This window comes from Oncorhynchus gorbuscha, linkage group LG08 (assembly GCF_021184085.1).
Source record: "Oncorhynchus gorbuscha isolate QuinsamMale2020 ecotype Even-year linkage group LG08, OgorEven_v1.0, whole genome shotgun sequence".
NCBI lineage: Eukaryota > Metazoa > Chordata > Actinopteri > Salmoniformes > Salmonidae > Oncorhynchus > Oncorhynchus gorbuscha.
In genome coordinates this window covers 38,490,261-38,632,049 of record NC_060180.1, presented here as the reverse complement: position 1 = coordinate 38,632,049, position 141,789 = coordinate 38,490,261, and the positions used below count along the sequence as shown (strand labels likewise).

At 43.2% G+C, this 141,789-nt stretch overlaps 1 protein-coding gene across 1 annotated transcript; it reads right to left on the bottom strand.

The window, feature by feature from the left end:
- Nucleotides 1-39,951: 39,951 nt before the first annotated feature.
- LOC124041616 (excitatory amino acid transporter 5-like) lies at nucleotides 39,952-125,693 on the bottom strand. The gene is made up of 11 exons (XM_046359399.1): nucleotides 125,168-125,693; nucleotides 118,635-118,714; nucleotides 84,384-84,599; nucleotides 76,934-76,976; nucleotides 75,705-75,939; nucleotides 75,231-75,330; nucleotides 73,468-73,701; nucleotides 67,602-67,796; nucleotides 58,699-58,833; nucleotides 58,227-58,326; nucleotides 39,952-42,800 (listed from the first exon to the last, which is right to left on the bottom strand). The coding sequence occupies exons 1-11, from the start codon at nucleotides 125,306-125,308 to the stop codon at nucleotides 42,555-42,557; spliced, it is 1,725 nt and encodes a 574-aa protein (XP_046215355.1). The 5' UTR covers nucleotides 125,309-125,693; the 3' UTR covers nucleotides 39,952-42,554.
- Between the last annotated feature and the right edge of the window lie 16,096 nt (nucleotides 125,694-141,789).

The following is a 141,789-nucleotide window of genomic DNA, read 5'->3' as shown; positions in this document are numbered from 1 at the left end:
ATTTTACAAATGTTACATCCCAAGAATAAATCCCTTTTCTCCCGGGTAACCTGGTATTTCCCACCAAACCAGAAGTGTCATTAAAAAGCATATCATTAGGCTCATGTTTGGATTTGATTAAAGCTATGACTGAAAATTCAAGCTTGATGCTTTTCTGAGCCTGATGAGCCAAAAATGTGAAGGAAAATTATGAGCCCTACATTAAAGACATTTAATGAGCCCAAGCCCCAAAAAAGTCCAAATGATTGTGCCATTTTCCAATACATATGATATAGGCTACTGCACATTACGCACGACAGAAAAACATAAAAGCCTATCGATGTAGCTAGCTATATGCTCTCTTTGGTTAATAAATTGAACTAGCTCCAGTTGGCTAATCTTTTTGAGTGTGAATTGTATTACTGTACTGTAGTCTATGGACTGGAATTACGCACAGCGTTCAAACCATGATAAAGCAGGGAGCGACCATTCCATTCTGGTGCACCACATGCTGTCTACAAATTTACAAGTATGGGCTAGAGAATTTGATTTGAATTTGAAATATTAATAGGGCCTATTTGTATAATTATTAGACTGACGCACACATACCTTTCATTATGTTTTCCCTAATGTTATTAGCCTACCTCCTCTCTCTCTGTTGTTGGTTCATTCCTTCCCCACTTTCAACAGTTAAATTAAGTTTTGTTGTCCTCCATCTTTCTAGTGACATCCTTGAATAATATAGGACTAGAATTATATGCAGAAGGCTTCCACTTCTCTACACGAAGATTGAATGGTTATGGGTCTGAATAGATAACTGCTATAGCCTACCACCATCTGAAGATTGAATGGTTATGGGTCTGAATAGATAACTCTGAATGGTTATGGGTCTATAGCCTACCACCATCTGCATGGTTATGGGTCTGAATAGATAACTGCTATAGCCTACCACCATCTGCATGGTTATGGGTCTGAATAGATAACTGCTATAGCCTACCACCATCTGCATGGTTATGGGTCTGAATTAATAACTGCTATAGCCTACCACCATTGTGCGTTCACTCTTCTTTCAAACTTCCAGTGAATTCTATTGGCTGCTGTATTTAACATTCAGCAAACAAGAGCATGCATCCCTCTTTGAATAGTCTATTGGTATAAGAAATACTATAAAAATATATATTTAATGTCCACCAAGGTGTTCTAGTCTAGCTTTTCTTAAATGGGACTCCAAGAACTTAGGAGCATTTTGTTATGGAGAGAGGCCAACAGAGCACCGGTATCTTGTGTATTGCGCAAGAGACAGGGGCTCTAAGGGGCTCTAAACCCACCATTAATTAGCTAAATAAAAGGCATTGAATTTATTTCCTGAAAGAGGTAGGCTAGGACATCTATGTGCCTTCGGAAAATATTCAGACCCCTTGACCTTTTCCACATTTTGTTAAGTTACAGCCTTATTCTGAAATGTATAAAACATGTTTAAACATTTCTAAAAACCTGTTTTCGCTATGTCATCATTGGGGTATTTTGTGTAGATTTAATCCATTTTAGAATAAGGCTGTAACATAACAAAATGTGGAAAAGGTCAAGGGGTCTGAATACTTTCCGAAGGCACTGTATAGGGCTATACATACCGGTCAAAGTTTTAGAACACCTACTCAGTCAATGGGTTTCTTTTATATTTACTATTTTCTACATTGTAGAATAATAGTGAAGACATCAAAACTAAGAAATAACACAAATGGAATCATGTAGTAACCAAAAAAGTATCAAACAAATCAGAATATATTTTATTTTTGAGATTCTTCAAATAGCCATCCTTTGCCTTGATGACAGATTTGCACACTCTTGGCATGCTCTCAACCAGCTTCACTCGGAATGCTTTTCCAACAGTCTTGAAGGAGTTCCCACATATGCTGAGCACTTGCTGGCTGATTTTCCTTCACTCTGCGGTCCTACTCATCCCAAACTCTCTTTTTTTTAATAACATGTTTATTATTTTACAATAAAAAATCAAATAAAAAAGACAGCAATACAAACATTGACATTCATTGTACTGTTGAATGGGATGGCCAATTTTAGAGGACAAAACAAAACTTAACTCACACATACACAAAATAAAACAAAATCCTATTAGGTGGTACATGTATAAGAGGACAGCATATAGTCATTACAAGCAGTGTAGTTAAGCCCAAAATAAATATTGAGTGGAGTACAGCACAGAGTAGCAGCAGATCATCAACCCAGTTATGAAGCGGGACTAGACCATTTATCCAGTATCGGCTGCCATATTTTGTAAAACAATGGACTTCTATTGGAGGTATTGTATCAAATCTTTTCCATATGTATTACATTCCCTAATTCCCGTAACCACATTTCAAAGGTAGGTACAGTCTCCAGTTTCCAAAATTGCAATATGAGCCTTTTGGCTAATAGAGTACAAAGAGAGACAGCTTTCCCTTCGTGGTTATTCCCATCAACTGTACCAAACAGAGCGATCAAGAGAGAGCCCAGTAAACATGTAACTTAGGACATGTCCAGAATAAGTGGGTCAACGTCCCCTCGTCCTGCTTTCACCTCTCACACAGTGGTGAGGTGTCCGGGAATATTTTATGCAGTTTCACTTTGAGTAATGTAACCTGTGTATCACCTTAAACTGTACAAGGTTGTGTCTGGCATTCACTGAACTGTGATTTATATTCCTGAGAGCTTCTATCTAGTCCTCATCTGAGATTTCTGACCCAAGTTCTTGTTCCCAAGCCCTTTTAATGGTGTCTGTGGATATCTCTATGTGGGCCTGTAGCACATCATACAGTCTAGAGACTGACCATTTTGAGTGGGGTTTGACAAGGATCAAGCTATCTAATGTAGGACTATTTGGCTTCATGCCATACTGTGGGATATGTGTCCTTACTAAATTCCCGATTTGGAGGTATCTGAAAAAATGTGTTGTTGGCATGTTGAATTTTCCCTGTAATTGTTGAAATGACGCTAACTGACCATCTATGTATAGATTACCAATTGTTGTGAGCCCCTTCTCCCTCCACTGTGAAAACACCACATTATCCAATGCGGGGTGGAAAGCATGATTCAGGCAAATCGGGCTGTCAATGTATACAGTGGGTATGTTAAGAAAATACCTCATCTGTTTCTAGATCCTAAGCGTATGACAAATGACTGGGTTAGAGTCATAAGTGGATTATTTCACATATGATGATTAACAAGTGCAGGTAGTGAGGAACGTTGACAGGAAGCCTGCTCAATCAAAAGCCATGCAATTGATTCTTCTGTCTCATCGCAGGTGAACTTTCCCTCCAGAAAGACACAATGTTCAGATTAGTAGCCCAATAATACAGTTTAAAGTGAGGAAGGCCAAAGCCCCCCACTATCTTGTACTTGCATAAATGCTTCTTTGAAATTCTGGCTGCCTTGTTATCCCATAAAAATTTAGTTACTATTGAATCAAGTTTCTTAAAATAGCTTTGTGGTATGAAATTGGGTAGACATTGGAAGAGGTAAAGAAACCTGGGTAGGACAACCATTTTAATAGCGTTTATACGACCAACCAAGGAGATAGGCAGAGTTTTCCAAAAATCTATATTTTTTTGAGCTGATATATTTTCATGTCCCAATTCGCTTTCAATAGCTGATCAAGGTCTCTTGTCACGACAATGCCAAGGCTTGTGAACTTGTCCATCACTGTCCTAAACGGGGTAGATTGCAGAAATTGCATATCCACAGGCCGTGATATTGGCATCAACTCACTTTTTTGCCAGTTTATCTTGTAGCCAGAGAAGGAGCCAAATGTGTTTATCAACTTAAGTAAGGGTGGAATAGAAGTTTTAGGCTTGGACAAAAACAAAAGAACATCGTCTGCATATAGGGAAATTTTGTGCTGTGTGTCCTTTATTTTAACAGAAGCTATATCGGCACATGCCCGAATGCAAGTAGCAAGGGGTTCCATGGCTATAGCGAAGAGAGCAGGCGAAATAGGGCACCCCTTGAACAAGCGGAATGACTGCGACATTTCTTGATTGGTTAGCACAGACGCCATTGGGTGTGCATAAATCATTCTTATCCAATTAATAAATTCCTTTCCAAACCCGAAGTGCTCCAGAACCGACATCATATACTTCCACTCAATCTGATCAAACGCCTTCTCTGCATCAGCTATTACCACTGCCTCAACCTTCTCTGCATCAGCCGAATCAAATCAAATCAAATCAAATCAAATTTTATTTGTCACATACACATGGTTAGCAGATGTTAATGCGAGAGTAGCGAAATGCTTGTGCTTCTAGTTCCGACAATGCAGTGATAACCAACAAGTAATCTAACTAACAATTCCAAAACTACTGTCTTATACACAGTGTAAGGGGATAAGGAACATGTACATAAGGATATATGAATGAGTGATGGTACAGAGCAGCATACAGTAGATGGTATCGAGTACAGTATATACATATGAGATGAGTGTGTAGACAAAGTAAACAAAGTGGCATAGTTAAAGTGGCTAGTGATACATGTATTACATAAGGATGCAGTCGATGATGTAGAGTACAGTATATACATATGCATATGAGATGAATAATGTAGGGTAAGTAACATTATATAAGGTAGCATTGTTTAAAGTGGCTAGTGATATATTTACATAATTTCCCATCAATTCCCATTATTAAAGTGGCTGGAGTTGGGTCAGTGTCAATGACAGTGTGTTGGCAGCAGCCACTCAATGTTAGTGGTGGCTGTTTAACAGTCTGATGGCCTTGAGATAGAAGCTGTTTTTCAGTCTCTCGGTCCCAGCTTTGATGCACCTGTACTGACCTCGCCTTCTGGATGATAGCGGGGTGAACAGGCAGTGGTTCGGGTGGTTGATGTCCTTGATGATCTTTATGGCCTTCCTGTAACATCGGGTGGTGTATGTGTCCTGGAGGGCAGGTAGTTTGCCCCCGGTGATGCGTTGTGCAGACCTCACTACCCTCTGGAGAGCCTTACAGTTGAGGGCGGAGCAGTTGCCGTACCAGGCGGTTATACAGCCCGCCAGGATGCTCTCGATTGTGCATCTGTAGAAGTTTGTGAGTGCTTTTGGTGACAAGCCAAATTTCTTCAGCCTCCTGAGGTTGAAGAGGCGCTGCTGCGCCTTCTTCACGACGCTGTCAGTGTGAGTGGACCAATTCAGTTTGTCTGTGATGTGTATGCCGAGGAACTTAAAACTTGCTACCCTCTCCACTACTGTTCCATCGGTGTGGATAGGGGGGTGTTCCTTCTGCTGTTTCCTGAAGTCCACAATCATCTCCTTAGTTTTGTTGACGTTGAGTGTGAGGTTATTTTCCTGACACCACACTCCGAGGGCCCTCACCTCCTCCCTGTAGGCCGTCTCGTCGTTGTTGGTAATCAAGCCTACCACTATTGTGTCGACCACAAACTTGATGATTGAGTTGGAGGCGTGCGTGGCAATGCAGTCGTGGGTGAACAGGGAGTACAGGAGAGGGCTCAGAACGCACCCTTGTGGGGCCCCCGTGTTGAGGATCAGCGGGGGAGGAGATGTTGTTGCCTACCCTCACCACCTGGGGGCGGCCCGTCAGGAAGTCCAGTACCCAGTTGCACAGGGCGGGGTCGAGACCCAGGGTCTCGAGCTTGATGACGAGCTTGGAGGGTACTATGGTGTTGAATGTCGAGCTGTAGTCGATGAACAGCATTCTCACATTGCATCGTCTGTGGACCTATTTGGGCGGTAAGCAAATTGGAGTGGGTCTAGGGTGTCAGGTAGGGTGGAGGTGATATGGTCCTTGACTAGTCTCTCAAAGCACTTCATGATGACGGAAGTGAGTGCTACAGGGCGGTAGTCATTTGGCTCAGTTACCTTAGCTTTCTTGGGAACAGGAACAATGGTGGCCCTCTTGAAACATGTGGGAACAGCAGACTGGTATAGGGATTGATTGAATATGTCCGTAAACACACCGGCCAGCTGGTCTGCGCATGCTCTGAGGGCGCGGCTGGGGATGCCGTCTGGGCCTGCAGCCTTGCGAGGGTTAACACGTTTAAATGTCTTACTACTCACCTCGGCTGCAGTGAAGGAGAGACCGCATGTTTTCGTTGCAGGCCGTGTCAGTGGCACTGTATTGTCCTCAAAGCGGGCAAAAAAGTTATTTAGTCTGCCTGGGAGCAAGACATCCTGGTCCGTGACTGGGCTGGGTTTCTTCTTGTAGTCTGTGATTGACTGTAGACCCTGCCACATGCCTCTTGTGTCTGAGCCATTGAATTGAGATTCCACTTTGTCTCTGTACTGACGCTTAGCTTGTTTAATAGCCTTGCGGAGGAATAGCTGCATTGTTTATATTCGGACATGTTACCAGACACCTTGCCCTGATTAAAAGCAGTGGTTCGCGCTTTCAGTTTCACGCGAATGCTGCCATCAATCCATGGTTTCTGGTTTGGGAATGTTTTTATCGTTGCTATGGGAACGACATCTTCGACGCACGTTCTAATGAACTCGCACACCGAATCAGCGTATTCATCAATATTTTCATCTGACGCAATACGAAACATGTCCCAGTCCACGTGATGGAAGCAGTCTTGGAGTGTGGAGTCAGCTTGGTCTGACCAGCGTTGGACAGACCTCAGCGTGGGAGCCTCTTGTTTTAGCTTCTGCCTGTAGGCAGGGATCAACAAAATGGAGTCGTGGTCAGCTTTCCTGAAAGGGGGGCGGGGCAGGGCCTTATATGCGTCGCGGAAGTTAGAGTAACAATGATCCAAGGTTTTACCACCCCTGGTTGCGCAATCGATATGCTGATAAAATTTAGGGAGTCTTGTTTTCATATTAGCTTTGTTAAAATCCCCAGCTACAATGAATGCAGCCTCCGGATAAATGGTTTCCAGTTTGCAAAGAGTGAAATAAAGTTCGTTCAGAGCCATCGATGTGTCTGCTTGGAGGGGGATATATACGGCTGTGATTATAATCGAAGAGAATTCTCTTGGAAGATAATGCGGTCTACATTTGATTGTGAGGAATTCTAAATCAGGTCAACAGAAGGATTTGAGTTCCTGTATGTTTACTTCATCACACCATGTTCCGTTAGTCATGAGGCATACGCCCCCGCCACTCTTCTTACCAGAGAGATGTTTGTTTCTGTCGGCGCGATGCGTGGAGAAACTCGTTGGCTGCACCGCATCGGATAGCGTCTTCCCAGTAAGCCATGTTTCCGTGAAGCAGAGAACGTTGCAGTCTCTGATGTCCCTCTGGAATGCCACCCTTGCTCGGATTTCGTCAACCTTGTTGTCAAGAGACTGGACATTGGCAAGAAGAATGCTGGGAAGTGGTGCGTGATGTGCCGTTTTTCGGAGTCCAGAACACCACCAGAACACCGCCTCGTTTCCCTCTTTTTCGGAGTCGTTTTTTTGGGTCGCTGCATGCGATCCATTCCGTTGTCCTGTTTGTAAGGCAGAACACAGGATCCGCGTCGCGGAAAACATATTCTTGGTCGTACTGATGGTGAGTTGACGCTGATCTTATATTCAGTAGTTCTTCTCGACTGTATGTAATGAAACCTAAGATGACCTGGGGTACTAATGTAAGAAATAACACGTAACAAAAAAAGAAACTGCATAGTTTCCTAGGAACGCGAAGCGAGGCGGCCATCTCAGTCGGCGCCGGAAGTACTACTAGCTATTACCACTGCCTCAACCTTCTCTGCATCAGCTATTACCACTGCCTCAACCTTCTCTGCATCAGCTATTACCACTGCCTCAACCTTCTCTGCATCAGCTATTACCACTGCCTCAACCTTCTCTGCATCAGCTATTACCACTGCCTCAACCTTCTCTGCATCAGCTATTACCACTGCCTCAACCTTCTCTGCATCAGCTATTACCACTGCCTCAACCTTCTCTGCATCAGCTATTACCACTGCCTCAACCTTCTCTGCATCAGCTATTACCACTGCCTCAACCTTCTCTGCATCAGCTATTACCACTGCCTCAACCTTCTCGCATCAGCTATTACCACTGCCTCAACCTTCTCTGCATCAGCTATTACCACGGCCTAAACCTTCTCTGCATCAGCTATTACCACTGCCTCAACCTTCTCTGCATCAGCTATTACCACTGCCTCAACCTTCTCTGCATCAGCTATTACCACTGCCTCAACCTTCTCGCATCAGCTATTACCACTGCCTCAACCTTCTCTGCATCAGCTATTACCACGGCCTAAACCTTCTCTGGATCAGCTATTACCACGGCCTCAACCTTATGATCGTGATACATTACGTTGAAAAGGCGTCTCAAATTGTAGTATATATGTCGGCCCGGGATAAAACCTGTCTGGTCAGGGTGTATGATGTCGGAAATATATGTGTTCAATCGGTTTGCCAATATCTTTGTCAACACCTTGTTTCCTATAGGGAGTAACGACACGGGGCGATAAGACGACATCTCCATGGAATCTCTATCATATTTTTTCAAGATCAGTGCTATTGTTGCCTCATACAGTGTTTGCAGGAGTTTGGCATTTTCATTGGATTGTTTAAACATTCGCAACATAAGGGGAGGTAGACTGGCGCAGCCCTTCTTATAGAATTCTATTACATATCCATTGGGCCCAGGGGCTTTGCTGTTTGGAAATTGTGCTATTGCTGTGTTAATTTCCTCTAAAAGTATCCCTGCATCGAGTGCAGCAGCTGCCCCCCTGTCTAGTTTAGGAAGTTCACATTCAGTGAGAAAGCGTTCCATAGTTTGTGGATCAGTAGCATCACATTTTGATTGGAATAGCTCTGAGTAAAACTGCGCAAAGCATTTATTAATATCCTGCGGATCTGTTACTATTTTACCCTTCTTGTCTTTTATTTTGTGAATAGCTCTAGATCCTTGTACATGTCTTAGCTGTCTTGCTTATAATTTGTGGTTTGTCACCCAGTTCAAAATAACTTTGTTGTGTTCTAGCAAGTAAAGAGCCCACCCTTTCGAAAGGATGGTAATTGTATTCATATTTTAACTTTGTGATCTTCTCAAGGACTGTATACGAAGAATTTGTCCTAAAATCGTACTCCTGTTCCCCTAACTCTCTTTCAATTTCTCTTAGCCTAGTATTGGCGCGTTTCTTCCTCTCTGATGTATAAGAAATAATGTAACCTCTAATCACAGCCTTTAGAGATTCCCAAAGGGTGGAGTCGTCAACATCCCACGTGTCGTTAGTTCAGAGGAAAAAGGCAATCTGCTCCTTCAAATACTGACAAAAAGCCTCATCTTTCAGCAGGTATGAGTCTAAGCGCCACGGTCGCCGACCTGTCGACATATTGTCCAGTTTCAGCACCATGGACAGAGGAGAGTGGTCCATAATTAGAATAGGGTGATAGGTAACCGACTCAGCTGCTGAAATTAGTTTGTCGAGTTTCAGCACCATGGACAGAGGAGTGGTCCGTAATTAGAATAGGGTGATAGGTAACCGACTCAGCTGCTGAAATTAGTTTGGAGTCCAACAAAAAATGGTCAATTCTGGAATATGATTTATGAACTGATGAAAAGAAAGAATAATCCCTGTCTGTTGGGTGCGTCAGTCTCCAAATATCGACAATGTTAAGGTTTTTCATCAATGTATTTAGACAGACACTGGCATTTGATTGTTGAAGTGATCTTGATAGCTGTTTATCTAAAAGAGGATCTAACGTACAGTTAAAGTCCCCTCCAACAATAACACTTGTATCCCAGATATTTGGTATGTCCTTAAATACCCTTTGAAAAAAATCATGGATCATCGAAGTTGGGTCCATATAAATTGACCAAGGTTACTGGTTTCGAACTCAGTGTACCAGCCACAATAATATACCGACCATTAGGATCTGAAATCGAGGATGAGTAAACAAAAGGAATGTTTTTCCTTATCAGGATTGCTAGCTCTCTCGCTTTTGCATCAAAGTTAGACTGGTATATCTGTCATTGCTTGGCCTGTGCGGAGCGTTTAATATGAGTTTCTTGAAGAAGCACTATGTCAGCACCCAGTGATTTAAGATGAGAAAAAACCTTAGCTGGTTTCACCACATGCCCTAAGCCATTACAGTTCCAGCTGACTATCTTTATTCCACCTGGTCAACTCTGTGCTCTGTCACTATGTGGCATTTCTTATTTTAGAGCAAATTGTTGCTGTCATACAAAACTCAGAAGAAAAACGTCCCGCCGTGCGGGAGCTTGTCATGCCACCTGTACTAATAATAAACGTGAACATAAAACACAGACCCCATCCCCCCTCCCGTCCCTTTACTGAGTGACTTCCCCAAACAAAGCACTCCTTGGCTAACACACAAACCTTAGGGTGTCTAGACATACAGCTTGAACTAACTCGTCGTCTATAGATGCTCCGCATATACGCTAATATTAAATAACACTTAACACTTAACTCTCACGTTAGGGGGTGAGTGGCGCCAAAACATGATGCGCCAAACAATGCTATATTAGCCACAACATCTCACCTATCATATAAGTCCCAATTTCTGATCTTCTAAATGAAAAGCCATAGTCCGGAAATCCAAACACATTCCTGGCCTGTATTTGGTCATTTAGCCGGCTGACACAGCCGTTCTGTATCCTCAGCCAGGGACCTTGCTTGTCAAGAACAGTTCGGCCTCTTTTGGGTTGTCAAAAGTACGTGTTGATCCTTCAACTGTCACCTTAAACCGGGCTGGGAAGAGGAATCCATATTGGATGTTGGCTGCCCTGCATTTGTTGCGTACCTCATCATACTCTTTCCATTGGTTCCTCACCTCCAAGGTAAGATCTGGGTAGAAAGCCACCCTGGCTCCGTTGAAGTTAAGGGGCAAGTTTTGACTAGCCAGCTTGAGGATGAGATCCCTGGTCTGGGGATAGTGCAGCCGTACAATGAATGGCCTTGGTGGCCCGCCCTTGGCCGGCTTCGTTGCCTGAGATCTGTGTGCGCGGTCGATCAGGATGGCCGTTTTGAAGTGTTCACTCCCCAGCAATGCCTGTATCAGCTCCGAGACAAATTCAGTGGGTTTCCTTTTCTCAATGTCCTCCTGGATCCCACATATTCGGATGTTCTGGCGTCTTGAATGCGACGCGAGCATTTCCAGTCGGGCTTTCAGGGTTTTGTTGTCATTTTTGAATGTTGCGCACTGTTTCTCTATGTCCTGTAGCCTGGCCTCGTGATCGACTGTCATCTGCTCAACCTCATGCACCCTTCTCTGAGTTGCCTTCACAGTTTCGGCCAAAGTCCCAATACTCTTTGAGATATCAGCCAGCCTTGTGTCCACCTTCTTGCTTAGCGAGTTTATGGCAGCCAGTATGTCACTTTGAGTAGGCTCTGTGGGGATCTCTTGGAAGCTAGCCTCTTCAGCTAACTCCTCGTGTGTCGGCGACGTTGAAATTGGTTCGTTGTCTGTCTCATTCAAATGATCTTGTTTACCGCCCCCTTTTTTGGTGCCTTTTCCCTTTGTCATATTTGTTTGAAGTTATAGGTCGTGAGAGGTTAAGATAAATACTCATTTGTTTCAAAATGGAGCGGAACTCTAGCAAAGCACGTCTACTCCATAGCACGCTCTCTAGCGCCCCCATCTATCCCAAACTATCTCAATTTGGTTGAGGTCAGGGGATTGTGGAGGCCAAGTCATCTGAAGCAGCACTCCATCACTCTCCTTCTTGGTCAAATAGCGCTTACACAGCCTGGCGGTGTGCTAGGTCATTGTCCTGTTGAAAAACAAATGATAGTCCCACTAAGCCCAAACCATATGGGATGGCGTATCGCTGCATAATGCTGTGGTAGCCACGCTGGTTAAGTGTGCCTTGAATTCTAAATAAATCACTGACAGTGTCACCAGCAAAGCACCATCACACCTCCTCCTCCATGTTTTACGGTGGGAAATACATCCATTCAGGCACACTTGTCAGTTGATTTTTTTTTAAATTAAACTTTATTTAACTAGGCAGGTAAAATTCTTATTTACAATGAAAGGCCTTCCGTGGGGACGGGGGATGGGGGGCTGTGATTAAAAATACAAAATAAATACAAAATAAATATAGGACAAAACACACATCACAACGAGAGAGACAACACAACCCTACATAAAGAGAGACCTAAGACCTAAGACAACAACATAGCAAGGCAGCAACACATGACAACACAGCATGGTAGCAATATAACAACAACATTTTAGCAACACAACATGGTAGCAGCACAAAACATGGTATAAACATTGGGCACAGACAACAGCACAAAGGGTAAGAAGGTAGACACAACAATACATCACACAAAGCAGCCACAACGGTCAGTAAGAATCAAATCAAATGTTATTTGTCACATACACATGGTTAGCAGATGTTAATGCGAGTGTATGCGAATTGCTTGTGCTTCTAGTTCCGACAATGCAGTAATAACCAACGAGTAATCTAACCTAACAATTTTACAATTACTACCTTATACACACAAGTGTAAAGGAATGAAGAATATGTGCATAAAATTTATGAATGAGTGATGGTACAGAATGGCATAGGCAAGATGCAGTAGATGGTATCGGGTGCAGTATATACATATGAAATGAGTAATGTAGGGTATGTAAACATATAAAAGTGGCATTGTTGTTTAAAGGGGCTAGTGAATAGTGTCCATGATTGAGTCTTTGAATGAAGAGATTGAGATAAAACTGTCCAGGTTGAGTGTTTTATTGCAGCTTGTTCCAGTCGCTAGCTGCAGCGAACTGAAAAGATGCGCGACCCAGGAATGTGTGTGGGGGACCTTTAACAGAATGTGACTGGCAGAACAGTTGTATGTGGAGGATGAGGGCTGCATTATATATCTAAGATAGGGGGGAGTGAGGCCTAAGAGGGTTTAATAAATCAGCTTCAACCAGTGGGTCTTGCGACGGGTATACAGAGATGACCAGTTTACAGAGGCGTATAGAGTGCAGTGATGTGTCCTATAAGGAGCATTGGTGGCAAATCTGATGGGCGAATGGTAAAGAACATCTAGCCGCACGAGAGCACCCTTACCTGCCAATCTATAAATTATGTCTCCGTAATCTAGCATGGGTAGGATGGTCATCTGAATCATGGTTAGTTTGGCAGATGGGATGAAAGAGGAGCGATTACGATAGAGGAAACCAAGACTAGATTCAACTTTAGCCTGCAGCTTTGATATGTGCTGAGAGAAGGACAGTGAACCGTCTAGCCACACTCCCAAGTTCTTGTATGAGGTGACTACCTCTCAAGCTCTAAACCCTCAGAGGTAGTAATCACACCTGTGGGAAGAGGGGCATTCTTCTTACCAAACCACATGACCTTTGTTTTGGAGGTGTTCAGAACAAGGTTAAGGGTAAAGAAAGCTTTGTTGTAGAGCTTTTAACACAAAATTCAGGGAGGGGCCAGCTGAGTATAAGACTGTATCATCTGCATATTATTGGATGAGAGAGCTTCCTACTGCCTGAGCTATGTTGTTGATGTAAATTGAGAAACGCATGGGGCCTAGGCTCGAGCCTTGGTGTACACCCTTGGTGACAGGCAGTGACTGAGGCAGCAAATTTCTGACTTTATACACTGCACTCTTTGAGAGAGGTAGTTAGCAAACCAGCCCAAAGAACCTCAGAGACACCAATACTCCTTAGCCGACACACAATAATTAAATGGTCTAACATATCAAAAGCTTTAGCCAAGTCAATAAAAATAGCAGCACAATATTGCTTAGAATCAAGGGCAATGGTGACATCATTGAGGGCCTATACGGTTGCAGTGAACCATCCATAACCTGAGCGTAAACCAGATTGCATACCCGAGAGAATACTATAGACATCAAGAAAGCCAGTCAGTTGATTATCACAAGTTTTTCCAACACTTTTGATAAACAGGGCAAAATAGAAATAGGCCTATAACAGTTAGGATCAGCTTGATCTCCCCCTTTAAATAAAGGACGAACCTTGGCTACCTTCCAAGCAATGGGAACCTCCCCAGAAAGGAGAGACAAGTTAAAAAATTTGGAGATAGGCTTGGTGATAATAGGGGCAGCAACCTTAAAGAAGAAAGGGTCTAAACAATCTGACCCAGATGGTTTTTGGGGTCAAGTTTAAGGAGCTCCTTTAGCACCTCGGACTCAGTGACTGCCTGCAGGGAGAAACCTTGCAGAGGGGCAGGGTCAAAAAGAGGGAGAATCATCGGGGATAGTCGCATTAGAAAGGGTGGGAGATGAGGAAATGTTGGACTGGCAAGGAGGCATTGCTGAGTCAAATAGGAATCCTGACTTAGTGGTGATTAAAGAGCTCAGCCATGTGCTTCTTGTCAGTAACACCACATCATCAACATTAAGGGACATGGGCAGGTGTGAGGAAGAGGGTTTATTCTCCAGGTCTTTAACTGTTTTCCAGAACTTCTTGGGGTTAGACCCACAGAGAGAGAACTGCTCCTTAAAGTAACTAACTTTGGCCTTCCGGATAGGCTTAGTGCACGTATTTTTCATTTGGCTGAACGATAACCAGTCAGTCTGAGTATGCGTGTGCCGAGCCTTTCGCCAAATGCAATTATTGAGGCGGAGTAACTCTGCAAGATCACGGTCGAACCAGGGGCTGTACCCGTTTTTAATTCTCATTTTCTTTACGGGGGTGTGTTTGTTAACAATAACACTGAAAATATCAAAAAAAGAAGGTCCAAGCATCTCTGGCAGAGATCAAGATGATTCTATACCATTTTACAGAGACCAGTTTATGAAGGAAAGCTTGCTCATTAAAGTTATTTAGCAAGCGTCTATGACACATCAGGACAAGTCGTTTCACTGAGCAGCCATTATGAACACAGGCTGTAAAACAGTGATCACTAAGGTCATTACAGAAAACACCAGACTGATACCTATCAGGATTATTTGTGACAAATGCATTGCAGGTGATTACCTCATGAAGCTGGTTGAGAGAATGCCAAGTGTGCAAATCTGTCAAAAAGGCACGTTTGAAGAATCTCAAAAATAAAATATATTTTGATTTGTTTAACACTTTTTTTGGTTGCTACATGATTCCATATGTGTTATTTCATAGTTTTTGATGTCTTCACTATTATTCTACAATGTAGAAAATAGTAAAAATATTTTTTTTAAACACTTGAATGAGTAGGTGTTCTAAAACTTTTTACCTATAGTGTATCAAGAATATTTTAGGGACAGCTTTTTCCCCATCTTCGTAACATTGCAAAAATCAGAAAATAAACTTCAGTTAGTGCTAAACACGGCTGAAGAAATCCTGACTATAACCAATAATTGTGATCATATTACTCCAGTGCTAACCTCTACACTGGCTTCCTGTTAAGGCTTGGGCTGATTTTCAAGGTTTTACTGCTAACCTACAAAGCATTACATGGCCTTGCTCTTACCTATCGCTCCAATTTGGTCCTGCTGTACATACCAACACATACGCAACAGTCACAAGACGCAGGCCTCCTTATTGTCCCTAGAATTTCTAAGCAAACAGCTGGAGGCAGGGCTTTCTCCTATAGAGCTACATTTTTATGGAATGATCTGCCTATTCATGTGAGATGCAGACTCGGTCTCGACCTTTAAGTCTTTACTGAAAACTCATCTCTTCAGTAGGTCCTATGGTTGAGTGCCCTGGCCCAGGGGTACGAAGGTGAATGGCAAGGCACTGGAGTTCCGAACTGCCCTTGATGTCTCTCTCCACTAAGATTCTCTGCCTCTGACCATATTACGGGGGCTGAGTCACTGGCTTACTAGTGCTCTTCCATGCTGTCCCTAGGAGTGATGCGTCACTTGAGTGGATTGAGTCACAGACGTGATCTTTTTGTCCGGTTTTGCGCCCTCTCAAGCTCGTGTGGTGGAGGAGATCATCGTGGGCTAAACTCAGCCTTGTCTCAGGGTAGTAAGTTGTTGGTCTGTTGATATTCCTCTAGTGGTGTGGAGACTGTGCTTTGGCAAAGTGGATGGGGTTATATCCTGCCTGGTTGGCCCTGTCTGGGGGTATTGTCAAACGGGGCCTCAGTGTCCCCCGACCAACCCCTGTATCAGCCTCCAGTCTCGAGTATCTACGCTGCAGTAGTATATGTGCCGCGGAGCTAGGGTCAGTCTGTTATATCTGGTGTAATTCTCCTGTTTTATCTGTCTGAATTTAAGTATGCTCCCTCTAATTCTCACTCCCTCCCCTCCTGGAGGACCCGAGACCTAGGATCATGCCTGATGACTCCTGGCTGTCCCCAGTCCACCTGGTTGTGCTGCTGCTCCAGTTTCAACTGTTCTGCCTGCAGCTAGGGAATCCTGACCTGTTCACCAGACGTGCTACCTTGTCCAGGACCTGCTGTTTTCGACTCTCTCTCTACTGCACCTGCTGTCTCGACCTCTGAATGCTCGGCTATGAAAAGCCAATTGTCATTTACTAATTTACTCCTGTTGCACCCTCTACAACCACTGTGATTATTATTTGACCCTGATGGTCCTCTATGAACGTTTGAACATCTTGAAGAACAATCTGGCCTTAAGTGGCCATGTACTCTTATAATCTCTACCTGGCACAGCCAGAAGAGGACTGGCCACCCCTCGGAGCCTGGTTCCTCTCTAGGTTTCTTCCCAGGTTCCTGCCTTTCTAGGCAGTTTTTCTACATCTGCATTGCTTGCTGTTTGGTGTTTTAAACTGGGTTTCTGTATGTAAAAAGGGCTTCATAAATACATTTGATTAAGATAATAGGTTGCATATTATTTAACAGTTCCATTTCATGCTATGCTGTTCATATAAGTAATTTATTATAATTTACTGGTTTCTTGCAGTAATTTATCCCGGGAAAGGGAGTGGTTTCGGGGGATTAAATCCCGCCATTCAACCCTAGTGTTGAGGGTGCTGCAGCAGCCCCATCCTCTAACACACCCCGAAACATCTTGCAGCAGACATATGGTGAGCAATATGTTTGGAACATCGAATCGCAATAAAAGCACTGTATCGAATCAAAATACTTATAAAAACCTGAGAATCACAATGCATGTCGTATCAGCACCTAAGTATTGTGATAATGTCGTATCGTGTGGTCCATGGCAATTCACAGCCCTATTATCATCTATCGACGATGATTGACAGCCATCGTCCATGGTGACGACACCATGATGTGACGATGGTTTAGCCTATTTGAACTTGACTGGCGTCGCGCAGCTAAGAGCATACGAGTGACATTGAGTAATTTGCCTATTCTTATTTGCTATAGCCCATTTCTGTAAATATGTTATATGTAAGAGGAATATATGCTGAAAAAGCGAGAAACAAAATCCAACAATGCAACTCAAATTCTTTGTGGGTCTGTGTACTCTGAGGGAAATATTTGTCTCTAATGTGGTCATACATTTGGCAGGAGGTTAGGAAGTGCAGTTCAGTTTCCTCCTCATTTGTGGGCAGTGTGCACATAGACCTGGCTCTCGAGAAGAGTGGATGTTTTCGGCAGCCTTTCTCAATAGCAAGGCTATGCTCACTGAGTCTGTACATAGTCAAAGATGTCCTTAATTTTGGGTCAGTCACAGCGGTCATGTGTTCTGCCACTGTGTACTCTCTTTAGGGCCAAATATCATTCTAGTTTTCTCAGTATTTTGTCATTTCTTTCCAATATGTCAAGTAATTATCTTTTTATCTATGGTTACTATAGATGTTGCTGTCCTGGGGCTCTGTTTGTGAACAGAGCCCCAGAACCAGCTTGCTTAGGGGGCTCTTCTCCAGGTTAATTTCTCTGTAGGTGATAGCTTTTTTATGGAAGGTTTTGGAATCGCTTCCTTTTACGTGGATTTTGATAATTAGCAGGTATCGGCCTAATTCTGCTCTGAATGCATTATTTGGTGTTTTACGTTGTACACTGAGGATATTTTGCCAGAATTCTGCATGCAGAATCGCAATTGGGCGTTTGTCCCATTTTGTGAATTCTTGGTTGGTGAGCAGACCCCAGTCCTCACAGCCATAAAGGGCAATGGGTTTTATAACTAATTTAAACTATTTTTATCCAGATCCTAACTCTATGTCGAATGTTACAGTTGAAGTCGGAAGTTTACATAAACTTAGGTTGGAGTCATTAAAACTAGTTTTTCAACCACTCCACAAATTCCTTGTAACAAACTATAGTTTTGGCAAGTCCGATAGGACATCTACTTTGTGAATGAAACAAGTAATTTTTCCAACAATTGTTTAAAGACAGATTATTTCACTTATAATTCACTGTATCACAATTCCATTGGGTCAGAAGTTTACATACACTAAGTTGACAGTTCCTTTAAACAGCTTGGAAAATTACAGAAAATTATGCCATGCCTTTAGAAGCTTCTGATAGGCCAAATGACATAATTTGAGTCAATTGGAGGTGTACCTGTGGATGTATTTCAAGGCCTACCTTCAAACTCAGTGTCTCTTGGTTTAACATCAGAAAATCAAAAGAAATCAGCCAAGACCAAAGAAAAAAATAATTGTAGACCTCCACAAGTCTGGTTCATCATTGGGAGCAATTTCCAAACGCCTGAAGGTACGATGTTCATCTATACAAACAACAGTACGCAAGTATAAACACCGTGGGACCACGCAGCCATCATACCGCTCAGGAAGGAGACTCGTTCTGTCTCCTAGAGATGAACATACTTTGGTGCGAAAAGTGCAAATCAATCCCAGAACAACAGCAAAGGAACTTGTGAAGATGCTGGAGGAAAGTATCTATATCCACAGTAAAATGAGGCCTATATCGACATGACCTGAAAGGCCGCTCAGCATGGAGAAGCCACTGCTCCAAAACCCCCATATGAAAGCCAGACTACGGATTTGCAACTGCACATGGGGACAAAGATGGTACTTTTTGGAGAAATGTCCTCTGCTCTGATGAAACAAATATAGAACTGTTTGGCCATAATGGCATATATTATTATTATTATATTATAATGACCATTGTTGTGTTTGGAGGAAGAAGAGGGAGGCTAGCAAGTCAAAAAACACCATCCCAACCATGAATCATGGGGGTGGCAGCATCATGTTGTGGGGGTGCTTTGCTGCAGGAGGGACTGGTGCACTTCACAAAATAGATGGCATTATGAGGTAGGAAAATTATGTGGATATATTGAAGCTCCATCTCAAGACATCAGTCAGGAAGTTAATGCTTGGTCGCAAATGGGTCTTCCAAATGGACAATGACCCCAAGCATACTTCAAAGTTGTGGCAAAATGGCTTAATGACAACAAAGTCAAGGTATTGGAGTGGCTATCACAAAGTCTTGACCTCAATCCTATAGAAAATTTGTGGGCAGAATTGAAAAAGCATGTGCGAGCAAGGAGGCCTAGAAACCTGAATCACCTGCCCCTCCTGGCCAGCTCTGTCAGGAGGAATGGGCCAAAATTCACCCAACTTATTGTGGGAAGCTTGTAGAAGGCTACCCGAAGAGTTTGACCCACGTTAAATAATTTAAAGGCAATGCTACCAAATACTAATTGAGTGCATGTAAACTTCTGACCCACTGGGAATGTGATGAAATAAATAAAAGCTGAAATAAATCATTCTCTCTACTATTATTCTGTCATTTCACATTCTTAAAATAAAGTGGTGATCCTAACTGACCTAAGACAGGGAATTTTTACTAGGCTTAAATATCAGGAATTGTGAAAAACTGAGTTTAATGTAGTTGGCTAAGGTGTATGTAATCCTCCGACTTCAACTGTACTGTATAGTTGCATCCCAAATGGCACCCTATGGGGCCCTGTCAAAAGTAGTACATTATAAAGGGAACGCAGCCCATATCACTTGTACAGTAGTAATTTCATGCCAGAAGGAAGGTTTTAAATAAATAATAATTGAAATTCCTTTTTTAATCAGGTTAAAAGGCGGACTGTACTATCACCATAGGAGACGAAGACTTACTGAACCCGATGAAAGGCAAGATGAATCCACAGATGGTGAGTCTCTTTAAAACAACAATGACTCAGTGTGCGTCCCAAATGACACCCTAATCTCTACTTTTGACCAGGGGGGTACCCTTTGATATAAAGCCCAAGACTATTGTCCTCTTGTTCAGTCCTCAAGAGGTATACAGGTATTACCTGACCTTTTCATAGCACATATGCACATACAAACATGTTATGTTACACTTGAGAATGAAAGGTTCTTAAATGGATTCCTGGACTTAATTCAAATCATGCTTTCAAAAGGGAGCCTACTGTACATGTCAGCATCCTATATGTGACCACTTTAAGACAAACTTTAAATACAGTATAGTGGATCCCTATGGCTCTGTAGCTGCATGAATGTCCAATGATGGAGGTCACAGTCATTTCACAACCTTTCATGTTGAGAACCTTCACTCACGTTTAGCCCAAATAATGTTCCACTGGAGAGACAGATGGCTACATAGATGAGCTTTTATGAATCTTGAAAGTAATTTTTTATTCCTTTAGATTTTTCTATTAGTTTGATTTTTGGTCAAAATGAGTTAGCGAAGCCTAATCGTTAGTAGGAAGCTAAATCTGATTTGATTGTCCGCTGAAAATTGGCCAGTGTAGTGGGATTAGTCCTCATCCAGACTGCATACTTATATGTCATGGGGTGGGTCTCCTCTCTTCTCTCTGTCTCTCTGTCTCTCTGTCTCTCTTTCTCTCTCTCTCTCTCTCTCTCTGTCTCTCTGTCTCTCTCTCTCTCTCTCTCTCTCTCTCTCTCTCTCTCTCTCTCTCTCTCTCTCTCTCTCTCTCTCTCTCTCTCTCTCTCTCTCTGTCTCTCTGTCTCTGTCTCTCTGTCTCTGTCTCTCTTTCTCTCTGTCTCTCTGTCTCTGTCTCTCTGTCTCTGTCTCTCTTTCTCTCTCTCTCTCTCTCTGTCTCTCTGTCTCTGTCTCTCTGTCTCTCTCTCTCTCTCTCTCTGTCTCTCTGTCTCTCTCTCTCTGTCTCTCTTTCTCTCTCTCTCTCTCTCTCTCTGTCTCTCTGTCTCTCTGTCTCTCTGTCTCTCTGTCTCTCTCTCTCTCTCTCTCTCTCTGTCTCTCTGTCTCTCTGTCTCTCTCCCTCTGTCTCTCTCTCTCTCTCTCTTTTTTTTACTCTCTACCCCCCCTTCCCCTTCTTTCTCTCTCGTAAATTAATGTCTAGTAAAGGCCTCCAGATGTACTAAGTGCATTCTCCAGCCCTTTGGTTGTTCAAGGACATTGACCCAGGCCATAATGGACACAGTCTGACATTTTTATAATGTCCAAAGAGCAAGGACGAATCACTTAACATGTAACAGACAGAGAGAAAAAGAAATGGAATGAGTTTGTTCACAAACTTCGGTAAACCTCACGCATGTCTGCGCATACACACCACACACGCTTGCGTACACACAAAGGTAATGAAAGTTTGTTCACAAACTTTTGTAAACATCATATGCGTACGCTTCGTATACTTCAGATATTATTCACATTACTCTACTTGTTACAGCCAAAACAAATACTTTTTAAAAATCTATATATATTTGTAGGGGTTCCCCTAATGACTTAGCCTTTTTTACTCTATGGTAGCCCGCCACAGGATTCTTTAACATGGGGAATGCCCATAGCGTTACACTAGCTGGAGATTTCCATTCATTTCAAGTACTGACAACTATTTGGATTTTGAAGAATGACTTACAAATACTTCAGTTCCAACTTTCCTACTGTACTCCTTTGCAGTCAGTACATTTGTTAATTGTTGTCATGTAATGGGATGCAAATGCTTCTTGGTGTTTAGAAATGTTTACAAATGAATTTTTAAAATTAAGTTGAAATGTCTTGAGTCAATAAGTATTCAACCCTTTTGTTATGGCAAACCTAAAAAAGTTCAGGAGTAAAAATGTGCTTCATAAGTTGCATGGACTCTGTGGGCAATAATAGTATTTATCATGATTTTTAAATGACTACCCCATCTCTGTACCTCACACATACAATTATCTGTAAGGTCCCTCGGTCAAGCAGTGAATTTCAAGCACAGGTTCAACCACAAATACCAGGAAGGTTTTCCAATGCTTTGCAAAAAGGGCACCTATGGGTAGATACAAATAACATGTTTTAAAAAAGCAGACATTCAATATCCCTTTCAGCATGGTGCAGTTATGAGTTACACTTTGGATGGTCTATCAATAAACCCAGTCACTACAAAGATACAGGCGCCCTTCCTAACTCAGTTGCCGGAGAGGAAGGAAACAGTTGCAGAGTTTAATGGCTGTGAGAGGAGATATTAATGAGGATGGATCAGCAACATTGTAGTTACTTCACAATACTAACAAAAATGAAAGAGTGAAAAGGAAACAAGCAAAATATGCATTCTGTTTTCAATAAGGCACTAACTTAAACCTGCAAAAATGTGGCAAAGAAATGAACTTTTTGTCCTGAATACAAAGCATTATGCTTGGGGCAAATCCAAACAACACATCACTGACTACCACTCTTCATATTTTCGAGCATGGTGGTGGCTGCATCATGTTATGGGTATGCTTTTCATCGACAAGGACTAAGTCGTTTATTAGGACAAAAGAAAACAGAAAACAGTCCTAGTGGAGAACTTGGTTCAGTCTGCTTCCAACAGACACTGGACAATTAACTAAAACACAAGGCCAAATATATGCTGAATGTACAAAACATTAGGAACACTATCCTAATATTGAGTTGCACCCCGTTTTGCCCTCAGAACAGCCTCAATTCGTCGGGGCATAGACTCTACAAGGTGTCGAAAGTGTTCCACGGGGATGCTGGCCCATGTTGACTCCAATGCTTCCCACAGTTGTGTCAATTTGGCTGGATGTCCTTTAGGTGGTGAACCATTCTTGATACAATCAGGACATTTTTGAGTTCTTGACACACTTCAGAGAGGTGATGTCTATGCAGCCCATGACCCGTCTCCTGCTCCTATTGAACTAACCTCATCATCAGGCTGGCTGGTGGAGAAAACTAATTCCCAGGATTTATTGTCTGACTTTGCAGAGTCGAGAGAGGAAGGGATATTAAACAGTGGGGAAATAAAATCTATAACACAGAAGTTTATAACAGGTGGGTGTTTACCAATCCAACTTTTCACCATTGATACAGAAACAACAATATGAAGAGGGTAGAAATTCAACAGGGGAAGAATGTGATTAGTGATGGTGGAAGTTTCTGGGCAGATAAAGTGGGCGATTTTCAGTCTACCCTTTGTACCCAGGCCAGAACTAGGTGATACTACCCCACCCACCCATGCCTGGGGCCATTGTGGAATTGAGTTATTTGGTTTAACTTGTCCTCTCAGCAACACTTTGTTTTATCGTGAGTTCTGTTGTCCCCTCGATTTCCCCCGCATCGTATTAATCCTGCAACTGGGTAACCTGAACCCTTTAAACCTCTGAGCCTCGTTGAGAAATCAACCTGTCTCAAGATTCTAACTGCCTTTAGTGTCCTGTAACTTAATGGATATTGAGATGTTTTATATTTATTTTGTTTTCCTCATTATTATTTGTATTTTGTAAACCTCCCTTTGGGCTGATTGTGTCAATGTGTATGTCACACATGCATAATCTACGAGGAGAATTACGCTTATACATCAATTAGTCATAAAATCTCTAGTTTGAAAGCCACTGTTTTCCTTACACCCCCCCCCCACCCATATGGGCCAGCCTCCTAGCAATTCGAGTTCCAACCAAAGAGATTCAGCCCCTCGCCATTTAATTGACAGTTAGCAAGAATCACGAATACCAGAGCGAGAGAGAGAGCAATGACGTGAAGCACATATCTGTTTGGAGCGAGTGGTCGCATCCCACTTCGCTCCCGCAGGTAGTATAACTTTTTCATTACATTTCATTATATTTCATTATAGCACAACGGTTTGATTTGTCTAATCTTAGCAATTTCTTCTCAGCTAGCTACATAGCCGTCTTTGTATCAAAGATAATTGCGTAATTATCGTATTTCGCCGTCCTAACGTAGTCTTCACTAGCCAGCTAGCTAACGTCCACTGATTAGCTGCACTGGAAAAACTATTACACTCAACTGAACGACTTGATTAGTGTAGTGTTAGCTAGCTACATAGCTGTCTTTGCTGTCTTCGTATCTTCGTATCCAAGATAATTGTGTTGTTTAGGTTTAGAGTGTGTAGTCTTAGAGTGATTATCTTAATTTACCGAGGTTAGCTAGCCAGCTATTTGTCGTCCTTAACGTAGGAGACTCTGCTAGCTAGCCAACAGCTAGCCAACGCTAGCCAACGTCTACTGAATAGAACTCAACAACCCGGTCGCATTCACAGGTAGTATCACATTTTCATTTCATTACAGTACAACGGTTTGATTTGTTTGATCGTAGCTAGCTACATAGCTAGCTACATAGCCGTCTTTGTATCAAAGATAATTGTGTAGTCTAGAGCGATTTTCTAGGTTAGCTAGCCAGCTATTGTCGTTCTTTTAACGCAACGTAACGTAAACAACACTACTAGCTAGCCAGCTAGCCCCCGAATAGCAGCACTGCAGAAACTATTACACTCAACGGAACGACTTGATTAGTGTAGTGTCAACAACGCACCCACTGCCAGCTAGCCTACTTCAGCAGTACTGTATCATTTTTAATCATTTTAGTCAATAAGATTCTTGCTACGTAGCTTAACTTTCTGAACATTCGAAACGTGTAGTCCACTTGTCATTCCAATCTCCTTTGCATTAGCGTAGCCTCTTCTGTAGCCTGTCAACTATGTGTCTGTTTATCCCTGTTCTCTCCTCTCTGCACAGACCATACAAACGCTCCACACCGCGTGGCCGCGGCCACCCTAATCTGGTGGTCCCAGCGCGCACGACCCACGTGGAGTTCCAGGTCTCCGGTAGCCTCTGGAACTGCCGATCTGCGGTCAACAAGGCAGAGTTCATCTCAGCCTATGCCTCCCTCCATCCCTCGACTTCTTGGCACTAACGGAAACATGGATCACCACAGACAACACTGCTACTCCTACTGCTCTCTCTTCGTCCGCCCACGTGTTCTCGCACACCCCGAGAGCTTCTGGTCAGCGGGGTGGTGGCACCGGGATCCTCATCTCTCCCAAGTGGTCATTCTCTCTTTCTCCCCTTACCCATCTGTCTATCGCCTCCTTTGAATTCCATGCTGTCACAGTTACCAGCCCTTTCAAGCTTAACATCCTTATCATTTATCGCCCTCCAGGTTCCCTCGGAGAGTTCATCAATGAGCTTGATGCCTTGATAAGCTCCTTTCCTGAGGACGGCTCACCTCTCACAGTTCTGGGCGACTTTAACCTCCCCACGTCTACCTTTGACTCATTCCTCTCTGCCTCCTTCTTTCCACTCCTCTCCTCTTTTGACCTCACCCTCTCACCTTCCCCCCCTACTCACAAGGCAGGCAATACGCTCGACCTCATCTTTACTAGATGCTGTTCTTCCACTAACCTCATTGCAACTCCCCTCCAAGTCTCCGACCACTACCTTGTATCCTTTTCCCTCTCGCTCTCATCCAACACCTCCCACACTGCCCCTACTTGGATGGTATCGCGCCGTCCCAACCTTCGCTCTCTCTCCCCCGCTACTCTCTCCTCTTCCATCCTATCATCTCTTCCCTCCGCTCAAACCTTCTCCAACCTATCTCCTGATTCTGCCTCCTCAACCGTCCTCTCCACCCTCTCTGCATCCTTTGACTCTCTATGTCCCCTATCCTCCAGGCCGGCTCGGTCCTCCCTTCCCGCTCCGTGGCTCGATGACTCATTGCGAGCTCACAGAACAGGGCTCCGGGCAGCCGAGCGGAAATGGAGGAAAACTCGCCTCCCTGCGGACCTGGCATCCTTTCACTCCCTCCTCTCTACATTTTCCTCCTCTGTCTCTGCTGCTAAAGCCACTTTCTACCACGCTAAATTCCAAGCATCTGCCTCTAACCCTAGGAAGCTCTTTGCCACCTTCTCCTCCCTCCTGAATCCTCCTCCCCCTTCCCCCCCTCCTCCCTCTCTGCAGACGACTTCGTCAACCATTTTGAAAAGAAGGTCGACGACATCCGATCCTCGTTTGCTAAGTCAAACGACACCGCTGGTTCTGCTCACACTGCCCTACCCTGTGCTCTGACCTCTTTCTCCCCTCTCTCTCCAGATGAAATCTCGCGTCTTGTGACGGCCGGCCGCCCAACAACCTGCCCGCTTGACCCTATCCCCTCCCCTCTTCTCCAGACCATTTCCGGAGACCTTCTCCCTTACCTCACCTCGCTCATCAACTCATCCCTGACCGCTGGCTACGTCCCTTCCGTCTTCAAGAGAGCGAGAGTTGCACCCCTTCTGAAAAAACCTACACTCGATCCCTCCGATGTCAACAATTACAGACCAGTATCCCTTCTTTCTTTTCTCTCCAAAACTCTTGAACGTGCCGTCCTTGGCCAGCTCTCCCGCTATCTCTCTCTGAATGACCTTCTTGATCCAAATCAGTCAGGTTTCAAGACTAGTCATTCAACTGAGACTGCTCTCCTCTGTATCAAGGAGGCGCTCCGCACTGCTAAAGCTAACTCTCTCTCCTCTGCTCTCATCCTTCTAGATCTATCGGCTGCCTTCGATACTGTGAACCATCAGATCCTCCTCTCCACCCTCTCCGAGTTGGGCATCTCCGGCGCGGCCCACGCTTGGATTGCGTCCTACCTGACAGGTCGCTCCTACCAGGTGGCGTGGCGAGAATCTGTCTCCTCACCACGCGCTCTCACCACTAGTGTCCCCCAGGGCTCTGTTCTAGGCCCTCTCCTATTCTCGCTATACACCAAGTCACTTGGCTCTGTCATAACCTCACATGGTCTCTACTATCATTGCTATGCAGACGACACACAACTAATCTTCTCCTTTCCCCCTTCTGATGACCAGGTGGCGAATCGCATCTCTGCATGTCTGGCAGACATATCAGTGTGGATGACGGATCACCACCTCAAGCTGAACCTCGGCAAGACGGAGCTGCTATTCCTCCCGGGGAAGGACTGCCCGTTCCATGATCTCGCCATCACGGTTGACAACTCCATTGTGTCCTCCTCCCAGAGCGCTAAGAACCTTGGTGTGATCCTGGACAACACCCTGTCGTTCTCAACCAACATCAAGGCGGCGGCCCGTTCCTGTAGGTTCATGCTCTACAACATCTGCAGAGTACGACCCTGCCTCACACAGGAAGCGGCGCAGGTCCTAATCCAGGCACTTGTCATCTCCCGTCTGGATTACTGCAACTCGCTGTTGGCTGGGCTCCCTGCCTGTGCCATTAAACCCCTTCAACTCATCCAGAACGCCGCAGCCCGTCTGGTGTTCAACCTTCCCAAGTTCTCTCACGTCACCCCGCTCCTCCGTTCTCTCCACTGGCTTCCAGTTGAAGCTCGCATCCGCTACAAGACCATGGTGCTTGCCTACGGAGCTGTGAGGGGAACGGCACCTCAGTACCTCCAGGCTCTGATCAGGCCCTACACCCAAACAAGGGCACTGCGTTCATCCACCTCTGGCCTGCTCGCCTCCCTACCACTGAGGAAGTACAGCTCCCGCTCAGCCCAGTCAAAACTGTTCGCTGCTCTGGCCCCCCAATGGTGGAACGAACTCCCTCACGACGCCAGGTCAGCGGAGTCAATCACCACCTTCCGGAGACACCTGAAACCCCACCTCTTTAAGGAATACCTAGGATAGGATAAGTATTCCCTCTCACCCCCCCCACTATTGTAAAGTGACTGTTCCACTTTAAGATTTAGATGCACTATTACCGTAAAGTGACTGTTCCACTGGATGTCATAAGGTGAATGCACCAATTTGTAAGTCGCTCTGGATAAGAGCGTCTGCTAAATGACTTAAATGTAAATGTAAATGTAAATGCACATATGTGACGTGGTATGCAATTTTCGGGGACCACTTTAGGCTCGTGTGGGCTGCTTTCAGAACTACTGGCTAAAAACTATACAAAAGTAACGGGGAATTCCTTTTACTGTCAAGTTACAATGTTCTGACCATAGAAATAGAATGAGATATTCTATTTTATAATATTCATTCTAATTCTATGGTTCTGCTACCAGCTGGGATAAAGTGGAGAAGAGATATTGTGACAGTTGTGTGAAGCAATTGAGGTCTCTTTGGACTCTTGGATGCCCAGTTTATAAACAACTTATGAAACTGTTTGTGTGTCAAGAAAAGTAAAATATCGTTAAGCACCAACTAATCTGGTTTGGAGCAGCAGCATGGCCAGGTGGACTGGGGACAGATCTAGTCCTGGGGCATGGTTCTAGGGCTCAGGTCCTCCGAGAGAGAGAAAGAAGGAGAGAAGGAGAGAATTAGAGAACGCACACTTAGATTTACACAGGACACCGAATAGGACAGGAGAAGTACTCCAGATAAACAAACTGACCCTAGCCCCCCGACACATAAACTACTGCAGCATAAATACTGGAGGCACTTGAGGTCTCTTTGGACTTGAGTTTATAAACAACTTATGAAACTGTTTGTGTGTCAAGAAAAGTAAAATATCGTTAAGCACAAACTAATCTGGTTTGATCTCCGGCACTTCTGTTGAGTCATTTAATACCACAGTGACCAGGAGTTTGCGTCCCAAATGGCACCCTATTCCCTACATATAGCACTATTTTTAACCAGAACCTGTGGGCACTGGTCAATAGTTGGGCACTATATAGGTTTTTATTTTAGATTTTTTATTTCACCTTTATTTAACCAGGTAGGCTAGTTGAGAACAAGTTCTCATTTACAACTGCGACCTGGCCAAGATAAAGCATAGCAGTGTTAACAGACCACAACACAGAGTTACACATGGAGTAAACGATAAACAAGTCAATTACACAGTAGAAAAAAAGAGTCTATATACATTGTGTGCAAAAGGCATGAGGAGGTAGGTGAATAATTACAATTTTGCAGATTAACACTGGAGTGATAAATGATCAGATGGTCATGTTGATAGAGGAAAATATAGTTTAGATGATCAATTATGTATACTTTAATGATTAGAACCATTCATGCTAATACTATTATGTTATTATTTGAAAAGTATGAGTTCTTAATTGTACTGTTACTAAAAATGTAAGCAGAAATTAATTGTGTCTGTGTCTCCTGGGAAAGTTGAGGAAGGAGGGATAAGATAGGTTTTCAAACAGATAAGAATGTTTTGGTTGGATTCCATTAAGGGAGAATTTATCCTTTAGACAGGTTGGAATGTAGTTTATGTGGGGAGTGAAACTATCTCCAGGACCGAATACTATGCCATTGTAATGCTGGGAGAGGGTGTGAAACTGATGACGTCATTTTATGTCTTCTTTCTTTTAAAATGTAATGTTCTTTGTATTTTGGGTCAGTACTCATCAAGAATAAATGCTGAACTTGTTTTTTTAAGACTGGTCTCTTACTAATTCATGCAAATGATAAACTTACAACTTATCATGAATTAGAAATGAGTGCGAATTAAATTGGTTTTGGCAATAAAACATAAGGGAATTTAAAATTCCTCTATCACATGTGCAGGTCGACATACTGGTGTGCAAAATAGCAGAAAAGTAAATAAATAAAAACAATATGGGGATGAGGTAGGTAAATTGGGTGGGCTATTTACCGATGGACTATGTACAGCTGCAGCGATCGGTTAGCTGCTCAGATAGCAGATGTTTAAAGTTGGTGAGGGAGATAAAAGTCTCCAACTTCAGCGATTTTTGCAATTCGTTCCAGTCACAGTCAGCAGAGAACTGGAAGGAAAGTCAGACAAATGAGGTGTTGGCTTTAGGGATGATCAGTGAGATACATCTGCTGGAGTGCGTGCTATGGGTGTTGCCATCGTGACCAGTGAACTGACATAAGGCGGAGCTTTACCTAGCATGGACTTGTAGATGACCTGGAGCCAGTGGGTCTGGCGACGAATATGTAGCGAGGGCCAGCCGACTAGAGCATACAGGTCGCAGTGGTGGGTGGTATAAGGTGCTTTAGTAACAAAACGGATGGCACTGTGATAAACTGCATCCAGTTTGCTGAGTAGAGTATTGGAAGCTATTTTGTAGATGACATCGCCGAAGTCGAGGATCGGTAGGATAGTCAGTTTTACTAGGGTAAGTTTGGCAGCGTGAGTGAAGGAGGCTTTGTTGCGGAATAGAAAGCCAACTCTAGATTTGATTTTAGATTGGAGATGTTGGATATGAGTCTGGAAGGAGAGTTTACAGTCTAGCCAGACACCTCGGTACTTATAGATGTCCACATATTCAAGGTCGGAACCATCCAGAGTGGTGATGCTAGTCGGGCGTGTGGGTGCAGGCAGCGAACGGTTGAAAAGCATGCATTTGGTTTTACTAGCGTTTAAGAGCAGTTTGAGGCCACGGAAGGAGTGTTGTATGGCATTGAAGCTTGTTTGGAGGTTAGATAGCACAGTGTCCAAGGAAGGGCTAGAAGTATACAGAATGGTGTCGTCTGCGTAGAGGTGGATCAGGGAATCGCCCGCAGCAAGAGCAACGTCATTGATATATACAGAGAAAAGAGTCAGCCCGAGAATGTAACCCTGTGGCACCCCCATAGAGACTGCAGGAGGACCAGACAACATGCCCTCCGATTTGACACACTGAACTCTGTCTGCAAAGTAGTTGGTGAACCAGGCAAGGCAGTCATTTGAAAAACCGAGGCTACTGAGTCTGCCGATAAGAATATGGTGATTGACAGAGTCGAAAGCCTTGGCCAGGTCGATGAAGACGTTTGCACAGTACTGTCTTTTATTGATGGCTGTTATGATATCGTTTAGTACCTTGAGCGTGGCTGAGATGTGCCCGGCTTGGAAACCAGATTGCACAGCAGAGAAGGTATGGTGGGATTCGAGATGGTCAGTTATCTGTTTTTTGAATTGGCTTTCGAATACCTTAGATAGGCAGGGCAGGGTGGATATAGGTCTGTAACAGTTTGGGTCCAGGATGTCTCCCCCTTTGAAGAGGGGGATGACTGCGGCAGCGTTCCAATCCTTGGGGATCTCAGACGATATGAAAGAGAGGTTGAACAGTCTGGTAATAGGGGTTGCGACAATGGCGGCGGATAGTTTCAGAAATAGAGGGTCCAGATTGTCAAGCCCAGCTGATTTGTACAGGTCCAGGTTTTGCAGCTCTTTCAGAACATCTGCTATTTAGATTTGGGTAAAGGAGAAGCTGGGGAGGCTTGGGCGAGTAGCTGCAGGGGGTCAGAGCTGTTGACCGAGGTCGGAGTAGCCAGGAGGAAGGCATGGCCAGCCGTTGAGAAATGCTTGTTGAAGTTTTCGATTATCATGGATTTATCGGTGGTGACCGTGTTACCTAGCCTCAGTGCAGTGGGCAGCTGGGAGGAGGTGCTCTTGTTCTCCATGGACTTTACAGTGTCCCAGAACTTTTGAGAGTCAGAGCTACAGGATGAAAGTTTCTGCTTGAAAAAGCTGGCCTTTGCTTTCCTGACTGACTGCGTGTATTGGTTCCTGACTTCCCTGAACAGTTGCATATCGCGGGGACTATTCAATGCTATTGTAGTCCGCCACAGGATGTTTTTGTGCTGGTCGAGGGCAGTCAGGTCTGGAGTGAACCAAGGGCTATATCTGTTCTTAGTTCTGCATTTTTTGAACGGAGCATGCTTATCTAAGATGGTGAGGAAGTTACTTTTAAAGAATGACCAGGCATCCTCAACTAACGGGATGAGGTCAATATCCTTCAAGGATACCCGGGCCAGGTTGATTAGAAAGGCCTGCTCGCAGAAGTGGGAGCGTTTGACAGTGATGAGGGGTGGTCGTTTGACTGCGGACCCATAGAGGATACAGGCAATGAGGCAGTGATCGCTGAGATCCTGGTTGAAGACAGCGGAGGTGTATTTGGAGGTCCAGTTGGTCAGGATAACGTCTATGAGGGTGCCCTTGTTTACAGATTTAGGGTTGTACCTGGTGGGTTCCTTGATGATTTGTGTGAGATTGAGGGCATCTAGCTTAAATTGTAGTACTGGGGTGTTAAGCATATCCCAGCTAGGTCACCTAACAGAACAAACTCTGAAGCTAGATGGGGGGCGATCAATTAACAAATGGTGTCCAGGGTCCAGCTGGGAGCTGAGGGGGGTCGGTAGCAGGCGGCAACAGTGAGAGACTTATTTCTGGAGAGAGTCATTTTTAAAATTAGTAGTTTGAACTTTTTGGGTATGGACCTGGAAAGTATGACATTACTTTGCAGGCTATCTCTGCAGTAGACTGCAACTCCTCCCCCTTTGGCAGTTCTATCTTGACGGAAAATGTTATAGTTGGGTATGGAAATCTCCGAATTTTTGGTGGCCTTCCTAAGCCAGGATTCAGACACGGCAAGGACATCAGGGTTGGCAGAGTGTGCTAAAGCAGTGAGTAAAACAAACTTAGGGAGGAGGCTTCTGATGTTGACATGCATGAAACCTGGGTTTACCTCCACATCACCCGCGGAACAGAGGAGGAGTAGTATGAGGGTGCGGCTAAAGGCTATCAAAACTGGTCGCCTAGAGCGTTGGGGACAAAGAATAAAAGGAGCAGATTTCTGGGCATGGTAGAATATATTCAGGGCATAATGTGCAGACGGGTATGGTGGGGTGCGGGTACAGCGGAGGTAAGCCCAGGCACTGGGTGATGATAAGAGAGGTTGTATCTCTGGACATGCTGGTTGTAATGGGTGACGTCACCGCATGTGTGGGAGTTGGGACAAAGGAGGTATCAGAGGTATGAAGAGTGGAACTAGGGCCTCCATTGTAAACTAAAACAATGATAACTAACCTGAACATCAGTATACAAGGCATATTGATATTTGAGAGAGACATACAGCAAGGCATAAAATAATCGCAGGTGTTGATTGGGAGAGCTAGCTAAAACAACAGGTGAGACAACAACAGCTAATCAGCTGACACAACAACAGCAGGTAAAATGGCAATGACTAGGCAGAGAGGGTCGGATTAGCTACACACAGAGCCTGAGTTCGCGGCTGGGGCCGACAGATAAAAAAATTAAATAAACAGAATGGAGTACCGTGATTAATGGACAGTCCAGCAGGCATCAGCTATGTAGCTAAGTGATCATAGTGTCCAGGGGGCAGCAGTAGATGGAACAGGGAACCCGCCACTATGTTAGCAGGCGACAAGGCATTTAAAGTTGGCAGACCAGTCGTGGTGGTGTGGCTGGGCGCCGTGTCGACATAGAATCCAAGCCAGATGGTGAAAGAGGTATTGTAGAATTTAGTTTGCTGGCCGGGAGATGCGCCTGGCTCACGGCTAACTGGTGCTAGCTTCGTGGCAGTGGCGTTGGCCACTATAGCCAATCGGTAGCAGCGGTGATCCGGTGCCAAGGTCCAGAGTTTACAGCAAGGATCCGGTGGAGTATCGGGCTCTAGCTGTGTATGAGTGGGGTTCGGGTGAACAGCCGAGTAGGCCGGGAGGTGGGCCTCGGGGATAGCTTCAGTACTGGGTGCCACGGTGAGCTAGCTAGCTAGCTGCTAGCTGTGAAAATCAGAAGTAGTGGTCCAGGGATTACGGCAGGAATCCGGCGTTGTTATGGAGAGACAGTCCGATACTAGTAGACTGGCGAGTATTTTCCAGGCTAAGAACAGGGCTGGTATCTGTGCAGAAGGTAAAAGCCGCTAGCAGTGGCGAACAATGACTAAATAGCTAATTAGCTGGTTAGCTTCTGGAGGTTCTTGAATGTGTTCTAAAATTAAAAATAATAGTGATACCGTATCACATTGGGTGAGGCAGGTTACCGGAAGGTATAATCGAATTAAAAATCAAAAAGAGATTGAAAATAAAATTAAAATATATATACAAAAAATATGAAAAATACAAAAGTACACGAACAAAACACGTCTTCACTGCTATGCCATCTTGGACACAAGATGGCGTAGTTCCACATATTTTAATAAATCGAAACTCACCAAACAAAACAATAAATCACAAATGAAACGTGAAGCTAATAATAGTTCTAACATGCAACTATCCATAGACAAGATCCAACAAAGCACAATGAGGAATTGGCTGCCTAAATATGATCCCCAATCAGAGACAATGATAAACAGCTGTCTCTGATTGCGAACCATACCAGGCCAACATAAACCATGAATCACCTCGATGACCCACTCTAGTCACTATCACGCCCCAAGCAACAGAGGATAAACGGCTATCTATGTTCAGGGCATGACAATAGGCAATAGAGTGTCATTTGGGACATAGACCAGGTGTTTGCTGCTTGAGCATGGCAGTGTATGACTTGCCTGCTTTCATGCCTGTGTGCCCACATCAATATTAACACTGCCTTTGTCCCAAGTGGCACCCTATTCCCTTTGTAGTGCAATACTTTAGACCAGGACCCATAGTGCTATAAAGGGAATAGAGTGCCATTTGAGACACACACACTGTCATTGCTGTACATTTATACAGTATTTCCTGTTTGTGTAGTAAGTGATGTTTAATAATAATGTTACATCATGGACTATTTGATAATAATGCTGTATGAATACCACTTTATGAGCCCTGGTGTCTTTCTCTACGAAATGGCATCTCTGATTTCAAAATGACCGTCCCATGTGACCTGATTTTGGATTATAATCATTTTGTATAGAATGTTTATCTATAAATGACTGAAGGAACACTATTGATTTTGACTAAATATATAAACACTATATTGACAAGAAGACTGAGTACATTTGATTAGTTACTTCCAAGACGTGAATGAGAAGAAAACAATTATGGTTTGTCTGAGTCTATTTGTCTGAGTCTGCATCCTACTCCCAAATGGCAACCTATTCCCTATTCAGTGCACTTCCTTTGACAAGAGACCTCGACGTCTAGTTTTTTGTTGTTGTATCTAAGGGTAATGTTAATCTCATTTTCAGGAAATTATAGTTTTTTTACAACGAGCTCTGTGAGTCCCAAATGACACCCTATTCCCTAAACGGTGCAATAATTTTGACGTGTGCAAAGAGAGAAGGCGTGTGCTTCGTGCTTAAACCCTGAACAGATTAGATTAGTGGTGGGGATGTTGCAAATTACTGGCCACTAAATATAATCTTTTGAACGTGTGAAGTGTAGCCTATAAGGTTTATCCTCTATGGGATCGGTGTCCCTATACCGGCACGGTAGATGCTAATGTGATTAGAATGACATTGTAAGTAATAGCAAACTTTACAGGACATAGACATGTCTTATATGGCAGAAATCTTAAATTCTTGTTAATCCAACGGCACGGTCCAATTTACAGTAGCTATTACAGTGAAAAAATACTATGCTATTGTTTGAGGAGAGTGCATAGCAACAAACGGCAACTGGTTTGATACATTCACATTTGAAGGTAAATAATGTACTTACATTCAGTAGACTTGCTCTGATTTGTCATCATGTGGGTCCCAGAGATACAATGTAGCATAGTTTTGTTTGATAAAATCAATTTTTATATTCAAATGTTGGAGCTGGGTTCTACAATTTGAACCCCTGCTGTCTCTGGCTCCACCCACCACGCCCGGCCATCTAGATGTGTGAAAGTCAGTGTATAAGATAATGATTCATGTATAACATTCCTGGGAGTGTGTAAACTAAAATGTTGTATTACCATATCATTTTTGTATGTTCTCTATAGTTAAGTACTTAAATGTATCAATTGATCAATTCGGCAATTTGTGCAGACATACAAAATACTGTGCAGTATTGCAATGCTTCACTGGATCAATCTGAAACGCTGTACACACACTGCTGTCATCTAGTGGCCGAATATCGTTATTGTGTCTAAACTGCAATATTTTATTATGGCCTTTCTCTTGCATTTCAAAGATGATGTACAAAAACATTTTTGGAAAATATATGTTTTTTTGTTTGTATTATCTTTTACCAGATCTGTTGTGTTATATTCTCCTACATTAATTTCACATTTCCACAAACAAAAAAGTGTTTCCTTTCAAATGGTACCAATAATATGCATATCCTTGCTTCAGGTCCTGAGCTACTAGCAGTTAGATTTGGGTATGTCATTTTAGGCGAAAATGGAAAAAAAGGGTCTGATCCTTAAGAAGATTTATATCAAGGTTACTTTGTGCATCTGTTGTATACTTTAGCATTGATCCCGGAGAAGGTGTGGTATATAGCCAATATACCACGGCTAAGGTCTGCTCTTAAGCACGACGCAACGCGGAGTGCCTTGACACGGCCCCTAGCCGTGGTATATTGGCTATATATCACAAACGCCAGAGGTGCCTTATTGCTATTATAAACTGGTTACCAACCTAATTAGAGAAGTAAAAATAAATGTTGCGTCATACTGTGGTATACGATCTGATATACCACTGCTGTCAGCCAATCAGCATTCAGGGCTCGAACCACCCAGTTTACTTTTGTACTTACACCATTTTGGAGGATTTATTTTTTCTCTGAAAAATAAAATGTTTCTCCTGTGTTTCTGGAAACCCACTATCTGTAATTCATTGAATCCCAGCCTAAGCCTTGGAGGCTTTTGGGGAAAACAAAACAAACAGAACAAAACAAAAAGCAATGTTTCCAGATGATCCAAATTATAACAAATTCTAGATGCCTTCAGATGCTTTTGTAAGTGTCTTTTTGTACATTCATCTCATGATGCCCTACTTTTATTTATTTTTTCTTGTGGATTTTTACATTTGACATTTTTAGCTGATCCAGACCTGTCCCTGTTGGCTCCCAGCCCCACTGGGCTGCACCTTATGCCAGATCCAGCCTGGGCTCTTAATCTTTTCCTCCTTCCATCTCTCCCTCCATCCCTCTCTACATCCAATGGTGCCAACTGGTGGCATTTAGCAGCTGCTGTGGCCGTTTGGCCGGGCTTAGTCACTGTTTAGTCCATCCTCCCAGTCCCGGGCCACCAGACTTATGGCTCCTGAACATTAACATATAACAGATAAGGGCAACTAGTGGGATCTGATCTGGGAGTAGGGCAGGCTGATGTTAAGACTAAGGGAATCCTTTAAAAACTCCTGAGGACTCTCGTGTGGGTTTGGGTTGCATCTCATATGGCACCCTATTCTCTATAGTGCACCAGTGATGTAAAGTAAAAATACTTGAAAGTACTACTTAAGTCATTTTTGGGGGTATCTGTACTTACCTCTTTATATTTTTGACAACTTTTAATTCACTACATTCCTAAACAAAATTGTGCTTTTTACTCCATATGTTTTCCCTGACACCCAAAAGTACTTGTTACATTGAATGCTAAGCAGGAAATGAAAATGGTCTAATTCACACACTTACAGTGCCTTTGGAAATTATTCAGACCCCTTGACATTTTACATATTTTGTTACATTACAGACTTCTTCTAAAATGGATTAAATAAATATATATATTTTTAAAGCTCAGCAATCTACACACAATACCCCATAATGACAAAGCAAAAACATTTTTTTTTAATCTTTGCAAATTTATTTAAAAAAAATAAAACAGAAATACCTTATCTACTTAAGTATTCAGACCCTTTGCTATGAGATTAGAAATTGAGCTCAGGTCCATCATGTTTCCATTGATAATCCTTGAGATTGGAGTCCACCTGTGGTAAATTCAATTGATTGGACATGATTTGGAAAGGCACACACCTGTCTATATAAGGTCCCACAGCTGACAGTGCATGCCAGAGCAGAAACCTAACCACGAGGTTGAAGGAGTTGTCCATAGAGCTCCGAGACAGGATTGTGTCGAGGTACAGATCTGGAGAAGGGTACCAGAACTGAGCAATCAGAGGAGAAGGGCCTTGGTTAAGTAGGTGACCAAGAACCCCTTGGTCAATCTGACAGAGCTCTAGAGTTCCTCTGTGGAGATGGGGGAACCTTGCAGAAGGACAACCATCTCTGAAGCATTCTAACTATCAGGCCTTTATGGTAGGGTGACCAGACGGAAGCCACACCTCAGTAAAAGGCACATGATAGCCTGCTTGGAGTTTGCCAAAAGGCACCTAAAGACTCTCAGACCATGAGAAACAAGATTCTCTGGCCTGATGAAACCAAGATTGAACTATGTGGCATGAATGCCAAGCGTCACGTCTGGAGGAGACCTGGGCACCATCCCTACAGTGAGCATGGTGATGGCAACATCATGCTGTGGGGATGTTTTTCAGCGGCAGGGACTGGGAGGCTAGTCAGGATCGAGGCAAAGATGAACAGAGCAAAATACAGAGAGATCCTTGATGAAAACCAGCTCTAGAGCGCTCTGGTCCTCAGACTGGGGCGAAGGTTCACCTTCCAACAGGACAATGACCCTAAGCACATAGCCAAGACATAGCAGGAGTGGCTTCGGGACAAGTCTCTGAATGTCCTTGAGTGGCCCAGCCAGAGCCCAGACTTGAACCCAATCGAACATCTCTGGAGAGACTTGAAAATAACTGTGCAGCAACACTCCCATCCAACCTGACAGAGCTTGAGAGGATCTGCAGAGAAAAATGGGAGGAACTCCCCAAATGAGGTGTGCCAAGCTTGTAGTGTCATAGCCAAGAATAATCAATGCTGCCATCACTGCCAAAGGTGCTTAAAGAAAGTACTCAGTTAATTGTCTGAATACTTTTAAGTCATATTTCAGTTTGATATTTTTGATAAATTAGCAAAAATGTCTAAAAACCTGTTTTTCCTTTGTTATTATGGGGTATTGTGTGTAGATTGAGGGGGAAAATTACTTCATACATTTTAGAATACGGCTGTAACGTAACAATGTGGAAAAAGTCAAGGGGTCTGAATACTTTCCGAAGGCAATGTATCAATGGAACATCACTGGTTATCCCTATTGCTCTTGATCTGGTGGACCCACCGAACACATGTTTTGTTTGTAAATTATGTCAGTGTTGGAGCGTGCTCATGGCTATTCATAAATTATAAGGAATTTGAATTGATTTATACTTTTACTTTTAATACTTAGGAATATTTGAGCAATTACATTTACTTTTGACACTGAAGTATTTAAAAAAAAATTATTTTCCTCCAATTGGAATTTACTGGGTGACTTATACTTGAGTAATTTTCTACTAAGGTCAATTTACTTTTTCTCAAGTATGAGAGCTGGGTACCTTTTCCACCACTGTCGTGCACTACTTTTGACTATTGAAAGCCATGTCACACAGGAGCTTATCTTATCTCTCTTTGAGGCTGTGGGCCATGTGCTGTACATCAAATGGATGCTATGGATTATTGTAACTATGGCCTAGATTCAATCCGATCAAGCGTTAACAAGCGATAGCCGACAGGTGTAACTGCGTCAAATCGGTGAGCAGCTGCTCATTTGGGCATTGTCACAAAGTCACACCTGTCTCACTCATGTTAGAAGTTCAGAATGAGAAAGTTTTGGCTATATAGAAATAATGACACTCAAAAGGAAAATCATGAAACAAAATTATGAATATTTCTATCAGCCTAATCGAGGTGTAAATTACATCTCATATTCCAGTGCTCAAACTTGGTAACAAGTCAAGCCAATGGAAATGTCCCCTTTAGATCAAATGCAGAGACACCGCCAAAACAACCACTATGCGGGTGGTGGGCCAGCACAGATCTGATGGACTCTAGCCCTAAGTCTTTGAGAGATCTGAGAATGTATCCATTAGAGGACCATTTAAAAATGTTTTGCAAGTTTCCTGTGTCGCTTTTGTGTTCTGGGTCTACTTTGAACCATTTACATTTCCTGTCTTTCTGTTCAACATAATGTGCCAAATATGTTTTTTTGTGATGCCAAGAAAATGAAACTCCAAAAATCCAACCAGCTATCCAAAAATACTGGTTTCAAATAAGAAAACCAACTCATCAGACAATCAAAACATACTACACACCACAGTTCATTAAAATGTGTATTTGTGTTTCCTTACAATATATTTTCATTTTTTGCCTTTATTTTATACAGAAAAACAGAAAAACATCTAGTGCAATTGGAATAGATGAAACAATTAATAATTGTTCATTTCATAACAAAGATAGAATGGTGCCTGTTGAGTCATACTCTATGTTAATACAAACTGCAAATGATTTTTCACTTTTAAAATAAATATATATACATACGAAGCAAAGTTCAGAGTATGGCCTGTGGTTGTTTTATTGCAGCTTGCTGCTTTTGCCTTGAATGTATTAGGTCTATTGTCTCCCCACATGCTTCTCCTTTGTACTTTAAGGCAAAGAGGGACTAGGGTTGGTGCAAGAACTTGACACTCTAGAACGGTTAACACCTCCCGGATCAGTATGGCTCTTACACATACCTGTCTCTGTCATTGTGTTTCCCCCAAATCCTATTCCCTACCGTATATAGTGCGCTGTATAGAGAATAGGATGCTGTTTGGTACACAGAAATAGTTTCCATCATGCCAGACACCATATATGAGGCAGGTGTGTACTACCTTGTTTAAGGGGATAAAAGGCAAAGAAGATCATGGGAAGGACATTTTAAGGAGAAAAGGTATCAAAGGGTTGAAATCAGTGAGAGAAGCAATATGGGTCAGTTTGCTGAGGAAGAAGAGCAGAGTAGAGTGTATTTGAGTTCTGTAGATCCCTTCTCTGTTGAATGTGAACACGAATGTCTTGAAAAGTCATTCTAGATATCGATAACAGAGGTCTTCAGAAAACTTAACAGCCAGTGTAAATGTACCGACCAGTTTCTCATTGATATAAAACATTAGATAGCCTATGTATCCCTTTGTTTCACATGTGGAGATTTAAAAAACGGCTTCTAGATTTTACCTTAGCTGTAAAGTTTTACAAAAAAAACTCCAATGATGATTGTGAGAGTAACCTGCTTAGTATATAAGCCTAACCAATTAGCCTGAAATATCCGTAACCCCATGTGGGGGATTAGAGGGAACATTTAGTTTATAATATATTTTTTTAAAGAAATGCGCACTTCCTGTTTGTCCATAGTCCACAAGCATTGTCTATGTAAGGAGAGTGTTCGTCACATTCACTTCTCAGCTCGACAGACGGACCGACTCGCACATCCACTGTGAGGGGGGAGTTGATTAACTAAGGTGAAGATGGAAGGCCAAAGCTCATGCTTAGATGTCCTGTCATCATCCACAGGTCCACAGATCCCCAAGCCCTCTCTGAAGTTTCCCACAGGTCTTCATGATCCCTTCTGTCTCCTGATACTTGTCATATACTAGGTACACCCGTCAGTTTATTAGGTACACCCATCTAGGACCGGGTCGGACCCCCCTTTGACTCCAGAACAGCCTGAGTTCATGGAAATCAATTGGTATGAAGGGACATAACGTGTGCCAGGAAAACATTCCACACTATTATACCACTGCCACCAGCTTGCACAATTGACACCAGGCAGGATGAGCCCATGGACATTGCTTGTCCATATATTTTTATATTCTTAATTCCTTTACTAGATTTATGTGCATTGGCTATGTGTTGTGTAATTGTTAGATATTACTTGTTAGATGTTACTGCACTGTTGGAGCTAGAAGCACAAGCATTTCACTACAACCGCAATAACATCTGCTCAACAGGTGTATGCGACCAATAAAATGTGATTTGATTTGATTTGGACTCATGCTGCTTAAGCCAAATCCTGACTTTGCCATCAGCAACTCAACAGGAACCGGGATTCATCGGACCAGGCACTGTTTCTCCACTCCTCAATTGTCCAGTGTTGGTGATGGCATGCCCTCGGGAGACCCTTCTTGTTTTTAGCTGATATGAGTGGAACCCGGTGTGTTCGTCTGCTGCAACAGCCCATCTGTGGCAAGGACTGACGAGTTGTGCGTTCCGAGATGCTGTTCTGCACACTACTGTTGCGCTACACCGTTAGTTGCCGCCCGTCTGTTAGCTTGCACGATTCTTGCCATTCTCCTTCGACCTCTCATCAACAAGATGTTTTCGTCCATTGGACTGCCTGCCATCGACTGGATGTTTTTTGTTTGTTGCACCATTCTGGGTAAACCCTAGACACTGTTGTGCGTGAAAAGCCCAGGAGTTCATCCATTTCTGAGATACTGGAGCCGGTGCGCCTGGCACCGACAATCATACTACGCTCAGTCGCTTAGGTAACAGTAACTGATTGCCTCGATGCCGGTCTGCCTGCTTTACGTAGCAAGCCACGGCCACATGATTTACTGGCTGTAGGAGCAAACCATTGAACGTGGTGGTGTACCTAATAAACTGTGCAAAATGTCTTCTCATTGCATGAAATGTCTCCTCATCATAGAGAATGTCTCCTCAATAAATAGAATGTTTGCACTTCATATAGAATGTCTCATCATATAGAATGTCTCAATGTACAGAATGTCTCCCAACATATCACTCTGCTGCTGGTGCATAGTATAATAAGTCTTGTAAATATATACACACAAATATACACAATCATAGTGGGTCGTAATATACGTAATGTAGAAAGTCGTATTTTCTTTACACATCCTCTGAATTGCATCCACAGTGGGCCATAATGTGCCAGCAAGGGTCGGATTGGTCATCCCGAGCTCTGGTGCAGTTAGTCAGTCCTTCCTCTCTCCCTCTCTCCCCTGTAGCTATGATACTGGCTGCATTCAGTTACTCCACACTTTTTCCAAAGTATGCATTTTCCCACTTCTCATCATGGACTTAAAAGCGTAGGATTGGTGTAGGCTAAGAACTGGCTGGAGGGAGTTGTTAGGGCCACCATTATTAGATTCATGATGGGGAGTGTGCAAATGCACTCTTTGGGAGAAGTGTGACGAATCAGGATGCAGCTCAATGATAACTATGTCTATACGTTGGTCTCCAGGCCATTCATGTCGATGGAGCAGTGATCCTTGTCCTTGTGCTCCCTCTTGTGTTGGGGAGCGTGGGGGTTCCTCTTCCTTTGCTCCGGTCGTACCCCCTCCTCCAGCTGCATCAGGCGAGCCACGTCCGGGCCCCCCGGTCCGCAGGGAGGGGGCTGGTACCCACCGTTCTTCTGGTACGTCATCTGCTGGATGCTGACCATGGGCTTGGTCTCGCAGATCAAAGGTACCTGAAGGGGGTAGAAGACAACGGGAGGTAGAAGAAGGAACCAAACCATGAATTTGTGCTAAAGCAAATAACTCCTTATGCAAAACAAATGGACAGGTCCACTGCTGGTTCAAATGTCAGGACGCAATGGGAAGTACAAAGAAAATAAAAAATGTAAGCGGCCAACACACTTGGACATATTGTAAGCTGCAATTGAAACTTTGTTTTAATGTTCTTTTATCTCATAACAACATGTCTGAATAGCCAAAATGATACTTCCCTATGCAATACAAATAGCTGTGGCAGTGACTACTGTACCTGATCTAATATTTGTCCAGAGAAATTAGGAAACTAATCAGCTTTAGTTGAGGGAGATGGAGTGAAAATATAATTGAGAAGATTATAAATATTTGAGTAAGAGGGTAATTCCCCAATAAATCCAGTCTGATTGCAAAAACAGAAATTGTTAAACAAATCAAAACATATTTTATATTTAAGATTCTTCAAAGTCGCCACCCTTTGTCTTGATGACAGCGGCCTTCTGTTTACCACCCCTACCTTGTCTCAACACAACTGATTGGCTCAAATGCATTAAGAAGGAAATAAATTCCACAAATTAACATTTAATGAGGCACACCTGTTAATTGAAATGCATTCCAGGTGAATACCTCATGAAGCTGGTTGAGATAATTCCAAGAGTGTGCAAAGCTGTCATCAAGGCAAAGGGTAGCTACTTTGAAGAATATGAAATATGTTTTGATTTGTTTAACACTTTTTTGGTTATTACGTTATTTCATAGTTTTGATGTCTTCACTATTATTCTACAATGTAGAAAATAGTAAAAAATTAAAGAAAACCCCTTGAAAGAGTAGGTGTGTCTAAAATTCTGACTGGTACAATAGGTAGAGGTAAAGTAACTATGCATAGATAATAAACAGCGAGTAATAGCAGCATGAAAAAGGGGGTCAATGCAAATAGTCTGGGTAGCCATTTGATTAACTGATTAGCAGTCTTATGGCTTGGGGGTAGAAGCTGTTTAGGAGCCTTTTGGACCTAGACTTGGCTCTCCAGTACCACTTGCTGTGTGGTAGTAGAGAAAACATTCTATTACTTTGTTTAGTTTTTAGGGCCTTTTAGGGTATAGAGCTCCTGGATGGTAAAAAGCTTGGCCCCAATGATGTACTGGGCCATACGCACTACCCTCTGTAGGGTTTTGCGGTTGGATGCCGAGTAGTTGCCATATCAAGTGGTGATACAACCAGTCAAGATGCTCTCAACGGTGAAGCTGTATAACATTTTGAGGATCTAAGGACCCATGCCAAATCTTTTCAGTGTCCTGAGGGGGAATAGGCATTGTTGTGCCCTCTTCATGACTATCTTGGTGTGTTTGTACCATAATAGTTTGTTAGTGACATGGACACCAAGGAAATTGGAGCTCTCGTTCCACTACACTACAGCCCTGTCAATACCAATGTTTAGTCCCAGGGTTCTTAGCTTAGTGATGAGCTTTGAGGACACTATGGTGTTGAACACTGAGCTGAGTGTGGAGTGTAATAGAGATTGCATCATCTGTGGATCTGTTAGGGCGATATGCATATTAGAGTGGGTCTAGGGTTTCTGGGAAACACGTGGGTACAGTATTACAGACTCGGTCAGGAAGAGGCTGAAAATGTCAGTGAAGACACTTGCCAGTTGGTCAGCGCATGCTCTGTGTACACGTCCTGGAAATCCGTCTGGCCTTGCGGCCTTGTGAATGTTGACCTGTTTCAAGGGCTTACTCACATCGGCTATGGAGAACATAATCACACAGTTGTGATTAACAGCTGGTGCTCTCATTTATGGTTCAGTGTTGCTTGCCTTGAAGAGAGCATAAAAGGCATTTAGCTCATCTGGTAGGCTCGCGTCACTGGGCAGTTCGCGGTTGGGTTTACATTTCTAATCTGTAATAGTTTGCAAGCCCTGCCACATACGACGAGCATCAGAGCTGGTGTAGTAGGATTCATTCTTAGGCCTTTGTTGACACTTTGCCTGTTTGATGGTCGTCTGAGGGCATAGCGAGAATTCTTACAAGCATCGCTCCTTGAGAGCGGCAGCTCTAGCCTTTAGCTCAATGCGGATGTTGCCTGTAATCCATGGCATCTGGTTGGGAAATGTACGTACGGTCACTGCGGGGACGACATCGTCGATGCACATATTGATGAAGCCGATGACTGAGGTATACTCCTCAATGCCATTGGATGAATCCCATAACATTTTCCAGTCTGTGCTAGTAAAACAGTCCCGTAGCGTAGAATCCGCATTATCTGACGACCTCCATATTGTGCAAGTTACTGGTACTTCCTGCTTTAGATATAATTATGGTCAGATTTGCCAAATTTGCCAGTGCAAGGGAGAGCTTTGTATGCGTCTCTGTGTGTGGAGTAAAGGTGGTCTAGGATTTTTTTTCCCTCTGGTTTTACATGTGACATGCTGGTAGAAATGAGATAAAACAGATTTAAGTTTGCCTGCATTAATGTTCCTATCCACTAGGAGCGACGGTTCTGGATTAGCATGTTCTTGTTTGCTTATGTCCTTATACAGCTCGTTGAGTGCAGTCTTAGTGCCAGCATTGGTTTGTGGTGGTAAATAGACAGCTCCGAATATTATAGATGAGAACTCTCTTGGAAGATAATGTGGTCTACAGCTTATCATGAGGTATTCTACCTCAGGCGAGCAATCCTCAAGACTTCTTTGATATTAGACATCGCACACCAGCAGTTATTGACAAATAGACAGACACCCCTGCCCCTTGTCTTACCAGACGTAGCTGCTCTGTCCTGCCGATGCACGGAGAAGCCAGCCAGCTCTATATTATTAGTGTCGTCGTTCAGCCACGTGTCGGTGAAGCATAAGATATTATAGTTTTTAAATGTCCAGTTGGTAGGATAGTCTTAATCGTAGACAGTCCAGTTTGTTTTCCAATGATTTCACGATGGCCAATAATACAGAGTGTGGTGGTGTTTTACCTACTCTTCTGCGAATTCTTTCAAGGCACCCGCCTTTTTCTCCACGGTGATGACAGGGATTCGGGCCTTGTCTTGACAAAGCAGTATATCCTTCGCATCGGACTCATTAAAGAAAATACCTTCATCCAGTTTGAGGTGAGTAATTGCTGTTCTGAAGCTCTTTTCGGTCATAATAGACGATAGCAGCAACATTCTGTAGAAAATGAGTTACAAACCATTTGAAAAAACAAACAAAATAGCACAATTGGTTCGAAGCCCGTAAAACGGCCGCCATCACCTCCGGCACCATTATAAATCAAATTTAAAAAATAAAACAGTGGCCAGTAGCAGGCAGGGCCATAGAGGAATACAGATAGTTCGTACTAAATGTTCCCCAGCTGCGCGCTCTCCCGCAGCATTATTGAGAGTGACTTCAAAGCAGCGCTCTCCATCCTGGTTAAAACAAACACTAAGACTGGGTTACCCTATCCAATTTCACTGGTCTCCTCCCTACACGGGATTGGCGGATACGGTAATGTCATCGACAGAGAAAGTCGCAGCTCTAAAATTAGAGATTGCGGAGCTACTGGAAAAAGGTGGTTACAGTGGTTCCCTCAGAACAGACAACCAAGAGGCTTTACTCACCCTATTTCCTGGTTCCAAAAAAGACAGAGCCTGCGCACCCTGAACAAGGGAGTAGACTGCCTTTTCTCATGCTCACGTCAAAGCATCTGATGGAATGTATCCACCTAAAGAACTTTGCAAGAGTATAGACCTGAAGGACGAGTACCTTCATGTGCTAGTGAAACTGTGCCATGGGAAGTTTCTCTGCTTCGCCTTCAGGGGAATAGTGTATGAATACACGAGGGAGCCATTGAGGTACTCCCTGGCCACTCCAGAAGTGCGTGGTGTTGGCTTACTTGGATAACCTGTTGGTTGTCGCCCATCAGTGGACCTGGCAATTACACACACAAAGAGACTGGGGATGCAGCTCATGCATCTTGGTTTTGCATTGAATTTGGCCCCAACTCAGCCGATTGTCTACTTGGGGATCCAGTTAGACACTGCAACCATGTTGGCATGAATCTTAGACCCCAGAAGAGAGGCTCTCCACTCAGCTCTCATGCGGTTCCATCTGATGCCCATGATAACGGTGTTCTCTGTGATGTCCTTATTGGGAATCATGCCGTCAGCCCACGCAGTAGTCCCATTAGGGCAGCTACACATGTGCAGGCTAGGTGGTTCGCATAGCTGCGTCTATCCCTGTGCGTCATCATCACCGGCTGTTGGTCATTCCCAGCAACCTCAGAGCGGATCTGGACCATTGGAGAGACCATTCTCCGAGCATACTGAGACGTGGTGTCCTGATGGGAAGAGTGTCCTCTCACATTCCAGTCTATACAGATGCTTCACACATTACAGGGTGTGCGGGCCGGTTCCACATCTAGGACTTGTGCCAGCAAATGGAATGTTTTTACACAATGGTGTGAGGAGGAGAATGTCGACCCAGCTTGTTGCCAGGTGAAAAACTATTCTCTTGTTCTTACAGTCCCTGTTAAATAATAAGCAATGCTCGCCGTCCACTATGAAGGTGTACGCCTCAGCGATTTCAGCTTGTCATGAGGGTTTTGGTAAATCAATGAAATCACAGGAGAGGTCAAAGCACTAACCATGATTCCTTTTGCCCATGTGGGTGAGGACAGTGTGGAGTGCAGTAGACATCTGTGGATCTTTTGGGTGTTGATGTGAGCCATGAAAAACCTTTTAAAGCATTTTAAGACTATGGATGTTAGTGTTGCTTGCCTTGAAGTGAGCATAGAAGCTAAACTCAGCAAAAAAAGAAACATACCTTTTTCAGGGCCCTGTCTTTCAAAGATAATTCGTAAAAATCCAAATAACTTCACAGATCTTCATTGTAAAGGGTTTAAACACTGTTTCCCAGGGGGATAGGAGGGACGCCATGTGCGACTGACGTGTTTTCCGTTTGCTCCCGTGGTGTTCTTAAAGTTTGTGAATTTTGCAGCAGAACCGTATTTATTTTCAAATATTAATTTGGTGATCCCTTTCCGTAAAAACAAAGACTACTTTGCTTCCGAATGTCAGCATGTCGACCAAGCATAAGGCCAAAAGCATGACTTTGAGAAAACCCGGCCTACAAGACCCGCTCTCATCAGTGCCCTCTCCTGAGTCTGAGGGCCCGGGGACGCACACTTTACCCGGGGGTGCGGCTTGGCCTGGCGGCGCTGAAATGAACATTCTCGAGGCCATCAAACTACTACGCTCTGAGATAGTTGAAATGAAAACAGAGGTGGTTGCTATGATTGAGGCCAGAATACAGGAGGTTTCTGTCATGTTTTGTCTTATATTGTCTTGTCATTATGCTTTCCCTTCTGTTCGTTTCCCCCTGCTGGTCTTATTAGGTTCGTTCCCTTTTTAATAATAAATAATAATATACCTTTTTCTATCCCTCTCTCTCCCCCCTCTCTCTCCTCTCTCTATCGTTCCGTTCCTGCTCCCAGCTGTTCCTATTCCCCTACTCAATCATCTAATCTTTTCACACCTGTTCCGTATCTTGCCCTCTGATTAGAGTCCCTATTTCTCCCCTTGTCTTCCGTTTCTGTCCTGTCGGATCCTTGTATATTGTACGCCGTGCTGTGTCTTTGCCTCGCCCTGTCGTGTCTTGTTTCCCTCAGATGCTGCGTGTGAGCAGGTGTCTGAGTCTGCTACGGTCGGTGCCTTCCCGAGGCAACCTACAGTTAATGGTCGAGTCTCCAGTCTGTCCTCGTCACTACGAGTGGAATTAAGTTTTTTATGTTTTGTTTTCTGCTCCGATTGTCCAGGAGTATTGCCTATTTCCTTTACTGGAATAAAGACTCTGTTTTCGCCAAGTCGCTTTTGGGTCCTCATTCACCTGCATAACAGTTTCTGATACTTTAAAAGCAGATTTAACCATCCTGCGGAACGAATCTGTGCCAGCAATCACATTACTCAAAACAACAACTGCGTCACACACTACAACGATTGCAGCACTGGAGACCTCCGCTACTAATGTCTCCGACTTAACTACATCCCTGGAGGCTGAAGTTAAATGCCTAGCTGCGGATTTGAAAAAGGTGAAGGAGAGCTGTGTGAGTTTAGAGGGATTCTCTCGCCGCAATAATCTGAGACTTGTATCGGTCCCAGAGTCAACGGAAATGCATCACGCCACGGATTTCGTTTCAGGGCTGCTGAAGGATGTTCTTGCCTTAGATGAAAAGCCCCTGATTGATCGAGCCCACCGGTCGCTGCACCCAAAGCCCCGGGTTGGGGAGAGGCCCCGTGACATAATTCTTCGAGTGCACTTTTTTCATGAGAAGATGGAGATCCTCCGACGAGCCTCCAATACCACTCTGAGCTTTCAAGGACAGAGCTTCTCCATCGACCAGGACTACTCCCCCACTGTTTCCAGGCAGCACGCAGCTTTCGGACAGGCCAAACGAGTACTTCGGGACCATCCAAGTGTGAAGTATGGACTGCGATTCCCGGCCCATTTATGGATATCTCACAAGGGTAAAGACTACACATTTGAATCTCCGGATGTGGCTATGGCTCACATTCAACGTCACATCAAGAAGTCTTGAACATGCTCACAGTTCAGCAACTGTTGCTTGCGAACTGTGGATAGTAAGTAACCCACCTGTGGTACAATTATGTTTAGATATAACAGGCTAGTCTTGTATAGTTGGCGAAACCGTTCAGGCTTATTTGATGTGATCTAATGTTTTGATCATCTAGTGTGCGTGCCTTACAAGCATTCAGTCATTTTAATTTAATTGTATTAAGGTTTTACTTAACTCCTGTGTTTCTAGGCTGTCTCGTTCACCTACTCAGTTTGTTTATACAGTGTCTCAGTGACTCAAAATATTTTTGGTTATCTCCCGAGGCTACACGGTTTTTGGGGTCTCACTTCAATTTTAAAAGTTTTGATCGTCATTTATACCCAGCAAACGCACACATAGTTTTTTGGTATTGGTTGTAAAGCTGTCTCAGCGTCAACTGGACTACTATTATAATTACTATTATTTTTGATTGTCTTACTACGATTTCCTTACTTCAAATTAGATTTTTGGCTGAGAGCCTTTATACATTTGATTTATTTTCTCTCTCAATACCTGTTATAAGACTGGGAATATAATTATATACATCTACAGGTGGTGCTTTTGTCATTCCGTTTGCACAAGGGATTCTCCTTTTTTTATTTGAAAAAAAAATACATAATCTTTCTTTTTGCTGCTTGATACACTAACAAAACGCAACTTTAAAGAGCGGGACTGTGGGTTTAGGTTTAAGACCGCACTCTCACAGACATACTGTGCGAAGAGAACACGTTCTATTTAGGCTTGTACCTCGTTTGGGGAGGTATTGTCTGGGATGGGGGGAGGGGGTGGGGGGCAGGTTGAATTGTTTGGTTCTAATGTTGTCATTCTTTCTTTTTAGTTGTTTTTTTTGTACTTTTTCCAAACATCTACCACCGTACATTATTACTCTGAGACAAGTTATTCTGGGGGTTTTGGGCGCTCATTGCTTTTCCATTCTATGCTCTAATGACAGGGTTGAATAACGGGAATGCCCAGAGGGGCCGAAATAATGCGATCAAGTACATTTCATGGAACACCAAAGGGGTTTGAACCCGGTGAAGCGTAAGAGGATGTTGACACACTTAAAGGGTTTGAATGCAAATATTGCATTTCTACAATAGACTCACTTGAGGACTGGTGAGCATTTTAGGATGTGTAAGGACTGGGTTGGTCAAGTGTTCCACTCGAAATTTCATAGTAAATCAAGGGGTGCTGCTATTCTGGTTGATAAAGCTTCTGAGGTTATTGCTGAACCTAAGGGACGATACGTCATAGTAACCGGTGCACTGTTTTTTACCCTTCTTGTTTTGGCTAGTGTTTATGCTCCCAATTGGGATGACACAAGTTTCATTTCTTCCTTTCTGTCTGCTATTCCCAATTTAGATTCTCATTTGTTGATTTTAGGGGGGATTTCAACTGTAAAATGTCCCCAGTTCTTGACAAGTCCTCACAAACAAATACAGGCCCATCTAAATGTGCCCTCCATCCTTTCTTCAGAAATATACTATGTTTGAGGCCTGGCGTTTCCTACATCCTACAGATAGACAGTATTCCTTTTATTCTCATGTTCATCAAACATACTCTCGGATTGATTACTTCTTTTTGGACAAAAAACTTCTGCCTAACCTTCGGCAGTGTACTTACGAGAGTATTGTTATCTCTGACCATTCACCATTAGTGCTTGAACTAGAATTTCCCCAGCGACCTCCTATGTGTTATCAATGGCGTCTCAACCCCATTTTACTCTCAGATAAGGAGTTTGTCAATTTCAGAAGAAATGAAATCACCTTGTTCCTAGAAACTAATTCAACACCAAGTATGTCCTGCTCTACCATATGAGAGTCTCTCAAAGCATATCTACATGGCCAAATGATTTCTTATACAGCCAACCAAAACAGAGTTCGCTCTCAGCGACTTCGGGACATGAGCGAGTCCATAACCACATTGGATGAGAAGTATGCTACGGATCCTTCCTCTGATCTGCATAAAGAGCGCCAACGACTCCAATCTGAATTTGATGAGCTTTCTACCAGGCAAGCTGAACAGCTACTCTTGCGAGCTCGATACAAAGTCTATGAACAAGGCGACAAGGCCAGTAAACTCCTTGCGCATCAGATCCGTAAATCTGAAGCCTCACGTTTAATTCCACAAATAAGGACCCCGTCTGGTGCCACCACAGTTATACATAAAGAGATCAATGATCAATTTAAACAATTTTACTTTGCGCTATACACCTCTGAATTCCCTCAAGACCCTTTGCTGATTGACTCCTTCTTTAACCACTTGCTCCTACCTGGCACGCAGGCGTCCCATCTAGAGCTCTGGAAATGCAAATGCACTACGCTAAATGCTAATAGTATTAGTTAAAACTCAAATGATCATTAAAATACACATGCAGGGTATTGAATTAAAGCTACACTCGTTGTGAATCCAGGCAACAAGTTAGATTTTTTAAATGCTTTTCGGCGAAAGCATGAGAAGCTATTATCTGATAGCATGTAACACCACAAAAGACCCGCAGGGGACGTAAACAAAATAATTAGCATATTCGGCGCTACACAAACCGCACAATAAAATATAAAACATTCAATACCTTTGACCATCTTCTTTGTTGGCACTCCTAGATGTCCCATAATCACTATTGGGTCTTTTTTTCAATTAAATCGGTCCATATATAGCCTAGATATCGTTCTATGTAGACTGTATGATAAACGAAAAAAAGAGCGTTTCATAACGTAACGCCATTTTTTTTAATTCAAAAAGTTGACGATAAACTTTCACAAAACACTTCAAAATACTTTTGTAATGCAACTTTAGGTATTAGTACACGTTAATAAGCGATAAAATTAATCAGGAGGCGATGTAACTTCTATAGGTGTCGTCTGAAAAAAACCATGGCCGAGAGAGCTCGACCAAAACATCCGGTCGGAGAACGGAGGAAAGGAGTTCCCTTGAACCGGTTAGACCAAGAATCAATTGCGAATCAAATGACAAGACTCTAGACAACGTGTGGTAGCTGTAGGCGCTGAAACCTCGGTCTCATGTAATTCAGTTCACTTTGAACAATTCCTGGAAGTAAGCGCAAGGATATTTATTTCCATTTTCAGTGATCAGGTTTTCCTGCGCTATTCGATGAAACTCACGCTCTGTTAAGGTCACAGCCGTGATTTAACCAGTTTTAGAAACGTCAGAGTGTTTGCTATCCACACATACTAATAATATGCATATACTATATTCCTGGCATGAGTAGCAGGGCGCTGAAATGTTGTGCGATTTTTAACAGAATGTTCGAAAAAGTAGAGGGTCGACTTAACAGGTTAATGGCTTGAATATGCCTTCAATTGATACAGACTCCCATGACTGTCTAGAAGAAGAATTTACGCTTAAGGAGATTGCAACAGCAGTGTCCGCAATGAAAATTGGTAAATCACGGGTCCGGACGGTTTTCCAACCGAATTTTACAGGACGTTGGTCTGGTTTGCCCATTCTTGTTTCGACTATTTGCAGAGTGCCTTAATACTTCAAAGCTACCGCCTAGTCTTTATCAGGCTTCAATTTCATTACTATTAAAGAAAAACAAAGACCCCCTGGAGGCAAAAGGTGTGCCAACCCAATTGTAAAGCAGTCTCTTAAAATTTGGAATCAGTTCCGTTTAGCTTTTAGCCTCCGAGGCTTTTCTCTATCAGGCCCAATCAATCAGAACATTTTATTTCCTCCATCTTTGAATGATGGGGCTTTTGGCATTTGGCATTCACTAGTCCTCTCCTCGCTAGCCCAATTATTCTTTGATGATACATTTGCCTCTTTTTCTCAGCTGCAGGAAAAGTTCAATCTGCCCCAATCCCACTTTTTCCGCTATCTCCAGACTAGAAACTTTGTCAGAGCTAACACACCTGGATTTCCCAATAGGCCTGCGAATACAGCTATAGAGAGCATCTTGGAGTTGAACAAGCTTCCTAGGGGCACAATTTCAGATGTATATGCAATCATTCATGAATTACAGAACCCTTCTTTGGTGCCTTTAAAGACTCGATGGGAAAAGGATTTGGGGGAGGAATTTTGGGAAGACGCCTGGGAATCTGTGCTGCACAGGGTGCACTCGTCCTATTTTAGCACTAGACACAGCCTCATTCAATTCAAGGTGGTTCACCGTATCCACTGGTCGCGGGCCAAACTTGGAAGAATATTCTCTTATTTTGATCCTACCTGTGTCAGATGTAAAGTGGAACCAGTCACACTGTTGCATATGTTTTGGGGCCGTCATAAACTGTCAGGTTTCTGGGAATTAATATTTAAATGTTTCTCTGATATATATGACACTGTTATAGATCCGTCTCCCCTTACAGCCCTTTTTGGAGTACTGCTCATAGGTACCCCCCTGTCAAGAATCCAGTCGGACACTGTTGCTTATACAACTCTTTTAGCTAGACGGCTAATACTACAGAACTGGAAGATGGCAGCTCCCCCATCTTATAAATATTGGGTGAGGGATGTGTTGTGTTCTCTGAAACTAGAAACATTTCAATTCAATTCACGTGGGAACCCCAAACTGTTTAATGAGGCTTGGGCTCCATTCCGGTCTTACTTTAAACAGTCCATCCTCTGATGGCATTCCAATTAAAAATAAGTCTGTATTTGACCCCCTGTGACTTAAGAGTTGGAGGAGCTTCTCTCTGTGTTTTTGCTGGGGGGGCATTAAGGTCCATGTGCTTATTGATTGTGACCCGCGGATGCCTTGTTCATCTTGCCCGGGCAGAGACTGAAGTGTGAGCTTGTTTTTCCCAGTTATTTTTTACATTTTGTTCACTACATGAATAATCATTCTATTTTTTTTATTTTAAAGCATTGTAAACTTTATTTTTGGTCCAGTGGATGGTCGGTCTGTGGCCATGACTCTCTGTGTGTGGTTGCATTTCTCCACCCTTATCCCTTGACTGTTTACAGGAACAATGGTGAGGTGTTTGCTCTGTCCCTGTACTATAGATTGCCCTTTAACCTTTGTAGCCTTCTGCCTGGTGTGTTTAACTTGTCTAAAGTATGGTATCTTTAAAGCTATTTTTTATTTGTATTTTTTTCTAGTTGAGTATATTATTTATATTGCTTTGTGTTGTCTTGTGTGTGTGTGTAAAACTTAATAAACAGAGTAAAAAAAACACTGTTTCCCATGCTTGTTCAATGAACCATAAACAATTAATGAACATGCACCTGTGGAATGGTCATTAAGACACTAACAGCTTACAGACGGTAGTCAATTAAGGTCACAGTTATGAAAGTTAGGACACTAAAGATGCCTTTCTACAGACTCTGAAAAACACCAAAAGAAAGATGTCTAGGGTCCCTGCTCATCTGTGTGAATGTGGCTTAGGCATGCTGCAAGGAGGCACGAGGACTGCAGATGTGGCCAGGGCAATAAATTGCAATGTCCGTACTGTAAGACGCCTAAGACAGCACTACAGGGAGACAGGATAGACAGCTGATCGTCCTCGCAGTGGCAGACCACGTGTAACAACACCTGCACAGGATTGGTACATCCGAACTTCACACCTGCGGGACAGGTACAGGATGGCAACAACAACTGCCTGAGTTACACCAGGAACGCACAATTCCTCCATCAGTGCTCAAACTGTCCACTATAGGCTGAGAGAGACTGGACTGAGGGGCTTTTAGGCCTGTTGTAAGGCAGGTCCGCACTAGACATCACCGCCAACAACGTCGCCTATGGGCACAAACCCACCATCGCTGGACCAGACAGGATTGGCAAAAAGTGCTCTTCCCTGACGAGTTGCGGTTTTGTCTCACCATCGGTGATGGTCGGATTTGCGTTTATCGTCGAAGGAATGAGCGTTACACCGAGGCCTGTACTCTGGAGCGGGAGTGATTTGGAGATGGAGGGTCCGTCATGGTCTGGGGCTGTGTGTCACAGCATCATCGGACTGAGCTTGTTGTCATTGCAGGCAATCTCAACGCTGTGCGTTACAGGAAAGACATCCTCCTCCCTCATGTGGTACCCTTCCTGCAGGCTCATCCTAACATGACCCTCCAGCATAAAAATGCCACCAGCCATAATGCTCGTTCTGTGCTTTATTTCCTGCAAGACAGGAATGTCAGTGTTCTGTCATGGCCAGCGAAGAGCCCGGATCTCAATTCCATTGAGCACGTCTGGGACCTGTTAAATCGGAGGTTTGAGGGCTAGGGCCATTTCCCCCCAGAAGTGTCCGGGAACTTGCAGTTGCCTTGGTGGAAGAGTGGGATAACATCTCACAGCAAGAACTGGCAAATCTGGTGCAGTCCATGAGGAGGAGATGTACTGCAGTACTTAATGCAGCTGGTGGCCACACCAGATACTGTCTGTTACTTTTGATTTTGACCCCCCCCTTTGTTCAGGGACACATTATTCCATTTCTGTTAGTCACATGTCTGTGGAATTTGTTCAGTTTGTCTCAGTTGTTGAATCTTGTTATGTTCATACAAATATTTACACATGTTAAGTTTGCTGAAAATAAATGCAGTTGACAGTGAGAGGACGTTTCTTTTTTTGCTGAGTATATTTAACTCACCTGGTAGGCTCATTTCATTATATGGGAAGTGTTGAGTTCGGTAGGGAGTACATTTCGGGCATCGTAGGGACTAGGGCTCTGCCCTAAACCAATAGGAGCGAAGCCCCTTATGAGGCGGAGCTTTACGATGTACAGTGAGCTCCAAAAGTATTGGGACCATGACAAATTTCTTGTTGTTTTGGCTCTGTACTCCAGCACTTCGGATTTCAAATAATACAATGACTATGAGGTTAAAGTGGAATAGACAACAGGTGGAAATTATAGGGAATTAGAAAAAAGAGTGGTTCTGCAGGTGGTGACCACAGACCACTTCTCAGTTCCTATGCTTCCTGGCTGATGTTTTGGTCACTTTTGAATGCTGGTGGTGCTTTCACTCTAGTGGTAGCATGAGACGGAGTCTCATGGATGGAACATCAATGTGAGCTGTGGCAAGAAGGTTTGCTGTGTCTGTTAGCGTAGTGTCCAGAACATGGAGGCGCTACCAGGAGACAGGCCAGTACATCAGGAGACGTGGAGGAGGCCGTAGGAGGGCAACAAACCAGCAGCAGGACCGCTACCTCTGCCTTTGTGCAAGGAGGAGCAGGAGGAGCACTGCCAGAGCCCTGCAAAATGACCTCCAGTAGGCCACAAATGTGCATGTGTCTGCTCAAACGGTCAGAAACAGACTCCATGAGGGTGGTATGAGGGCCCGACGTCCACAGGTGGGGGAAACACCGTGCAGGACGTTTGGCAGAGAACACCAAGATTGGCAAATTCGCCACTGGCGCCCTGTGCTCTTCACAGATGAAAGCAGGTTCACACGGAGCACGTGACAGACGTGACAGAGTCTGGAGACGCCGTGGAGAACGTTCTGCTGCCTGCAACATCCTCCAGCATGACCGGTTTGGCGGTGGGTCAGTCATGGTGTGGGGTGGCATTTCTTTGGGGGGCCGCACAGCCCTCCATGTACTCGCCAGAGGTAGCCTGACTGCCATTAGGTACCGAGATGAGATCCTCAGACCCCTTGTGAGACCATATGCTGGTGCGGTTGGTCCTGGGTTCCTCCTAATGCAAGACAATGCTAGACCTCATGTGGCTGGAGTGTGTCAGCAGTTCCTGCAAGAAGAAAGCATTGATGCTATGGACTGGCCTGCCCGTTCCCCAGACCTGAATCCAATTGAGCACATCTGGGACATCATGTCTCGCTCCATCCACCAACGCCACATTGCACCACAGACTGTCCAGGAGTTGGCGGATGCTTTAGTCCAGGTCTGGGAGGAGATCCCTCAGGAGACCATCCGCCACCTCATCAGGAGCATACCCAGGCGCTGTAGGGAGGTCATACAGGCACGTGGAGGCCACACACACACTACTGAGCCTCATTTTGACTTGTTTTAAGGACATTACATCAAAGTTGGATCAGCCTGTAGTGTGGTTCTCCACTTTAATTTAAGTATTCAGACTCTTTACTCGGTACTTTGTTGAAGCGCCTTTTGTGTCGATTACAGCCTCGACTCTTCTTAAGTAGGATGGTACAAGCTTGGCACACCTGTATTTGGGGAGTTTCTCCCATTTTTCAATGCAGATCCTCTCAAGTTCTGTTAGGTTTGATGGGAAGTGCCGCTGTTTTCAGGTCTCCCCAGAGATGTTTTACCAGATTCAAGTCCAGGCTCTGGCTGGGCCACTCAAGGACATTCAGAGACTTGTCCCCAAGCCACTCCTGCGTTGTCTTGGCTGTGTGCTTAGGGTCGTTGTCCTGTTGGAAAATGAACCTTTGCCCCAGTCTTGGAGCAGGATCTCTCTGTACTTTGCTTTGTTCATCTTTCCCTCAATCCTGACTAGTCTCCCAGTCCCTGCCACTGAAAAACATCCCCACAGCACGATGCTGCCACCACCATGTTTCACCGTAGGGATGGCGCCAGATCCCATCAATTTAATTTACCACAGGTGGACTCCATTCAAGTTGTAGAAACATCTCAAGGATGATCAATGGAAACAGCCTCCACATGAGCTCAATGTCGGGTATCATAGCAAAGGGTCTGAATTCTTAGGTAAATAGGTATTCCTGTTTTTTATTTGTAATAAATCTGCAAGAATTTCTAAAAACCTGTTTTCACTTTGTCATTTTGGAGTATTGTGTGTAGGTGCAGCTTGGGGTAATACAGTAGGGATAGTGCAAGTGCTTCTAAAATGTAATGTTTTATGCGTTCTCCACATTCTCGTCCTCACAAGAACGTACTCAAGAGAACTTCCTCGGTGAACACACTCGGAGCATGGTGGAATGCATATTGAGAAACAGAGTTTCTCTCACCTGCTCTCCCTCCTTGACAAAATCTTTTCTACAGATGTGAGCCATGATCCCCGTGGCCAAAGCGTCTCCCATCACGTTGACCATTGTCCTGAAACGGTCTCTGGAACACAAAACGGAGGTTCAGCTGCCTTAGCGGTGGTGGGAGGCTCTGTTGGTGCACTGCACACACACTGAAGCTACAGTCTAGTAGTGTTGTGGGAGCACTAGTAACACATTACAGTATCACAGTTTTTGTGACATATTGAGATCACTTTGTTATATATTTTAAAATCAACTTTTCGTAATATCTCAGTACAATGTTATTTTTTAATAACATGATCCTATAAGACTACTTTTTGATTGACTATGTAAAATATGGCAAACTTTGCTTAGGCTTAAATTGATCAACACCTCACCCTTTATCAACTTTTATTATGTCTAAAGATAAAGAGAAACTGGGGGTGAAGATCAAACAGAAGCGTTGAATACTTACAACGCCCAATCCACAGCAATGATGAGTGTGATGTCATCAGTGGGCAGGCCCACTGAGGTTAGCACGATCACCATGGTGACCAGTCCTGCCTGTGGAATTCCAGCTGCACCAATACTGGCAGCTGTGGCTGTGATACTGGGATCAGGAGAGAGAGGAAATTAAACAGTGACCTTAACTGTGTGAGCACAAATCTGTACAGTGTCCAACACCTCCCAATTTTTGTATTGTTTTTTAAAATGTAACCTTTATTTAACTAGGCAAGTCAGTTAAGAACAAAATCTTATTTACAATAATGGCCTAGCCCGGCCAAACCCAGACGACGCTGGGCCAATTGTACTCCGCCCTATGGGACTCCCAATCACGGCCAGATGTGACACAGCCTGGATTCGAACATGCGCTGAATACAACAGTGTAGACCTTACCGTGAAATGCTTACTTAGAAGCCCTTAACCAACAGTGCAGTTCAAGAAAGAGTTAAGAAATTGTTTACCAAATAAACTAAAATAAAAGCTGTTGGGGATAGGGGGCAGTTTTTTCACTTTAGATGAATTGCGTGCCCATAGTGAACTGCATCCTACTCTGTCCTAGATTGCTAATATATGCATATTATTATTACTATTTGATAGAAAACACTCTGAAGTTTCTAAAACTATTTGAATTATGTCTGTGAGCATAACAGAACTCATAGGTCAGGGAATCTTCCAAACAGGAAGTGAAATTCTGAATGTGGGTCAAATTTGACGTCATCGCCCCTTCCCTTCCAAATAAGATATGGATATGTTAGCACTTCCTACGCCTTCCACTAGATGTCCTCATTCAGTACAACATGGAATTGAGCCTCTGGTGTGAACTTTGACCAAATGGGAGGGGAAATAGTCACGGTCTTGGCAGAATGCAGTTTCCATGTGGCGCATTTCTCTGTGGGTGTCACCGTCGTCCCATTTGGCTGCAGATGAAAACGTATGATCCGGTTGGAACGTTATTGGATATATATGAAAATAACATACTGAAGATTGATTCTCTACTTAGTTTGACCAGTTTGTTTATTCGACCTGGAATATATATATTTTTGAAGTTTTCGTCCGAGTTCTCCTGGACCAGCGTCAGCTTTTGGGCACGTGAGCTGAAAGTGCTAGCAAATGCAGCTAATTGGACACTAGTATTGGACATTATGGAACAAAACAACAATTTATTGTGGAACTAGGACTCCTTGCACTGCATTCTGATGAATGATCATCAAAGGTAAGAGAATATTTATGATGTAAATTCGTGTTTCTGTTGACTCCAACATGGCGGAGAAATATATTTACGTCTGAGCGCTGTCTCAGATTATTGCATGGTAGGCTTTTTTTGTAACGTTTAAAAAAAAATCTGACACAGCGGTTGCATTAAGAACCAGTGTATCTTTAATTATATGTAGAACATGTATCTTTAGTCAAAGTTTATGATGAGTATTTCTGTTATCTGGCGTAGCTTTCTATAATTCCTCTGGATATTTTGGAGGCATTTCTGAACATGTCGTCAATGTAAACCGAGATTCGTGGATATAAATATGCATATTATCGAACAAAACATAAATGTTTTGTGTAACATGTCATATGAGTGTCATCTGATGAAGATTTTCAAAAGGTTAGTGATTCATTTTATCTCTAATCCTGCTTTTGTGACTCTATATTTGGCTGGGAAAAATGGCTGTTTTTTATTTATTTGGTGGTGGTCTAACATAAATATCTGTTGTGTTTTCGCTGTAAAACATTTTAAAAATCAGACATGATGGGTAGATGAACAAGATGTTTATCTTTCATTTGCTGTATTGGACTTGTTAATGTGTGAAAGTTAAATATTTCTAAAGAATATTTTGAATTCCCTGCGCCACCTTTTCAGCTGAATGTGGGGGAGAGTTCCCCTAGGGGATCGCCTTGCCATAACAGGTTTTAAGGAGCCTTTTGGTCTTGTACTTGGCACTCCGGTACCGCTTATCGTGCGGTAGCAGAAAAAACAGTCTATGACTTGGGTGACTGGAGTTTCTGACAATTTTTAGGGCCTTCCTCTGACACCGGCTAGTATACAGGTCCTGGATGGCAGGAAGCTTGGCCCAGTGATGTACTGGGCCGTACGCACTACCCTCTGTAGCGCCAACAACCTCTGCTTCAATGTGAGCATGACAAAGGATCTGATCGTGGAATACAAGAAAAGGTGGGCCGATCAGGCCCCCATTAACATCGACTGGGCTGTAGTGGAGCGGGTCGAGAGTTGAAAGGTTCCTTGGTGTCCACATCACCAACAAACTATCATGGTCCAAACACACCAAGACAGTCGTGAAGAGGGCACATCACCAGGTGGTGATGCAACCGGTCAGGATGCTCTCAATGGTTTAGCTGTAGAACTGTTTGTGGATCTGAGGACCCATGCCAAGTCTCTTCAGTCTCTCGAGGAGGAAAAGGTGTTGACGTGCCCTCTTCACGACTGTCTTGGTGTGTTTGGACCATGATAGTTTGTTGGTGATGTGGACACCAAGGAACCTTTCAACTCTCGACCCGCTCCACTACAGCCCAGTCGATGTTAATGGGGGCCTGATCGGCCCACCTTTTCTTGTATTCCACGATCAGATCCTTTGTCATGCTCACATTGAAGCAGAGGTTGTTGTCTTTCCACCACACTGACTTCCCTATAGGCTGTCTCATCGTTGTCGGTGTTGTGTCGTCAGCAAACTTAATGATGGTGTTGGAGTCATGTCTAGAAACACAGTTGTTGGTGAACAGTTTTTAATGTTCCGTTGGTAGGATAATCTTTATTTTGCAATGATTGCAGAAGGCAGTCCGACCTCTGCCCCCTTTTTCTCTGTCTTTTCTTCACGCAAATTATGGGTATTTGGGGCTGTTCCCGAGAAAGCAGTATATCATTTGCGTCGGAAAAAGCTTCTTCCAGTTCGAATCGAGTAATCACTCTTCTGATGTCCAGAAGTTATTTTTGGTCATAAGAGACAGTAGCAGCAACATTATGTACAAAATAAGTTGGATTTTTCGTAAGCGGATGGTCGAGGGGCCTGAAACATAGTTATAAATAAAACGAGAGCAAGAGAAAGAGAGTGGAAGAAAGACAGACTGACTAATGAAACAACTGGTTCTTGGTGCGTGACGTGTTGATAGAAGTTTACCAATAAATCAATTCAAAATCAAATGTATTGGTCACATACAAATGCTTGTGTTCCTAGCCCCAAAAGTGCAGCAGTATCTAACAATTAACAACAATACACAAATCTAAAAGTAAAAGAATGGTATTTATTTTTTATTTTTTTATATTTCACCTTTATTTAACCAGGTAGGCTAGTTGAGAACAGGTTCTCATTTGCAACTGCGACCTGGCCAAGATAAAGCATAGCAGTGTGAACAGACAACACAGAGTTACACATGGAGTAAACAATTAACAAGTCAATAACACAGAGAAAAAAAGGGGAGTCTATATACAATGTGTGCAAAAGGCATGAGGAGGTAGGCGAATAATTACAATATTGCAGATTAACACTGGAGTGATAAATGATCATGTACAGGTAGAGATATTGGTGTGCAAAAGAGCAGAAAAGTAAATAAATAAAAACTGTGGGGATGAGGTAGGTGAAAATGGGTGTGCTATTTACCAATAGATTATGTACAGCTGCAGCGATCGGTTAGCTGCTCAGCTAGCTGATGTTTGAAGTTGGTGAGGGAGATAAAAGTCTCCAACTTCAGCGATTTTTGCAATTCGTTCCAGTCACAGGCAGCAGAGTACTGGAATGAAAGGCGGCCGATTGAGGTGTTGGCTTTAGGGATGATCAATGTGATACACCTGCTGGAGCGCGTGCTACGGATGGGTGTTGCCATCGTGACCAGTGAGCTGAGATAAGGCGGAGCTTTGCCTAGCATGGCCTTGTAGATGACCTGAAGCCAGTGGGTCTGGCGACGAATATGTAGCGAGGGCCAGCCGACTAGAGCATACAAGTCGCAGTGGTGGGTAGTATAAGGTGCTTTAGTGACAAAACGGATGGCACTGTGATAAACTGCATCCAGTTTGCTGAGTAGAGTGTTGGAAGCAATTTTGTAGATGACGTCGCCGAAGTCGAGGATCGGTAGGATAGTCAGTTTTACTAGGGTAAGCTTGGCAGCGTGAGTGAAGGAGGCTTTGTTGCGGAATAGAAAGCCGATTCTTGATTTGATTTTAGATTGGAGATGTTTGATATGGGTCTGGAAGGAGAGTTTGCAGTCTAGCCAGACACCTAGGTACTTATAGGTGTCCACATATTCAAGGTCGGAGCCATCCAGTGTGTTGATGCTAGTCGGGCATGCGGGTGCAGGCAGCGATCGGTTGAAAAGCATGCATTTGGTTTTACTAGCGTTTAAGAGCAGTTGGAGGCCACGGAAGAAGTGTTGTATGGCATTGAAGCTCGATTGGAGGTTAGATAGCACAGTGTCCAATGACGGGCCGAAAGTGTATAGAATGGTGTCGTCTGCGTAGAGGTGGATCAGGGAATCGCCCGCAGCAAGAGCAACATCATTGATATATACAGAGAAGAGGGTCGGCCCGAGAATTGAACCCTGTGTATTAAGAAATAGGACGAGCAATGTTGGAGTGGCATTGACTAAATCCAGTAGAATAGAATACAGTATACACAGATGAGATGCGTAAAACAGTGTGTAAACATTATTAAAGTGACTAGTGTTCCATTTCTAAAGTGGCCAGTAATTCCATATCTATGTACAGTGTATAGGGCAGCAGCCGCTAAGGTGCAGGGTCGAGTAGCCGGGTGGTAACCGGCTAGTGATGGCTATTTAACAGTCTGATGGCCTTGAGATGCGAGCTGTTTATCAGTCTCTCGGTCCCAGCTTTTTCTGTGCTGACCTCGCCTTCTTGATGATAGCGGGGTGAACAGTCCGTGGCTCCGGTGGTTGATGTCCTTGATGATCTTTTTGGCCTTCATATGACATCAGGTGATGTAGGTGTCCTGGAGGGTGTCAGTTTGCCCCCGGTGATGTGCTGGACAGACCATACCACCCTCTGGAGAGCCCTGCGGTTGTGGGTGGTGCAGTTGCCGTCATGCCGTAACAGGCGGTGATACAGTCCGACAGGATGCTCTCAATTGTGCATCTGTAAAAGTTTGTGAGGGTCTTGGGGGCCAAGCCAAAGGTCGATGTGGATAGGGGGGTGCTCCCTCTGGGGGGGTGCTCCCTCTTTTTCCTGAAGTCCACGATCAGCTACTTAATTTTGTTGACGTTGAGGGAGAGGTTATATTCCTGGCACCAATCCACCAGGGACCTCACCTCCTCCCTGTAGGCGATCTTGTCATTGTTGGCAATCAGGCCTAGTACTAATCCTTGACCTGTCATCCTGTCATGCACATCAACTGCTTATCATGGTCGTCTCAAATAACTAATGTAAAAAAAATATTAAAACAGCATGCATAATCAGAAGGATAGCTAAATATTTACCAGGGAAAATCCTTCAGCAAATAACACAGACATTGGTTGAGAGTCAAGTGAACTATTGTTCGGTGGTCTGGGGAAATGCATCATCTGGTGAAGTTAGGAGGCTGCAGAATGCACAGAATAAAGCAGCAAGGATTGTTTTAAGGCGGAGATATGGTTCTTCTGTTGCAGTCATGGGTTGTTTTAAGGTGGAGATATGGTTCTTCTGTTGCAGTCATGGGTTGTTTTAAGGTGGAGATATAGTTCTTCTGTTGCAGTCATGGGTTGTTTTAAGGTGGAGATATAGTTCTTCTGTTGCAGTCATGGGTTGTTTTAAGGTGGAGATATAGTTCTTCTGTTGCAGTCATGGGTTGTTTTAAGGTGGAGATATAGTTCTTCTGTTGCAGTCATGGGTTGTTTTAAGGTGGAGATATAGTTCTTCTGTTGCAGTCATGGGTTGTTTTAAGGTGGAGATATAGTTCTTCTGTTGCAGTCATGCGCAGTGTTCTTGGTTGGTCATCAATCGACAAGGTAATTGAAAAAAACATGCTTATCTTATTTTATAATATACATAATTTAAAACGGCCAAGTTCTATTCACAATGGTATTCAGTTGGTAAGAGACAGACATTCCGTAAATACTAGGAATAGATTGTCCACCATCTATGCGTTATCCAGACAGAAAAAAGAAATGGGCAAAAGAACATTTTGATTTAGAGCAAAATAAAGAAATGGAATAAATTAACTGAACAAACTAGAAACCTTTCAATATATAAGTTTAAACATTATTTAAAAACAATTTAAATATAGTATATAGAAATGTTGTGGGACTATAGTAGATGAAGAATAAATATTATTTTAGATTGAGTATTTATTGGGTCATTATGCTAGTGTATTATGTATGTTTGTAATAGTGTGTTATATGTGAAAGTCTGTTTGTATTATAAATTGTATTTTAATGTTAAGGACTCTTGGAAGATTAGTCCAAATGGGGACTAAAAGAGATCCTAATAAAATAAAATAAAATAAAATCATGTACTGTATATTATGTGCACACAGACACAAAAATACAGATACAGTAATTGACATTTGACACAATGGCTGAGTTTCTGCCCCGTTTGGCCTCGCTGTTTGGGAAGCCTCTGAGAACACACTGACACACATGCTGCGTTGCAAATAGTGCACTACTTTTAACAAGAGCTCTATGGAACCTGGTCAAAAGTAGTGCACTATAATGGGAACATGGTGCCATTTAGGACATACACTCTGACACACAGTCTATCTCTGGAGCCCTGGACACTACAGCCTACAGATTGACCAGCACCCGCTAAGAACAGCCAAACGTCAGTGGAAAGGACAGGACGCTACAAAAAAAAATTAAAAACCCTCCTGATAACTCTCCCGTGACAAGAGAGCTGAGTAATACAGGTCATATGGGTCTTACTGCCAGGAGATTACTGCCTGCCTGGCCACAGTCGGTCTGTGTCCAAATAGGCACCCTATTCCCAATCTAGTGCACTACTTTTGACCAAAGCCTTATGGGCCCTGGTCAAAGGTACTGCACTATATAGGGAATATGGTTCCTTTTGGAAAGCAGCAGTTTGTGATGAGTAGAGGAGGATAGGATAGGTCTGCTAAATAATATTACAGTTTAACATGTCATTAAATTAGGGGAGAGCAAGGCCATTTTACACCGCTGATCTGCAGGTGTGGTGGAGTAGGATGGGTCTGTCTGTCTGTCTGTCTGTCTGTCTGTCTGTCTGTCTGTCTGTCTGTCTGTCTGTCTGTCTGTCTGTCTGTCTGTCTGTCTGTCTGTCTGTCTGTCTGTCTGTCTGTCTGTCTGTCTGTCTGTCTGTCTGTCTGTCTGTCTGTCTGTCTGTCTGTCTGTCTGTCTGTCTGTCTGTCTGTCTGTCTGTCTGCCTGCCTGCCTGCTGCCTGCCTGCCTGCCTGCCTGCCTGCCTGCCTGCCTGCCTGCCTGCCTGCCTGCCTGCCTGCCTGCCTGCCTGCATTTATCTACGTGTTTGATTCAGTATAATCTCATAATATTCATTCATTCATCCTAAAAACTGTACCACCAGATACATGTCTGTGTGGCACAAAACGCAAAGCTGGAGATTTGTTGTACCCTTGGTGCTATTTTGGACCAAATAATTCCACACATGCTTATCATTGGTGCCTATAAAATGTAGCCACACAGGCAATACACATAACTGGATGATTAAGCAACAATATGATAACCATGTATTTTCCAACCCATTCCATTCCAGGAAATTCCATTGCAATAATCGGATATTCCAACATTTCTCCAGGTTTTTTACCTATTGGTTTACATCACGTGTTGTAATCATAAATACTTTCTACGTATTTAAGAAGTCAGTCTGCAATTGTAATTCAGATACCCCATGCATCCATTTTCATACTAAGGCCGGTGTTCCCAATTTCGCTCGTAGACAACGTCTTTGAAATGCGTTCGTGGAGATCGCATTCAAGGCAAACGCTACAGATGTCGGCTCAATTACAAATGACTTTTGAAGCGGCAATCTGCAGTTGAAAACAATAACAAAGCGCCCTCCCTGCCCGTTTCTGTAAACCGCTATTGTGATGGGGCTGAAGAAATGTGACCACTTTCAAAATTCATAGACAGAGCCATAGATGCAAGGACTGACCATTCATGATATGGATGTATATATCCAAAATGATAGTTCTAGGCCTAGATTCAATCAGATCAAGTGTTAACCGGAGACAACTGCATAGCTGATGATTTGGTGGTGTCAGAGGTGAAACTGTGTTAGAGCTGTCAAATCGGTGAACAGCTGCTCTTGTGATCATTGTCACGAAGCCACACACGTCCCACTCATCTTTAAAGTGTACAACGAGAAAGTGTAGGCTATATAGAAATAATGAGGTGTAATGATGAGGTATATATCAGCCTAATCGAGGTGGAGATGACTTTTCACATTCCAGTGTTCTAACTTACAAACAAGGCTGCGTGGGATTTCTCTTAATGAGACTCTGTGTAGCCAATGGCAATGTTCGCTTTAGGTATAATGCCAGAAGCCGCTGTGGATTTGACTGCTCTAACCCAGTTCCAATCCGGCACCGTCAAAACATCAGCTGTGTGGATGTCGGCTAAAGCGGATCTGATTGAATCGGGCCCTTAACCATGTTTTGTGGCTATATAGTGTTGGTTTGCATTTACTTTAATTACAAACATTGCAGTAAAACAAGCTAATATTTTGGGGTTCTGATTGGGTAAGCTCATGAGGCATTTTTAAGTTATATTTATCAAGAATCAATGAGTACATATATTTAAATAATGAGACCAAAAATGGGTATACAACTGCAGTGCCCCCTTAAAAGTAAGTGTGCTTTAGTGTGATTTCTGATTGAATCCCGGCCTAAAATACTACAAACCCTCTCACAAGAATTTGTTGACTCTCCCCTCCCCCTAAAACTATAGGATTACCTGATAGTGATGATCTGGCCAAAGTCCAACTCGTAGTTGTTAACCTGGGCGATGAAGATGGCCGCCACTGCCTCATAGAGTGCCGTCCCGTCCATGTTGATGGTGGCGCCCACGGGGAGTACGAAGCGGATGATGCGTCGGTCGATGTGGTTGTTCTCCAGGAGGCACTTGAAGGTTATAGGCAGTGTGGCAGAGCTGAGGAGACAAAGAAGCAGATTGCGTTTTAGATAAGTATTAATATTGAATTAAACTCGCTCAACTCTATTGCCTTGTAAACTGAACAGGCATTACCGTTCAACGTTAGTGATGGGTGGACAGGCAGCCATATTGATTGTACCTATGTGTATGAGTCAAATCAGCATGGTCTGAGGGGTTTTGTCCATTCTAGGGATTCTATTTCTATGATTAGATTAAGGTGAAATTGGCTGTGCTCAACTCTATTTTAGCTGCAGGTAGTCTGCTTTAACTGACAAACTCAGGTAACAGTATTTCACTGAGGAATGGTATTTGAAGATATTAGTGCATTCCTTAATGAGTAATATAGTTGCTTGGCATCGCAGCTAACCTAGCAGCTAACAAGCTATCCAACTAGCAACGTTTCCTTGACAGCTTGAACATAGCCTGCGACACGGTTAACCCTTGTCACCAGGACCATTTATTGTCCCGGACTTGTGGCTGTCTAAATCTTTTTTTGTTTGTTGTTGTTTAAATCTGACCTGCAACCTGCCCTCTCTGGAAATGTGTGGAGTACCAGTATTAGCCTACGTTGCTACCATGGCATCCAAAGCAAAAGATGGGAGTCATGGCGAGGACAGTGTTTCTCTATCACAGGTGAAGAATCTTTGAAACAAACAAAAAGGGTTCTACAAGCAGGTTTCGCAACAACAGGAAAATGGCTTAAAGAGCGTTGTCCAAATACTGATGGACTCAACTAACAAAAGAATTGACAATCTGACCAGAGAGGTCCAGGACCTTAAGAACAGTTTGCAGATCTCCCAGGGAAAGGTGGATGTCCTAAAATACTTGCGTCAAGATGCCAACAAACTGTAAGCACTCTTGAGAGGACATTAGCACTCTCTGTAAATCATTCTTAACAATGACTGGGAAAACAGATTATCTGTAAGGGCAACCCAAGAGGAATAACATCGTTGTGGATGGCATGTCTTCACATGAGAACTGGGTCGAGTCTGAAGAGAAAGTAAGAAAAACGATCACTGAAAAGATGCAGATGGATCATAAGAAGATTGAGGTGCATCCGCAGGTCTAGAATATGTAACCAGCCTAGCTGACAGACCCAGGCCGATAGCGGCCAATTTCCTGAGGTTTAAGGACAAGATGCCTGTTCTAAAGAGAGCCAAGAACTTGAGAGGAACCAACGTCTTCCTCAACAAGGACTTTTCTGAAGCTGTGCGCCAGAAGCAGAAAGAACTTATCCCAGTTATGAAAGCTGCCAGAGAGCATGGGAACATTGCTTACATCCACTACTACTGGCTCATTGTCCACCCTCCCTCCCAAAAGACTGGGAGGAGTGAGAGAGCCAAGCTTCTGGGTCAGTAGCTTCATCCTAACATCACACACACACACACACACACACACACACACACACACACACACACACACACACACACACACACACACACACACACACACACACACACACACACACACACACACACACACACACACACACACACACACACACACTTATTTATTTTGTCTACATATTATGTCTATCTGCGATAAGCTACCAAGGAAAGGGCTAACAATAGTCCATAGTAATACATGTATCCTTTAGTTACATGAAATTAATAACTTGCTAACATCGGATAGCATTCATATACTGCCCAACACTGATTGATTGATTTGATATACTGGCAAACCCTGAAATGTATTTGATGATACAGCAGTAGCAACACAGGGATATTACATCTACAGAAAATACAGAAAAGCCTATGGGGAAGGTGTTGCTGTAGAAGTTCAGAGGCATATTCATGTAAAGCTTAGAGAGGATATCATGTCAAATGGTGTTGAAGTGTTGTGGTTACAAGTTCACATGCCTCATCTAAAGTCCCCTTCTTTTAAGATGCTACTACAGGCATATACTGTATGTGTATGTATACTGTATGTGTGCAATGCTTGACGACGTGTGTGATGTTAACAGAGGTATATTATCTGGGTGACCTGAACATTGACTGGTTAACTAGCGTCAATTTTTGGGTCCTTAAATTAAACTTATTTATCACAATTTTCTTTGACCAATTACTGTATGGTCTTTAATGCAATATTCAATGCCTCGCAAAGAAGGGCACCTATTTGTAGATGGTTAAAAATAAAAGCAGAAATTGAATAGTGTATCAATACACCCAGTCTCTACAAAGATACAAGCATCCGTCTAACTCAGTAGCTGGAGAGGAACGAAACCGCTCAGGGATTTCATCATGAGTCCAATGGTGAATTTATAACATTTACAGAGTTTAATGGCCGTGATAGGAAAAAACTGAGGATGGATCAATAACATTGTAGTTACTCCGCAATACTAACCTAAATGACAGAGTGAAAAGAAGGAATCCTGTGTAGAATAAAAATGATCCAAAACATGCATCCTGTTTGCAATAAGGCACTAACGAAAATTAAAACAAAAGGTGCGGATCCTTAAAGGTTAAAGGTCTTACTCACATTGGCTGCGGAGAGCATGATCACACAGTCGTCTGAAACAGCTGATGCTCTCATGCATGTTTCAGTATTAAGTGCCTCGAAGCCAGCATAGAAGTTGTTTAGCTCGTCTAGTAGGCACGTGTCACAGGGCAGCTCTCGGCTGTGCTTCCCTTTGTAGTCTGTAATAGTTTGCAAGCCTGCCACTTCCGATGAGCGTCGGAGTCTGTGTAGGATGATTCGATCTTATTGCTGTATTGACGCTTTGCCTGTTTAATGGTTCATCGGAGGGCATAGCGGGATTTCCTCTAAGCTTCCGGGTTAGAGTCACGCTCCTTGAATGCGGCAGCTCTACCCTATAGCACAGTGCGAATGTTGCCTGTAATCTATGGCTTCTGGTTGGGTTATGTACGTACAGTCACTGTAGGGATGATGTCCTCAATGGACTTATTGGTAAAACCAGTGACTGATGTGGTGTGCTCCTCAATGCCATCGGAAGAATTTCCGGAACATATTTCAGTCTGTGCTAGGATAACAGTCCTGTAGTTTCGCACCTGCTTTATCTGACCACTTTTTTTATAGACTGAGTCACTGGTGCTTCTTGCTTTCATTTTTGCTTGTAATCAGGAATCAGGAGGATAGTTATGGACAGATTTGCCAAATGGAAAGAGAGGGAGAGCTTTGTACGCCTCTCTGTGTGTGGAGTAAAGGTGGTCTAGAATTTTTTTCCCCTCTGATTGCATATTTAACATGCTGATTAGAAATGAGGTAAAACTGATTTAAGTTTCCCTGCATTAAAGTCCCCGGACACTAGGAGCGCCGCCTCTGGATGAGCGTTTTCCTGTTTGCTTATGGCGGAATACAGCTGGTTGAGTGCGGTTTTAGTGCCAGCCTCGATCTGTGGTGGTATGTAGACAGCTACGAAAAATACAGATGAAAACTCTCTAGTTAGATAGTGTGGTCTACAACTTATCAAGAGATACTCTACCTCAGGTGAGCAAAACCTTAAGACTTCCTTAGATATTGTACACCAGCTGTTGTTTACATAAATTCATAGGCCCTCGTCCCGTGTCTTACCAGAGGCTGCTGTTCTGTCCTGCCAATAGAGTGTATAGCCCACCAGCTGTATGTTCTTAATGATGTGTCGTTCAGCCACGACTCGGTGAAACATAAGATATAACAGTTTTTAATGTCCCGTTGGTAGGATACACGTGCTTTCAGCTCGACCCATTTATTTCCCAGCGATTGAATGTTAGCTAGCAGAACGGAAGGCAAGGGCAGATTAGTCACTCATCGCCTAATCCTCACAAGGCATCCTGATCTCTTTCCGCAAAACCTACGTTTCCTTTTTCAGCCAATCACAGGGATCTGGGCCTGGTCGGGCATCCGTAGTATATCCCTTGCGTCCGACTCATTGAAGAAGAACTCCTCGTCCAACTTGAAGTGAGTAATCCCAGTTCTGATGTCCAGAAGCTCTTTTCGGTCATAAGAGACGGTAGCAGCAACATTATGTACAAAACAAGTTACGAACAACGCGAAAAAACTAACAAAATAGCATGGTTGGTTAAGAAGGCAGCACTACCCTCTGGCGCCATCACTTTACATGTAGTGTCTATATTTTTGCTCAGTGTAAATGACAAGATAGACACAGACAGTGGTGTAAGGCTGATTCAAGCTAATATTTTGTCATTTAATTTCAACCAAACTCAACACGAGACAGAGATGCTTATTTCAATGGCTATGATTCATTCAAGAGCAGAGAGATTCACTGAAAGATCCTGCTCATTATATTTACACCCTTTTACTGCTGTCAACGTTTAATTGACAAACTCCCCAGTCCCTCCCGGTGACAAGAATACCCATAACATGATGTTGCCTTAAAATACAGAGGATCAACAACATGGTTTTCTCTCCACATTACTGGTGTGTATAACACAGTGAAAAGAAGGAAGCCTGTATTTTTTTTAAATCCACTCCAAATCATCCATTCTGTTTGTAATAAGGCCGTTAAGTACCGCAAGACAACACGACAAAGGAATTCACTTTTTGTCCTAAATTAAAAATGACATGTAGAGTGAAACCCTCTGTATTTTCAAGTATTGTGGCGGCAACATCATGTTATGGTTATGGTTGTCGCCAGCAGAGACTGGGGAGCTTGTCAGGATCAAAATAAATATGAAACCTAGCTTTTTGGGGGGACAATGACACACATTTTAATGCCAAAGACACACCAGAATTGCTTTCCAAGAGGTGTTGCGTGTTCCTTAGTGGTCCAGTCTCAGTCCTGACTTTGCTTGAAAATCAGAGACAAGGTATGAATATTGCTGTCCATCAATGATTCCCAGCCAAAGTTACTGAGCTTGAGAAATTTTGACAAAACAGTGTATATATGTTGCCCAAGGAGTTGTGCAAAGTTGGTAGAATCGTGTTTAAAATTATTCACAGCTGTAAAGGCTGCCAAAGGTGCTTCAACCAAGTATTCTCTCCTGGGTGTGAAGACATATACGCAAACAAGACATCTTTGTTTTTCAATGTTTTATAATTAGAATCATTTTCTATAATTGTCTTTCACTTCGAAAATGTGTAGTACGTCGTGTAGATCCTTAGGGAAAATATAAAATTGCATCCCTTTTTAGATTACATTTTAAGGCAGCAAAATCTGAAAATAGTGCAACGTGAAAGTCTTTACACCCATTGCACCATCTATTAATGCCTTTTTCAACGGTCACCCTAGTGGATGTCTCCATGACTAGATCCCTAGTGGATGTCTCCATGACTAGATCCCTAGTGGATGTCTCCATCACTAGATGCCTAGTGGATGTCTCCATCACTAGATCCCTAGTGGATGTCTCCATCACTAGATCCCTAGTGGATGTCTTCATGACTAGATCGGTTTGGGGACATACAGGGGACTCAAGTGTTCCATACCAACAAATGTGATGAGATCTGAGTGAGATCAGTGCCATATGATGAGTGAGATCAGTGCCAAAAGATGGGACCACATTTATTAGGTTGGAGTAGGGAATGTGACTGGAGCTAGGGTTATGGTTATAGGGTTTTGACTAGGGTTAGTGTTATGGCTAGGGTTAGTATTATGTCTAGAGTTAGGGTTACGGCTAGGATTGTGGCTGGAGCTAGGGTTAGGATTGAGACAGTGTGTGGATATGAATCTAGGGTTAGGGTTAGGGTCAGTTTTATGGTCGTTGATGTTTACCTGGACGAGGTTGCCAGGGAGATGAGCAGGGCCTGCAGGATGCCCCTGATGTATACGATGGGACTCTTCTTGGTGATGAAGAAGTACATGGCTGGTAGGATGAAGAGACCGTGCAGCACTAGCCCCATCACCACGGTGATAGCATAGAACCCCAACTTCTTCCCCATGGCCGACGGGTCGTCCATCTCCAGGATCTTACCGGCAACCAAGAACACAATGCCGAAAGGGAAGTACCTGCGGTGGACCAGGAAATTAAGAGTTATTTACATTGTAGATTCTCATTGTAGGTCCTCTCGGCTTTTGGGAGCCCTAAGCGAGATTTGGTTGGCCCTGCTCTTGACGGTGGAGAGAAACATTTTGGTTTTTAAGTTACTTTCCTGCAATTCTACACATTTGGGGTGTACAAAAAAAAGGGCAGTTTTAAGGCAAGATTTCTGCAGTTCTACACATTTTTGCTATGAGGCAGAGAGACATTTTGTTAGAATACTACTGGTAATTTTATAAAACATGTCAGGCAATTCTATTCATTTCGCCATGGGGCAGCGATATTTCTTTTTACAGTTTTACATCTAATTTCCTGCAATTTGACCCATTTTGCCATGCGTTGAAGATATATAATATTTTATTTATTTATTTTGCTCCTTTGCACCCCATTATTTTTATTTCTACTTTGCACATTCTTCCACTGCAAATCTACCATTCCAGTGTTTTACTTGCTATATTTGTAACTTTGTTCGTTTGTTGTATGAAGAGAGTCAGACCGAAATGCAGTGTGTAGGTTATTCATGACTTTAATGAAGAATGTCGCAGTACATGAAATAACTGATAATACGAAAACAACAAACAAGTGAAACTAATTACAGCCTATCTGGTGACTACTACACAGAGACAGGTACAGACACCCACAAAATACAACGCGAACTCAGGCTGCCTAAATACGGTTCCCAATCAGAGACAACGATAAGCAGCTGACTCCAATTGAGAATCGCCTCAGGCAGCCAAGCCTAACTAGACACACCCCTAATCATACACAATCCCAATTACTACAAACCCCAATACGAAAACACAACATATAAACCCATGTCACACCCTGGCTTACCCAAACATATACCAAAAACACAAAATATAATGACCAGGGCGTGACAATATTGTATTTACTTTGCTACCATTGCCTTTTTTTTGCCTTACCTCCCTTATCTCACCTCATTTGCTCACATTGTATATAGACTTGTTCCTACTGTGTTATTAACTGTATGTTTGTTTTACCCCATGTGTAACTCTGTGTTGTTGTATGTGTCACTGCTTTGCTTTATCTTGGCCAGGTCGCAATTGTAAATTAGAACTTATTCTCAACTTGCCTACCTGGTAAAATAAAGGTGAAATAAAAAATAAATAAATAAATATTTTTTTACACCTTTGCCATTACTTATGCCATGTTAATGATGTCTGAGTGATAAACCAAATAAATGGGGTCCCCCTGGAGGTCAGGGCCCCTGGGCACGTGCCCTCTGTGCCTGGTCGGTGGTCAGCCATGATTACTACAAGTTTAGATAGCTGGCTAGACTTAACTTACCAATATATATTTTGAAAGTTGACATGGCTAACTGAGTGACTGTCAGTGACTGAAATTACAAGAGAACAATTGCTGATCCACAACCAAATGTTGATCCTGCACCTTGTGCATTCTACTATTCTAACTCTTAACAGTAAGTTGAGACCCCAACTGAGTTCCTTGTTTTTTGTGAGGGGCCTCTAGCTCTTACCAGATCACTATGGCGACAATCTTCAGGACAGCTTCGTTCAGACTCTGACAGAAGTTGACCAAGGCGCTGCCATTAGGCCCCATTCTTCCCAGCATGATACCTGGAGAGACCACCACCAACAACAACACATGGTGTTAGACTGAGACAACATGGACACCGTACCGTGGGCCAGTTGGATTTGCTAATAGTTTGTGCTTTTACTATAGGGAATTGATAAACATTGAGGAAAGAACTAAAGTGTAAAGGTTAACTAGATGAAGTGTAGGGATGACAGTGATAGTATCTGATGTCACTCAAACATAATGGCACAACAAGGCAGTATGCCTTAGGGGGTTTGTGTGTGTGTCTGTGTGTTTGTGTGTGTGTGTGCATGCATGCGTGCACGTCGGTGTGTGCATTTGTTAGTGGAACTGTCCCTCACCCATAATGTCATCACAGGGTTAGAGGTCAGAGGTCAGTGATGACATCACTCACCCATGGTGGCGGAAAAGATGACGATCCCCAGGACGTTCATGCCATCGCTGGTCCCGGGCAGTGTGCGCATCTGGATGTCAGGCGGAGGTGTCAAGTCCAGGGAGAAGTTCTGGATGTCGGTGCCGTTGTCGTCCTGGACACCGTAGATATAGACCCTGCGGGTGGTGCTCTCCATCAGGGAGGCTGCCACCGTGGGTGGGGGGGCCTTCATGATGGGGATACTCCTGGTACGGTACTAATAGGACCAGATGTATACATGAATATCATATTAAAGTATTCAACATATACTGTATAAAGCTCTCTGTCAGGGCCACTTTGGGCAGGGGGGACTTCATTATGGGAATACTCCTGGAACGTTACTAAAGTAACAAGACCAGATATATACTTAGTGTACAAAACACCTTCCAAATATCAGAACAGCCTCAATTCATTGGGGAAAGGACTCTACAATGTGTCGAAAGCGTTCCACAGGGATGCTGGCCCATGTTGACTTCAAAGCTTCTCACAGTTGTGTCAAATTGGCTGGATGTCCTTTGGGTGATGGACCATTTTTTTAAACACACGGGAAACTGCTGAGTGTGAAAAGCCCAGCAGCGTTGCAGTTCTTGACACAAACTAATGCACCTGGCACCTACTACCATACCCTTTTCAAAGGCACTTACTTAAAACTTTTGTCTTGCCCATTCACCCTCTGAATGGTACACATACACAATCAATGCCTCAATTGTCTCAAGGCTTAAAAATCCTTCTTTAACCTGTCTCCTCCCCTTCATCTACACTCATTGAAGTGGATTTAACAAGTGTCATCAATAAGGGATCGAGCTTTCAACTAAACACACCTGGACATTCTATGTCATGGAAAGAGAGTTCATAATGTTTTGTACACTCAGTATATATACAGTATATATACAGTATATACATTAATGTCATACTGAATTATCTAACATGTTATGTGTAGATAGATATACAAGCTAAGCATGATGATGGTACGTGTATGAAAAAGAGTCGGAATTAGTTAAATATACTGTACTGAATGCATTCCGGTCAACGGTCACCCATAATTTGGTGAATTTGTATTTCAAATATACAGACTTCCATTCAAATAATCTCATGCATCTCCTATTATCGGCATTTCATGCTTTGGCACTCCTCCTAAAACTCTTTAGGAAACTAAAATGGAAACGTCTACATTTCTACTATATACAGTATGATAATGTCATACTGCTCACCTGTTGGAAAGTTGCTTGGACCAAGTTGGCTGGGAACATGTTTCTGGAAGGGAAGAATATAGAAAAGGGTTCAACTCTGTAGCCGGCTGACAGGTTTCAGAAATTAAAGTGTTGAAATAAGATGATTCACAATTTTTCAATCAAACTTTTTCATGTGAAGTTCAAATCTGTTATGTGCCTAGACTTTCCAATAACAGACATGGAAGCACAGAATGTTCCAAATAAGGAGTCAGAGAACTTGACCGCATCCAAAAGCTTTACATTTTATTTATAACCTTTTCTGGTGCACCACTTCTCTCTTTCACATCTTGTGGATAACCAGAAACGCTGTACACAATGTGTACAGTAGTAGCATTTTCAGTAGAACACATAGTAGTAGCAATGCCAAGGGTGTCTAAAGCATTCATCAAGGAAAAGGGTGGCTACTTTGAAGAGTCTAAAATCTCAAATGTATTTTGATTTGTTGAACACTTTTTTTGGTTTCTACATGATTCCATGTGTATTATAGTTTTGAAGTCTTCAACTATTATTCTACAAAGTGTAAAATAGTACAGATGAAGAAAAACCCTTGAATGAGTAGGTGTGTCCAAACTTTTGACTGGTACTGTATACCGAAGGGTCTAGCCAGCTTGAGAGTCTGCACGTCACCACTTGGTACTGTAATTACATGTGTTCTAAGATAGCTTTATGTGATTATTAAGTGGCTTATGGGACTTGCGAGTTGTTTATAGCAACCACAGTCCAAGCTTTAATGTAGGTCTATCTTAGCCAGAGATGTCATGTTAGAACCTATGCATAATGCTATGTGTATATTCCAAATAACATTTACCAATAGACCTACTAAATTATGAATGTATAGTCAAAGAGTTACTCTATAAATGAGGGGTGGATTTACTCAAATCGACCAATAAGATGTATTCGTCGCAAATGAATTGACACGCAAACAATTACTGTGTACATAGAATACATTATACATTACAGTACAAGACAGAGTAACTGACTCTCAACTAATAAGAAATGCGCGTGTCTTCATGGAGCTTTCAAAACAAGTTCACCGTTAAACCAAAGGAGACTCTGATCTTTTGAATGTTATGACCAGACAACAGGAATATGCCTGATAACCGGTCAACCAACCCAACATACAATTTTGACCCACTCTCTCTGAACATACCTAATATACAGCTCTTGAAACAATCCAAGCACAACTATTTAATTCACATAATTACATTCACAAACCTCAGGTTCAGTTTGAATCACTTTCAGCCTTGGAAGTCACCAGGAGACAAATGGAATCTCCTGCACTTTGCGGGAATGTCCCTCCCAGGGCTGGAGGTGCGAGCTCAGGATGAGTGTCGCTATTTGAAATGCAAACATATGGCCAGTGCTAGAGGCATCACTTACAGACCCTGGTTCAATTCCAGGCTGTATCACAACCGGCCGTGATTGAGAGTCCCATAGGGCATCGCACAATTGGCCCAGCGTCGTCCAGGTTAGGGTTTGGCCGTGGTAGGCCGTCATTGTAAATAAGAATTTGTTCTAAACTGACTTGCCTAGTTAAATAAAGGTTAAATTAACATTTTAAAAAATATATGGATATAGAGCAATAATAAACAACCTGCTCGCTAAAATTTGTAAAATTCACTGTATAAATAGAATGTGATTCATTTGTTGATTGATGGTTTTAAGAAAAAAGGAAAAAAAGATTATTTAAAATAAAAATACTGATATAGAGTATTGAAGTGCAGTATATTTAATCACTAGGTCATACATGTAAACTGTGTAGGTGACAAATACATTGGATTTGAATTTGACTTGATTTATAGTAGATTCCATGACTAAGTCATCCGTTCCGGGCCTCTATGAGAGTCAAGCCAATAAACCACTCTGGTAATCAAACACAGTGTGGATCAGAACGAATGCCACTAATTAAACCTACACCATTACACACGTTCATACACACATAATAATAATAATAATATATGCCATTTAGCAGACGCTTTTATCCACATCACATTAAACACACACACAAGCTCACGGCCATAAGCACACACATACTTGGACATGCAGACGCACACATACACCTCGCACAAACATGCACAAAAAGAGGCGCACCGACATAAGCACATATATACACTGGCATGATAGATGAAGGCAGGGAGGGAGGGAGGCTCTAAAGCTTTAGGATAAATCCTGAGCACAGCTGTCCTCTGGGATAAAAAAAAAACACACAGCGACAACAAGGACAGGCAGGATCCCTCCTCCTGGCCTCATGTACATGTGCCATAGCTGCTGCCTAGGTGGATACCAGGGTTGGGGTCAATTCCAATTCCACATGTTCCTTATTGAAAAGCTTTAAAGTCAATTGGAACTGGAATTTCAGTGTACTTCCAGAATGAACTAGAATTGAAATGGAATTGACTTCAACCCTGGTATAGATACACAGGTCATTGTCCCACGCATTTTCAAAATGTCACAGAGCTTAGCACTCACTTTTCATTTTATAATTTCTCAAGTTTAAAAAAAACACATAAATAATTGTGCAGTTACCCTCTGCATCAGTTCCCTATGTTTAACAGCATGCAACAGGCTAATGCACATGCTCAGCTCTAATCAAAATACACCTGAATGAGCACCACCTATACTTACACAATGACAATAAAAGATATTCAGTGTTCCTTAATCAGTTATATTTAATAGTAATAATGTAGTAATAAAGTGCCATTGTCTGTGTAGAGTCTCTCACATGAGGACTCTGTGTTGTAGTGAAGGGCCACAGAATCCCTGAGTCTGGCTGAACATACACTTTTTCACGTCATAAATCTGATTACCTGTTACAATTTTCTCATGCAGGACACCACATGACAAGGTAGGTGTTCAGCTCTAACAAAAAAAAAATACACGTTTGTGAACAAACACGTATGCCAACTTACTGCCTTTTTATTTATTACGTTTACTATAACATATGGTAAATGTTTGTTAATCATTCATTCTAAATGATAATAAAGTAATTATACACAGACAAACTGCATTTGTCTGTGTAGTAAAGCCTCCCTACGAGCGGTCCCTGTGTGTAGGTAATTGCCATAGGCCTGTGACTGGGAGCTGTGTAGGGCCATAGGCCTGTGACTGGGTGACTAAGTGCTTGTGACAGTGGCCCACTGACCGACTGTTATGGTCATGTATACTGTGATGCTCTGAGTCAGTCTAGCATGTCCCTGTGTCTAACCCTAACCCTAAACCCACACTCCATCCCTCACCTGCTTAATTAGCTTAGCTGTGACCCACTGACAGAGGAGGCATTAGGCTTTACATCCTGTGTGCGTTCGTGTCACTGAAACACACATGCACGCACACATACACACACTCCGTGAGACTGAGACAGCACATGACACAGCACACATGGTTAACCACCAGGGTGGCTGGGTGAGAGACAACCAGACGCTGGAGATTTAATGCACGGTAGAACATCAGAGAATGTACAATGTTCTTTTTTTATACCACGATGCTGGATGCTAATTTCCTCAGAACAAAAACAGTAACAAACGCACCTGGGGGCAGCCAGTGTTGTAGTTTTGCCTATCTCAAACTTTATCTCTAAAATAGCAGTTATATTGTCATTTAAGCAGTTCATAGCTTAATATTTTCCAAATATAGGCCCTGGCCTTATATTTCCAAATATTCTTTCAAATGTTACCAAAATATCTCTGGCACAGTTGAATTAAACAGTTCAAAACTCTCACTGGAGAAATGTGAAAAGGATTCAATCTGGGTTAAATAATGTCTTGGGGAGCTACAGTACCAAATAATCCTCTCTGGTGTGATGGTGAATGGAGGTTGAACCAGAGACGTATAAACTCTCACTGGAGAAATGTGAAAAGGATTCAATCTGGGTTAAATGTTGTCTTGGGGAGCTACAGTACCAAATATTCCTCTCTGGGGTGATGGTGAACAGAGGTTGAACCAGAGACGTATAAACTCTTACCGGAGAAATGTGAAAAGGATTAAATCTGGGTTAAATGTTGTCTTGGGGAGCTACAGTACCAAATAATCCTCTGGGGTGATAGTGAACAGAAGTTGAACCAGAGACGTATAAACTCTTACCGGAGAAATGTGAAAAGGATTAAATCTGGGTTAAATGTTGTCTTGGGGAGCTACAGTACCAAATAATCCTCTCTGGGGTGATGGTGAACAGAGGTTGAATCAGAGATGTATGTTTTCTATACACATGATTGGGTTGAACTGAGGCGACAGAGGTGGTCATAAAGTCTGAAGTTTACATACACCTTAGCCAATTACATTTAAACTCAGTTTTTCACAATTCCTGACATTTATTCTCAGTAAAAATTCCCTGTCTTAGGTCAGTTAGGATCACCACTTTATTTTAAGAATGTGAAATGTCAGAATAATAGTAGAGATAATTATTTATTTCAGCTTTTATTTCAGCTTTCACATTCTCAGTGGGTCAGAAGTTTACATACACTCAATTAGCATTTGGTAGCATTGCCTTTAAATTCTTTAACTTGGGTCAAACGTTTCGGGTAGCCTTCCACAAGCTTCCCACAATAAGTTGGGTGAATTCTGGCGCATTCCTCCTGATAGAGCTGGTGTTTAGGCCTCCTTGCTCGAACACACTTTTTCAATTCTGCCCACACATTTTCTATAGGCTTGAGGTCAGGGCTTTGAGATGGCCACTCCAATACTTTGACTTTGTTGTCCTTAAGCCATTTTGCCACAACTATGGAAATATGCTTGGGGTCGTTGTCTATTTGGAAGACCCATTTGCGACCAAGCTTTAACTTCCTGACTGATGTCTTGAGATGTTGCTTCAATATATCCACATAATTTTAATCTTCAAGATGCCATCTATTTTATGAAGTGCACCAGTCCCTCCTGCAGCAAAGCACCCCCACAACATGATGCTGCCACCCCCATGCTTCACGTTTGGGATGGTGTTCTTCGGCTTGCAAGCCTCCCCCTTTTTCCTTGAAACATAACGATGGTCATTATTGCCAAACAGTTCTATTTTTGTTTCATCAGACCAGAGGACATTTCTCCAAAAAGTACAATCTTTGTCCCCATGTGCAGTTGCAAACCGTAGTCTGGCTTTTCCATGGCGGTTTAGGAGCAGTGGCTTCTTCCTTGCTGAGCGGTCTTTCAGGTTATTAAAAAATATATATATATTTCACCTTTATTTAACCAGGTAGGCTAGTTGAGAACAAGTTCTCATTTGCAACTGCGACCTGGCCAAGATAAAGAAAAGCAGTTCGACACATATAACAACACAGGGTTACACATGGAATAAACAAACATACAATCAATAATACAGTAGAAAAGTCTATATACAGCATGTGCAAATGAGGTAGGATAAGTGAGGTAAGGCAATAAATAGGCCATAGTGGCGAAGTAATTACAATATAGCAATTAAACACTGGAATGGTAGAATGTGCAGAAGATGAATGTGCAAGTAGAGATACTGGGGTGCAACGGAGCAAGATAAATAAATAAATACAGTATGGGGATGAGGTAGATTGGATGGGCTATTTACAGATGGGATATGTACAGGTGCAGTGATCAGTGAGCTGCTCTGACAGCTGGTGCTTAAAGCTAGTGAGGGAGGTAAGAGTCTCCAGCTTTTTTGTTTTTTGCAGTTATGTCGATATAGGACTCGTTTTATTGTGAATATAGATACGTTTGTACCTGTTTCCTCCAACATCTTCACAAGGTCCTTTGCTGTTGTTCTGGGATTGATTTGCACTTTCTCACCAAAGTATGTTCATCTCTAGGAGACAGAACGCGTATCCTTCCTGAGCGGTATGACAGCTGCGTGGTCCCATGTTGTTTATACTTGCGTACTATTGTTTGTACAGATGACCCACTGGAATTGTGATACAATGAATTATAAGTGAAATAATCAGTCTGTAAACAATTGTTGGAAAAATGACTTGTGTCATGCACAAAGTAGATGTCCTAACTGACTTGCCAAAACTATAGTTTGTCATCAAGAAATTTGCGGAGTGGTTGAAAAACGAGTTTTAATGACTCTAACCTAAGTGTATGTAAACTTCTGACTTCAACTCTATATAGGACACAATAATGATCCATTAGCTGGAGTGTTGACACGGTGGCATTGGATGGAAAAGAGAACATCGAGAATAAAAATGCTGCTTTTTAATGATTTTTAATAAAGCATCAAAGATGCACTCTCAAACTTTTGCATAATTTCAGCCAGTAGTGTTCACGAGCCAAAAGTGGTCCCCGATTTTTGTGTACTACGTCATCAAATTGTGTACTACGTCATCAAATTGTGTACTACGTCGTCAAATTGTGTACTACGTCGTCAAATTGTGTACTACGTCATCAAATTGTGTACGACGTCGTCAAATTGTGTACTACGTCGTCAAATTGTGTACTAAGTCGTCAAATTGTATACTACGTCGTCAAATTGTGTACTACGTCATCAAATTGTGTACTACGTCGTCAAATTGTGTACTACGTCATCAAATTGTGTACTACGTCATCAAATTGTGTACTACGTCGTCAAATTGTGTACTAGGACATCAAATTGTGTAATACCTCGTCAAATTGTGTACTACGTCATCAAATTGTGTACTACGTCGTCAAATTGTGTACTACGTCGTCAAATTGTGTACTGCGTCGTCCATTTCGCATTACTTGTTACGTCCTTCAATTTTTTATTTAAATTTTTTTACGATATGTTACGAATCCAATGAACACTATATCTTACAAATTTCTTGTGCTTAAGATCTTGGATCTTGCTGGCCTACATCCCAAATGGCACCCTATTCATAGGTTACCATTTGGGACGCAACCAATGGTAATTATATTCCAAGGCTCTGCTGAGGATTGTTGTTGTTAACTGAGGAGGTGAAGCTAAGTGCTGGAAGCCCCTTAGCTGCCTGCTACAATCTCCACACGGAACGCACATACACACACGCACGCACACACTCACGGACACACGCATGTCTTACTGGTTTTATCATTTATCATATCAAATCATTTTTCTAAAGCCTGCCTCAAACAAATTCTGATGAAGGGGAGGTCTTTTACTGAGTGAGGTCTAGAGGGTCTTGGGAATCTGCAGTTGCCATGTTACTGTGTAAAAACCCTTGTAAGAAATGTAGCTTTTATAAAAGACACTATGTGAATACATTTGATTTATTGAACAACAAAGCCTTTAGCATCTCAATAGTCACAGAGTACAGAGGCTTGAAGAGGAACTGACAAAGTAATAGCAATATTCCTGTCTAGAATATGTTTTGCACTGGGGAACAAATGTTTATTGTAAACGTGACAAATAAAACCCCTCAACATTGCAACCCTTGAATAATTGAACCTTCACTGTAGGCTGATTTTAGAACGATTCAATTCAGTAGGACACGCAACAACATAGGTCAAAGGTCAATGTAATGATCTTCTTCCTGTCTCTTACCGAATCAGATCAAGCAGGGCGTCAGCGGAGCTCATGATTGGCTTGCCGCTGTCCTCGTTGTCCTCCTTCTGGGCGGCGCCCCCTGGGTGGATGATGGTAACCATGAGGATGCCCACCACCACCGCCACAAAGGTGGTCCACAGGTAGTAGGAGACGGTCATGATGCCCAGGCGGCTGGAACACTTGGCATCCAAGGCTGCTAGCCCCGACATCAAACTGGAGAGAGAGAGAGAGAGGAAAAGAATGGTTAGGAAGTGAAGGAGCCAGGCAGATCATCACAGGGAGAGAAGACAGAGAGAAACAGAATGGTTAGGGGGCACTTGGTAGACAAACCAAACCTTACTGGACAGAGGACCACCCAGAGACCCCTACCAGACCACCAAGGAGCCCCAAGCCCCCTCAATTCCACACCAGACCCAGCACACCCCACAGGCCCTACCCACCACCAGAGAATCACCACTTCCATTGGCACAGCCAGACTGGACCAGGCCCAGCCTACTACCCCACACCAGACCACCACCTCTACCAGACCAGAGAGGCAGCCCCCTGGCCCAGATTTGGCCACCATCCACGGGGCCCAACAGCAGGACCAGCGCAGCTACGCTGAGGCCCTCAGTGGAAAGGAGAACTCTGGAGGATTGAGTGAGATTAAACAGCTCCTCCAGTATATCTGCACTAAACTCCACTCAACACACACGCATACACTGCTGTACTAAGAGTTTACTTGTTCAATAGAAAGAAGGAAAAAATAAAAACAGAACCCGTTTGCTGTTAACCATTGTTTATCTCACTCCTAACAACTTAGTAATTACTGTATTTTTTACTGTGCTATTCTTTCTTAATTGCAACATGAAATCACTATCAGTTAGCATGTGAAACATTCAGGGCCTAAACTTGTCAATCTTTGGACTGAAGAGTTTACCACTGAAAAGATGTTGATGTCATCATTCTGCAGGAGACATGGTGTAAGGCAGACATTGTCACTCACTGTCACTCACAGACCCAGGGAAATGTGCTGATGTGTGGAGAAACACATGCGCTCACAGGCACACTATCTGACCTAACGACCACACAAGGGGACAGCTTTATTACAGGCCATACTGTTTCTGTCTTAACCTGCCCCATAGAAACAACAGTGACAGCACCATCAACAAAAACGGAAGGGATTTGTTGTAGCTCTGTCAAAGACTGAGTCTGTACTTTGTTAATGGTAGGTTACTCTTTGGGGAGATTCACCTATTACTGACCTCTTGGCCACAGCACAGTAGACTATACATTACAGACATTGACCCTTTCTCTCTCAGCTAATTCACCATCAAGCCACTAACACCTCTGTCTGATCACAGCCAAATTACCTTGTTCCTCGAAAGTACAGACTTGGAAACAACCACACATTCACAGCCCAGAAAGCTGTGCAATTTCAGAAATTCATACAGATGGGCCCAAAACAGCACAGAAGGCAACCAGTAACCAAAAAATCCAAACACAATAACTTTCTAGATATTACATACACTCATAGTAAAGAAGGCATCAATCTAGCAGTAAAACATATAAACAATATTTTCAGGCAAACGGATAAAGAAGCACAACTGAAATAGATTTTAAAAATAAATACATTAAAATACCGATGACCACTCGTTTGATACAGATTTTTAAATTATCGGGGGAAAAAATGGAACACTATCAAACCAAAAGCACAAAGTGCCAAATAATGGTGAATTACGCCTTCATTACTATGAGACTTTAAAACTCTATAAACGTACAATCCGAACCAAAAAAGCACAGCACAACAGCAAGCAACTGACACTAGTCAACTAAACAGCTCCTCCCTCTCATATCAATACCAAGCTCTGCAATGCCAAACACTGAGCAAAGAAAAAAGTCCCCTAATCCAGCTGATCCTGGGGTTGAGTTCACAGACCTGTTCTACTAACACACTGAAGCCTCAGGACCAGAACATCCAATCAATCAGAATTAACCAAATTACAACACAGTCAAAACAAAACTACATTACCTATTGGGAAACACAAGCACAAAGCAAAATGCATTGCTATCTGGCACTACATCAACAGTAAACCATGGCAAACTATTTGACCATGGTTACTGATCAAAACCTGTACAAAGTACAGGCTCAGTGAGCACAGCCTTGCCATTGAGAATGGTAGACACAGGAAACATGGAGGAAGAGGAAAGGCTGTGCAACCACTGCACCACAGCAGGACCTGAGACACAGCTGCATTTCCTGACAAAATGTTTCAAAAATGTCAAACTAAAAGTGTAATTTCCCCAAATTTGAAACCCTTATTCAAGGTTTCAGAGACCTCTCTGATGATTGATAATAGGCTACCGTCCTGTTGGGGGAAGACGCAGAGAGCTGTAGGTTGGCAGCGCACTACATTTCTGTCTGCAATAATATGAGGGACCGTGTCTGACAGACCAACTTTCCTTTATGCTGTTATTCTCCATTGTATGATGATTTTTTTACCCGTGATTATTGTTGCTACTGATTGTCCATTTGACAATATTGATTATTATTATTTTAAATATGTTAATGTTGTAAATGAATCACCCAGTCTCCTAAATACGCTTTGGCAACATGTATATTGTTACGTCATGCCAATAAAGCAAATTGAATAGAATTGAGAGAGAGAGAGAGCGCGAGAAAGAGAGAGACTAGAAAATCAAACTGTAGACAGTGAGTAGAGTGAGCGAACGAGAGAAAGAGAGAGAGAACTAACGGTTGTTCAAATGGTTAGCTACCTCTTGTTCTCGTCTGTATAGTGTATTGGGACATTCATGTGAAATACACTTTTTAAAGGTCGAACGCAGTCGTCTTTATCTCAACATCAAATATGAACTAATTAACTAATTTAACTAATTTGCCGCCTGGTGATGGGACGAAACTCCATCCCACCAAAACCTTTTAAAACAGCTCCTAAACTAAAGGGGCATTTTTGTAATTTTCACAATTTCATGCAATAATTCCAATATACAGTGTACTGCAAAACATTAAGAAAACATTAAGAACACTTTCCATGACATAAACTGACCAGGTGAATCCAGGTGAAAGCTATGATCCCTTATTGATGTCACATGTTAAATTCACTTCAATCAGTATAGATGAAGGGGAGGAGACAGGTTAAAACATTATTTTTAAGCTGTGAGACAATGGATTGTGTATGTGTGTCATTCAGAGGGTGATTGGGCAAGAGAAAAAATGTAAGTGCCTTTGAACGGGGTATGGTAGTAGGTTTGTGTCAAAACTGCAATACTGCTGGGTTTGTCACGCTCAACAGTTTCCCATATGTATCAAGAATGGTCCACCACCCAAATGACATTCAGCCAACTTGACACAACTGTGGGAAGCATTGGAGTCAACATGGGGCAGCATCACTGTAAAATGCTTTCGACACCTTGTAGAGTCCATGCCTCGACAAATTGGGGCTGTTCTGAGGGAAAAGGTGTTCCTAATGTTTGGTCTACTCAGTGTACGTAAAAAAACAGGAAAACAAGGCTTCAAAGAAATATTTCAGCTAATAGCATACAGTGCTTACATTGCCTTGAAAAAGTATCCATCCCCCTTGGCATTTTTTCCTATTAAGTTGCAACACAACCTGTAGTTTAAATTGATTTTTTATTTGAATTTCATGTAATGGACATACACAAAATAGTCCAAATTGGTGAAGTGAAATGAAAAAAATGACTTGTTTCCAAAAATTCCCAAAAATTAAAAACGGAAAAGTGGTTCATGCAGATGTTTGCTATAAAGCCCCTAAATAAGATCTGGTGCAACCAATTACCTTCAGAAGTCACACAATTAGTTAAATAAAGTCCACAATGTAATATATAATAATAATAATAATATATGCCATTTAGTGTACAATTCTACGTAAGTGTTACATGCTCTATCTCACAGGACCACTGTAAGTGTTACATGATCTCAGTATATATACACCTTTTCTGAAAGGCCCCAGAGTCTGCAACACCACTAAGCAAGGGACACCACCAAGCAAGTGACTACACCAAGCAAGCAGCACCATGAAGACCAAGGAGCTCTCCAAACAGCTCAGGTACAAAGTTGTGGAGAAGTACAGATCGGGGTTGGGTTTTAAGAAAATATCCGAAACTTTGAACATCCCACGAAGCACCATTTTAAATCCATTATTAAAAACTGGGAAGATTATGGCACCACAACAAACCTGCCAAGAGAGGGCCGCCCACCAAAACTCACAGACTAAGCAAGGATGGCATTATTCAGAGAGGCAACAAAGAGACCAAAGATAACCCTGAAGGACCTGCAAAGCTCCACTGCGGAGATTGGAATATCTGTCCATAGGACCACTTTAAGCCGTACACTCCACAGAGCTGGGCTTTACGGAAGAGTGGCCAGAAGAAAAGGCCATTGCTTAAAGAAAAAAATAAGTAAACACGTTTGGTGTTCGCCAAAAGGCATGTGGGAGATTCCCCAAACATATGGTCAGATTTAGCTTTTTGGCCATCAAAGAAAATGTCTGGCGCAAACCCAACACCTCCCATCACCCTGAGAATACCATCCCCACTGGCACAGTGGTTAAGGGTGATGTACTGCAGTGCCAGCTGCGCCACCAGAGACTGCGCCAGGCTCTGTCGCAACCGGGAGGTCCGTGGGGCGACGCACAATTGGCCTAGCGTCGCCCGGGTTAGGGAGGGATTGGCTGGTAGGGAAATCCTTGTCTCGTCGCGCACCAGCGACTGCTGTGGCGGGCCAGGTGCAGTGCGCGCTAACCAAGGTTGCCAGGTGCACGGTGTTTCCCCCAACACATCGGTGCTTCCGGTTTGGATGCGCGCTGTGTTAAGAAGCAGTGCGGCTTGGTTGGGTTGTGTATCGGAGGACGCATGACTTTCAACCTTCGTCTCTCCCGAGCCCGTACGGTAGTTGTAGCGATGAGACAAGATAGTAGCTACTAAACAATTGAATACCACGAAAAAGGGGTCAAATAAAAAAAATAAAAAAAGAGAATAACATCCCATGCTGTGGAGATGTTTTTCATCGGCAGGGACTTTGAAACTGGTCAGAATTGAAGGAATGATGGATGGCGCTAAATACGGGGAAATTCTTGAGGGAAACCTGTTTCAGTCTTCCACAGATTTGAGACTGGGACGGAGGTTCACCTTCCAGCAGGACAATGATCCTAAGCATACTGCTAAATCAACACTCGAGTGGTTTAAGGGGAAACATTTGGAATGGCCTAGTCAAAGCCCAGACCTTAATCCAATTGAGAATCTGTAGTATGACTTAAAGATTTCTGTACACCATCGGAACCCATCCAACTTGAAGAAGCTGGAGCAGTTTTGCCTTGAAGAATGGGCAAAAATCCCAGTGGCTAGATATGCCAAGCTATTAGAGACATACCCCAAGAGACTTGCAGCTGTAATTGCTGCAAAAGGGGTCTCTACAAATTATTGACTTTGGGGGGGTGAATAGTTATGCATGCTCAAGTTTTCAGGTTTTTTTCATCTTCAAAGTGGTAAGCATGCTGTGTAAATCAAATGATACAAGACAACAAAATAGGAAAAATGCCAAGGGGGTGAATAATTTCGCAAGCCATGGTACATTTCTTCTTACTAGCGTTCCCTAAGTATTTAGTCATCAGGCACATCAAATATACACAGAAATCAATAGAAACAGATCTATGACATGAACATAAGAAATCCAACACTCAAAGCACAGGGTAAAACCCTTTAGGACATAACTTCCAACATTACTGCAACTTTCCAACTTCCAGAGAACTCCAACCATCCCACTAATGATCTCAGTTGAGTAATAAGCACTGCAGTATAAAATAACAAAAGACGGTGACCAAGATGGCGGACCATTGTTTTCAACATAATCTAGTATTTTACATTCGCATAGTCCAATTCATGGACCGTACCCGGGTTGCATCTGCTTTACACGGCCCAAATGCACATGCACACTAGATCTGTGTTCCAATACTAACCACATTAACTGTATTATTTGTGATGTAAATTGAGTATGTAGTATGCTCATTGATCGTAGCATGGATGTAGTTAGTATGCCAAAAGTTACCGGATGTCGTACTAAATTTGCCAAAATACGAAGTATACAAGCAGTGGCACTATTTTCGTGCTTTCAGGGCCCATAATGCAATTTTTCAGAAAATGGGAGTGGCTGTACTATGCCCTTGGGGAGTTTCAATGCTTTTCTCTCGATCTTTCGCTCCAGTTAGGATCAGACCCTTTTTTTTCATTTTCCGACCAAAATGACAAACCCAAATCTAACTGCCTGGAGCTTAGGACCTGAAGCAAGGATATGCATATTCTTGATACCATTTGAAAGGAAACACTTTGAATGTGAAATTCATGTAGTAGAATATGACACATTAGATCTGGTAAAAGATAATACAAAGAAAAAACGTACGTTTTTTTTTCTTCTTTTTTTCCATCATCTTTGAAATACAAGACAAAGGCCATAATGTATTATTCCAATTTAGGAGCAATTTAGATTTTGGCCACTAGATTGCAGCAGTGTATGGCAGCAGTGTATGTGCAAAGTGTTAGGCTGATCCAATGAACCATTGCCTTTCTGTTTAAACTGTTGCATCAAGTCTGCCCAAATGTGCCTAATTGGTTTATTGATACATGTTCAAGTTCATAATTGTGCACTCTCCGCAAACAATAGCATGGTATTATTTCACTGCAATACCTAATGTAAACAGTGCAGTTAAATTAACAAGAATTTAAGCGTTCTGCCCATATCAGACATGTCTATGCCCTGGGAAATTGTTTGTTACTTACAACCTCATGCTAATCACATTAGCGCATGTTAGCTCAACCATCCCGTGGGGGGGTCACCGGTCCCATAGAGGTTAACCTGTTGAGTGTAGGGGGCAGTATTTTGATGTTTGGATGGAAAACATACCCAAATTAAACTGCCTATTTCTCAGGCCCAGAAGCTAGAATATGCATATAATTGTCAGATTAGGATAGAAAACACTCTAACATTTCCAAAACTGTCAAAATATTGTTTGTGAGTATAACAGAACTCATATTGCAGGCGAAAACCTGAGGAAAATCCAACTAGGAAGTGCCTCTTATTTTGAAAGCTCCCTGTTCCATTGCATGCCTTCCCTCCATTTAAAGGGATATCAACCAGATTCCTTTTCCTATGGCTTCCACATGGTGTGAACAGTCTTTAGACATAGTTTCAGCCTTTTATTTTGAAAAATGAGCGAGAACTATCACATCGCGTCAGTGGATGGCTGGGTGCCAGCAGAGTTTTGGATGTCAGCTTGGAGCAGACATTTTCTCTCTCTCTCCTATTGAAAAATCTACGGTCCGATTGAAATATTATCAATTATTTATTGTAAAAACAACCTGAGGGTTGATTATTTTAAAAAGTTTGACATGTTTCTACGAACTTTACGGATACTATTAGGAATTTTCGTCTGCACCGTCGTGGCCGCTCGAGCCTGTAGATTTCTGAACAAAACACGCTAACCAAATGGAGGTATTTTGGATATAAAAATAATCTTTATGGAACAAAAGGAACATTTATTGTGTAACTGGGAGTCTCGTGAGTGCAAACATCTGAAGATCTTCAAAGGTAAGCGATTAATTTTATTGTTTTTCTGACTTTCGTGACCAATCTACTTTGCTGATAGCTATTTGTAATGTTTTGTCTGCTGAGAGAGGTGTCCTTACATAAACGCTTGGTTTGCTTTAGCTGTAAAGCTTTTTTTAAATCTGACACGCCAGGCGGATTAACAACAAGCTAAACTGTGTTTTGCTATATTGCACTTGTGATTTCATGAAAATGAAATATCTTTAGTAATTTAATTTGAATTTGGCGCTCTGCAATTTAGCGGATGTTGACGAAAATGGGATGGGTACGCCAAGATTTAAAGGTAAATTCCGATTGAGCCGACCTATGCATCATTTACCTTAAATCAGTCTCAGCGAACATGGCAACATTACCTTTACATTTCAATCATGCTATAGCGCTTAACTTCTGTGAAAGGGATTATAATTAGCCCTTTAATAGAAATATTTTCTCTCAGTTAGATGCTCATTCATATTCATATTCAAATTTGATTCATGTAGCCCTTGCCATGAATGTAATGTACAACTAATTGTTGTACTGGTAGTACAAAACGAAGGCTATGTGACATCACTCTCAGTAATGAAAAGGCAAAGAAATCACACTGTATCAGTGGGAGCACTTGTTGCAGATTGACTACCATTTAGTACCAGAGAGCATTTATATTGAACAGGAAATGGAGGGGACATTGATCTCTGGGACTCTCTGATAGCCAGAGCTGGACAGACAAGAGATGCTTCCCAAATGGCACCATATTCCTTACATAGTTCATTTCTTTTGACCAAAGCCTTATGGGCCCTGTTCAAAAGTTGTGCACTATATAGGGAAAAGGGTACCATTTGGGATGCAAGCAAGATGTTGACCGAGCTGCCTAAAATCTAATCCTGTATTGTTTGGCTGGCGGGTTAGGGTGGTCAATGAATGTTTCCTCTGCCATTTTGTGCTGTGAGTCTGTCCTCCGCAGATACCCCTCTGAGATACGATCTACATCCCAAATGGCACCCCATTCCTTGCACTACGTTTGAACAGGGCCAATTGGGGAATGGGAAATAAGGGTGCCATTTGGGACGTAGATGCAGTGAACCATCCCGATCTTGAGACTGTGCTGAGGCTGAGATAGCTTTCTGGATGTCCTTGATCGTCACACAGTCTCTTACCAGCAGGAGATGGGCACAGAAGGCAGTGAGTGAAGGGGGAGGGTATTTGTGTACAGTATGTACAGTATGTATATAACTGTTTCATATATCACTAAGATATAGCCGCTCATAGCCTCAGAAGGCTTCTAATGTACGAGACTAAGTCTCTCAGGACACGGCCGTGACACTCATTTGGGTCTGGGTGCCGAGATTAGTGTGTGTGTGTGTGTGTGTGTGTGTGTGTGTGTGTGTGTGTGTGTGTGTGTGTGTGTGTGTGTGTGTGTGTGTGTGTGTGTGTGTGTGTGTGTGTGTGTGTGTGTGTGTGTGTGTGTGTGTGTGTGTGTGTGTGTGTGTGTGTGCGCCCCAGTCAAACGTAGTGCACTATAAAGGGAATAGGGTGCCATTTGGGACGCACAGAGATTCATCCAGTCTACACAAGAGACTGTGTAGTCATCAAGAAACTGATGAACACTCTTGCTCATTTTCACACAGGGACAATCCGTCCTTGTCATTACAAATAAAAGCAAATACATTAAATAGAAATCAATGATTTCTTCAAATATGGTTTATCAGAGGTGTTGGGGCAGCAAGAATAGAAAAATACACAGCCAGATGAAAAGAGAAGAATCATGAAGTATCAGACATCTCCCAATTAACAGTAAAGTCTGCTACAGAACTCAAATTCAATGAAAACAAATCCATTCATTAGATGTTAATTCTTTATTCAACTATGGTTTATTAAATGTGTTTGGATGCTGCCAAATTAGAAAATCCAAAATGATAATCAGAACTCGAGGCATCAGACATGCATCAGTTGGTGCCAGAAGGGCTTGGAGGTATGCATGTGACTGATAAATCAATCGTTTTTTTCCTGGAACCAAATTTTTCATGACTTTTAAAAGAGATTTAGAATTCGCTGTCATTGTTTTTTTATGTTAATCACACTTTGTGGTTGTTTACTTGCAATTGCATATCACTGGAATCTTGTGATAATTGTGACTGACAGTATATTTCCATTGCCGATGTAGTAGATAGGTAGTTTACAATCGCTACCTCACTCACTTCCTCCCTTTGCTGACACAAAGTACAACAACACTGTTGTATATTGTATTGTGTTTCTGTGATGTATCGGATTGTGTGTTGATTTTCATGTTGTATGTAAACAGAGACTATGAAAACAATCTCTACTAGAACATAATGTATCTGTCTAAAGACACCATGGCTGTCAAGGACCATATCACCTCCACCCTACCTGACACCCTAGACCCACTCCAATTTGATTACCGCCAAAATAGGTCCACAGACGACGCAATCGCAAGCACACTGCACACTGCCCTAACCCATCTGGACAAGAGGAATACCTATGTGAGAATGCTGTTCATCGACTACAGCTCAGCATTTAACACCATAGTACCCTCCAAACTCGTCATCAAGCTCGAAACCCTGGGTCTCGACCCCGCCCCGTGCAACTGGGTACTGGACTTCCTGACGGGCCGTCCCCAGGTGGTGAGGGTAGGTAACAACTTCTCCACCCCGCTGATCCTCAACACTGGGGCCCCACAAGGGTGCGTTCTGAGCCCTCTCCTGTACTCCCTGTTCCCTCCCATACCCTACATTACTCATCTCATATGTATATACTGTACTCGATACTATCTGCATCTTGCCAATGCCATTCTATACCATCACTCATTCATATATCTCTATGTACATATTCTTTATCCATTTACACTTGTGTGTATAAGGTAGTAGTTTTGGAATTGATAGGTTAGATTAGATTACTCGTTGCATTGTCGGAACTATAAGCACAAGCATTTCGCTACTGTCGCATTAACATGTTAATGTGACAAATAAAATTTGATTTGATTTGATGTTCCGCAGTCACTCAGTCAAAATGGAACAGAGTCAAACATGTGGTTTCCATATGTGTGATGTTTGTTACCATTCCATTTATTCCATACCAGCCATTACAATGAGCCCGTCCTCCTATAGCTCCTCCCATCCGCCTCCACTGCTGTTGTGAGGGGTCGAAGAGGAAACTCCCTCTCAAAAGGTCAAGCCTGGAAAGCCTAAAGGGATTGATCCCATCGCCATGACGACTGACTGACAACAATTTTCTTAGAAATGAGAGCAAAGCAGAGCGAAGATAGTTTTTCCTCTGCTCCATTTAATCAATTTGCTTTAGATCTGTCAGAATGTCTGTTAGAAATGCATATATGTTTCTTAGAAATAAGAAATACAGTGCATCCTGGAAGTATTCAGAACCTTGACTGTTTCTACATTTTGTTACGTTACAGCCTTATTCTACAATGGATTTCAAATGTATAAAAAAAATATTTAATTAAATATCACGTTTACATAAGTATTCAGACCCTTTACTCAGTACCTTGTTGATGCACCTTTGGCAGTGATTTCAGCCTCGAGTCTTCTTGGGTATGACGCTAAAAGCTTTACACACCTGTATTTTGGGAGTTTCTCCCATTCTTCTCTGCAGATCCTCTCAAGCTCTGTCAGGTTGGATGGGGAGCGTCGTTTAACAGCAATTTTCAGGTCTCTCCAGAGATGTTTGGTTCAGGTTCAAGTCCGAGCTCTGGCTGGGCCACTCAAGGACATTCAGAGACTTGTCCCGAAGCCACTCCTGCAGTGTCTTGGCTGTGTGCTTAGAGTCATTGTCCTGTTGGAAGGTGAACCTTCACCCCAGTCGGAGGTTCTGAGCACTTTGGAGCAGGTGTTTATCAAGGATCTCTCAATACTTTGCTTCATTTTTTCCTCCATCCTGACTAGTCTCCCAGTCACCGCCGCTGAAAAACATCCTCACAGCATGATGCCACCACCATGTTTCACCTTAGGGATGGTGCCAGGTTTCCTCCAGATGTGAGGCTTTGCATTTAGACCAAATAGTTCAATCTTGGTTTCATCAGACCAGAAAATCTTGTTTTTCATTGTCTAAGAATCCTTTAGGTGCTTTTTGGCAAACTCCAAGCAGGCTGTCATATCTTTTACTGAGGAATGGCTTCCGTCTGGCCACTCTACCATAAATGTCTGATTGGTGGAGTGCAGTAGAGATGGTTGTCCTTCTGGAAGGTCCTCCCATCTCCTCAGAGGATGTCACGACTTCCGTCAAAGTTGGTCCCTCTCCTTCGGGCGGTGTTCGGCAGTCGACGTCACCGACCTTCTAGCCATCACTGATCCATTTTTCATTTCCATTGGTTTTGTCTTGTCTTCCATCACACCGGGTTCCAATCCCATCAATTACATGTTGTGTATTTACCCTCTGTTTCCCCTCATGTCTTTGTCGGTGATTGTTTGTTGTATGTATTGGTGCTAGTTATGTTCTGGTGTGCGACGGGTTTTGCACCCTCTTATTTCATTTTGTATATGTTGGTTTCGGGAGTTTTTGAATTTTATTGAACTACTCAGTTTATACCAAGTTCACTCTCCTGCGCCCGACTTCCCTGCCACCAGTTCGCACCCATTACAGAATCACCGACCTCAACTATGGAGTCAGCAGGAGAAGGTGCCCCAGCCATTGAGGTGGAGGAGCGCTTCCAGGAGCATAAGGTTATGCTTCCCCATCTTGGCACCGCCATGGATCGCGTTGTCCAGACAATGGACCGCTGGGAGAGACAGGGAGTTCTTCCAACGCCTCCACCAGCACAACCGGGGTCTCTCCTGAGCGCCCCTTTCCCGCCTGAACCCAGTGGGATCCGTCTCTCCTTGCCCCAGGAGTACGACAGGAGGGCTGCGAACTGCCAGGGGTTCTTATTACAATTAGACCTCTATCTGGAAAGCCATCCACCCGGCTCCATTGGGCCATGAGAGGGTGTCTGCCCTCGTCTTGTGCCTCACCGGGCAAGCCCTGGAGTGGGCCAACTCCGTGTGGAGAGAGGGAGATGCGGCATTGGACCAGTTTGAGGAGTTCACCTGCCGTTTCCAGGCAGTCTTTGACCACCCTCCCGAGGGTAGAGCGGCTGGTGAGTGCTTCTGCCATCTGAGGCAGGAGACGAGGAGCGCCCAGGAGTTCGCCCTGGAGTTTAGGACCCTGGCTACCGGCGCAGGATGGAACAACAGGGCCCTGATTGACCATTACCACTGCAGTCTGTGTGAGGACGTCCATCGGGAGCTGGCCTGCGGAGACACCACCATCACGTTTGACCAGCTGGTGGACCTGTCCATCCGGCTGGACAACATGCTGGCTACTCGCGGACGTTTATATCGGGGTCTGGTGGTTCCATCCTCCCGAACCCCCTCTCCGATACCCATGGAGCTGGGAGGGGCGGTGTGCAGGGAGACCGGAGGGAGTTCCGCTCGTGCACCATCTGTGGCAGCTGAGGTCACACTGCCGGTCGGTGCTGGGTTGGTTCCTCTGAGAATCGAGGCAGCAGGCAGGGCACTCTGGCGCCACCCCAGGTGAGCCGGCACTAATCTCACCCAGAGCCCTCTGTTGCACATATGTTTGTGTTTGTCACATTCCCTGAGTTTTCCCCGCATTCCCAGCATGTTATTGATAGGGCTTTAGCCCATAGTATAGGGATCCCCATCGTTCTCGTGGATGTGCCATTCCCCGTTCATGCCTTAGATAGTCAACGATTAGGGTCAGGGTTAATTAGGGAGGTCACCACGCCTTTGGGCATGGTGACGCAGGGGGGTCATACAGAGAGAATTAGTCTCTTCCTTATTGACTCTCTTGCGTTTACTGTGGTGCTGGGCCTACCCTGGATAGCTTGTCATTACCCGACTGTTTCTTGGCCACAGAGGGCTATCACAGGGTGGTCGTGAGAGTGCTCAGGTAGGTGTTTAGGGGTTCCCGTCGGTGCTACTACGGTGGAGAGTCCAGACCAGGTCTCCACCGTGCGTATTCCCACAGAATATGCCAATTTAGCTCTCGCCTTCTCCAAAAAGAAGGCAAATAAATTACCACCTCATCGACGGGGCAATTTTGCAATAGATCTCCTGGTAGATGCTGCACTTCCCAGGAGTCACGTGTATCCCCTCTCACAGGCGGAGACGGAGGCTATGGAAACATGTCTCTGAATCTCTGGGGCAGGGGTACATTCGGCCCTCCACTTCACCTGCCTCCTCAAGTAAATTTTTTTGTGAAGAAGAAGGATGGAGGTCTGCGCCCATGTATTGACTATCGAGGTATCAACTAAATCATTGTGAGGTACAGTTACCTGCTACCTCTCATAGCCATAGTCATCTGGACTGACCACCGCAATCTGGAGTACATCTGGGCGGCGAGGAGACTGAATCATCGCCAGGCAAGGTGGGCCATGTTTTTTTACATGTTTTGCTTTCACCCTATCCTACAGACCAGGTTACTAGAACGTGAAGGCAGACGCACTGTCCCGGATGCATGACACAGAGGAGCGGCCCACTCCCATACTCCCGGCCTTTTGCCTGGTGGCACCGGTAGTGTGGGAGCTGGACGCGGACATTGAACATGTTTTGCGTACAGAGCCCGCTCCCCTTCAGTGTCCCACTGGGCGTCTGTACGTTCCGCCTGCTGTCCGCGACCGGCTGATCTATTGGGCCCATACGTCACCCTCGTCTGTTCATCCTGGTATCGGTCGGACGGTGCGCTGTCTTAGTGGAAAGTACTGGTGGCCCACTTTATCTAAGGATGTGAGGGTTTATGTTTCCTCCTGCTCGGTGTGCGCCCAGTGCAAGGCTCCTAGACACCTGCCCAGAGGTAAGTTACAACCCTTATACGTTCCACAATGGCCGTGGTCACACCTGTCGGTGGATTTCCTGACTGATCTTTCTTCTTCACAGGGTAACACCATGATCCTGGTCGTTGTGGATCGATTCTCCAAGTCGTGTCGTCTCCTCCCTTTGCCCAGTCTCCATACGGCCCTACAGACTGCGGAGGCTCTGTTTACACATGTCTTCCGGCACTACGGGGTGCCTGAGGGTATAGTGTCTGATCGGGGTCCCCAGTTCACGTCGCGGGTCTGGAGGGAGTTCATGGAACGTCTGGGGGTCTCGGTCAGCCTTACCTCAGGTTTTCACCCCGGGAGTAACGGGCAGGTGGAGAGGGTTAACCAGGATGTGGGTAGGTTTCTGAGGTCCTATTGCCAGGACCGCCTGGGGGGTCGGCAGCGTTCATGCCCTGGGCAGAGATCGCCCAGAACATGCTCCGCCACTCCTCCATGAACCACTCTCCCTTCCAGTGTGTATTGGGGTATCAGCCGGTTCTGGATGCTTGGCATCAGAGTCAGACCGAGGCTCCTGCGGTGGACGACTGGTTCCGGCGCGCGGAGGAAACATGGGATGCCGCCCATGTCCACCTTCAGCACGCCGTGCTGCGCCAGTGAGGCCCCGGTGTTCTCACCGGCTCTGGTTCTCAACCCGAAACCTGCCACTCTGCCTGCCCTGTCGGAAGCTGGGTCCGTGGTTTGTGGGGCCATTTAAAGTCCTGAGGAGAGTGAACGAGGTATGTTACAGGTTACAGCTTCCCCCCGATTACCGCATTAACCCCTCGTTCCATGGGTCTCTACTCAGGCCGGTGATGGCTGGCCGGCTCCAGGAGTCTGAGGTGCTGGAGGTTCATGTCATCGAGGGGGACCCGGCGTACTCCGTTCGTTCCATACTGGATTCAAGACGTCGGGCGAGGGGCCTTCAGTACCTCGTGGACTGGGAGGGGTATGGTCCGGAGGAGAGATGCTGGGTTCCGATGGAGGACGTGCTGGATCCTTCAATGCTGCAAGAGTTCCACCGTTTCCATCCGGATCGCCCTGTGCCTCACCCTCCGGGTCGTCCCCAAGGTCGGTGTCGACGCGCGGCTGGAGCGTACTGTTTGCGACTTCCGCCGAAGTCGGTCCCTCTCCTTGTTCGGGCGGTGTTCAGCGGTCGACGTCACCGGCCTTCTAGCCATCACTGATCCATTTTTCATTTTCCATTAGTTTTGTCTTGTCTTCCAATCCCATCAATTACCTGTTGTGTATTTACCCTCTGTTTCCCCTCATGTCGTTGTCGGTGGTTGTTTGTTGTATGTATTGGTGCTAGTTATGTTCTGGTGTGCGACGGGTTTTGCACCCTCTTATTTCATTTTGTATTTTGTTCATGTTGGTTTCCAGAGTTTTTGAATTGTATTAAACTGCTCCGTTTATACCAAGTTCACTCTCCTGCGCCTGACTTCCCTGTCACCAGCACGCACCCATTACAGAGGAATTCTGGAGCTCTTGTCAGAGTGACCATCGGTTCTTGGTCACCTCCCTGACCAAGGCCCTTCTCCCCCGATCACTCATTTTGGCCAGGTGGCCAGCTCTAGGAAGAGTCTTGGTGGTTCCAAACTTCTTCCATGTAAGAATGATGGAGGCCACTGTGTTCTTGGGGACCTTCAATGCTGCAGAAATTTTTTGGTACCCTTCCCCAGATCTGTGCCTCGTATCAATCCTGTCTCGGAGCTCTGCGGACAATTCCTTCGACCTCCTGGCTTGGTTGTTGCTCCGACATGTACTGTCAACTGTGGGACCTTACATAGACAGGTGTGTGCCTTTCCAAATTATGTCCAATCAATTGAATTTACCACAGGTGGACTCCGCACATTTGCAAAAAAAATCTAAAAACCTGTTTCGCTTTGTCATGTTGGGGTATTGTGTGTAGAATGATGAAAAAAAATAGTTTAATCAATTTTCGAAGAAGGCTCTAATGTAACAGTAGGTGTCTTTTCTGCATATGCATTCCTTCTTTTGGTGCCAAACTCACCACTGGTGTGGGTGGCCAAAGAGCTCTATTTTCGTGTCATCTGACCATAACACGGGTTCCATTTCAAGTACCAATGCCGTTTAGCAAACTCCAGGTGCTTACATTTGTTTGTTTTTTTATTCTAAAAAAGTGGGAAACTTGCCTGCTAGAGGACCCAAGTGTATATTGTACCCACGCAGAGTGAGCAAGATGGTTCGGAAGGCAAATGACAGTCCAAGGGCCACAGTGGGAGAGCTACAGAACTGGGTCACTTCTTGGGGTCACCAAGTCTCCAAATCTATAATTAGACGTCAACTCCTTGCGAAAAGGATTTTTGGAAGGGTTGCCAGAAAAAAATCTTATCAGTGGCCTTGGACTTTCATTTGCCTTCCGAATCATTACATTTACATTTACATTTAAGTCATTTAGCAGACGCTCTTATCCAGAGCGACTTACAAATTGGTGCATTCACCTTATGACATCCAGTGGGACAGTCACTTAACAATAGTGCATCTAAAACTTAGGGGGGTGAGAGGGATTACTTATCCTATCCTAGGTATTCCTTAAAGAGGTGGGGTTTCAGGTGTCTCCGGAAGGTGGTGATTGACTCCGCTGTCCTGGCGTCGTGAGGGAGTTTGTTCCACCATTGGGGGCCAGGGCAGCGAACAGTTTTGACTGGGCTGAGCGGGAGCTGTACTTCCTCAGTGGTAGGGAGGCGAGCAGGCCAGAGGTGGATGAACGCAGTGCCCTTGTTTGGGTGTAGGGCCTGATCAGAGCCTGGAGGTACTGAGGTGCCGTTCCCCTCACAGCTCCGTAGGCAAGCACCATGGTCTTGTAGCGGATGCGAGCTTCAACTGGAAGCCAGTGGAGAGAACGGAGGAGCGGGGTGACGTGAGAGAACTTGGGAAGGTTGAACACCAGACGGGCTGCGGCGTTCTGGATGAGTTGAAGGGGTTTAATGGCACAGGCAGGGAGCCCAGCCAACAGCGAGTTGCAGTAATCCAGACGGGAGATAACAAGTGCCTGGATTAGGACCTGCGCCGCTTCCTGTGTGAGGCAGGGTCGTACTCTGCGGATGTTGTAGAGCATGAACCTACAGGAACGGGCCACCGCCTTGATGTTGGTTGAGAACGACAGGGTGTTGTCCAGGATCACGCCAAGGTTCTTGGCGCTCTGGGAGGAGGACACAATGGAGTTGTCGACCGTGATGGCGAGATCATGGAACGGGCAGTCCTTCCCCGGGAGGAAGAGCAGCTCCGTCTTGCCGAGGTTCAGCTTGAGGTGGTGATCCGTCATCCACACTGATATGTGTGCCAGACATGCAGAGATGCGATTCGCCACCTGGTCATCAGAAGGGGGAAAGGAGAAGATTAATTGTGTGTCGTCTGCATAGCAATGATAAGAGAGACCATGTGAGGTTATGACAGAGCCAAGTGACTTGGTGTATAGCGAGAATAGGAGAGGGCCAAGAACAGAGCCCTGGGGGACACCAGTGGTGAGAGCTCGTGGTGAGGAGACAGATTCTCGCCACGCCACCTGGTAGGAGCGACCTGTCAGGTAGGACGCAATCCAAGCGTGGGCCGCGCCGGAGATGCCCAACTCGGAGAGGGTGGAGAGGAGGATCTGATGGTTCACAGTATCGAAGGCAGCCGATAGATCTAGAAGGATGAGAGCAGAGGAGAGAGAGTTAGCTTTAGCAGTGCGGAGCGCCTCCGTGATACAGAGGAGAGCAGTCTCAGTTGAATGACTAGTTTTGAAACCTGACTGATTTGGATCAAGAAGGTCATTCAGAGAGAGATAGCGGGAGAGCTGGCCAAGGACGGCACGTTCAAGAGTTTTGGAGAGAAAAGAAAGAAGGGATACTGGTCTGTAATTGTTGACATCGGAGGGATCGAGTGTAGGTTTTTTCAGAAGGGGTGCAACTCTCGCTCTCTTGAAGACGGAAGGGACGTAGCCAGCGGACAGGGATGAGTTGATGAGCGAGGTGAGGTAAGGGAGAAGGTCTCCGGAAATGGTCTGGAGAAGAGAGGAGGGGATAGGGTCAAGCGGGCAGGTTGTTGGGCGGCCGGCCGTCACAAGACGCGAGATTTCATCTGGAGAGAGAGGGGAGAAAGAGGTCAGAGCACAGGGTAGGGCAGTGTGAGCAGAACCAGCGGTGTCGTTTGACTTAGCAAACGAGGATCGGATGTCGTCGACCTTCTTTTCAAAATGGTTGACGAAGTCATCTGCAGAGAGGAGGAGGGGGGAGGGGCGGAGGATTCAGGAGGGAGGAGAAGGTGGCAAAGAGCTTCCTAGGGTTAGAGGCAGATGCTTGGAATTTAGCGTGGTAGAAAGTGGCTTTAGCAGCAGAGACAGAGGAGGAAAATGTAGAGAGGAGGGAGTGAAAGGATGCCAGGTCCGCAGGGAGGCGAGTTTTCCTCCATTTCCGCTCGGCTGCCCGGAGCCCTGTTCTGTGAGCTCGTAATGAGTCATCGAGCCACGGAGCGGGAGGGGAGGACCGAGCCGGCCTGGAGGATAGGGGACATAGAGAGTCAAGGGATGCAGAGAGGGAGGAGAGGAGGGTTGAGGAGGCAGAATCAGGAGATAGGTGGGAGAAGGTTTGAGCGGAGGGAAGAGATGATAGGATGGAAGAGGAGAGAGTAGCGGGGGAGAGAGAGCGAAGGTTGGGACGGCGCGATACCATCCGAGTAGGGGCAGTGTGGGAGGTGTTGGATGAGAGCGAGAGGGAAAAGGATACAAGGCAGTGGTCGGAGACTTGGAGGGGAGTTGCAGTGAGGTTAGTGGAAGAACAGCATCTAGTAAAGATGAGGTCGAGCGTATTGCCTGCCTTGTGAGTAGGGGGAAGGTGAGAGGGTGAGGTCAAAAGAGGAGAGGAGTGGAAAGAAGGAGGCAGAGAGGAAAGAGTCAAAGGTAGACGTGGGGAGGTTAAAGTCGCCCAGAACTGTGAGAGGTGAGCCGTCCTCAGGAAAGGAGCTTATCAAGGCATCAAGCTCATTGATGAACTCTCCGAGGGAACCTGGAGGGCGATAAATGATAAGGATGTTAAGCTTGAAAGGGCTAGTAACTGTGACAGCATGGAATTCAAAGGAGGCGATAGACAGATGGGTAAGGGGAGAAAGAGAGAATGACCACTTGGGAGAGATGAGGATCCCGGTGCCACCACCCCGCTGACCAGACGCTCTCGGGGTGTGCGAGAACACGTGGGCGGACGAAGAGAGAGCAGTAGGAGTAGCAGTGTTGTCTGTGGTGATCCATGTTTCCGTCAGTGCCAAGAAGTCGAGGGACTGGAGGGAGGCATAGGCTGAGATGAACTCTGCCTTGTTGACCGCAGATTGGCAGTTCCAGAGGCTACCGGAGACCTGGAACTCCACGTGGGTCGTGCGCGCTGGGACCACCAGAGTAGGGTGGCCGCGGCCACGCGGTGTGGAGCGTTTGTATGGTCTGTGCAGAGAGGAGAGAACAGGGATAAACAGACACATAGTTGACAGGCTACAGAAGAGGCTACGCTAATGCAAAGGAGATTGGAATGACAAGTGGACTAAACGTCTCGAATGTTCAGAAAGTTAAGCTACATAGCAAGAATCTTATTGACTAAAATGATTAAAATGATACAGTACTGCTGAAGTAGGCCAGCTGGCAGTGGGTGCGTTGTTGACACTACACTAATCAAGTCGTTCCGTTGAGTGTAATAGTTTCTGCAGTGTTGCTATTCGGGGGCTAGCAGGCTAGCTAGCAGTGTTGTTTACGTTACGTTGCGTTAAAAGAACGACAATAGATGGCTAGCGAACCTAGAAAATCGCTCTAGACTACACAATTATCTTTGATACAAAGACGGCTATGTAGCTAGCTAAGTAGAATAAATCATTGTTCCAGCTGTGTTGCATCAATCATTCTGACAAACATTCTAAAATATGCATACCGGTATGGAGAAACCGGTAGACTGCATTCGGAAAGTACTCAGACCCCTTCACTTTTCCCCACATTTTGTAAAATATGGTGCTGGATCTTTGATGTTATGAGGCTGTTTTGCTTCCACTTGTCCTGGGGCCCTTGTTAAGGTCAACCACATTATGAGCTCTACCAAGTACCAGGACATTTTATATATCTACTGTGTTGGTGGGTCTCTGGTGTTATGAGGCTGTTTTGCTTCCGCTGGTCCTGTGGCCCATGTTAAGGTCAACCACATTATGAGCTCTACCAAGTACCAGGACATTTTAGCCAATAACCTGGTTGCCTCTGCCAGGAAGCTGAAACTTGGCCGCGAGTTGATCTTTCAGCAAGACAATAACCCCAAGCACACATCAAAATCCACAAAGAAATGGTTAATTGACCACAAAATCAACATTTTGCAATGACTCCGGACTCCGCACAGACCAAAGGACAGCAAGGATCTTAAAACATTCTGAATGGCGGAATGGTCTAAGATCCGTCCCACTTTGTATCTTTAGTCTCATAAAACTTTACAGAAAAAGGCTAATAAGTGCTGTTAACCCCCTCAAGGTGAAGGGTGCCGAAAGTATTGCAAACGGTGGTGCCAATAATAATGACACCAGTATTTCAGAGATGTTTTGTATTACTTGTTAAACTAAATATTTTTCCTCTGAACAATTGTATTAGTACCAAAGAAGATCATCAATGAAAACACTATAGCTCAGTATTGATTTTATACAGTATTTTCTGCTCATCTTCATCAATGGTGCCAATACTTTTGCATATGACAATCTGCCATGTGAGGCTTACTGCACTGTACTCGACCTTCCCTTCTTTGGACAAGAGACTTATACTAATCCACCCCTCCTCCTCCTCGAGTAGAAACAGTGGAGCAGACTGAGTGCTCCTTTCCTTTACTGTATCCATATCTAAACACGCATGCACACGAACGCGCAAGCCTGAAATAGTCTCAGGAAGTAACATAGCTTGGCCAACAGTTCCTGATCTTATGTGTGCAGCAGGGTACAGCCTCAAAGAAATGACGTGCCTCATTAACCTTAGGTCTCTGTGTTTGAGCTTTCATTTATCTTGCATGAAAATGTGGAGGCACAATCAAAGGATCAGATAATTAACACACAGAGGCATCATCAATAATAAGGATTTATCTCTTTTATGTCAAAACAATGACATTCTAGCCCTCACATCCTTCATCCAATATGGTCAGCAAACAAACATAAAAACAGTAGGATTGAATTATAGCATAATAAATCATTTGTCATGTTTTGTCATTGGTTATCATGTCTTGTCTCTGTGCTTCCCTTCTATTCGTTTCCCTCTGCTGGTCTTATTAGGTTCTTTCCCTCTTTCTATCCCTCTCTTCCCCTCCCTCTCTCGCTCTCTCTCCCTATCGTTCCGTTCCTGCTCCCAGCTGTTCCTCATTCTCCTAACTACCTCATTTACTCTTTTCACACCTGTCCCCTATTTTGCCCTCTGATTAGAGCCACTATTTCTCCCTCTGTTTTCCGCTTCTGTCCTTGTCGGATCCTTGTATGATGTTCGCTGTTCTGTGTCCTTGTCTCGCCCTGTCGTGTTTTACAGTCTTCAGATGCTGCGTGTGAGCAGGTGTCTTAGTCTGCTACGGTCGGTGCCTTCCCGAAGCAACCTGCAGTCTATGGTCGAGTCTCCAGTCAGTCCTCGCTACTGACGAGTGGATTTCAGTTTTCCTGTTTTGTTTTCTCCTTGATATTTCCAGGATTATCACTTTTGTCAAATACTGGAATAAAGACTCTGTTTTCGTTAAGTCGCTTTTGGGTCCTCATTCACCAGCATAACATCATTTGACATGAATACTATTTTCAGACATGTGGCAGAGTACAAGACCACTATATTACTGTACATACAGAAGATGACAGCTGGCTATCCAGACTATTACCAATAACCCATTAGTGCTATGAAAGCTTACAGTGACATAACAAATGAGACAATAATTGTCATGAGGTAATACTACTATTATGGACAAACAAAAAACAAACAGACACTATTCTACAGTATTCCCAAATCCTCCTTGCCCTTTGCTGCACAGCTAGTGTATCTTCCTACAAGAACACCATACACGTAGTTTCCAAAGCTCAGTCCTGTCCATCACGATTAAGAAGCCAGAAAAACAATTCACTCTAAAACTCGTATTTCATCTGACTTGAATACAATGTTTAACCTGCTCTGCTGAACTAATAATCAGTTGGGATTTTCTTCCATAAGGGGTTTAGCAGAGGCCTTTTATTACTAGTAGAGTCAGACAGACGGGCGGATGGGGGGCGGGTGGACGGGCAGACAGAGGACGACAGGGATTGAATCAGTTGGAAAATATATGCTCTGGGAATTAATCACTGTCGAATCACTGGGCATTCAGCTCCCAAAACTGACAGACATGACGTTACCACAGGCATTTGCATTGCATTTTACGTTAAGATACGAAGATACCAGACAGCCCCAGACAATGCCATTTCCAACTATGTTGAAAGTTATGAACATTAGGTGTTAAACTGATGTGTCAGGATTCTTAAATTGGCCAATCAACATAATCAGAACCATAGAGATGTAGAGAATATGCAATCCATACTGATTAGTACGGAAATATATAGCAACAAACAACAACTATACTGTAGCCTGGAGTTGGCTTGTTTACCCATGCGGACACCTGTAACAAAAGAACTATAAAGGGAACCACTGATCAATTCAGAACGTATTTTGTTGTCTGAAGCCTGTTCCATATGTTTATGGGCATCCCTGGAGGAGGCTGGTGGGTGGATGTATTTGGGCGGATGATGGGCTTCAGGTGGGTGGGAGGATGGGCGGATGAGTAGGTTGGTGGGTGGGAATTGTACATAGTTCCCCAGACATCTAACTTCAACCCTACCCACAAGAAAAATACTAGAGTTTACTATAACTATAGTACTTACTATAGAATGATATAGTATACTACACTCCACACTGTAGTATCCCTCAATCATGTATAGAACTGTGACGATTGTACTATACTGTATGTCCTCAATCAGACAATCTAAAGTATTTCAGGATTATAATAGACCAGACACTGTTTACAAAACGCACATGAATTGATTTGATATTATGTGGGGTTGGCACATTTATTGAGATGTGTGCTGGTATACATCTCTATGTAGGACTGTGATCTTAATATGTCAGGATTGTAATTTGCGCATTGTAATGTTCATTGAATATCCTGATGTGAAACTGATTCTCATTGGCTGTTGCATGATGGGAAGTCCTATTTAAACCCTGAAATTCTTTGTTTTTTTATAGGGAGACAGACAGGGAACAGGTTGGCATGCTGCCAGGTTTTTCAGGCATGATTGAAGAATGGGTTTTCTTTAGAATGAGCTCATATTTGATTCAGTTTATGTTCTTTGTTGCTCTTTGACCGGTTTGTTATTTTTGTAAATATTGTAAGTATTAGCCACCTGTTTATTCCTCACCGCGAATAAAATAACTGCTGCTGAAGCATTCCATTTATTGATTTATCACATTATTCTGGTGAGCAAAGGTTTATCCAGTATTCTAGGGCAACAAGTAACGACAAAAGAAAAGTAGAGACAAGTTGACTAACAAATGGCCTACCAAAATGTCTGAATTTATAAGCAAAAACATGGGCCTATCTAAAAAGGTCTGTACTAGTCATGTATGCAAAAACACTAGAGTAAATACTAGTGTTTAGTATAGTTTCAACTTTCAACTTTCATTTAACACTTGCACAGGATACAACAGGTTTGAAAAGTACAATGAAATGCTTATTTGTGAGCTCTTTCCTAAAAATTCACTATTCAAAGAAATAATATAAGGGAAATTATGTAAAGTAATAATAAAAAGTATGAAATACACACAAGAACACAAGAAATACAGATAGGAAAAAAGTCACAAGAATGCAAGCTATATACAGACTCAGTGCCATAATTACAGTGTGCAAGGGTACTGGAGTAGTTGAGGTAGATATGTACAGGACATGTAAACAGGATAAATAATGATAATAATAATAGTCAATAATAATCAATATAGCAGCAGCGAGGTGAGTGGGTGGGTGCATGGTGGTAAATGTGTGTGTGGGTGTAAGTGTGTGACGTCAGTAAGTGTGTGTATGTGTGTGCATGTGTATATATGTGTATGCGTGTGTGTGCAGGGTGTCAGTCTAGGTGTGTGAATGTGTGGGTATTTAGTCAGCCACCAATTGTGCAAGTTCTCCCACTTAAAAAGATGAGAGGAATGTAATATTCATCATAGGTACACTTCAACTATGTCGGACAAAAAAATCCAGAAAATCACATTGTAGGATTTTTAATGAATTTATTTTCAAATTATGTTGGAAAATAAGTATTTGTCACTAACAAACAAGCAAGATTTCTCTCACAGACCTGTAACTTCTTCTTTAAGAGGATCCTCTGTCCTCCACTCGTTACCTGTATTAATGGCAGCTGTTTGAACTTGTTATCAGTATAAAAGACACCTGTCCACAACCTCAAACAGTCACACTCCAAACTCCACTATGGCCAAGACCAAAGAGCTGTCAAAGGACACCAGAAACAAAATTGTAGACCTGCACCAGGCTGGGAAGACTGAATCTGCAATCGGTAAGCAGCTTGGTTTGAAGAAATCAACTGTGGGAGCAATTATTAGGAAATGAAAGACATACAAGACATACAAGACCACTGATAATCTCCCTCGATCTGGGGCTCCACGCAAGATCTCACCCCGTGGGGTCAAAATGATCACAAGAATGGTGAGCAAAAATCACCACACGGGGGGACCTTGTGAATGACCTCCAGAGAGCTGGGACCAAAGTAACAAAGCCTACCATCAGTAACACACTACGCCGCCAGGAACTCAAATCCTGCAGTGCCAGACGTGTCCCCCTGCTTAAGCCAGTACATGTCCAGGCCCATCTGAAGTTTGCTGGAGAGTATTAGGATGATCCAGAAGAAGATTGGGAGAATGTCATATGGTCTGACAAAATATAACTTTTTGGTAAAAACTCAACTCGTCGTGTTTGGAGAACAAGGACTGCTGAGTTGCATCCAAAGAACACATTTACATTTAAGTCATTTAGCAGACGCTCTTATCCAGAGCGACTTACAAATTGGTGCATTCACCTTATGACATCCAGTAGAACAGTCACTTTACAATAGTGCATCTAAATCTTAAAGGGGGGGGGGTGAGAAGGATTACTTATCCTATCCTAGGTATGTGAAGCATGGGGGTGGAAACATCATGCTTTGGGGCTGTTTTTCTGCAAAGGGACCAGGACGACTGAACCGTGTAAAGGAAAGAATGAATGGGGCCATGTATCGTGAGATTTTGAGTGAAAACCTGCTTCCATCAGCAAGGGCATTGAAGATGAAACGTGGCTGGGTCTTTCATTATGACAATGATCCCAAACACACCACAGCAACGAAGGAGTGGCTTCGTAAGAAGCATTTCAAGGTCCTGGAGTGGCCTAGCCAGTCTCCAGATCTCAACCCCATAGAAAATCTTTGGAGGGAGTTGAAAGTCCCTGTTGCCCAGCAACAGCCCCAAAACATCACTGCTCTAGAGGAGATCTGCATGGAGGAATGGGCCAAAATACCAGCAACAGAGTGTGAAAACCTTGTGAAGACTGACAGAAAACGTTTGACCTCTGTTATTACCAACAAAGGGTGTATAACAAAGTATTGAGATAAACTTTTGTTATTGACCAAATACTTATTTTCCACCATAATATGCAAATAAATTCATTACAAATCCTACAATGTGATTTCTGGATTTTTTTTCTCTCATTTTGTCTGTCATAGTTGAAGTGTACCTATGATGAAAATGACAGGCCTCTCTCATATTTTTAAGTGGGAGAACTTGCACAATTAGTGACTGACTAAATACTTTTTTGCCCCACTGTATACAATCACCAGGACAACCGGACAGTTTTTTTTGTTATGAGAACATTTGCCGCAACCTAACAAATGTTCTGGAAACTTTCACAGAACCAATTTTGTTTGCTGGGTTATTGCTTGGGGAAAGAAGCTGTCTCGGAGCCTGTTATTTTGAGACCCGATTCTCCTGTACCACCTACTGGACGGAAGCAGAGAGAACAGTCCGTGGCTGGGGTGACTGGTGTTGTTTGAGATTTTTTGGGTCTTTCCTCAGACACCGCCTGGTATGAGTGTCTTGAATATCTGGGAGCTTGCCCTGTGGTGGAGGGCGTTGCAGGTGCAATACCAGCTGGTGATGCAACCAGTCAAGATGCTGTCGATGGTGCATCTGTAAAGGTTCTTGAGGGGCCATGACAAATATTTTCAGCCTCTTGAGAGAGAAGAGGAGCTGTGACGCCTTCTTCACAACTGTGCTGGTGTAAGAGGACCATGTTAAGTCCTTGGTAATGTGGACACCAAGGAACAGAGCCCATATCCAGGCACATTACGTTAATTACAACTTTTCTACAGTCATATCCGCAAAAACACTAGAGTGAATACTACTGTAAAGTCTGCAAAAACACTACAATGAAGAGTATAGTATGTAAGTATAGTAATACTACAGTCTTTATACAATAATATAGAGTATCAGATAAGTTGTAATTAACCATCATGTGCCACTGCCAGGAAACCTAGCATGGACTAGACTAGAGAGAGAGAGAGAGAGAGAGAGAGAGAGAGAGAGAGAGAGAGAGAGAGAGAGAGAGAGAGAGAGAGAGAGAGAGAGAGAGAGATAAATGGGGTGAGAGAGAGAGAGATAAATGGGATGAGAGAGAGAGAGAGAGATAAATGGGATGAGAGAGAGAGAGAGAGAGATACATGGGGTGAGATAGAGAGAGAGAGATACATGGGGTGAGATAGAGAGAGAGAGATGAATGGGGTGAGAGAGAGATAAATGGGGTGAGAGATAAATGGGGTGAGAGATAAATAGGGTGAGAGAGAGAGAGAGAGATAAATGGGGTGAGAGAGAGAGATACATGGGGTGAGAGATAAATAGGGTGAGAGCGAGAGATAACTAGGGTGAGAGAGAGAGAGATAGAGAGAGAGAGAGAGAGAGAGAGAGAGAGAGAGAGAGAGAGAGAGAGAGAGAGAGAGAGAGAGAGAGAGAGAGAGAGAGTTAAATAGGGTGAGAGAGAGAGAGATAAATGGAGTGAGAGAGAGAGATAAATGGGGTGAGAGAGAGAGATAAATGGGATGAGAGAGAGAGAGATAAATGGGGTGAGAGAGATAGAGAGAGAGAGATAAATGGGGTGAGAGAGCGAAAGAGAGAGAGAGAGATAAATAGGGTGCGAGAGTGCGAGAGAGATAGACATAAAAAGAGGGTGAGAGAGAGAGAGGGGGATCAACTTCTCATCCAGTCTTTGCCATGGCAAGGATTGTAAGTAGCTTATTCCGCAAAGCGTCCTGCATGTAATCAGTCCGTTTTCATGATTTGTTATTTCATTTTTTCCAGTCAACATCGCTGCAGCCTCATGTAGCCAGGGAACAGAAGATTTGGTTCCAAAATAGAGTCGTAGAGTCGGAGAGAATCTGTCCGGCTCACCATTAGCAAGAACTTATCAAACCCCATAAAACGGCATCGTTTTAAAAAACATTTAAAAAACATAAATATTATTCCCTGCTTTTTCTCTGTGAGGAGAAATCAGGATGAAAACGCTTTTGATGTAGAAATTATATAATAATCTTAGAACTGCACTGACATTCTGTTGCATGAAAGCCTTGCATAATCACCAACATTGCAACAAGGAGGAAAGGCAACTCACAGGACTTAGTTAGGCCAGGGGTTTTCAAATCTCTCCTCTGGGACCCCCCAGTGGTTCCATGTATTTGAACTATTCCTAAACTAGCATACCTGATTCAACTTGTCAACTAATCATTAATCCCTTGAATGGGTGAATCAGGAGAGATAGTTGAGGGCTACAACAACATTGTGAAACGTCAATTACAACGCACAGGTTGTAGGTAAAGGTAAGGTAAACGTGCTCCTGCAGGTTACCGCTGAATGTCTTAAAATAAAAAAATCTAATGTTATTTGTCGCAGGCCGATGAATACAACCTTCCCGTGAAATGTTTCCTCACAAACCATTAAACAACAATGCAGTTTTAAGAAAAATAAGAGTTGAGAAAAATATTTACTAAATAAACTATAGTAAAAAATGAAATGATGTTCTTGGGCACAGGGACTATGGTGGTCTGCTTGAAACATGTAGTTATTACAGACTCGGCCAGTGACAGGTTTAAATTGTCAGTGACGACACTTGCAAGTTGGTCAGGGTACACATCCTGGTAATCCACCTGGCCTTGTGGATGTTGACCTTTTTAAAAGAGTCCCGAGGGGCGCAGCGATCTAAGGCACTGCATCTCAGGATGATCAAAAGAAAAACAGGATGCCCCGGAGTTCAATTTCAAGTCTCATAGCAAAGGGTCTGAATACTTATGTAAATAAGGTATTTTTTTCATCAGGATTTTTTTATTAAATCCATTTTTTCGAAGAAGGCTGTAACATAACAAAATGTAGAGGGGTCTGAATTCTTTCCAAATTCACTATATGTTTACACATATTTAACCCCTTATTTTCATTGAGGTAAAACTGCCTCTTTACTTTTGTGTGGGTTACCTTGGGACGAGTCCCGTGACACTATTGTATTCATGAGAGTCTCCCCTTTCCACAGTGGGGTCATATTAGTTTGTATGCCAAACCGGTTGGACGCTAAAGAAGACCGATTTTCGGGATGTCTCATGGTCTGATAAAGACCACTGTAACTCGGCCCCCTTCCACCGTGGATGTGGAAGACATAGGCGGATGTGGGATGTAGCCCATGCAAAAAAAAAAATATCTCTAGCATAAGCTGAATCATTTGTATGGGAATGTTTTTGTTATGTTACTTAGTTTGATGTACGAGTGCATCACCAGACTCTTAATTAACCTCTCCAGGGGGTGTGGGACAGTAGCGTCCCACCTAGCCAACATCCAAAACGCCAAATTCAAAACCAGAAATACTCATTATTAAAATTATTAAAGCATATAAGTGTGAAACATCGGTTTAAAGATGAACTTCTTGTTAATCCAACCACGGTGTCAGATTTCAAAAAGGCTTTACGGCAAAGGCATACCATGCGATTATCTGAGAACAGCGCCCAGTAGACAAATCATTACAAACAGTTACCAGCCAAGTAGAGGAGTAACACAAGTCAAAAATAGCGATAAAATGTATCACTTACCTTTGATGATCTTCATATGGTTGCACTCACAAGACTCCCATTTACTCAATACATTTTGTTTTGTTTGATAAAGTCCCTCTTTATATCTAAAAACCTCCGTTTTGTTTACGCGTTTTGTTCAGTAATCCACAGGCTCAAAGGCAGTCAAAACAGGCAGACAAAAAATCTGAAAAGTATCAGTAAAGTTCGTAGAAACATGTTAAACTGTAATGGTTTTCCTCCTCTTCGTCCGAAGAGGAGAGGCGAGAAGGATCAGAGGACCAATATGCGGCGTGGTAAGTGTCCATGGTATTTATTTAAACACATAAACTGAACACTCTGTCGCGATACGAAACTTTCAGCCCTGCCCCTTGGCCGGCAGCGAGGTGCTAGAGGTGGTTAGTGTCCCGTTCCCTGGATTGGACAGGGCACTATAGATACTTCAGGTTATCTCGGGTATAACCAGGACCAGCCCTGCCTCTCTTTCTATATCAAAGTGTTGTCCGCGTAGAGAGGTCTTTTGCCTTGTCACTCTCAACGGTCTAGCTCTAGCTGGGATGTGTGAACCCCACCCCCATCCTCTAGACTCTTTGCTTCACCACTAATTGGTCCTTGAGTTATTATTAAGCACTAGTCCTACCAGTATCTATATGATTTCCCTGTGGTTGAGTGTTTCCCCTCTGTGATGTATCTAGTTTAAAGTGTGAAGACCTTTAGTCAACTTAGTCTCACTACTCTGCCCGTCGGCTATGTATCGCTTGGAAAATAAAACTTAGATAGATCGATAAGACAATTAAATGAATCACTACTGGACACACCTTCCTCCTTGTCTTTTAATGGTAACTCATTCTGTCATAGAGCATTGATCCCCATTTCCAGTGTCCCGGTAGCGGGGAGTGTCAGAGTTGTTATCTCCCGTGCTGTTAACTGTCTTTGAGAGAACCTTTTGCTCGAGACAAAATAAGACTACCGCTTATTTTTGAAAACACTCTGTTTTTTGTCTTTTACAATCAAACACACTTCAAAATACACAATTTGTTACTCGGTCACACACAGCGTTAATCAAAAACATGCAAATGACTAAATGCTCTTATAAAATGCCTGGTACAATGATAACACTTATCTCTATATTAAATACTTGTAATAGTTATTTAATTACCTTTGAAAGATGACGAGGAGACCCACGAGATCAGGAGCAGAGTTTCAATCGGTCAGAGTTCTGTTACGAATTTAGATAGGTAGCGACTCCCCTCTACTGGCTGAGAGGTTGAATTGGAGTCGGTGCTTTACTAAATTGAGAGATTCAAGTTTGGCCTGGATGGGAGAACCCGCTGGTGATTCTCTGCCCCAAATGGAATATCAAAAAGTCTGTGTCCGCAACGAGGTCGAGATGCTGAGCTCAATCGAGAGGTTCCGGAGAACTCTTCTGAATGTATTTGCATCAGCACCCACGCGCCTGGCGCAAAGCGACAAAACAACTGGTCAGTAGTTCAGTGTGCAGTGTGGTTGAGATGCAATCTCAACCACACTGCACACTGCCCTAACCCACCTGGACAAAAGGAATACCTATGTGAGAATGCTGTTCATCGACTACAGCTCGGCATTCAACACCATAGTACCCTCCAAGCTCGTCATCAAGCTCGAGACCCTGGGCCTCGACCCCGCCCTGTGCAACTTGGTACTGGACTTCCTGACGGGCCGCCCCCAGGTGGTGAGAGTAGGCAACAACATCTCCTCCCCGCTGATCCTCAACACGGGGGCCCCACAAGGGTGTGTTCTGAGCCCTCTCCTGTACTCCCTGTTCACCCACGACTGCGTGGCCACGCACGCCTCCAACTCAATCATCAAGTTTGCGGACTACACAACAGTGGTAGGCTTGATTACCAACAACGACGAGACGGCCTACAGGGAGGAGGTGAGGGCCCTCGGAGTGTGGTGTCAGCAAAATAACCTCACACTCAACGTCAACAAAACTAAGGAGATGATTGTGGACTTCAGGAAACAGCAGAGGGAACACCCCCCTATCCACATCGATGGAACAGTAGTGGAGAGGGTAGCTAGTTTTAAATTCCTCGGCATACACATCACAGACAAACTGAATTGGTCCACTCACACTGACAGCGTCGTGAAGAAGGCGCAGCAGCGCCTATTCAACCGCAGGAGGCTGAAGAAATTCGGCTTGTGACCAAAAGCACTCACAAACTTCTACAGATGCACAATCGAGAGCATCCTGGCGGGCTGTATCACCGCCTGGTACGGCAACTGCTCCGCCCTCAACCGTAAGGCTCTCCAGAGGGTAGTGAGGACTGCACAACACATCACCGGGGGCAAACTACCTGCCCTCCAGGACATCTACACCACCCGTTGTTACAGGAATGCCATAAAGATCATCAAAGACATCAACCACCCGAACCACTGCCTGTTCACCCCGCTATCATCCAGAAGGCGAGGTCAGTACAGGTGCATCAAAGCTGGGACCGACAGACTGAAAAACAGCTTCTATCTCAAGGCCATCAGACTGTTAAACAGCCACCACTAACATTGAGTGGCTGCTGCCAACACACTGTCATTGACACTGACCCAACTCCAGCCATGTTAATAATGGGATTGATGGGAAATGATGTAAATATATCACTAGCCACTTTAAACAATGCTACCTTATATAATGTTACTTACCCTACATTATTCATCTCATATGCATATGTATATACTGTACTCTACATCATCGACTGCATCCTTATGTAATACATGTATCACTAGCCACTTTAACTATGCCACTTTGTTTATTTTGTCTTCACACTCATCTCATATGTATATACTGTACTCGATACCATCTACTGTATGCTGCTCTGTACCATCACTCATTCATATATCCTTATGTACATATTCCGTATCCCCTTACACTGTGTATAAGACAGTAGTTCTGGTATTGTTAGTTAGATTACTTGTTGGTTATCACTGCATTGTCGGAACTAGAAGCACAAGCATTTCGCTACACTCGCATTAACATCTGCTAACCATGTGTATGTGACAAATAAAAATTTGATTTGATTTGTTAAACGGTATATCGGAGAGTCACTTCTGAGATCCAACAAGTTAGAATCTTTTAAGTAATTTGAGTCAGGTGTCAATTTACCCGAAGTCAAATGGTTGTCTAAATGAATTCAGAATTCAAGAAGTCAGCGCCAAAGTAATGGCAAATGTCTCTTTATATACCTTTTGATTCTCTGCACCCGATCTGCTGCTCCTCCCATTTCCTCAGAGCAGAGAGGGCGATGACATATCTTACAACAGGAATTAGGAATTATTTTCTTTCAGTGCATATATGGGCCTCTGGTTATGACAGAGCCTATTACTCTAGCAACAATGAGGAAATACTTTTCTTACAGTGTGCATATGGGCCTCTGTTTATGACAGTGCCCTCACTCTATCAGCAATGAGTCTATCAGCTGTTCCCATTCAGAGGTGTCACTTGAGGCAGAGGGTGATCCTTCCTGACACCAGTCAGGTTCAATAGTTGGTTGGCATGAGTCGTCTTCTGGTGGTTTTGCCCAATCCGGTATTTCAGTAGGCGAGGTCACCTCTGTCTCTACCCTTGGTGGGTGAGACAGGGAAAGAGGACCAGGAGGTAGATCCATTTGGCGTTTTACTACAACTCCATGCAAAAACAATAAACGTAACGTGAATAACCGAAACCGAAAACAGTACCGTGTGGTGTAAAACACAGACACGGAAACAATCACCCACAAAACCACAGTGAAACCCAGGCTACCTAAGTATGATTCTCAATCAGAGACAACTAACGACACATGCCTCTGATTGAGAACCATACTAGACCGAACACAGAAAAACAACCTAGACACACAAAACATAGAATGCCCACCTAGCTCACGTCCTGACCAACACTAAAACAAGGAAAACACAAAAGAACTATGGTAAGAACGTGACACAAACGATGTTTCTAATCAATCCTCAGGTTGTTTTTAGTCATAATAATCAATCATATTTCAACAGGACAAAAGGAAAACAAAGAGGGCGCACTCTCGGTCGTGCACATGAAAAACCTCTGGGACACTGCAGTGTCCACTCATTTAGAGTGGTCTTACTCCCTCATTTTTCAGAATACAAGCCTGAAACAATTTCTAAAGACTGTTGACATCTAGTGCAAGCCATATGACTCAAATTGCACTTCCTAAGTCAATGGAATCTGTATTGGCAGTCAATGGAAAACTACAAACATAAAGAAAATTCCACTTCCTGGATGGATTTTTCTCAGCTTTTCGCCTGCCATATCAGTTCTGTTATACTCACAGACATTATTTTAACAGTTTTCTTCAGAGTGTTTTCTAACCAAATCTACCAATTATATGCAAATCCTAGCTTCTGGGTCCGAGTAACAGGTAGTTTACTTTGGGCACACTTTTCATCCGGAGATGAAAATAACACTCACAGTTCTGCAAACAACAGCAGATCTGCATAACCTGAAAATGTAATCTTGTAAATAAACAACAGCATATTGTAGGACATACTGCAGCTAGTTTCCAAATCAGAAGGACAGGGCATGGAAGTAGATGTTGTTGTTTTTTTGTCAGCGAATATCAATACAAGCACAAATATTTTTGTATATGTGTGTTGGGAGGAGGGTGGGGGTTGTGTGAACTACCCAGCATGCCCTCTGTTGTGTTCCTACCTGGAGACGACGAGGGGCAGAATGAGCATCTTCAACATCCTCATCAGGAGCTCTCCAGGAAACTGGAAGTACTTCACTTCCTACATAAACACAGAGAGGACAAACAGAGCAGAGCAGGTTGTTAGTTAGGGTCGATAGGTAGATAGACTTACTGTAAATATTGGGTAGGCTTACTGTAGATAGGCATTTTGAATTTACCACACTGTAAAAATCCAACTTAACCAATTCCTAATCAACGTTATAATTTGAAGTAATGTGTTCAAGTTTGTTTACTCAACAAACTCTTCTCGAAGTAAGCTGAATTTAAAAAGGGTTGTTGAGTAAAAATACAAATTCATGTTGCCTTTGGAAGGCAACACTGTCAAAAAGCCAACTCAACCAATCGTTTAATCAGCGTTATTACACGAGTTGAGCAGACTTCAAAAGGACAAGAATTTGAGCTAATGTGTTAGTATGTTTACTCAACAAACTCTGCTCAAATTCAACTGAATTTGAACAAGCTTGTTTGATCAAAACATCTCAAAACCACGCTCATCATTATCATATTTCCCAGCATGCTCTCTTACATGCAGATTTTTCAGAATTGTTTATTTCAATACCTGTGTTTTTGCATGTACTTTGTTTGGTTGGTTAATATTATGCTACACAAACATAAATAACATACATTTTTTAAACTAATCAAATCAGTTTATAGTTGGACTTATTGCACCTGTTACTGAGATGGCTGTTAAAGTTTATATGATTTGGGTAGTCTCAATAATACATTTTCCCAACCCTGGCAGTCATTCTGAATGCAGGTATATTTTTTTAATTGCTGGAGTGCGTATTGAAGCATTTTAGAGTGGTGTTTCAAATGAGCACATTGTGGTTGTAAATTTACTCACCAACATAAAATTCTCCCCTTTAAACTTCAGTGGCAAGTTACAAACAGCATGTGATATGAATGGGAATATTCAATCCAGATAAATAATTAAATAGGCATCTGTTTGTAAATACCTCTGAGAAGTTGATGTTCTATCATCTGTTCTACTGTATTTACCAAGATGGGAGGTGTTTACAATTCCTTAGGATGTGGATGTGAGGAGGATAGAGAGAGGGATGGTTGGGGGGATGGAGAGTAGTGGGAGAAACAAAGATATTGGGAACAGAGAGGTGTGGAGAGATAGAGAGAAGGTTTTGAGAGAGAGAGAGAGAGAGAGAGAGAGAGAGAGAGAGAGAGAGAGAGAGAGAGAGAGAGAGAGAGAGAGAGAGAGAGAGAGAGAGAGAGAGAGAGAGAGAAGAAGGGAGAGAGAGAGAAAGAGAGAGGGATGAATTCAAACACAATACATCTGAGAGATGATAACAGCTAAAGAGCTTTAGCTGTTGTTTAATATTAGGAAGGAAGAGGGGGCGGAAAGACAGGAGGAGAGGGAGATTAGATCAGGATCGCTGCAGTCAAATGGCGGGCTGGTTAGCAGTGAGTGTATGTGTGTCATGGGTGAGAGAGACACACACACACAGCTGGTATCAGGCCCTGGCATCTGCCGAACACAAGGCTGACATGTGGCACATGCACACACTGCCCCAATTATAACCACCTAATCCCAATAAATGAAACACCCAATGACATTTTGGGAGGTTGATCATATCATAACCAATAAAGTATAGATATACAACACCTGATGGTTCATCTTGTATTTAATATCATGCAATACATCTGTTGCATGATAGCAGGACAGCAAAATGGGAGGGAAAAGGGACCGGGGTTAGGGTTCAGAGGGTTTTAAAATAATTGTGTGGAGATCTAGATTTGGGAAGGTTAGTTTGAGTCAGTTGCTCTGAAGCCTTGTTTGCACTGCAGGCGTTAATGCTCAAATCAGTTTTGTTTTTTCAAATGCGTTTTGGAAACTGACTGTCCAAACAACAAGTTACAAGTGACCAATCCATATTTATGTGTGCTCAGACAGCAGTCATTTGCTGTCATGGCTACGCTAGTTGTCATAGTAATGACGGGTGTGTTCAAAACGTCATTTTTTGGCTAGCCACAGCATTTACATTTACATTTACATTTAAGTCATTTAGCAGACGCTCTTATCCAGAGCGACTTACAAATTGTGCCTCTCAAGGCACCATTAGATGCCTCTTGAATTCCCCTTTGTTGATTTTTCCATTATATTCTCCTAAGTCTCCTCTCCCACTTATATGACAGCACCAGAGATGACTTTTTTTGGGGGGTCTTTTTGGGACTAATGTTTAGAACATATGGAATGTTCAAAGAAAACCAACTAGGATGTTTTATGTCAATAATGAGTAGCTCTTATCACCATCACCACTACTGTAAACCGGAGCCATTTCCTTCTCCTTGTTCTCTTATCCACCAGTCTAATGGACCTTTAAACAGTTGCAACGTTGTGGTATTATCAGAGCTTCAGACTCTCTCAGACAAAATCCACTCGGTCTCGTGGGCTATCTACAGGCGGTAACTGCTGGAAGAGATATCCATAATGTTTTGTAACTTCATGTTATTTTGTCCCCAGGAAACCCTTCTTTTCCAATTTGAGATATTATTTTCTGCAAAGTTTGTCATCTCCATAGATGTATACATTTGTTTTTTCTTCGTGAATTATACACTGAGTATATCAAACATTAGGAACACATTCCTAATATTGAGTTGCACCCCATCTTTTGCCCTCAGAACAGCCTCAATTCGCCGGTGCATGGAGTCTACAAGGTGTCGAAAGCGTTCCACAGGGATGCTGGCCCATGCTGACTCCAATTTATTTTATTTTTATTTTTATTTCACATTTATTTAACCAGGTAGGCAGGTTGAGAACAAGTTCTCATTTACAATTGCGACCTGGCCAAGATAAAGCAAAGCAGTTCGACAGATACAACGACACAGAGTTACACATGGAGTAAAACAAACATACAGTCAATAATACAGTATAAACAAGTCTATATACAATGTGAGCAAATGAGGTGAGAAGGGAGGTAAAGGCAAAAAAGGACATGGTGGCAAAGTAAATACAATATAGCAAGTAAAACACTGGAATGGTAGTTTTGCAATGGAAGAATGTGCAAAGTAGACATAAAAATAATGGGGTGCAAAGGAGCAAAATAAATAAATAAATAAATTAAATACAATGCTTCTCACTGTTGTGTCAAATTGGCTGGATGTCCTTTGGTTGGTGGATCATTCTTGATACACACAGGAAGCTGTTGAGCGTTAAAAACCCAGCAGCGTTGCAGTTCTTGAAACAAACCGGTCCACCTGGCTCCTGTTCAAAGGCACTTAAATCTTTTGTCACATACCCAATGCATGTCTCAATTGCCTCAAGGCTTAAAAATCGTTCTTTAACCTGTCTCCTCTCCTTCATCTACACTGACTGAAGTAGATTTAACAAGTGACATCACCTTGTCAGTCTGTCATATTTTGTGCACTCAGTGTACATTCTAAATAATGTATAATGTCACATAACCAATTATTCATACAGTCCTGTTTTAGTACGTCAATCATTGAAATTACATGATACCAGTACACCGGTACACAATGTAATAAGACAGTCAATGTTCATTTTCATAACCCACAGGGCTGGTGGATTGTCACTCCCCCCATGTGTAAAATTAGCACAGCCGATTGTGTACATTGTGTGGCGTAATTACCTTTGTATATTTCATTTGAACAGAATGCCCTGAAATGAACTGAGTCCAATTTCAATGTATTCTGTTATTTATCTAATAAACAGCGAATGCCATTCTTAAAGCTGGTCTAGCGGGTAACTTTGCATCTCTCCCCTCTCTGTATCCCCTGTCTTGTTTAAATACACTGCTCAAAAAAATAAAGGGTACACTAAAATAACACATCCTGGATCTGAATGAATGAAATATTCTTATTAAATAGTTTTTTCTTTACATAGTTGAATGTGCTGACAACAAAATCACACAAAAATGAACAATGGAAATCAAATGTATCAACCCATGGAGGTCTGGATTTGGATTTCCACTCAAATTAAAGTGGAAAACCACACTACAGGCTGATCCAACTTTGATGTAATGTCCTTAAAACAAGTCAAAATGAGGCTCAGTAGTGTGTGTGGCCTCCACGTGCCTGTATGACCTCCCTACAACGCCTGGGCATGTTCCTGATGAGGTGGCGGATGGTCTCCTGAGGGATCTCCTCCCAGACCTGGACTAAAGCATACGCCAACTCCTGGACAGTCTGTGGTGCAATGTGGCGTTGGTGGATGGAGCGAGACATGATGTCCCAGATGTGCTCAATTGGATCCAGGTCTGGGGAACGGGCGGGCCAGTCCATAGCATCAATGGCCTTCCTCTTGCAGGAACTGCTGACACACTCCAGCCACACGAGGACATGCATTGTCTTGCATTAGGAGGAACCCAGGGCCAACCGCACCAGCATATGGTCTCACAAGGGGTCTGAGAATCTCATCTCGGTACCTAATGGCAGTCAGGCTACCCCTGGCGAGCACATGGAGGGCTGTGCGGCCCCCCAAAGAAATGCCACTCCACACCATGACTGACCCACCGCCAAACCAGTCATGCTAGAGGATGTTGCAGGCAGCAGAACGTTCTCCACCGCGTCTCCAGTATATGTCATGTCTGTCACATGTGCTCAGTGTGACCCTGCTTTCATCTGTGAAGAGCACAGGGCGCCAGTGGCGAATTTGCCAATCTTGGTGTTCTCTGGCAAAAGCCAAACGTCCTGCATGGTGTTGGGCTGTAAGCACAACCCCCACCTGTGGACGTCGGGCCCTCATACCACCCTCATGGAGTCTTTTTCTGACTGTTTGAGCAAACACATGCACATTTGTGGCCTGCTGGAGGTCATTTTGCAGGGCTCTGGCAGTGCTCCTCTTGCTCCTCCTTGCACAAAGGCAGAGGTAGCGGTCCTACTGCTGGGTTGTTGCCCTCCTACGGCCTCCTCCACGTCTCCTGATGTACTGGCCTGTCTCCTGGTAGCGCCTCCATGCTCTGGACACTACGCTGACAGACACAGCAAACCTTCTTGCCACAGCTCGCATTGATGTGCCATCCTGGATGAGCTGCACTACCTGAGCCACTTGTGTGGGTTGCAGATTCCGTCTCATCCTACCACTAGAGTGAAAGCACCGCCAGCATTCAAAAGAGACCAAAACATCAGCCGGGAAGCATAGGAACTGAGAAGTGGTCTGTGGTCACCACCTGCAGAACCACTCCTTTATTGGGGGTGTCTTGCTAATTACCTATAATTTCCACCTGTTGTCTATTCCATTCGCACAACAGCATGTGAAATGTATTGTCAATCAGTGTTGCTTCCTAAGTGGACAGTTTGATTTCACAGAAGTGGGATTGACTTGGAGTTACATTGTATTGTTTAAGTGTTCCCTTTATTTTTTTGAGCAGTGTATATCTCCGTCCAAATAAAGTGAATATACCTTTTCAACAAATATTGAAAGAAAAACAAACAGGGAATGACAGCAGTGTGCTGCTCTATCGCCCATCGATGTGATTCACAGCTAAGCCTCCACAGCCACAGCAACAGCCACTAACAATCCTTCATCTCATTAATATGGAGCGCGACTGATGAGAAGAGGTTTGTTTTGAAAACAAACACAGACAGGACAAGTGAAGCCAAACAAATCAATAAGGACAGGATCGGATAGCATTGCCCAACAGCATGAATCACTGGAAGAGTTGTGTTTGGAAGTGTTTGAACTTCAAAATCATTTTTTAACTGAGTATACCAGCTATTTTGTAAACAGAAAATGTGCCTCTTTCCATAAGTCAGTCTGATCAGTGTCATCCTAGAGTCAAAACAGTGATCTAGCCTCAGGTCCCAGCCACTACGACATTAAAGAGCAGAGAGGCTTTGTTGGATCGTCTGTATTCAGCAACAGCTTATAGAGCGATCTCCCTCTTTCTCAATCCCCTCAGCTCTCTGCACCCACACAACTGCAACATAAGTGTGTGTGGTAATTCACAATTCAATCACAGTGTTATTAAGGTTGGTATTGTCACTTGGTAGGACAAGATGGGGTTGTTTTTTTCCCACATGGTAGGACAACAGCTGTGCTTGACGAAGGTTGGTGTTAAGAAAGAGGGGAATGTTTGGGAGGACACCGTTCTTATGTAAGGTGTTTTTCAAGGTTAAGGAGGACAGGGGGACCAGTGGACAGGGAGAACAGGGTGCAGCAGAGTAGTGGGTCAAGGACTTTAGAGGCACCACATTTGTAAGGAGCAGGGATTTTTATTTTTTTTATTTAACTGGGCAAGTCAGTTAAGAACTCATTCTTATTTACAACAACAGTCTAGGAACAGTGGGTTAACTGCCTTGTTCAGGAGGAGAATGACAGATTTCTACCTAGTCAGCTCAGGGAATTGATCTAGCAACATTGCGGTTACTGGCCCAATGCTCTAACCACTAAGCTACCTGCCGTGGGTGGGGGGTTGGGGGCTAAGGGAACAGGAGACCCAGGGTGTTTCAGGTCAACAAGGGAGGGTGTTGGTTGGTTGAAGGAACAGGACACCCTGCGGGTGTTAGTTTTGACACTGACCTGGTCGGAGAGCTGCTTGCCCCGCAGGTGGAACCCCATCATACAGCCAATGACCACAGCCAACACAGACAGGATGAGGAGCCCGTTCTGCGCACACACATTCTTCACCCGACCCCGCACCTCCGCAAAGTTCACCGCCATCCTGACTCTCCCGGAAAGTCCTCCACAGTCCCGGACACGGACACTCGCTCCACTGGTCCCTGAGTCCCTGGTCGGTCACTCAGTCAACCATATAGAGCCAGTAGAGAGGTAACAGACTGGACGGCAGGAGAGGGTTGGGTGAAAGACGGAAACAAAGAGCCGGGGAGAGAAGGGAGGGACTGAAAAGTGATCAAAGAGAGAAAAATAACTAAGAAGAGGAAGATAGAGATAGAAGGAGGAGTGAGTGGAATAGATATAGGTTTGCAGAAAAAGTAGTAGGGAGAAAGGCAGTTGTCCTCTCTTTGGATAAAGCACTTTAGCACTCCATGAGCTGCTCTCTCTGTCATTCCACACAGGACTAAGAACATCACACTTTCCAGGCATACACACGTTCTCTGTCTCTCTCTCTCTCTCCACCCCCTCCCTTTCTCCCTCTTTACCTCCCTCTCTCTACGGCCAGTAGGGGGCTCTAGTCTGCGACAGCTGGCAGTATTGTCCTGAGGGTTAATACACTAGATCCTATTAGGAGCGGACCGGGCCACGCTACACAGCACTGTGCTGCATAACTGGGATCTGGCAGGATTAAAGACCTACCAACAATTAGACAGGCAACCGCAAAAAAGATGGAGGAGACAACAAGAGGAGGGAAAAACTACTGGCCTTGGAAGTGGGGAGGGAAAGGAGGGGGATGTGGAGACACATTAAGGGAGTCTAGGAAGCTTTTCCTAGCCACCGTGCTTCTACATCTGCATTGCTTGCTGTTTAGGGTTTAAGGCTGGGTTTCTGTACAGCACTTTGTGACATCGGCTAATGTAAAAAGGGCTTTATGAATAAATTTGATTGATTAAGGATATTTTGGTTATTGATCTGTGGTGTTACACATACTGTACACAGACACACAAGCAAACACATGCTTACGCACACAGGTATGTATGCAATCACACACACATACACCACACACACACACACACACACACTGACACACACTCACAACAGGATGGCTGTAAGGGGACAGAAGGCAAATAATAAGGAAATAAACACTTGCGTGTGTGTGATGGAGAGGGTGAGACTTACTGCTTCACACCAGGGACAAGGGAACCGGACACACTCGTGTGCTGAGCTTCGTTACCATGACGATGTGTGTAATCAGGTAAAATGAGGCCTCCGGGATCCTCCCTGCATGTGACCACAGAGCCACTCATAGCCATTCACCCAAACCCAACAGCCACCGACAGCCATTATTAATGTGGAATGTTGTTATATTGACAGTTAATAAAAAATAAAATAATGGAATCAAAAACTGTCTGGCTAGCTAGCTAACAAACATATTGTGCAGATATATCTACAAATGCATTGTTTTATGCAATATTGTTGTCACGTCCTGACCTTAGATATCTCTGTTTTTCTGTATATTTTGGTTAGGGCATGGTGTGACTAGTGTGGGTACTCTAGTTTTTGTATGGATAGGGTTTTTGTCATCTAGGGTTTTTGTATGTCTATGTTGGCCTGATATGGTTCCCAATCAGAGACGGCTGTTTATCATTGTCTCTGATTGAGGATCATATTTAGATTTTTCCATTTCCATTTTCTCCATTGTTAGTTGTGGGATCTTGACTATGTTTAGTTGCCTGTCTGCACTAAGTTGTATAGCTTCACGGTTCGTTTGTTGTTTTGGTTAAGTGTTTCGTTCAATAAAAGAGAATGTATGCATACCACTCTGTGCCTTGGTCTCACTCATACGACGTTTGTATTATATTTTCTGAGTTATTTTATTGAAGTTTTCCTTTACCAAGATGCATGATTTTTTGTCATTTTCCGAGGATCTCAATGTCTATTCTAAAGTTCTAATACAGGTATTCAATTATATGCCCAACGACCCACAGCTGCCAACCTGCGACCCTGCCAGACTGTCTGGGCTGTTGGCCTGCCTGACACACACCTGTGAAGGACCGTGACGGAGAGGGATAGATATGTCTTAAAATTTGGCAACTTTAGATCTATTAGATGGAAACTTTAATTAGGTGTTTTCCACTCAACGCTGACAGCCCCAGACATACACACACACAAGCACACACACACATGTCCCTCCATCGCCAGTTCCGGTTCTCTGCAGGCAGAATGTGTGTGAATTCAGAGAAAGTCAGATTCCTGTGACATACTGAGATCCTTTCTAATCCTAATCCTAAATAAACTTAACAGGCGCACACACCTGCTGCTGTTACCAAGCCTACAGCAGAGCAGGCTGGGCCTGCTTCCCAAATGACACCCTATTCCCTATGTAGTGCACTACTTTTGACCAGGGCCCATAGTTGAGATGCCAAATGTATGATCATGAGGTGGCGGATGAGGGGACTGAAAAAGGTTCTCTCTCGCTCTTAATTATCAAAGCCTGCACCAAACTTGAGGGCTTTTTCATTACAGGTCTACATGCCTGCTCATATTTAGATTAATTTACACCCATTGCAAGATAGCACTTGATAATTACAGTACCTGTGGGGAGATTAAACAATAGACAATAGATATCGGTATAAACCTGATAGATAAGCTAATGTAGTAGCCAATCTGAAATTGGTACATCCATTTCTGGACATTTAAATAATTTAAACAAAGGGGTTTTCTTTATTTTTACAATTTTCTACATTGTGGAATAAAAAACAGCAAAGACAACAAAACTATAAAATAACACATATGGAATCACGTTGTAACCAAAAAAAGTGTTAAACGAATCAAAATATATTTTATGTAGACATTCTTTAAAGTAGTCACCCTTTTCCTTGATGACAGCTTTGCACACGCTTGGCATTCTCTCAACCAGCTTTATAAGGTAGACATCCGGAATGCATTTCAATTAACAGGAGTGCCTTCTTAAAAGTTACTACTTAATGTATTTGAGCCAATCAGTTGTGTTGTGGCAAGGTAGAGGTGGTTAACAGAAGATAGCTCTATTTGGTAAAAGACTAAGTCTATATTATGGCAAGAACAGTTCAAATAAACAAAGACAATGACAGTCCATCATTACTTTAAGACATGAAGATCAGTCTGGAAAATTTCAAGTGCAGTCACAAAAACCATCAAGCACTATGATGAAACTGTCTCTCAAGAGGACCGCCACAGGAATGTAAGACCCAGAGTTACCTCTGCTGCAGAGGACACATTCATTAGAGTTAACTGCACCTCAGATTACAGTCCAAATAAATGCATGATTGGGCCAAGAAACCCGAGCAATGAACATTAGACCGGTGGAAATCTGTCCTTTGGTCCGATGACACCAAATTTGAGATTTCTGGTTCCAACTGCGGTGTCTTTGTAATACGCAGAGTAGGTGAGCAGATTATCTTCGCGTGTGTGGTTCCCACCGTGAAGCATGGAGGAGGAGGTGTGATGGTGTGGGGGTGCATTGCTGGTGACACTGTTGGTGATTTATTTAGAATTCAAGGCACACTTGACCTGCATGGCTACCACAGCATTCTGCAGCAATACGCCATCCCATCTGGATTTCGCTTAGTGGGACTATCATTTGTTTTTCAACAGGAAAATGGCCCAATACTCCTCCAGGCTGTGTAAGGGCTATTTGACCAAGAAGGAGAGTGATGGAGTGCTGCATCAGATGACTTGGCCTCCACAATCACCTGACCTCAATCCAATTGAGATTGTTTGGGATGAGTTGGACCACAGAGTGAAGGAAAAGCAGCCAACAAGTGCTCAGCATATGTGGGAACTCCTTCAAGACTGTTGGAAAAGCATTCCAGGCGAAGCTGGTTGAGAGGATGCTGTGTGATTTATTTTGCACTTTTTTGGTTGCTACATTATTCCATATGTGTTGTTTCATAGTTTTTATGTCTTCACTATTATTCTACAATGAAAAAAATAGTAAAAATAAAGAAAAACCCTTGAATAAGTAGGTGTATCCCAACTTTTGACTGGTACTGTATATACAGTGCATTCAGAAAGTATTCAGACCCCTTTAATTGTTTCACATTTTGTTACGTTTTAGCCTTATTCTAAAATATGTCAATCATCAATCTACACACAATACCCCATAATGACAAAGCGAAAACCGTGCTTTTGACATTTTTTCAAATGTATTAAAAATAAAAAACAGAAATATATTATTTTTATATGTATTCTGACCCTTTGCTATTAGACTCAAAATGGATCTAATGTGCATCCTGTTTCCATTGATCATCCTTGAGATGATGAGTGAAGTCCACCTGTGGTAAATTCAAGTGATTGGATCTGATTTGGAAAGGAACACACCTGTCTCTATAATGTCCCAAAGTTGACAGCTCCGAGACAGGGTTGTATCGAGGCACAGATCTGGGGATCTGCAGCATTGAAGGTCCCCAAGAACACAGTGGCCTCCATTTTTAAATGGAAGAAGTTTGGAACCACCAAGATTCTTCCTAGAGCTGGCCACCCGGCAAACGGAGCAATCATGGAGAAGGATTTTGGTCAAGGAGGTGTTCCAGAGCTCCAGAGTTCTTCTGTAGAGATGGGAGAACCTTCCAGATGGACAAGCGTCTCTGCAGCACTCCAACAATCAGGCCTTTACGGTGGAGTGGCCAGATGGGAGCCACTCCTCAGTAAAAAGGCACATAACAGCCCGTTTGGAGTTTGCCAAAAAGCACCTAAAGGACTCAGACCATGAGAAATAAAATTATCTGGAGAAACTCCCCAAATACAGGTGTTGCAAGCTTGCAGCGTAATACCCAAGAAGACTGTAATCACTGCCAAAGCTGCTTCAACAAAGTACTGAGTAAGGGTCTGAGTATTTATGTACAGTCGTGGCCAAAAGTTTTGAGAATGACACAAATATTAATTGTCACAAAGTCTGCTGCCTCAGGTTATAATGATGGCAATTTGCATATACTCCAGAATGTTATGAAGAGTGATCAGATGAATTGCAATTAATTGCAAAGTCCCTCTTTGCCATGAAAATGAACTGAATCCCCAAAAAACATTTCCACTGCATTTCAGCCCGGCCAAAAAAAGGACCAGCTGACATCATGTCAGTGATTCTCTCATTGACACAGGTGTGAGTGTTGACGAGGACAAGGCTGGAGATCACTCTGTCATGCTGATTGAGTTTGAATAACAGAGTAGATGCTTCAAAAGGAGGATGATGCTTGGAATCATTGTTCTTCCTCGGTCAGCCATGGTTACCTGCAAGGAAACACGGGCCATCATCATTGCTTTGCACAAAAAGGGCTTCACAGGCAAGGATTTTACTGCCAGTAAGATTGCACCTAAATCATTCATTTATCATCAAGAACTTCAAGGTGAGCGGTTCAAATGTTGTGAAGAAGGCTTCATGGCGCCCCAGAAAGTCCAGCAAGCACCAGGACCGTCTCTTAAAGTTGATTCAGCTGCAGGATCAGGGCACTACCAGTACAAAGCTTGCTCAGGAATGGCAGCAGGCAGGTGTGAGTGCATCTGCACGCACAGTGAGGCGAAGACTTTTGGAGGATGGCCTGGTGTCAAGAAGGGCAGCAAAGAAGCCACTCTTCAGGAAAAACCTCAGGGACAAACTGATATTCTGCAAAAGGTACAGGGATTGGACTGCTGAAGACTGGGGTAAAGTCATTTTCTCTGATGAATCCCCTTTCCGATTGTTTGGGGCATCTGGAAAAAAGCTTGTACGGAGAAGACAAGGTGAGCGCTACCATCAGTCCTGTGTCATGCCAACAGTAAAGCGTCCTGAGACCATTCATGTGTGGGTTTGCTTCTCAGCCAAGGGAGTGGGCTCACTCACAATTTTGCCAAAGAACACAGCCATGAATAAAGAATGGTACCAACACATCCTCCGAGAGCAACTTCTCTCAACCATTCAGGAACAGTTTGGTGATGAACAATGCCTTTTCCAGCATAATGGAGCACCTTGCCATAAGGCAAAAGTGATAAATAAGTGGCTTGGGGAACAAAACATAGATATTTTGGGTCCATGGCCAGGAAGCTTAATCCCATTGAGAACTTGTGGTCAATCCTCAAGAGGCGGGTGGACAACCAAAACCCACAAATTCTGACAAATTCAAAGCATTGATTATGCAAGAATGGGCTGCCATCAGTCAGGATGTGGCCCAGAAGTTAATTGACTGCATGCCAGGGCGAATTGCAGAGGTCTTGAAAATTAAGGGTCAACAATGCAAATATTGACTCTTTGCATCAACTTCATGTAATTGTCAATAAAAAGCCTTTGACTGTTGTGAAATGCTTGTAATTATACTTCAGTATTCCATAGTAACATCTGACAAAAACATCTAAAGACACTGAGGCAGCAGACTTTGTGAAAATGTATATTTGTGTCATTCTCCAAACTTTTGGCCATGACTGTACTGTGAATGTAACAAAACAAGGAAAAGTCAAGTGGTCTGAATACTTTCCGATTGCACTGTATTAATTATTGAGGAATATAACTTATAATGATGAGCTTAGTTCAACTGTCGTATCCCATCAGAACCCAAAATATAAGCTTGCTTTACTACTGTAACACTGTATATCCTCAAACTATTGATGGTCAGTACTTGCATCCATAGCTGTCTATGAATTTGAGAGTGGTTGCATTTCTCCAGCACCATCACTCCGCTGTTTACCAAAACAGAGTCGGGGTGCTGCCTTTGTTGTTATTTTAACAGCAGATTGCCCCTTTAATACAGCCCAGGAAATAAAATAACCTCGGAGCATTTAGCCCCATGAGGGGAAAATGGCATTTCGTATTATTTTAACATTTTAACAAGCTTTGGGATTATATTACAGTAATGGTAATCCTACATACAGCTGTGTGCTCAGGATTCCCAGATTGGGGCGTGTGATGACACACACGCCCACAAATGACTGTGTGCACCTACAGAACGCATACAAAAGCACGGAACAAGCAAGCAGACACACACACACTAGCACAGGCACACACACACACACACGGGCCATACTGTCCACTTAGAAAAAACAGTTATTTGGAATTCTAAATAGAACCTTTTGGTTATTTGGATGAGATTTAAGAACACTTAACTAATAAAGGTTCTATATACAGTACCAGTCAAAAGTTTTGACACACCTCCTCTTTCAAGGGTTTTTCTTTAATGTTACTATTTTCTACATGATAGAATAACAGTGAAGATATCAAAACTATGAAATAACTAAATAGTAGCCACCCTTTGCCTTGATGACAGCCTTGTACACTCTTGGCGTTCTCTCAACCAGCTTCACCTGGAATGCTTTTTCAACAGGAGTTCCCACATATGGTGAGCACTTGTTGGCTGCTTTTCCTTAGCTTTTCCTACAACTCATCCCAAGCCATCTCAATTGGGTTGAGGTTGGGTGATTGTGGAGGCCAGGTCATCTGATGCAGCAATTTATCAGTTTTAGCTGTTTTGCATTGACATTCCAGTTCCAGTTCTCTGCTGCCAATGACTGGAACGAACTACAAAGATCTCTGAAACTGGAAACACTTATCTCCCTTACTGTTCTCAACTTGCCTACCTGGGTGAAATAAAGGTGAAATAAAATAGATAAATAAACATATATGTCCATATTAATGATGCTGCTGCATGATTTCGCCTGGTCAGAAAAATGTTTAGCTGACGTCTGACACCGTTAACTCTTTATGGCAGTGGGAGATCTAATTCTTATTTTGCAACATTGTTACCAAGGTCAGAGTGGCAAACAGAAAGGGTCATACAACCCGTGCTGTTGCGAACTAAAAGCTAGCTAGAAGCAAGAGAAAAGAATGTGTTTAATAAAAAAGAAAGAAATAAAAGGGGTTCTATAGAACCTTTTGGTCAATTCAAATTTTTACTGCCATTCCGATTTAAAAACCAACTGCCATTCCAGCATCATGAGGCAAGAGGATGATGGTTGTACAAGGACAGTGGTTGAACTTGCAAATAGCCTAACAATAAGGTCGTTATTTTTCAATGTATTAAGGTAAGCATAGTTGATTTTTTTATTCAAATAAATTAAGCCAAAGTCAAATGATAAACTATAGGCTAAATAAAGTTGTATTAGAATTTGAGTACCGTTTGTAAGATACAGTAGCTAGCTCAGGAAAAAGCTAGGCTACTTTAATTAGCCTTTTTACAAGCTAGCCAGCTAACTCTTACAAATAAACTTAATTTGTATTATGGCATATGCCATATAGAGCTACAGACCAAGCTTGACATTGGCAATTAGCTAATTGTTACTTTCATTTCAGTGTTTCAGTGTGGAGTCAGATGAGGGAACTATTAGGTTTCATGAAGCCATTAGACTGTTGCTGACCCCTGTTGAATGTATGTCGTGGGCAGTTAGCTGGCAGTTAGCTGAGCAGGTATGTATCTAAATTTGTTATAATAAATTATGTATAATACGTCTGGGAGATTCAGTGGCCTAGTTAATCATTCCATGACTTTTAACACTATGTATGTTTTGCTCAGTCTGGAAGTAACCAACTATCAGAGGCAAAGGATCTCTCTTTTGGCTGCTGCTGACAACAGCTACATCCCCAGTCCACCTGGCCATGCTGCTGCTCCAGTTTCAACTGGCCTGGGCCCTAGGACCATGTCCCAGGACTACCTGACATGAGGACTCCTTGCTGTCCCCAGTCCACCTGGCCATGCTCCTGCTCCAGTTTCAACTGACCTGAGCCCTAGGACCGTGCCCCAGGACTACCTGACATGATGGCTCCTTGCTGTCCCCAGTCCATCTGACTGTGCTGCTGCTCCAGTTTCAACTGTTCTGCCTTATTATTATTTGACCATGCTGGTCATTTATGAACATTTGAACATCTTGGTCATGTTCTGTTATAATCTCTATGGCCACCCCACATAGCCCGGTTCCTCTCTAGGTTTCTTCCTAGGTTTTGGCCTTTCTAGGGAGTTTTTCCTAGCCACCGTGCTTTTACACCTGCATTGTTTGCTGTTTGGGGTTTTAGGCTGGGTTTCTGTACAGCACTTTGAGATATCAGCTGATGTACGAAGGGCTATATAAATAAATTTGATTTGATTTGATTTGATTTGATGTAAGTTGTTCTTCTACATCATAATAATTATATGTTTGCATAGCATTTCGTATTCATTTTGGCAGATTTACAAATGCTTATTTCTGAAGATTAACTCATGTTAGTGCTCATTTTTTAATCTCCTCAGGAACCAGCCAGGCAACAACCCATACTGTAGCTGACTGTTCCATAAAGAAGTTAGAGTTGGTACCAAGATTGGCGTGGTCCATTATTTAAACAGAGATGCCCCTCTGGCCCCCAGTGCATATTTCTAAACTATGTTTGCATATAATGACAATACTATTTCAAACCTATGCTGCTATTCTTTTGTCCATTACTTGTTTATTATATTATATTCTTTGATAAAAAATAATTATTCATTAGTAGTAGCCATATTTCATAAACGGCACCATACATGGTTCTATATGGAACCAATTTTGGTTCTGTGATGAAGAACCCTTAGTGTTCTGATCAAAGAACCCTATAAAAGGGTTCCATATTAAACTTTTAAGGTTTCCATATATGAAGCAAGTGACAGAACACTTTTTGTTCTACATGGAAACTTTGTTTCTAAGAGTGTAATGCACTCTGCTCACAGCAAGGCCTACTCACGCTAACTAAACTAAACAGAGATAATATTATAACATACCAAAATCATAATCCTGATTGAGTCCCACAGCTCCCAAAGCTCTGTTTAATCATCTCTCATCTGTGGTACTCTCTGCTATTGTATCTACTCTGTGGAGGATCTCTGTATGTGACACACAGAGGCCATCTAGTTGAAATGCTACGCAGTGAGGGGAGGAAGAGAGGAGGGGGGTAAATTACAGGCACTCAGTCCTTATATTCAATTGCTCAACAGTGTGGCCCCATAATGTTTGTTTGTTTATAAAAATGGTAAAAGAGAGAAGTAAATGTTGTTTTTGTGGTGTTTGTCTTTTTGAAGCCGTGGTTGTGAATGTACATTGTTCTGCAACCATATATTTATGGTGATGTAGGTGGCTTTTTAGTGGAATACCATTAGCAGAATACCATAACATGGTGCCACACTTGTACTGCCAGGAAACAGAACATTTCTCCGGTAAAAACCGAGAAGTTAAATACGAAGAAGTTGTGCAGTACTGGCCATTGAGTTTAGGCCTGCAGAATATTGGCCCCTGGAATATGTGAGAGAGGTAGTCAGACAGAGAGGCAGAAAGACCATCTATAATGAAGATGTAAATGCAACACGCAACAATTTCAAGAATGTACTGAGTTACAGTTCATATAAGGAAATCAGTCAATTGAAATAAATTAATTATGCCCTAATCTCTGAATTTCACATGACTGGGCAGGGCGGAGCCATGGGTGGGCCTAGGAGGGTATAGACCCACCCACTGGGGAGCCAGGCCCAGCCAAAGAGAATGAGTTTTTCCCCACAAAAGGGCTTTGTGTGGTTACACTTTGACGTACTACCAAATTCTCTAAAACAACGTTGGAGACAGCTAATGGTAGATAAATTATCATTAAATTCTCTGACAACAGCACTGGTGGACATTCCTGCAGACAGCATGTCAATTGCGCACTCCCTCAAAACTAGAGATCTCTGTGGCATTGCATTGTGTGACAAAACTGCATATTTTAGAGTGCCTTTTATATTCCCCAGCACAAGGTGGACCTGTGTAATGATCATTCTGTTTAATCAGCTTCTTGTTATGCCACACCTGTCAGAAGGATGGATTACCTTGGCAAAGGAGGAATTCTCACTAACGGAGATGTAAATAAATATAGTATACACTTTGTGATTATGGGGTGTTGTATGTAGATTGATGAGGAAAAAAACTAATTTAACCATTTTAGAATAAGGCAGTAAACTAACAAAATGTGGAAAAAGTCAAGGGGTCTGAGTACTATCCGAATGCACTGTATATCTGGGAGATATAAGAAAGCTCACAAAATGTTTTTGTTTTTCCCTGGTTTTACAGAAATCCTGGTTGGAGGATTTCTTATGATCTATTCTTTGACTGTCTTTTTTGCCATCTATGAATGTGTTATTCAATGCTGTAGTATGGGCTATATTAGCTAAGGCCAAATTCAAGATGTTATCAAATAATTTTTAAATATAATTTTTTATGCTTAAAGGGATCCTAAAATTCTAAATCAAATAGCCAAATGATCTGTGGTATGCCAATATTAAAACAGTTCTATGTTATCTCACTAGAGGGATAGGAGTATTGGGGTTATGATTAGGGAAAATAGGATTTTTAATGGTCAAATTTATTGGCGGAAACACCATTCAGCTGACAAGCGCAGTCAGCCTGCAGGTGCCCGGCCAGCCACAAGGAGTTGCTAGAGCACAATGAGACAAGTGAAGCCCCCCCAGCCAAAGCCTCCCCTAACCCAGACAGTGCTCGGCTAATTGTGCACCACCCTATGCATCTTCCAGTCGCGGCTGGTTGTGACACAGCCTGGAATCTAACCCAGGTCTGTAGTGACACCTCAAGCACTGCCTTAGACCACTGCGCCACAATATTTGCAAATGGGCAAATATTTTTATGCTGCAAAAAGTTCTGAAATTTAATGAAAACAAAGCTGTGCCCACACTTGCGTGTGCGTGAGAGCATGATGAACATGCCTTCTCCACCACATCCCCCAACCAACATTCCCTACACCAATGGACAAATAATCCCTTTCTTTTGCCAATTTTGTCCTGTTTCAGGATTGGACTCAGGAGATAATCTGGGATTAAAACAACCATTGAGGGCTGGTCTATCTGTCCCTCATTCATTTAGAATATCTGACCAACATGTTCAACATCCACTGGTCATGTCCTTTGAGTCCAAACACATACCAGTACAAATCCTCACATACTTGGAATTTATCAAACTAATTCACTATTTACCAGAGCTAGCATGCTAAACAATGCGTTATGAATGACTGCTGTTTCTCAGAGTTGAGGAATTAGATTATAGTCTATTCCCAGTCTGTCATACACTGAGTTTACAAAACATTAGGAACAGCTCTTTCCATGACAGATTTACCAGGTGAAAGCTATAATCCCTTATTGATGTCACCTGTTAAATCCACTTCAATCAGTGTAGATGAAGGGGAGGAGACAGGTTAAATAAGTATGTTTAAGCCTTGAGACAATTGAGACATGAATTGTGTGTGCCATTCAGAGGGTGAATGGGCAAGACAAAATATTTAAGTGCTTTTGAATGGGGTATGGCAGTAGCTGCCAGGTGTACCGGTTTGTGTCAAGAACTACAATGCTGATAGTTTTCTGTGTGTATCAAGAATGGTCCACCACCCAAAGGACATCCAGCCAACTTGACTTGACAACTGTGAGAAGCACTGGAGTCAACATGGGCCAGCATCCCTTCGACACCTTGTAGAGTCCATGCCTCGACGAATGAAGGGGGTGCAGCTCGATATTAGGAAGGTATTTCTAATGTTTTGTACACTGTGTAAATGAGTCATAGAAATGATTACCATGATATGATCTATTTTTAATTAGATTAGATTGGTAGACCAAGCTGGGTTAAACCATAACCTGGCCAGGGCATTAGTATGCAGGGTATATATACAGGGCATTTCGAAAGTGTTCAGACCCCTTCTCTTTTTCCACATTTTGTTATTACATTACAGACTTATTCTAAAATGTATGAAGTATTTTTTTCCCTCACCAATCAACACACAATAACCCATAATGACAGAGCAAAAAAAGTTTTCGAGAAATGTTTGCAAATGTATTAAATATAAAAAACAGAAATACCTTATTTACATACTGTAAGTATTCAGACACATTGCTATGAGACTCAAAATTGAGCTCCGGTGCATCCTGTTTCCATTGATCATCCTTGAGATGTTTCTACAACTTGTGGTAAATTCAATTGATTGGACATGATTTGGAAAGGCACACACCTGTAAGGTCCCACAGTTGACAGTGCATGTAAGAGTAAAATCCAAGCCATGAGGTCAACGGAATTATTCCATAGAGCTCCGAGACAGGATTGTGTCGATCCACAGATCTGGGGAATGGTACCAAAACATTTCTGCAGCATTGAAGGTTCCCAAGAACACATTGGCCTCCATCATTCTTAAATTGAAGAAGTTTGGACCACCAAGACTCTCCCTAGAGCTGGCCAAACTGAGCAATCAGGGAGAAGGGCCTTGGTCAAGAACCCAATGTTCACTCTGACAGAGCTGTAGAGTTCCTCTGTGGAGATGGGATAACCTTCCAGAAGGACAACCATCTCTGCAGAGTGGCCAGACAGAAGCCACTCCTCAGTAAAAGGCACATGACAGCCCGTTTGGAGTTTGCCAAAAGGTACCTAAAGGACTCTCAGACCATGAGAAACAAGATTCTCTGGTCTTATGAAACTAAGATTCAACTCTTTGACCTGAATGCCAAGCGTCACATGTGGAGGAAACCTGGCACCATCACTACCGTGAAACCTGGTGGTGGCAGCATCATGCTGTGGGGATGTTTTTCAGCAGCAGGGACTGGGAGACTGGTCAGGATAGAGGGAGAGACGAATGGAGGGACCTCAGACTGGGGCAAACTGGGGAAAAACCTTCCAACAGGACAACGACTCTAAGCAGACAGCTAAGTCAACGCAGGAGTTGCTTTGGCATCCGTCTCTGAATGTCCTTGAGTGACCCAGACAGATCCCGGACCTGAACCCAATCGAACATCTCTGGAGAGACCTGAAAATAGCTGTGCAGCGACACTCCCCATCCAACCTGACAGGGCTTGAGATTATCTGTAAAAAAAGAATTGGAGTAACTCCCCAAATACAGGTGTGCCAAGCTTGTAACGTCATACACAAGAAGATTAGAGGCTGTAATCGCTGCCAAAGGTGCTTCAACAAAGTATTGTGTCTGACTACTTATGTAAATGTTATGTCAGAGCAAGGAAGAGAGGGGGGAATGGGAGGGGTACGACTAGAGGGGAGAAATTTGTGATGAGATGATGAATGAATACTGGCCTTGGGGATTTCACTCACCACTTATGAACAGCTCCCCATCCTCCTCCTCCTCTCTCCTGACACACACACGCACATGGAGGAGGAGGAAGGCTCCTCCATGTGTGTGTGTGTGTGTGTGTGTCATGCTTTTCAGGTCATGATTGTATGAGAACTGCATGTAAGATGGCCTATAAAAGTCTCTTCTGAAAAGTTGATGTTGAGATGTGTTTGTTACTTGAACTCCATGAAGCATTTATTTGGGATGCAATTTCTGAGGCTGGTAACTCTAATGAACTTATCCTCTGCAACAGAGGTAACTCTGGGTCTTCCATTCCTGTGGCGGTCCTCATGTGAGCCAGTTTCATCATAGCGCTTGATGGTCTTTTACCAAATAGGGCTATCTTCTGTATACCCCCCTACCCCCTCACAACACAACTGATTGGCTCAAACGCATTAAGAAGGAAAGAAATTCCACAAATTAACTTTTAAGAAGGCACAGCTGTTAATTAAAATGCATTCCAGGTGAGTACCTCATGAAGCTGGTTGAGAGAATGCCTCGAGTGTACTGTCATCAAGGTAAAGGGTGGCTATTTGAAGAATCTCAAATATAAAATATTGATTTGTTCAATGCTTTTTTGTTTACTACATGATTCCATATGTGTTATTTAAAAGTGTTGATATCTTCATTATTATGTTACAATGTAGAATATAGTCAAAATAAAGAAAACCCTTGAATGAGTAGGTGTTCTAAAACATTTGACCGGTAGTGTATTTCCCACCGTAAAGCATGAAGGAGGAGGTGTTTATGGTATGGAGGTGGCCTGGTGGTTAGAGCGTTGGACTAGTAACCGAAAGGTTGCAAGTTCAAATCCCCAAGCTGACAAGGTACAAATCTTTCGTTCTCCCCCTGAACAGGCAGTTAACCCACTGTTCCTAGGCCGTCGTTGAAATACGATTTTGTTCTTAACTGACTTGCCGAGTTAAATAAAGGTCAAATAAAAGTAAACACTTAACCAGAATGGCTACATCGACATCCCATCTGATTTGGGCTTAGTGAAATGATCATTTGTTTTTCAACAGGACAATGACATAACACACCTCCAGGCTGTGTAAGGGTTATTTGACCAAGAAGGAGAGTGATGGAGTGCTGCATCAGATGACCTGGCCTCCACAATCCCCTGACCTCAACCAAATTGAGATGGCTTGGGATGAGTCAGACTGCAGAGTGAAGGAAAAGCAACCAACAAGTGCTCAGCATATGTGGGAACTCCTTCAAGACTGTTGGAAAAGCATTCCAGGTGAAGCTCGTTGAGAGAATGCCAAGTGTGCATAGCTGTCATCAAGGCATATGGTGGCTATTTGAAAAATCTCAAATATAAAATATATTTAGATTTGCTGAACACTTTTTTTGGTTACTACATGATTCCATATGTGTTATTTCATAGTTTTGATGTCTTCACTATTATTATACAATGTAGAAAATAGTACAAATATCAAAAAACTCTTGAATGAGTTGGTGTTCTAAAACTTTTGACAAGTAGTGTACATATTGACCCAGTCCTTTGTGTATATCTGAATTCTCAGTAGGTATAGGACCAAAACGGTAATCCTTAGTAGAAGATGCTAACATAAACCAGGTAAAGTGTGGTATACTTCAAGGCAGCAGTCTTGGCACTCTACTGTTCTCTATTTTTACTCATGTCCTACCACTAGCCTTGAATAAAGTTTGTTTGGCTATGTACGCTGATGACTCAACATTATACTACCACAGCAAGTTAAATCACTGCAACCCTTAACAAAAAGCTGCAGTCAGTTTTAGAATGGGTGGCTAATAATAAGCTATTCCTAAATATACTGAACAAAAATATAAACGCAACATGTAAAGTATTGGTCCCATGTTTCATGAACTGAAATATGAGATGAATATGTGGTTTAATATTTGATTTGTTACATGGAATATTGAATTGAAAAAATTAAGGTAATCTGTTTTTATCCCAAATAAGAAAGTTCTAGCCATAGAGCTGCCAGCTTGTAGTTCTAAAAACCGGTTCATTCAGCCTTTCCAATGGGAAAATTAATGTGGAAAGAAAATAGTTTTGGGATAAACAACTAAAATAAGGTCAGAGGTTAACACAGTCTTAGGAGATTGTATCCGTTTTGTTCTGTGAGAATATCAGTCAGTTAACATAACCTTTATGAATTATGAAGCCGTTCTTTACATAGTGCCCTTAAAAAGTATTTATTGTCAGGTGTGTGCTTACTTGTGGTGAATTCAGGTGCAGGAGAGCAGAGAATTGTGAACAGGCGCACACTTTATTTTGTCAGGAGAAAGATTACAGACAGATGCAGCTGCGTCAAAAACCTCCAGCCAAACAAGGCAAAGTGTAAAGCAAAAACAGTCACAAAACATGAATGTTAAACAATTCAAACAAGCTTCATGAAATAACACGGAAATAACGAACGCCAGCGTTTCAAAAAACACGTAACACACAAACAATATCACACAAAGACATGAGGGAGAACAGAGGAATAAATATGTGCAGTGTAATTGGGGAATGAAA

Bases quoted from the DNA above. Each gene is read 5' to 3' on its own strand.
- LOC124041616 (XM_046359399.1), bottom strand. From the start codon at position 125,308: ATGGCGGTGAACTTTGCGGAGGTGCGGGGTCGGGTGAAGAATGTGTGT. The intron at 58,834-67,601 runs GTAATCCTATAG...TCCTGATCCCAG, and splicing joins GGCCAGATCATCACTATCAG to TATCACAGCCACAGCTGCCA. The intron at 42,801-58,226 runs GTGAGAGAAACT...TACCCCCTTCAG, and splicing joins TTGTCAAGGAGGGAGAGCAG to GTACCTTTGATCTGCGAGAC.